The sequence below is a fragment of the Ammospiza caudacuta genome, chromosome 3 (genome assembly GCF_027887145.1).
Source record: "Ammospiza caudacuta isolate bAmmCau1 chromosome 3, bAmmCau1.pri, whole genome shotgun sequence".
NCBI classification, from domain to species: Eukaryota; Metazoa; Chordata; class Aves; order Passeriformes; family Passerellidae; genus Ammospiza; species Ammospiza caudacuta.
The window spans coordinates 12,198,821-12,341,012 of record NC_080595.1 but is presented as its reverse complement, the minus strand read 5'-3'; the positions used below and the strand labels follow the sequence as shown (position 1 = coordinate 12,341,012).

The 142,192-nt window shown below is 43.5% G+C and overlaps 3 protein-coding genes across 6 annotated transcripts; all 3 read left to right on the top strand.

Moving 5' to 3' along the window:
- Positions 1 to 44,606: 44,606 nt before the first annotated feature.
- Positions 44,607 to 60,314, top strand: FOXN2 (forkhead box N2). Of its 2 annotated transcripts, XM_058802556.1 has the most exons (5): positions 44,607 to 45,143; positions 51,822 to 51,946; positions 55,526 to 55,590; positions 58,582 to 58,650; positions 59,708 to 60,314. In XM_058802556.1, exons 1-5 carry the CDS (start codon positions 44,607 to 44,609, stop codon positions 60,223 to 60,225), a joined length of 1,314 nt encoding a protein of 437 aa, XP_058658539.1. In that variant the 3' UTR covers positions 60,226 to 60,314. The 2 variants fall into 2 exon arrangements, with proteins under 2 accessions (XP_058658539.1, XP_058658540.1); XM_058802557.1 differs by lacking the exon at positions 58,582 to 58,650.
- Positions 60,315 to 73,621: 13,307 nt separating this feature from the next.
- PPP1R21 (protein phosphatase 1 regulatory subunit 21) lies at positions 73,622 to 105,128 on the top strand. The gene is made up of 22 exons (XM_058801887.1): positions 73,622 to 73,761; positions 76,293 to 76,361; positions 76,750 to 76,896; positions 78,709 to 78,810; positions 79,448 to 79,612; positions 79,712 to 79,770; positions 82,117 to 82,211; positions 84,456 to 84,508; positions 86,465 to 86,614; positions 89,649 to 89,750; positions 89,827 to 89,915; positions 90,799 to 90,935; positions 91,575 to 91,667; positions 93,005 to 93,132; positions 93,492 to 93,644; positions 94,414 to 94,506; positions 95,591 to 95,824; positions 97,176 to 97,211; positions 98,966 to 99,082; positions 99,987 to 100,085; positions 102,099 to 102,227; positions 104,047 to 105,128. The coding sequence occupies exons 1-22, from the start codon at positions 73,702 to 73,704 to the stop codon at positions 104,074 to 104,076; spliced, it is 2,340 nt and encodes a 779-aa protein (XP_058657870.1). The 5' UTR covers positions 73,622 to 73,701; the 3' UTR covers positions 104,077 to 105,128.
- Positions 105,129 to 111,744: 6,616 nt separating this feature from the next.
- On the top strand, positions 111,745 to 135,770 carry STON1 (stonin 1). Of its 3 annotated transcripts, none has more exons than XM_058801621.1 (4): positions 111,745 to 111,788; positions 122,378 to 124,356; positions 130,944 to 131,146; positions 131,528 to 135,770. In XM_058801621.1, exons 2-4 carry the CDS (start codon positions 122,427 to 122,429, stop codon positions 131,600 to 131,602), a joined length of 2,208 nt encoding a protein of 735 aa, XP_058657604.1. In that variant the 5' UTR covers positions 111,745 to 111,788; positions 122,378 to 122,426; the 3' UTR covers positions 131,603 to 135,770. The 3 variants fall into 3 exon arrangements, with proteins under 3 accessions (XP_058657604.1, XP_058657605.1, XP_058657602.1); XM_058801622.1 differs by lacking the exon at positions 111,745 to 111,788 and adding an exon at positions 111,895 to 111,938; XM_058801619.1 differs by lacking the exon at positions 111,745 to 111,788 and adding an exon at positions 112,414 to 112,559.
- Positions 135,771 to 142,192: the final 6,422 nt, after the last annotated feature.

Genomic DNA, 142,192 nt, shown 5'->3' with positions numbered 1-142,192 from the left:
AATGCAACATGGAGATTGTTTACCCAGAGTGATGGTGTTTTGTTTCCTTGGCCTGTCAGGGCCAAGTGTGTGTGCGTGTGTGTTTGTGTCTTGGAACTGTTGGGTGACAGTCACAAGATTCTGTGCAGTGTGTGCAGAGCTGAGTGCTTGACAGATTCAGCTTAGATGTAATGTAATATAGTGTAATATACTATAGAAAAATATAGTATAATAAAGTAATTAATTAGCCTTCTGATAAAATGGAGTCCTCCTCATCATTCTCTCCCCTTTGTCAGGGTTGCCTGCAAATATTATATTCTAAAATGCCTTTTCTTTTTTTTTTATCTTTATAAAACAACATGTGAGCACAGCTGAGAGATTTTCCTGAATGGATTCAGAACTATCAGCAGTTTTAAATCCACAAAACTAAAACCCCTAGACTTCTTGCAATTTCAAGGCACAACATAAAATTTTATTTTACATGAGATGAATTTATTACCAATTAATTTAGATTCCTACTCTGAATTATGGAAAAATTAGCCACATTAGCTAAATTGGAAAAAATAGCTAATATGGAAAAATTAGCACATGATTTGGAAAAATTAGCTGCAGGAATTGTGCACTGAAACCTGCTTAAGACTTTCTGAAAATTGCAGGAACTGATGTGAAGCTGACTTCCAGCCTATCATACAATGAGCCTTTGGGAAACAACGAGTTAATCTGTACCCTGCTTTGACTCTTGCCTCTCCTGTTTTGCCTTATGACCAAAGTATTAATGATCCAAATTGGCATCACACATGAAACCAATCCCCAAATCTCACGGAGGACAAATGAGCAGCACCTCCTGCCCTGAGCTGCCATCAGCCACCCTGCCCTGCCAGGGCATCAGCTGCTGCACAGTGGCTCCAACCTCTCCCCTATAGTGCAGCTGAGCACATTTCTATCAGCTGAGCACATTTATATCACATTTATGACCCTCCTTTGTAACTTGCTATGTGTGGAGGCCTCTGGATTTCAGGGGCTGGAGCTGTAGAAAGGTGACAAACCATTCCCATGTTTCCTTCTGATTGTTTTCCCTACTGGAAAAAAATGAGAGAGAGGAGATTTGGTTACTCTAAAGCAGGTACTGGGCAGCCACAGAGAAAGAGGATGTGCTTTCTGAGGACGTGCTTTCTGAGGACGTGCTTTTAGAGGATGTCCATGCAGCTTCTGCTGGAGCCTTGTCATGGCTGGGTGCAAAAAGCAATGGCAGAGAGGGCTTTGTAATGACAACAGTTGTGTTTCCTTCTGCATGCACTGAAAATATCAAAATCGCAAATCAGCCCATGCCTGTGAAGGATCCCAGCCTCCAAAACCTGCCATTACCTTTCTGCCCTCTCCAAGAATGTTGATTTGAATTAAGATATGTCCCACTTAATGCATCTTGGATGCCTGGGAAGTTTTTCCTATTTTCTCTGCTTGTACCTCTGAAAAGAGGAAGGCATGGGGTGGAGAGCCTTTACAGATCAGCTTGCCATCTTCTCCATCTGTTCCAGTAAATAGTAGATAGAAATCATGAAAGGCAAAGCAAAAAATCAATGCATTCCTTTGCATGACACTTAGCACAAGGATGTCTGACTTATAGAGCCTCATTCTAAAAACCACTTTATAGATGAAAGATTTTTTTTTTTTTTTTGTTCTCCCTGGGTTGTTCTAGTTCATCTTCCTCATAATGATTCTCTCCTTCAGTTTCCATTGTGTGGCACATGATGTGATTCTTGGGGCTGCCCTGCGCAGGGCCAGGAGTTGGACTGTGAGTCTGTGATTTTATGTATTGCTATTTTAAATTAAAGTGAAACAATTTTGTTCTGTAAGATCACAGAAACAGATTCACCACTGATATATTTTGGCTTTTCCTCATTTCCTCCAGCACAGCTGGTGATATCTTGGGTGATATCTTGGGGTCTGACTTCTTGTGTGCTTTCCTTATTAAAAAAAAAATCCATCAAGTGTAAAAAAAAAAAAATCCATCAAGTGTAAGTCTAAACACAGCAGCAAATTGTTCATTAGGGGGTTTGGAGATAGACAGCCTTCAACAACCTATGCTGTTAATACAACTTAGAATCACCTCTGAGTAGTTGTGTTGTCAATAAAATGCAGAAAGAAAATCAGTTTCCAGTCAACTTTTCATATGCCGAAACACCTGAGCTCAAAATTATGAAACTGTGTGATTTAGTATATATAAATGCCAGTGGTTTTATCTGAAAGTGCCAACATTACATGCTAATATCAGGATATAAATTATACTCTTACTTACTAGCTTTGAAAATATTAATGCTTTGAAAGTATTAATGCTCCTGATGACTTTTTGTTTTCTGAGATACAGAACTGAGGGGGTTCAGTAGCAATTTTTCAGACATGAGCACTCTGGTTGCAGTTGATTAGTTCAGCACTTGGAACAAATGGTCTCAACATTGCCCTAATTTTGTGTGCACCTTGTGTCAGAGGCAGATGTTGCTGATCAGCAGCTGATAATGCAGGCACCATATCAGCGTGTCTGATCTTGCTTCCCCAGAAAATCAGTGGACATTGTTTTCTTCAGTGGTTAGAAGCAGCCCAAATCTCCTGCCTCCCCACACTTCAATATCTTGTTCTGTGTGGTGGGGGGAGAGGGAAGAGGAGAACTTCTCACCAGTGTGGCTTTTATGCTGTCTTTAGAGTGTCTGAGCCTTTGGTTTCTTTTATTTTCAGCCACATCTTGTACATGTGGCAATTACAGCCATGACTTATTCTGCAGAAAGCTTGTTGGGGAGGTGTGTAATTTCTGACACCGTAAATATGGGGAGAACCATTACCAGAGGATGATCAGCTCCTCAAGGGTTATGAGCCACCACAGGGTTTAACAATTTTGGATCCATGTCACTTTGCAATGCTTTTGCCTGGGGACTGTATGAATGATTTTCTTCATCTTTAAAGATTTTTTGCTTTGAAGTTAGTTGCATTAAGATAGGAAATGTCCAAAGCTGTGCACAGTGAGCTGTGGCTCCACTTATTCCCTTTTTTTTTTTTTTTTGAGGGGAGTGGTGTCTTTCCCCTGCAGAACAGAGGCAGAACCAGGGAGAGATGCGTGGCCAGAATAACTGTAATTAATACCAAGCTCAGTATTTGGCCTCTGATGAACAACCCCTCTCTGTCTCAGGCTTCCCAAGCCAGGCCTTGCCTGGTGCTGAACCAGCAGAAGGATTTGGACCCCTTGGACCCAAAGGAGGGCGTGAAGAGGGCTGGCACAGGGGGTGACAGCAGCAGGTGACAGCCCCATGTCCCAGCAGCTTCCTGCCTCTGCTGATTTCTGCTCCTCTGGCCAGCTCCCAAATGGGTCAGCCCCAGCCCTGGGGTGGATTTCAATAGCACTGTTACCTAGAAACTGAGCCCGTCTCTTCCTTCCACTGCTCACTGGCTGCAGGCTCAAGGGTGAAAGTTTTGCATGTGTTAGAAAACCTCAAAAAGGAAAAAAAAAAAAAAAAAAAAAAGAGAGAGGAAGGGATCCAGCTTGGTTAGCATTTCATTTCTAGACCACTGATAGTGCTGTCAACTGCTCTGCAACCTGCAAGGGGCCCCAAAATCTCCACTGAGCAAACGTGGGCTCTGCAAGACACTGATAGCTGGTGTTTGAGTCAGCACTTCCCAGCGGGTCCTGCTTGTCCTCTCTTCCAGTGAAACACACACTGAAATAGGAGCCCTGAATGTCTCCTTTCCTGATCTGAAGCAGTGGCAGAATACTGCCATTGACTGGCTTCTGTGACAAAATCTGCACGGTGGCTGACAGCCACGACACCAAATGCTATTTGCCCTTTTGTTGTTGTCAGCAGTGTTAACTCCGAATGAGCAGAGAATGACAAAGTGTGTGTTCCCTTCGGGTGCACACATCCCTCTGCCACTGCTGTGGGGTGAGCAGTGGTGTGCTTCAGCTGCCTGTGCTTCAGCTGCTTTTCAGCAGCAAAACCTTTAACAGGATGTTCTCTTTCAGACTTAAGGTGTTTGCTGCACTCCTTTCATCTTGAAGGTGGATTAGGAGCAGTAGTGCCTGTGGTTACTTTAAAAAGTCCATTTATAGGTCACGTCTGGGGTGGCTTTGGTCACAGGCTGTCCTTTGGCAGCAATCTGGTTTTGTAAAGTGGGATGGGGTCACACGAATATTTTCAAATGATTGTTTACTAAATCTTCTGGTCCAAGGTGTGTGTGTGTGTGTGTGTGTCAGAACTTTATTTCTAATAACCATGTCAGTTTATCTGTGCTTTCTGAACAGCTTGGTATGCTTGGCACAGTTTGACATGGCTTAAGTCTGTCTACAGCTGGCCTGTTGCTCAGTTTTTCCTTACACTAGAAAATATGAGGAAATTGTTTTCCTCTCTGTGGCAGTGCGTGTCCTTAATTATCCAGAAATCATCTGAGAAATCTGAACTCAGAGAAACACAGTTTGATATCTGTGTGCTTGAAGCACTTTTGTTTCAAGTGCTTCTGCAGAGACACTTAGCATTTATGGAAAATCCATTATGGTCAATACATATCCTTCTAATTATATGATCAGGAGCCTGTGCAAAGTGAAAGTTCCCCATCTGGTTCAGTCAGAGATGCTTTTGCTATTTAAAAAAAAAAATTTAACCTTTTCGCTATTTAATTTTCTGTTGATTTTCTCCCCACTGGACCCCTGTTTCCCTCTGCTGTTCCATTCCATGTCAGCTTGCTTCCCATCTTTTATTCCTTCCACAGTTACAAGAGGCTCTGTCCAGCAGGTCTTGCACTGGGTTCTGCCATGCGCCCATGTGCTCATGTGCTGACACCAATGTCTCTGCTCCAGGAGCTCTCCCTTTCCTGACCCTTCCTGTGCTCATGCCCTCAGCTGGCCTGCCTTAAAAATTGCATGTTGTTTTCCTGGGTTCTTCCTTTTTTTCCCTTTTTTTTGTCTTTTTTTTTTTTTTTTTTTTTTTTTTTTTTTTTTTTTTGTTGACTCAGTGGTGATGGAGCAATGAACAAAGATAAAGGATGCAGCTCCAGAAGTTGTTTCTTGATTTCCTAATTCGTGCAGCTTTTAAATTATTTTTTCCCCCATGCTTTGGATTTTATGCCTGACAACAGAATTGAAACAAAGGAAGTGTTATAAATTTTGCTAAGCCCTCGCAGCATTTTGAGAGTAGCTCAGGAATCATGAGACTGTTTTTAAGAGATTAGAGCTCTTTTTATTTTGTCTGGGTTTTTGAGAAGTCCTTTGGCTATATTTGGGTGACATTTTCAAGCTTTGTTCCGCAACTGTGAAGGCTAAAACTTTATATTTTATAAAATTTGGAATTTAAGGAAGCATCACTTCAAACAACCAAATACTACAAGACATAATTTGAGAGATGCCAGTTCTTCTGATCTCCCAAAATGTGTTTTTACAGTGACCCCTTCACTACATTGGAGGTCTCTGGGTTTTTATTTAATCAAGCCACAGTTTTGTTATTTGTTTTCATCCATTGCTTTTGAGCACAGCACATATGTGCAACCTGGGACAACTGTAAATTTCGTGATGGACTGGGAATAAATATTTCCATACTTAGCAAGAGCTGTTTCTTGCATTGACACTTCACCTCCCTTCCCTGGGGCTATAGGATCATTCCCAAATCCTCTCTGTGTGCAGCTGATCCAAATAGCACCTAATCCTCTTGATGCAGTTGGGTTCACTCTGAATCAGCATTTTCACTGCTCTTAACCCCCACACTGCAGCCACACCTGTAGGGGGGCTGTTAATCTCATTTTGATCCACAGTGGTGGCCACAAACAGGTCACTCAGGGAGTGAATGTCAGCTGCTCCTCTAATTACCGCAGGAAAGTGATCCCATCATCCCGGATGGAAATGTCTCACTCCAGCCTGCAAAGCACTTTCAGTGCACTAATTCTGTTAATGCTCCATTACTGCTTCGCTGGAGCTGTGTAGTCCATCTCCCAAAGTGAGGCAGTAAATCCCCAACCAATTCCAGGGAAAATGTACAGACTAAAACATCATTGACATTATTGGGCATTGTTTTCTGTTGGGCTTGCTCTGTTTCTTGAAGTTTATCTGGACAGATCTTCCCTGCTAACTCTTAGCTTTAGAGGTTTTCATCCTCCACCTTGAAGGGAGTGGGATGCCAAAAAATACCCTGTGGATGTGGACCTGATCTCTCTGCTCCTTAGATACCGAAATATAAAATAAGAATATAAAGCTACACAATTGCAATACCTTAAAGATTATCAGGGTCTCAGAAAACTTGACAGTGCCACGCTTATATATATATCTATAAACCAGGTTTATACATATATGTATACTAACTCCCTCAAACACAGAAGTCAAGAATGCCTTGAAACATCTGGGTAGGTATCCCTGAGCTTGATATCTTGCTTCTCATGGCATGAAAAGCTCCACAGCAGTCTCAGTCCATGAGAAATAACCTGGGCTCTGTACAACAGCAAATGTTATGGGAATAACAGAGACAGGATTCCACGCTGCCCTTCATCCAAAGTCCCCACTAGTTATGTACAAAGGGTCTTATCTTCCTAAGTTTGGAAGGCTTTAATTTTTATGGTTTTTTTTAAGTAAGCGGGGATCCTCAAACTGGCATCTTTAGAGATTCCTTGGATTTCTTCCAATCATCCTCACTGCCATTCCTCCTGAAGCCCACTTGTATGTCTCCTTTGAGATGCACAAGTTGCTTTGGAATTTGTTGTCAGGCAAAGTGCTTTTGAAGAGCAGAAGGAAATGTGTTGTGCTGGGAGCTGCTGGCTGGCTTGGTTTTGAAAGGAGCTCTAAATGAGGTGTGCTCACTGTGACAGATCAATAAATGTGCCCAGATGCCTGAGCTGCCTCTAGGCATCCCCTGTTCACTTCTCAGCTGAACTGCAACGACTCTTGAAGACTTCCTTGGAAGTTGTAAATGGAAGGCAAAGTGAGAGCTGCTGAGCTCCTTGTAGCTCCTGGGATAGCAGGGGCTGGCTGATGGTGGCTCCTGCAGGCTCTGCTTGACTGATTCTCCCTGCATGTCCTGTCCCTGGGATCTCTGTTAGCCAAAATTCCCTTGCACTGAGTCTCATGGAGTTCATGCCTCAACAGTAACTCCAGGGTGCTTTTATATTTCTGTTCCTCTTGTTTTAAATGTATGAGCTGCATAAAAGTGTTATAAATTGCAATATCGTGACTTAACTGCATTGCACATCCTGCAGAGAGCAGAACCTAATGCTCAGAGTTCACTAATTCTGGCTATAGAAAAAAATGCTCCTTCAGCCCCTTTCAAGTTAAAAAAAAGACCTTTATGGTTCTAAATAGAAGTCTAGTATAAAATCTTGCTGTCTGAGAGGAACTTTTTTTGTCAATGCTTAGGAACCAGTGAAGTGAGTGGTTATGGATGAGGTTGGAACATAGCCTTAATGACAGGATGTGCTGACACTGTGCATTATCCTGCTGTGGAGTGGCTTTATTTGTACAGACACAGTGGAAGCCCCTCATGTGAGAAGGCCAGGGAGTGTCAGAGTAACTCCTGTGATTTTGTCTGAAGGTGTGACTGCATCTGTTTGGGCAGTGCCTGATTGTTTATAACACAAGGTGTTCATGTCTCCTGGGACTTGGACTGTGATAAACGCCCGCATGGAAAACTGCATCTCTGTTTCCATAGGGAAGGACCCCCCTGATATAGGGAAACACCAGCCTAGCAGGTGACACACACCTTCAAGGAGCCAGGGCTGATAAGGAGAGCGTGGCACGAAGCTGTGTCCCCTCCTGCTGAACAAGGGCTCGTGACTTTATTCCCCAGCGCTTCCCAGGGCTCCTTGGCTGTGCTCTGCTCTGCTGGCTCTGCCTTGGGCAGATGTTGAAAGCGAAGGGAGCCAACCCATCTTGTTGTTGATCAGCATCGACTCCGATTTATTGATCAAATCAGTCATCCTTTATAATGGTGTTAATTAACTTCATGCATATTGCAAAATTTGAGCTCACGATAGGTTACAGAGAAAACTCTAACCCCTCCTTTTGTTTTACAATACCTGTGGTTTGCTTATTGAAAACAGGACCAGCGTTCTCACTGTGATATGAAAAGTTCTCAAAACCTTCCTATCTGTTCCCAGAGTAGCTATCTGTTCCCAGAGAGCCCAAGGACAGAATGTTTTGCCTGTTATGGGAAGACTGTCTGAGAATCTTATTGTTTATAAAGTGGTGCTTGAGAGAGCCTAATTATTTATAGAATCAAGCCTGGGAAATGCTGCTACCTTTTACTTTTCCCTCAGCTGTATACCTTCGTGGCCTCTTTCTTTAAGCCATGCTTGAACCAGACTCTCCACAGGCACGTGGCTGATTTCCATAAGGAGGGCTGATTTCCACAAGGAGGGGCTGGCTGTTGTGGCCCCTGTGTGACCACCCTGGAACCAGGCACAGGCAGCTGTAGCAGAGCACGTGAGAGCCGCATTCATCTTCCCACTGACGCCGGGTCCGACCTTTCCTGAGGAAAACTGGTGGTGTCCCTTGGAGCAGATGGTGAACAGGAGCTTGGTGAAACATCTGTGGTGTCATTTTTAAAGAATCCTGTCAGGCTGTTCGAGGGCTGGAACCAGGAGATGGCTGCTTCTCCTCATTTCAGAGGTGAGCTGCTGCTGAGGGCGGCGTGCTGCTGATATGGGATGGAAAATGTGACTGTGCCTCCATGCAAGAAATTGCCAGCATTCCTTTGTGATGTCCTGAGCTAGGTGAAATGTAGACAATCATCTTCCACAGTGCTGGACCTGGCCAAATTATCCAGCAGAAAATGTTCAAAGCCCAGTGGTCATGAGGGGTCTGTTGGACACACTCAGGGAAGAGGCTGCACGTGTGGATTGCTCGCTGGCCCTGGGACAGCTGCAGATGGAATTCTGACAAACCCACCCTTGTCAGCCCTGCAGCCATTCTCAGGAGCCTTTAAATTCCATTGTGTTGTATTTAACTGGATATTTAGCAAATTCAGCCTGACTGAAGAATCAGTGTTGGTTCTTCTGTTTCATCTCCCAGAGGTGAAGATGTCTAAAGAGAAAATGGGCACCACTCTGATGGGCTGGGGAATTTGGGAATCCCAGCTGATGGGGTTTTCACAGCCATTGCTGTGAAAACTGCTGTGTTAACCACTGTGTCACCCATACCTGTCCAAGGACATTTCTGTGCACACCTGAGGTGAGTCCTGGCTCTATCAAGGCTCACAAAAGTAATGGTGGCAAGGGAAGGGGATGGGAGAGATCATGGACACAGGTTGCCCAGAGGAGCTGATGATGCCCTGTGTCTGGAGGTGTTCAAGGCCAGGTTGGATGGAGCTCTGAGCAACCTGGGCTAGTGAAAGGAGTTCCTGCCCATCACAGGGGGGTTGAAATGAGATGTTCTTTAAGGTTCCTTCCAATCCAAAGCAATCTATGAATCTTTGAGCAGCAGGAGTGACTGAGGGGAGCGTTTAGAAGGGTTATGGGGAAAGGCTGAAAGCAATGGAAAGTTTTCATCAGTGCAGAGTGTTTCACGTTGCTGGGATAACTGGGCAACGTGAGAGAAAACAATCTCTGTGCTCAACATTCCTAGGCACTGTGAATTACCAGGGCCAACATGCACTTAGATTTAGGGTGTTTGTGCTTCTGTTGGTGCTTTCTGAGCCTGCACTGATTTCCCAGCTGTGTGATCTGCTTTGTGTGCTGTCTGCACCTGACATACAGATCCTGATGTGTCAAGCCTCTTTCAGGCAGCTCAGATGCTTTGGGTTATCACTTCTACCAATAATCTTACATCCTCCAGTATTTCCTGGTAACCTGACAGATTCCTGGAGATCTTGGCTTCCAAAACAAGAGTGCCTCTTCATTTTGTGTGTGGTGCACCTGGCCTGCTGAGGGTACAGGAGATGGGCAGTGCCCCATAGATGTAGGAGGTTTCTGTGCACATCCAGGGGGTGCTGCTTTTTTGTGTGCAGAGTTTAAGAGTTGTGCCATAGATGGGTGCCTGAAAGAGACCCCATTTCAACTTCAGAGTATACTTTGGAACTGAGGGAAGTGGTGACAGACAGGCTTGTCACCAGCAAGTGTCCTGACAGGGACAGTGTTGGCAAGGGCAGGTGTTCCTCCCAGCAAACCATGTGAACCATGTGAGAGGCTGAGGAGGAGCCAACAAAAAGCATGAGGTAATTGCTATTCCTGTCAGCTGGTTTTTTTGTCAGTATAATCACCCAGTGTTTACCTGTGATATCCACACAGCACCTCTGTGTGCTCCATTGTGGCAACAAAAATATGACACAGGGATGTGCCCATTTTTCCCTTCCCCTGGGCATAAAGGAAAATCAAAGCTGGCAAACAGGTCCCTCAGAGGTATTCCTTCCCTTCAGAGGGTCCCTGGGACTGGCCCAGGTCGAATATACACGTGGCTGTACAAATATGAAAGAAAAGAAGTGAAACACGGTGACAGCAACTCAAACCCTGGATTGTCTCTCTGAGGAGTGGGATAAATGTAGGGGCAAAGAATGTAAGAAAATAAAGATAGTGTAGAAAATAATCTCACCCCTAAGGAGTTGCAGCTGGGCTAATTATCAAAGATTAAGAACAGGCCTGACTTTAGCAGGCCACAGCTGTAAGCAAGGAGAAGAAGAGGCTATAAAAAGAGTGGGGTGGCTGGGTGAGAAGGGAATGGGAGTCAGTGGTTGCTTTGTGAAGAGGAAAGAGTCAGTGCTCTGAGGAGCTGCCCACAAGAAACACCAGGAAGGTCTGGAACTTTTGTGATAAGGGGACAGCAGTATGGAACCCCTGCAATGAGATGACAACAGATAAAGGATGACTGGCTGGTTTGGGTGCAGTAGCAGCTGTCTGCAGCAGTGGGAATGGGATTGCAATGGAGTTAGTTCACTGAGTGAATCACACATCCCCAGAGACCTGCGTGGATCCCCTCAATGGATAGTGTGAGTATCCAGGACTGTTTATTCTCTTTGGGATCTCTGAGCATCACTCTCATAGCAAAAGCTCCTTTCTCACACATTGGTGGTGCTTCTGCTGCCTTCCTCAGTGGGGACTGGTTTGTGTCCCCCAAGAAGCAGCAATATGTGCTGAGGACTTTGCCTATGCCTGAGTTCACACATCCCCAAGCCTGCACCCAAACTGCTGTGTTCCCTTTGCAGTACCTGTCTGCCCCACATGTGCTTCTCTCTTCTTTGTCTGCTGCCTCTTGGCTCCTCCACACTCAGGGGATGTCTGCCCCTTAAAACACTGAGCCCTAAAAACCTGCTGGAACAGTTGAAATACAGCACTGGAGCACCATACTCAGCAGACTCCCTGCTTTTTTGCCTGTTTTGTTCCTCATCACCAGTTCTGCTGTGTGCCTCCAGCATTAACTGTGGCTGTGAAACACCATCCTCATGCTGCTCAAATGACAAATTCAGGATGAGTTGGCCATAGCAGGGTCTGCCAGAGCCCAAACCCACCAGGCACAGGCACTGCTGGGAGTGCTGCTGCTGCTGCTCCAAGTGCTGCAGGTACTGGACTGGAAGCGATCACTTTTGTTATCAAACACAAGGCATCCAGGCTGACTGTTAGGTTTCATCTGATCACAAGGCAGGCTTTTATTAATCCCTTATCAATGTCGTGCTTTTGATTGAAATCTGTCTCTCTCTTTCAGTCTCCTCCCTCCTTTTCCTTGCAGGACATAAAAGACAATGGAAGGGATAGGGCCAAACTGCTCTTCTGCAGACAAGAAGCCAATTGTCTAAAAACAACACTTCATTCAAGACCACGGGAGACTGAGGACAGTGGCAGGAGCATGAATATACAAAAGTGCCTACTGTTAAGGCCACAGCTTTAAGTGTTTAAATTCAAATCACATTTCCATTTGAGGTTTGAATTTATGGCAAGAACGTACACACAAGGGTTTCAGTGTTCTAAATAAATCTCATCTGACTTCTCAGGGTATTCCTCATGGCAACACATCAGAGCTGAGCGCAAGGGAGACTCGCTCTCCTTGCTCTATGAAGGAAAAATATTGAAGGAGGTTATTTTGGTTTGGCTTGGGTTTTTGTGCTCTGTGTTAGTAAATAATACAGCCTGTCATATCTAGGCTCTGGTTTTCTGATTGTGAGGTTAGTCCTTTGCTTGGAACGCTGTTGTTCTTGGACCTTTGCCTTGAGCTGGAGGGCTTATATGTGTGGAGGAAGAGGAGGAACCAAGCTAAAAATAAAGTGGAACAAAACTCTGCTTATTGCCATGGAGTAGATAATGTTTTACTGGATGTCTCAGCAGCCCTGTCCTTGCAGGCAGTGAGGACTGGCACAGCCTGCTTTTGTCACATGTGAGCTGCGATTATCTGTGTCCCATATCACCCTGCTCATATTCTGCTCTGTGCTCTATCTAATATTTTGCTCATGCTGATCACAGCAGCAGCAAGAGAAGCAGGCTCCACTTTCCATTACACATCCAGCAAGGGGCATTTGCATTGCAGATGTAAGAGGCAGGTTAAGTTCCTTTGCTCCTCAGCTCCTTGGTGTCCCTCAGTGTGACCCTGTGGTGTCTGCTCCTGCCACCACCCTGAACTGATGGCAGATGCTGAGAGCTGCAGGGAATGCAGCACAAAAATACCTGTGTGTTCACAGAACCTGGACCAAAACCACTCACTCTGTCTTTCTGTGGAGAAGCACTGAAGGCAGGGAAGGAGGGACTTCTTGCACAGCACTCTCTGGGACAGGACTTGGCACACACAGGAGCTGAGCAGATGTTAGATTGCTTATGGGAGCTATGAGAATATCCCAAATTACATCAGATCAGCTGCAAACCCCCAGATGTGAGACTACTGCCCTTGGTCAGGATTTAGAAGAAAGCTTCTGCTGGACTGGACATTCCCTCCTTGCCAGTTTTCATGCTTTCAACGCATGACCATAAACCCTCACCTTTGAAACCCTGTTGGTGCTGGGTGTTTGGCTAAAAGCACAGCATTGACTCCGTGCACAAATGGCTCTGTTCAGTATAGATGCCAGAGAGGCAGGCAAAATATTCAGATGTTCAAATATTTTCCATGAAAATCTCCCAGCTGAGGTTATCTTTGACCAGCATATCAACATCCACCATCACACAGATAAACAGTGACCAAGGAAAGATCACAGAGGCCACATCCTCTGCCTGCCCAGCCACGGTCCTCTTCCACTGATAAAACATTCCTGCAGCCTTACAAGTTCAAAGAAATGGGAAAAGGGCTTCTATCAGCAATGTGGTTTTAGTCAGGTTGTTGTGAATGGTTTATGCACAGTATCACAAGGTGCTCAGTTTCTGAAATATTGGTACAAGCAGAATATCATTTACAGTTTGGGCTCAGTGTCTCAGTACTGAGGCAAGGTGTATTTTTAGATGTTTTAGAAACCAAACCATAATGATATTTCTCTGTGTGAGTAGAGCACAGAGCACTGATGATGCCTCTAGTCTCCTTTCCCAGCATGTATTGCCTGTGTTCCCTGGGCCAGTGGCTATCTCCCAAGGATCAAATCAGGGTATCCTCACAGAAAATTCCCAGGTCTGACATTTGTTTGGTTATATTATTAGCACACCCTGTTTCTTCTTTTAGGGCAGCTAATTGAGAAGCTGCAGCAGGGCTGTCTTTTCCTGAATCCCCAAAACCACAGAGGTCCCTTTTCCTTTGCAGCACTAATTGAGAACATGCAGTCAGATTGCCTCTGGGAGAGGTGAGTTATTAAAAATCAGCCACTTGAGTACTGGTTTTGTGAGCTGGAATGATGGTAGAGGGCAGACAGGCAAATCCCTTGTGCAGAAAGCTCAGGCAGGCCATGACCTCTTGCCAAATGCAGCTGTGTGGTGCTTCAAGTATCTCATTCTAAAGTCCTGTTCATGCCTAGGAAAGGGGCTTGTGCACCCAAAGAGGTGGATAATTTTCTTCCTGTATGGGCAGTTGCTTTAGTAAAAGATGTAATCTCTTCTTATAAACCTTGTGTCATTTAGTGGGGAACAGAAATTTGAGTGTCATATGGGTTGTGAAGGGCAGGAATTGTCCACCTGCATCCCAGTCCTTACCTCTCTAGGAAATGGATGGTGAAAAAGAAACCCTGAAGCACCCTCTACCATCATGTTTTTCCACAATTAAGGCATTCTCTTTGTCTCTTCCTAGTACATTTGGTGCCTCACAGATTACTAACTCTTAAATCACTTCTCTCCCCTTGGCTGCTGTGCATTTCATCTGGGCTGGTTGCAGAAGGAGCAGGGTGCCCAGGTGGAGCTCCCACATCAGCTCCATCCCTGCAGACACTCGAAATTCAGGTTTTGTAGTGTCATCATAGAATTATGGAATGTCCTGAGCTGGAATTGACCCACAAGGACCATTGACTCCAACTCTGGCCCTGCCCAGAACAAACCCCAAGAGCCACACCATGTGCCTATGAGCGTTTTCCAAATGCTTCTTGAACTCTGCCAGCCTTGGTGCTGTGACACTGCCCTGGGGAGCCTGATCTAGTGCCCAAACACCCTGTGGGTGAAGAAACTTTTCCTGATATCCAAACTAAAGCTCCCCTGGCACAGCTTCAGGCCATTCCTGCTCACCAGAGAGAAGAGATCAGAGCCTGCTCCACCTCTTCCCCTCATGAGGAAGCTGTGTTGTTTGCACATGGCCTGGGACAACTCTCCCAAGGCTCCTCTGGATGCAGGACAAGGATGAGGCCTGTGCCCCAGCCTTGCTCCCCGCTGAAGTGACTCACTCTTCCAACCACCACTGCAACAGAGCTGGGTTTTGGTTAGCCCTCACCTCGTCATTTGAGGGTTTTGGAATAAAAAAAAAAAATTAAGAAAACAGCAGCAAGGCAGCCTGGCAGTGCCATCTGTGCGGAACACTTGCCACCCCTCACCAGCTGGGATCTGCACTAAGATCTGCAGCCAGCATCTGCTGAGGAAGCTGGGGAGCCCCAGCTTCAGTATTAATGGGAGCAAATTACTATTGGAAGGGAAAAATCCTTTATCAAAGCAACCTCAAAACCAAAACAGGAAGCAGGGTGTCACCTGGAAGCACATCCTGAGCCTGACTGGGCTGGACATGGATCATGCAAGGTGAATGGGTGGAAGCTGGCAACACTGCCTTTTTTGTGCCAGCTGAAGGTCTTGCCTTGACTCCTGAAAATTCAAATACTCAGCTCAAAGTGTCCAAGGTGTGACTCTTGAAAAAAAAAGACAGCAGGGTTTGTTCCTTCCATGAGGTAGCTCAGTGTCTTCATGGCACCTCTGGAGGTACACCATGGGTGAAGTTGGCTCTTTTCTTTAAAGTCTTCACCACCTTGCCATTAAGATTGTTCCAAATCTCAGTGCTAAATTAAGTGTTGTGCTACTCTTATTCTGATTTGGTCTCCTCCAATGGCTGTTTATTAAAAAAAAAAATAGAAAAAGAAATGTGTTATAATTCTCCTTGCTCACCATTGTGACATGAAATCAAATCCAGCCCTTTCCTCTGGTTTATTGCTGAGCACCACTACAGGAGGTGGTTAAGGGTTTTTTAACTGGCTGCTGCACAAGTATCACTTTAATTGCACAAAATGTGTGCTGGATATTGAGAACACTTTCAACCAGTTGTTTGCCTTGCTTGATTTGTGTGGCACCACTAATGTAATACCATCTTTACAAATTAGTTTAATTATGACTTCCCCTGTGTTATGGAAACAGAATGGAGAGCTTTTTCAAAATTTAACAGCCACACATTCTCATGTCCCATAATTTGCAATATTCAAACCAATTATCACATCAGTAAAAGCATGAAAAACAGTTTCACTGTTACAGTCATTATTGAGAATACATGGCTGTAGTTGTTGAAAATGTGCTATCTACATCTACATACATCTTAGTGAGTGCCAAAAGACTTTACTTAAAAGAATCTTGTATTTTTCAAGCAACCACAGTGCTACAAATAACCACAGTGGTGATAAACAAGTGCATTTTCTTGTGTGGTCATGGCTCAAATTGTGCTTTCAAGATGAATGTCTAATACTATCAGATTGATACAGATTTTAAATCTCTGTTGTCATAAGTGTGAATAAGGTTTGCTTTAGCAGCTGGGAAAACATTTAAAGCTGGGAATAAATTAATATGAATAAGAGGATGTGTGGGGAGCTGTTTAATACTGCTGGGAGCAGAAAGACCAGATTTTTTCAGTTAATACAAACAGAATATTTGCATCCACATCTTAAGATGTGCACCCAGGAGTGACTGAAGGCTGCTGTATAGATGTTTTTGTTGGCAGGATTTTGTCAGCAAAGACTGCACTTGTAATGATAAAACTTACCTTCTTCCTAGACAGATAAAATTCCCCGATTAATGTGATTAATACAGTAAAAAGACTCTACTGCTGCTGTTGGTTCTGCATATGCTGGTGGCTTATTTTGCCACTGTTGCTTCCTCAGTGGGAGAGCATTTTTCTTGTCCTTGTGGTTCCACACTTGGTTTCAAAGTGACCATGGATGGAAGCCTTCACCTGAGCAGCCTGGAGGTGGCTGTGTGGAGTTCATGTATGGTCACATAACTTGTAGGAAAATATCCCTTCTCTGAGTCTGCAATATTATTTCAAATGCAATAAAGCATTAAGACTTGATTCAGTTATAAAACTTAATGAAACACTGCTACAGAGGTGTTTCAGGAGCCCTGCTGGCTTCCCTTGCTCTTCACAAAGTTGCTGAACAACCTTCTGTGTTTTGGTTTAATTCTCATGGGAAAGGTTTGCCCTTTTGTTTCCTTGTAGCTCACTAGATGCTGACAGCCAGCACAACATTGTGCAAGACATGGGAAAAGGGAAAGGAGGGCAGGGAAAACAACAGAGGATGTACCCACCAAGGTAACCTGAAAGCAGCTCTAAGTAGCAAAACCATGGGACTTGCACCAGCCTGATGTTCTGTGGATAAATGAAGTGAAGCTGATTCACACTGATGACTTCATTGCATTTCTGTGGAGCCCAACTGCAAAGTTCCCATTTGCCATCGAGTTCAGCATCCTGGATTTGCACCTGTGGCACCCCCTGAAGAGAGAGACTCTCAGGGATGAGGCACAGCAAGGTGAGCCCTGTTGTGAGCTTCCAGCCTGCTGTTTCCCTCACTGCCAGTGCTGCTGCTCAAGCTGTGGTGGCTCAGGGAGCTGAAAGCAGACCCGACACACACCAATAGTGGCCATGTTATGCCTGGTTTGTCACACACAAGTGACTCTGCATCAAAACAGTCACTTAGAGTGACATCCAGGGCTCTTTTTCAGACCCCTCCATCCACGGAAGGAGCAAGCAAAGGAAGAAGGAGACAGATGTGCAGCTGCTGCAAACACAAATCCTCCTAATGAGCTCAGTGGGGCTGAACCAGTTCCATCAGCAGAAGAAATTCCCCTCTTTTTTTCCCAGGTCTAAAATGGTGGCCTGCAGCCTGGCCCAGCCATGCCCAGCCTGAGCACTGTCACTCGCTCCCAGGAACGGTCCCTGTATTTTCAGGAAGGGATGGTGATGGCCCAAAGGAGGAGCTGAGGCCACGGAGCTGGAGCACCAGACTGTGTTGTTGGTTCATCACCTTGGTGGCTGCTGGGTTTCTTCTTGGGTGGCTCAGTTTGGCAGAGTGTGGGGCACTGAGCTGGTGTCCTTGTGTATGGCAAGGATGTGTTTTATCAGTCAGCTGTAATCCCTCACAGCTCATTCACCCTCTCCTTAACAGACACTTTGCTTTTTTGTTACAGGGGGTAATAAATAAATAAATAAATGTATATTTTTACATAATCAGCAACAACAAAGCTCTAGGGACTTCCTCAGAATCTGGTTGCAAAAACAAGCAAAAAGACTTCTCCAGCATTTAAAACTCAGGGTTGTGCTTTGAACTTTCGCCACGTTTTTTAAACAAAGTCATCAGCAGTGATTGCATCCAGTTTGAGATCATCGCCATAATTAATTTTAATTACAGTATACTGAATTTAAACCTTGTGAAGATTTCTTTAGTGTCCTTGTATAGCACCAATATTCACGTAAGAAAGGACATCACTCACATGCAATTTTGCAGTTTGATGTTGACTCACACAGCACCTGCCAGCTTAGCCACGCTTTGAAAATTCAAAATATGCTCCTGAAAGCAGGTTGTAGTGAATGCCAATACAATGATTACATAAACAGAGGAATCTACTGTCATGTGTAAATGCAATTTTGTAAATACCACATCACACATGTCCTCACACGTGCCCATAGGTTTTTATGGCATTCAGGGGATTGATTTTGCTGTGCCCTCATCAATCTATTCCATGTGATGATCTCAGTTTGAGGTGAGGATGCACCATGGACAGGGATTTGATCCACACTTCCCAAATCTCTGTTAACTCTGGCTGTTTGACTGACAAATTAATCTCCTGCTCCCCCAAACTGGAGCCAGCCCCAGCTGCTGTGCCATTCAATTTTGGGAAGCTGTGAAAAACAATGAGTGCAGCTACAACTGACTTGAGGGTGAGAAACACTTGGTATGGATATAAAAGTGTTCCTGGCAGAGCAGGAAAGGCCATCTTAATACCTAATTGGCTTTATTGTCACTATACATTCCTTTGGCAACTCCCTGCAGGGTTGAAGCAAGTGATATTATTCCCTTCAGACCTCATATAAAGAGATTCTGACACAGAAATCAGAAAACCAGCAAGTATATAAAGGTGTGATACTATTCATTTGCTTATGAGAACATAATTTCAATTTAGTAGAAAATTAAGGAGAAGTATTTCTTTCCTGTATTTGAAACAAATGTGTGGAGAAAGTAAATTATTTACCATACAGATCTCCATATAAGCAAGTCCCTGTGTATTGGTAAGGCTGGAAAAAATTAATTGAAAAAATGTTGGTTGAAAAATGCTTGTCTTCCTGAAATTTACTGCCACCTTGAATTAGTATTCCTCATGTTAAGTGCTTGTCAAGCACATGGCCAGTAAATAACGTGGGTGGTGTAAACAGAGCTGTGTGATCAGGAAGTTTAAAAAGGTTTGCTAATGCCTTTTGGGGGGTCTTCCTGTTTCCCAGATGAAGAGTTTTCCTGCCCAGAACACTCTCAGATGTCTGTATGAGCCCGTGTTGGCTCAGCCAACAGTTCACCTCTGTTCTGCAGATTCGAGCCGCAGGATTTGTTTCCAGTTCCGCTTCCCCATTGCCTCCCGTTCTCAAAGGGGAGCAGGCACAATCAGGAGTGCCCAGTGTCACCATTGTCACAGCTAAACCAAATGAGAATAAAGTTGGAAAAGCTCTTGAATGGCCTCCTGGAAGCAAGTGTTTAACTCCTGGTGTTGGGATGAAAAACACAGGTTTTTCTCTGCCCTGGGAAGCGTCCAACACTAGTCTGCATCAGAATTGCTGAACAGACTGGACTTTGAGATTGAGCCAGGAGATTAATTCCTACTTTCCTGTCACAGCCTCCTTCCTCTTGAAGGTGGAAAACAAGCCAAAACCCCTAGAGCAGCGTGTCTGGCCTTTGCTGTTGGCTGCCAGGGCCCTGAGAGCAGCCATTGCCTGGCTCCTGGGATCCCCAGGCACCCCATTCCCACCCCTGGCTGCTCCTCACGTGCCTGCTGGATGTCCCCATCTGGTCATGGACCCACTGCTAGGTCACCAAGCTGCTCCTTGACATGGCCACCACCCTTCACCTCTTGGGCAATCCATCCATCTATCCTTGCTCCCCTTTGTTAAAGGGCAAAAATTTGTCCTGGACCAAAATACTTTATTGTCAGTACGCTTGGGGAGCTGGGCTTTACGAAGAGAGGTGTTGGAATTTCCTACAGGGAACTGGGAGACCTCTCCTTGACTGCTACCAAATTACAGGGAGGCAAACAAGTAAACCAGGGACAAAAGGAGGGGGTGCTCCATGGAAGCAGCGGTGGAGCTTAGGAGCTCAGGAAGTCTTTTCCAGAGGGTGGTGTTTGGATGGTGTTTCAGGACTTCAAAGGGAAGGTGGCAAAGGGCCAGGAGGAGAGGCCCTTTTATTGCTGAATGACAAAGTGCAGCAGGCTCTGGGAGCTCCTGAATTGAACATAAGGAGAGGTTGGGAGAATATTGGGACACAAGGATCGTGTTACACTTGTGCTGCTCCTGCCCTCCCCTTGCCGTCCACCTCGGGCCATGGCTGGGCACAGAATGATGGGCCTGAAGGGTCCTTGTCTGGAGTGGCCCCCTTGTCACCTCATCAGTGGCTTTCAGGAGCAAAACACAGCCTCTCAATGATGGTTCACAGAGATCACATCTTGCTGAGGTCCTGCCTCTGCATAATTAATGATTCAGTCTTCAGAACAGGAGGGTTTGGGACAACACTGCTGCCTTCTTGTGTGGATCCTTGGCAACATGTAGTGCTTTTTTGGTGATCAGTTTGAATGGATTGCCCTATTGGTGTCTCAAACATAGAAACAGTGAATAACACCAAATATAACTTTTAATATTATTTGACTGACTTCTTTTCTCAAACGTTAAGTAAATTCATCATCTTAATCAAGCAGATGTGATCTTTCAAAGTTAACAGAGCACAGTTGCTTGTTGCTGGCAGATTTAGTTATAGATCTGTGACCAAAGTTCTACGTGAAAGCCTTGCCCTACATTAATTTTAATTGTACTTGTGCAATGTTTCTCTAGGTTAGAAGCTATAAAATATAAACTTGGTTTGTCTAACTTACCTTTCATGAGTTCCTACAATAACCAAATGAACCCTCAAGTAAGGAGTAGCAGTTTCTATGCTTCATTGTGATCCACTGAAGCTGCAGTAAAGAGGAAAAACAACAGCATGGTTCCATGCCACCTCAGACATGCCAGTGGAATAATTAATTTGGTCTTCTTGATGATCTTCTTCCTTGTTTCCAAGTCAAAACTGATTTGAGCAAGACATCAGTTCAGAGAGAATTAAATTCAGTTTTTGTTCATTGTGATAATTAAAAAAACTTTGTTTTTCTCTAAATCCCCTGAGTTTGTCTGATGTTTTCCTCCCAGACAAAGGGGTCAGTGCCAGAACGGATGTCAAACAACGTAACATGAAATGTTAACGGTGATTTGCATTTTATTTTGTTTCTCATCAGGTTCCCATCTCCCCACTGACTCTCTCAGGATGAGTGTGTGCTTTCCACGTGGGTTGGAGGCTTTCCTCCACCCCCAGGTTTTGGCCAAGGCACCTGCAATGTCTGGAGGCCTTGGGCTCTCTCTCAAGAAAGACAAACAATGCAATTTTGTTAACACAAGATCCTTTGTGTGGATTAAACAGAAATAGATGAATCCTCAGCTATGGCAGAGGCTATCCCCACGCAGATGCCAGAATGTATGGGTCCACTGGACAGCTGTAATCAGGTCCAGGCAGTAATCCCTGCCAGCTGTTGCACAGATGTGCATGTCAGAAGCATTTCTATTTCGGGAAGGCCAACAGGCACCATCTAAGTCCTCCTCTCTTTGCCCACAGCACAGCCCCTCCAGTGGGATGTAGCGCCAAGGTCTGTTGGTTTCTAAATAACTCTCCAAATCATTTGAATCTAAAGATTTCTGGTGATAAAGCGTAATGGTCTGTGGAAGTGAATAGCTATTGCACACCTCGGAGCCTGATTTTGATCTGTTACCCTGTCCAAATCAGGCTTCTGTAAATCAGGAGTGGCTTTCAGAAGAGAGATACAACAAAATGTATGAGAAATGAGGCAGGAAACAATGCTCTGAAGAGGCAGAGTTTGCAGGTTTGCCAGCAGGATTGCCAGGAGGTGCAGGTGCTCTGCAGAGTGGGGTCACAGTGGCAGCTGCCTCTCTGCAGATGAGTTACAATGGGTTTCGCAGCAACTGCTCCAGCCCCAGGGGAGAGAGCCCTCCAAAGGCTCTCCAGTAACCATCCTGGCACCACAGCCTTGGGCTGACGGGGAGAAAAGGTGCTGGAGCCTGAGCTCTGATCTCTTCTGCCTCCTTGGAAGGGCAGGGAAAGCCCCTCATGTTGCATTGGCAGAGAGGCAGTGCCAATCAAACGTGGGAAATGGATGTGCAGAAGGTGCTTTTGGCTTTGTGCACCAACTGGAGAGGTTCTCACAGACTCCAGAAGGAAAGAAATTGCTCTGAGGCAGATTCTGTCATCCTAAACCAAGCAAGATGCCCTGGAAAATCCCAGGAAATTTACTCAAATGATGATTACTGTGCTAGAGCCCAGCCATTTGTCACTACTCTTCTTCACCTTATTGAAATCCCAGATATTCCAACTTGAACATAGTCCATTCTTTTGCTGAACTCCCATGCACACCTACAACAAAGTGCATTTATATTGAATATTTAGTATAATCTTACAGTTCAATTATACATATACAGTTAAATTATGTATATGCAAAATACACATATATTCACACATATAAAGAAAATAATAATATATACATATGTGTGTGTGTGTGTGTGTATACACACACATATATACAATAATCTCAGCTTCAAAAGACAAGAAAATGTAGAGGTAGAATACAACTAGAGTATAACTCTGTAACTCATAGTGTTTCTGAAAGCCTTTTATGAAGGTAACCCTGAATAAGTTAAACAGTCCACTTCAGGAACACTAGCTTGGAAATTTTCTGGGGCATATGGAGAAAATTCCTTGCAATGATTACAGAGCTGTAAACTCCTGCTGAGTGGTAACCAATGCTACATGCAAATGTGGAAATTGCTTGTTAAGTGTAATGTTCAGTGATAAGTGTTTTGATTACAGTCACTTTAGGGAAATCTGATACATGGCAGCAGGGAGATTGAAGGAATATTAATTCCACCTTGGATCATCTCAAGCCTTGGGACTGGCAGAAGACAGAGAAAACTTTTCTCTCCTGGATAGCTTTAAGTTATAGATGGTTGTGAATTATTTGGGTTTTTACAGGTGAAAGAAAGAGCAGGACATTATAGCCTGTCAGAGTGCAGAACCACCCCACTGGCATCCCCAGGTACAGAACACACCCTGCCAGATCTCCAAAGCTCAGCAGGCAGCTTCACTGGCCAAAACATAATCTTGCACTGGAAAAAGAAAAGGAAATCCTGGTCATAAAACCACAACTTTTCCCCAAGGATGTAGGAGCAATACTTGTCATGAAACTAATTTTTTTTCTGAAGACATTGAAAATAAGATGTGGAGAAATGCCTTCTGGTGAGGGCTCCATAGCTCAGAGACCAAGCTCACTGGGACGTGGTGTTGGGTCTTCCTCCCCAGCACCATCTCTGTGCAAAGTGGCCTCTTAAAACTGGCTCTGCTTACAGACTATGCCCTGGAGGATAGCATATGTATGTTCCCACCCTGTTCCCTCTCTCACCTTGGATTTGGGAGCCCCTCATTAGGCATATCTGGGTTATCAGAAGCATTTGCATCTGAGCTCTGATTTTTTTTATTTGCCTCTGATCTCTGATTCAATCCTCTTATTTTTTCCCCTGATGGATTCATATGAGGGCAAACCACTTCATTTTTGAAAAATACAAATGAAAAGTAACAGAATGTGGGGAATTTACGCTGCTGATTCCTGACATTTTAATGAACTCTGTGGTCTCATTCTGGCACCGAGCATGTCTGGTCAAAGCAGCCCCCTTAGGGCAATGACAGGCTCATAAATGAATCTCAGACAGCATTTTTGTGGATTTTCCCCACTGCATATTCAACACAGACTTGTGCTTGGTGAATAAAACAAAGGGTTTAAGGACTATCTTTAACTGGACACCAAAATTTCGTTTGTCCCAAAAGAGAGCCAACAACAATAATCTGGGAAAGGAGAGGGAGGATGACTATGCTTTGGTTCCTGACTAAAACCAGCCTCAGATGGGGACCAGGACATTTTCTAGACATACATGTGCAGACACATGATTTTGCTCAGAATTGCTTTTTGTCCTTCCAGCATTCAGCCCATCCTCTATTTTATCTGCTTTTTATCAGTTTGTAAATTCCCATTCACAAACGGAAACATCCCTGGGGAGCTTCCATCCTTGCAGCTGGATGCCATGGTGATATGAGCCTGAGAGGTGCTGTGCTGCACGTTCCTGGGCTGAGAGGGACCTGCCAGCCCTGCTTGGGCTGTGGCAGCTGCCAAAGCCACCCAGCTGAAGGGCTGGAGATGCCACTTGAGCATCTCAAGGGCCATTCCCCAGCAGGATGTGTCAGCTTGTGTAGAGGGCTGCACCCCCAGTCATTATTGGCACAGCTACCTCAATACCTGGCAGATCCATGATCCAAAGGATTAATGCTGGCAAGCCAGCTGTCGGCACTTTGATAGTGAAGTGGGTTAAAACCTTGATAATCTGTGAGTGATGGGTATTGTGAAGGTGCCTAAAAGGACTGGCTCGCAGAGAAAAGGCTTCCCACACTCAGCCAGGACCATTAGTGGCATATGGTTCGCTGGCTCTAGTAAGCACATGAATATGTCAACCAAACAAAATGCTGCATGATCATTATGCTGCCCTTAATCAAGTGGAAGGCACCTTCCTGAATGGCACAGAGAAATGCACCAGCTGCTGTTGAATAGGCTTCCTTCCCTCCAAATATGACCATAACCAACAGGACATCTGAGTCCAGATTGTTTTCCAACACCTCATCCATCTCCTGCTCTGACTCATGAGATTACATCCAGCATCAGCGCACTGAACAGGACAAAACTTATTCCATATCCAGTAGTTCCAACACAGTTGATCCTTCTGCCCAGCACATCCTGCCCAGGCAATGAGAGAATGAAATAGTATTTTTGTCTCCAGAATAAAGAAGCTATTTCAACCACCCTTCTCTCCTGTGCCTTTTATACTCTGAGTGATGGCAATGTCACAGGTCAATATCCTTATCTACTTGGTATGCCTTCATTCCATTTCTCCAAGGCAGCCCCTCAGAAACAGCCAGCAGGAGCCATACCAGCCCCCAGCATGTGGGGATAAGGGATTCAGTGCTCATCCCCTGAAAAAGAATGTTTAACAAAAGTATAGTTTTGACTGTCAGAGACTGTGCAGCAACCAGACTCAAGGTCCTTGACCATTATCTCTCTAACATTTCCAGACAGGGAGCCTGTCTGAAATCATTGACTGGAACAGGCTGTGACTTTTTACTTCATGATGGAATATCATCCATGTGAGAGTGAATTTCTTAGCTTGCTTGAAAAATTCATTGGGAATTGGTTTGTACCAGACCAGCCATTGCTATTTGCCTCACACAAGGACCACATTTCCTGAGTTTCTCTTTCATGGAGAAATTATCAAGCAACTTCAGGAAAGGGGGGAGATTCAGACAAAGGGTAAATTCCCTGTTGAACCAGGCTGCAAACCCACAATTTTCAATGTACCTGGAGTCTGAAACCATGTTGGCCACAGACAGGAAGGACCAGAACTCCACACTACTCTTCTTAGGAGCTCATATCATATCCTGAAGTCACTGGAACTGGTAGCTTGTGCTGCCTGAATCAACACTTTGATACCAGTGATGGCATAACTCCACAGCAATCTCTTGACATAAAAGCTTTGGTTGTGGATTAAGCCCAGCTGGACATTAAGCCACTCTCACACAGCTGCTCCCTCAACCCCCTCCCCCCTCCCCACCCCACTGGAATGGGAAGGAGAATCAAAGTAAACCTCATAGGTTAGAGAGATTGAGAACAGTTTAATAGAGAGATAGGAACAGTTTAATAATGGAAAATACAGTAAAATTCAGAAATTATGGTGAATAAGAATGATAATTAAAAGGCAAAAAACAAGTGATGTGCTCAACACAGTTACTCCCCACCTGCTGACAGATGCCAGACCCTCCCCTTCCTGAACCCAGATCGTCCCCTCTTCCAGGTAACTCCCCCCAGTTTATGTACTGGGAATAATGTTCCCTGGTGTGGAATATCCCTTTGGTCAGTTCAGATCACCTGTCCTAGCTATGCTCCCTCTCAGGTTTTTTGGGTACCTCCTCACTGACAGAATGTGAGACAAAGAAAAAAGTCCTTGCCTTTGGACAAAGATGACTTAGCAAAACCCAAAACATCAGTGTGCTATCAACACCATTCTTATTCCAAATCCAAAACACAGCACTGCAACAGCTACTGAGAAGAAATTAACTCTGTCCTGGCTGAAACCACTGCACAAAGTACCCAGGAAGACACAAGGAGCTGGTAGGCTGATCATTGCCTCGCTTTGTCCCATGCCAGGTGCTCCTTGGTTTGTAAGTGCCATGTGCAAAGGGGACATTCAGAGAGCATGTCCCAGACCTGTCCTCCCAGCCCTGGAAAGCTTGTGCATTACTCTGGCCGACCATGAGGATGGCATCACCTGTAACATGAGCCCAAAAACATCCAACAGCACAGTGCTGTCCTAATTCAGCCAAAACACATCCTGATGGCAGGATGAAAGCAAATCTCTCTGGGGATTATTTCAGAGATGTGAACCCCAGCCCACCACTGCACAATGATGAGATGCTGCTCCCCTCCCAGGCCCCTCCTGTATGAACTCATCTGTATTAGAGGAGATTATAATAACCAGCTGCCTCAGTTGGTGTTTTGAAGCTAAGCACTTGTAAATGCTTGAAGATATTTGTATTAAAGACAGGCTAAGCAAAAGCTGGTATGAGAAGTAAAGCTTATAATGTGCAGAAAGATTGGGGGGTAGCTTTCAGGTTTTTCATTGGGCTTTAAATCATACCTTTTATTTTGAACAATAATGTGAAACCATAAAACTTTGTTACTGAGAGGCACCACAATGAATATTTTGCATTGAAATCAAAACAGTTTCTTTTAAAAGTACTCAGGCTCTCTTCAAGCTACCAAGTCCTCAGTCAGATATTTAACCTCAAATCAGAATTTGAACTACTGCCATTTGTCTTAAAATTTAAAGCATCAGCACAATAATGAACCACAAGTAAATTCATTTCAAGTGCTGCTGAAGACAAGTTGAAAGCCAATTGTTAAACAAGCAACTACTCTCCTAATCACAACAAAAAGAGAGTGCCATAACATAAGGTGAAAATAAGCAGAAAGCAAACAGAACACACCATTGATTGAGTCCTTCATTATCTAGGATAGCTTTTAATGGAGGAACCTGCCTGTGTGTCACTGCTCTTATCTCTCCAAAGGCAGTATGCACACACTGTAAAAATCAGTCTCTTCATTTTCTGCTTGAAAAGATCATTGTGAAAAAAAGGTGTCAGGGACTGTAGGTCATGCTGATTTATTGGCAATTAAATCTGCAGGATTTCTGCACTCTTTTCAAAACAAAGTATCTCTGGGTAATTCAGCCTGGCACATTACATAGAGGGCTGGATACTAAAAGGCATGAATCTTTTTGTTTGTGCAGAACAAAAACAATTGACTTGGTCTTATTTAGGAAATTGCTACTATTTTCTGTCAGGTAGTTGTATTACCCACAAGGAGAGGGAGGTAAGTTACCTCTCAGCACTGCATGATTCTTTCCAATAATTAAGATGCTGATTTTATTCCTCATCTTTTGTTGAGGATAACAAGTCTACAGACAAACTTCTCCTGCTTAAGAGTAAATAGATGACAGTGCTAAATATATGATGTCTTGCTAAGGTAGACCACATTTGCTTTGCTCCATGATTGATTTGTCCATTCTTCAATAAGTTCTTCTGCACAAGCTTTCAAATGAGACTGCCTCTTATCTGGTCTCCTTGTGTGTATTTTCCAGCTGTATTATTTAGAAGATTAAAACAAAAAAAAAAAACCCAAAAAACAAAAACAAAACAAAACAAAAAAGTTACCCTCAAGTTACACAGCTAAACTGGAAAAAAAAAAATCACTATTCTGTTTTTGCAAAACCATCTCATGCAGGTTTAGGCTTACATCATTCACTGACCTAGCATAAGCTATACCACACAAACAGGTGCAATTAGGATTGATATTCCCAAAGCGTTTCCCAGGGCAGAAATATTCTCAGTTTCTTTCTGATAAAGGTAACTTCTTAACTCTACAAACATTTTTGGAGATCTGATATTGAAAAGTCCTAATATTTTGATACATTTAATCCAGTTCTTGGACGTATGACATACTGCAACCAACACTGCATATTTTTCCAATCAGTGGTTGTATGGTTAAGAATCATCTAAATATTAGTTTTTACAGGTAACATTCCCTCTACAGCTTCCTTTATGGTTTACCTGCTTGTCTGAGGTCTGGATTTACACTAGTGAGATGTTTATAGAAAGGCAGGACTTGGCAGATACTAACAGACCCTCAGTCCTAGGAGGAGCTGCTAAGGGGAAAAGGAAAAAGCTGAGGGCATATTCAGTCCCTAAAATGAGTGACTGTGGACATGTCTGTACAACAAGAACTTCAGCACTGACTCCATTCAGGACACAGAGTTGAGGGAGAGCAAATGAGGCAGGCAGCAGGGTGGTGGAAGAAGAAATGCTGTGAGCCACAAACTGCACCATGTCCCTTGTGGCTTTGCCTAGGGCTAGGGAAGAGATCAAATGCTAAACTAGGCTGGTGGTAGGAGACAGCAAAGCAGGAGCCAGATAGAAACCACAAGCAGAGAGTTACGGTGTGGGAGCTGCATAGGCAGGCACACCAACCTGGAGTCACAGGAAGTGCCTTTGAAGTTATTTCTTCAAACAGGGCTGTCAATGCAAATCAGAGATGCCACCTGCAACGAGAATTCCTAGAAGAAGCAGGTGTCCAGCCAGTGCTGGGCCAGCATTTCTCTCACAGCATCCCTGATCAGAAAGAAAAGAAAAGCTCGCCAGAGCTGTGAACAGCAGCCTGGTGTGCTCCCATGGAAGAGACAATGCTGCTCCCAGATGGATTAACCTGTTAACTCTTATGCCAGCTCTTTACAGGGTGATACACCAGGTGCAGGTCACCAGGATCAAAGGGCTTGTGGTTTCATGAGGAGAAGTGCTGAGACACCATGAAGCCTGGCTGACTGCTCACACGTGTGGCAGAAATCCCAGCACAATATCTGGGGCTCACTGGCTCTTGGAGCACACACCCATGGCATTGCACCTCCAGCACTGCCCCTCTGCTTTGCAGCAGTTCCCTTCTTACCCTTCCCTGCTCTCCACACTCTTGGGAGCAGCCTGGGAGCACAGAACATGCTCTGTGCTTTAGATGACAGCTCGGGAGAGGAGGTGCTTTCGTGGTGCTGGGTGGCACAGGTCAGCAATGCATCCCTTGGAGGGTCCCTGCTGTGCCCTCTCCTCTCAGGAGAAGGAAATTGCAGCTGCCAGGAAGCAGGGGTTATCCTCTCAATGGGCTTGTCCTCCACAGGACAGGTTTGGATGGCTGTGCTCCATGAAGGCTCAGAGAGCCTTCTCCCAGCATGCCCCTTCTCCATCCATATCTTGCATTGAAATGAGAGGAAATCAGAGGATATTGACCCTGACATGGGAGAGGTGTAAAGCCTGACTTTCTGCCCATAGCAGAGAACAACCCAAACAACAAAAACACTTCATGTTTTTCTAAGCTTTTTCCTGCATTCAACCACCTGTGGTGATGGCAAATCACCCAGAACCATGGCAGTGCCCTGAAGAGGAGAGGACAGACAGAGGCTGGTAGAACCCAGGCAGGAGGCAGGAAGGAGGGCTGCAGGGATGACAGCTGCCTTGGCAAAGCAGGCACGGCTGTCCTTCAGTGGGCAGGACATTCGAGGACAGCCTGGAGCTGGGCCAGGAGGCACCAGCAGCCTCTGGGAGTCTGTCTTGGCTCAAAGCAGGAGGTGACAAAGGCACGGTGGAGGGCACCTCCTGCCACCTCCTCAGCACCTGCCTCAGCTCCTGCAGTCCATCTTCCCCACACCTCCTTCGGGGGGGCTGCAGGAGGTGATGGGGAACCGTGCAGGGACCCACACAGAGCACCATGACTAATGTCTGTCCCACCTGTTTTAAAGGTCTGTGCTGGAAAATAGCCCCATGTCCTTGTCATATTTATTGGATGAGTTTTGTTTTGCATGATTGCTGTTCCCCTGTAGGTTTCCCTCCATAGCTCTGAGTGGAAAACTAAGATGGCACAAGAGGGAGACCAGGGTGGCCCGTGGGCTCAGACTGCCAGCAGCCATCCTGGGACAGGGGACACTGCAGGACAAAATGAGTTAATGCCTTCAGGCTGAAATGTGGAGCAAGCAGCTTTCAGCTTCTTGGAGGTGATATAATGCACACCGATGGCCTTGGCTCTGCCCATGCCCTCCATCCCCTGCTTCCCCCTGCTCTCACTAATCACATGCAGAATTCAGCAGGAAAATGGATTGTGGTGAGAGGAAGCAGGGATCAAATGTGGTGCGGACACTGAGCAGAGACAAACACAGGTCCCTTGATCATCTGCCTGCTGCCTGGGCACTAACTGAGGCATCCTGATGCTGACTGAGGTTGCCAGTCAGGAAATCAGTACAGGCAGGGACAAACATCAGGAGAGGTGTGAGTGTAGGCCTGATGACCCAAAAATTCTCTGCATCCCACTAGGCCAGGCCAGCTACAGTTCCTCTAACCCTGCACAGACAGGCTGCTGCAGCACTGCAAGTGTCCATGCATGGCTGGGAGGCTTAGCTCTGCCTGCTGAGCCTTACAGGGATGAGCAGGACATGAAGCAGAGAGTTTAAGCTTCTCTAAGAGGCTGGACTTTCTTTTGTCCCCTGTCTCAGATGCACTGCTGCAGCCTCCAGTGAGTCCACGGGCTGCCAAAGAGTGAAGGTGACTGTGGTTGGAGCTGGAGATGCAGAAGGTGCTCCAGAAAACCTCAAATCTTGGTTACTGTCTTCATTGAGGAAAAATTGGTAGATTTTGAAAAATCTACCAATGTAGAAATCTAGTATGGCATAAAGCCAAAAAGACCTAGCATGGGGATGCTGAGGAATAGGGAGGACTGAGGAAGATAAAGGTGGCAATGTTTTTCAGGAAGAGTAGAAACACTTTATTTTATTTGAAGTTTTGTGCTCCAAGCTGGTTCAAATAAAATGCCAGTTCAAAGGCCAAGTTTCATTTTTGTTTCTTTGAGGGGGTGTTGACTTCAGGGCACTTACAGCTTTTATCTTTTTAATTCTTGTTTGGTTTTGTGGTGTTTTTTCCCACTAAAGGGTGAGAGAGTGTGCATTCCTATTGAACTCAGATTGCATTTTTAAGGGGTTAGTGGAAAGAACCTGTGAGCAGACGCACTTTCAATGCCAGGGTGTAAATGCAACCAAAGGTTGAGAACAGACACCACCTTTGCTGGCCCAAACTCGACCTTCCACCTAATAAATTGAAGCTGGAGGGATCCTGGAGTCAAACGTCTCTCTTTCAGGTTGCCGCCCAGCAGGGCAAAAGTCAGAGCAACACACCCTGATCCCAACGGGCAAACAGTGCTGGGCCCTGCTCCTGCCTCTGCCAAGGCAGCTGAGGGGTGCAGGGCACACAAGGCACGCTGGTGTGCACCTTCAGAGGGACAGCAATTCAGGCAAAAGAGCCTCTTACGGGCAAAGCATTGCTGGTACCAGCAGTGCTAGGTCTATTTTTAATGATTTGGGAATGGAGGATGCTTTCAGCAATACATAATTAATACAAGTGCACTTCTGTTGTCTGCCGAGAGGGTGGGAAGGCCCTGGCGAACTTCTGAGGCTGTGAAAGGAAAAAGAAAAGGATGAAAGAATCATAATGCAATCAATCAGTGGAAATTAGGTAGGAGCTAAATGAAAGTTGCTGAGAATAATTTATTCTGATCAGAAATCTGTGGTTGGGCTCTGTTTCTGAAGATGGCCATGCTTCATGGTGCAGTGGAAGGAGCCTCCCTGTCACTGGATTCGATCTGCCTGCTATAACCCTGAGCCTGATATATCCTTACTCTTAAAAAACCCAAGAGGTTGCTGTCTGAAACTGTTTCAAATAAAAAAAAGAAACAACCCAACCAGTAGTTCCTCCCAAGGTGGAGGAATTTCCTTGAAACGCATTCCCATCCTTCCTTAGAAATAAAATTATCACGAGGTAAGCTTCAGCTGTATCCTTCAGAAGGTGAGGAAACCTTGGGAAAGTGATTAAACTTTTTTTAAACTTTTTTTTTTTTTTTTTTTTTTTTTTTTTTTTTTTTCTTCAGTGGAAGATCAGCTCCGAAACAAGACAAGGAACTTCCCGGGGTCCTTCCTCTTTATGATGTTGTAAAACTGCAAGTGCGTGCAGAGCGAACAGCAGAGCTCTTGCCCTGGAAAGCCGAAAGCACAAGCGGCCGGCCACGCGCTGCAAGGCAGGGCAAACACGGCGGCTTCATTTTTGTCAAGAGGATAAAAAAAAAAAAAAAAAGTATACATATATGTATACATAAAGAAGGGAAGTGAAACTAAAAGGAGGGTTTCTGCACTTCTATTTTAAAATTTTTAAAATTTAGAAAGCGTGGTATTTCTGGGGGGGAAAAGGGAACTTTTCCGAGGCGGGGCGCGCAGCCCCTCACCCGCTCCCAGCCCTCACGGCCCCGGCGGTGCCAGAGGCGGTGCCGGCGGCGGGGGAGGGCGGGAGCGAGGGAAGGCGGCCGGGAAGGAGGAGGCGGTGGCGGCGGCAGGGGGGCCGTGCTTGCTCGCGGTTGCCATGGGGAGCGGGAGGGCGGCGCCGCCGCCGCTGCGCAGGGAGCAGCTGCTCCCTGACACATCCCCCCGCTGCCATATTGTGTCCGCCGCCGGCCGCGCGGCTTCATGACCGCGGTGAGTGCCGCCCGCGCCCGCCGCCCCCGCGGCCCCACGCCTGCCCGGGCTGCCCCCGCGCCTCCCCCGGGTTTAGCTCTCGCCTTTCCCCTGGGTTTGGGGGGTGAGTTTTTTTTGTTCCCGACGCTCCGCGAGGGTTTCGTGGGGGAAGGGGGAAAGCGCGGGGAGTGTGGCGGCGGGTCCCGCTGGTGCCGGGGAAGCGGGGCGGGGGAGGGCGGTGTGGCCGCTGTGTCCCCTCATTCCCCGCGTGGGGACAACGCGCGGAGGCGGCGCTTCCCCTCTTCAGCCGCTCCCGGTGCCGGTGCGTGGGAACGGGGGGGTCCCCGTGCACCCGCGGCTCCTCCTCCTCCCGGCGCGGCCCCGCGGAGCTTCCGCCCTCCCTCCCGCGGGCTGTACGCGGGTGATCCCCCCTCCTTCACCGCTGCCCGGCGGGGCCAGCCCGCGCTCCTTGCGCGCTTCCAGCTGCGGGCATGGAAAGCGCGGCCGGCACCTGGGAGCGCGGCCCCGCCGTGCCCCTCGCCGCCGGGTCACCCCCGTCGGACCCAGGCGCTTCCCTCGGTGAAATAAAGGCGCGTTCGGCCTCGTTCCCCCGAGCGGCGGGAAGCCCCCGGGGATGTGCGGAGCGTCCGTGGCTTGCGGAGCTGGGGGCAGTGCGGGAGAGGCGCTCCGGGGTTCCCGCGTTTTGGGGTAAAATCCAGGAAACTGCTGGCGGAGTGCTCGGGGTCAGGCTGGGATCTGCACGTGGCCCTTCGGAGTTTTCCCGTCTTTTTCGGGGTTTTTTTGGTGAAGTTGGGCCATGAGTTGGTGGCGGCAGCAGCGGAGCAGCATCCCACTGCCTTCCTGCCTTGCCCTGCTTGGACACACCGGCGTGCTTGTGCTCAGGTTCTGTGCGAGCGGAAACTGGCTTTTGTTGGTGAGGGTTTGGATTATGACAGGGCCCAAACAAATAGTAAAAGGAACAAAGAAATAAAATAAACCTTGAAGAGGACCCGATAAACTCATGTTCCCGCCGAGGTGCCTGCCTGTGGATGGATGCTGTGTTCTGAATGTGGAGTTAAACGTGCTGAATTATGGTAGACTTAAATGCTGAGAAAGCATTTTGATTAGCTTTGTGCCTAATCTATGAAATCAAGATAACTTTATATATAATTTACCACCTATGTATGTGTATATATGCACACAGACACTCTCCAGATCTTGTTATTGGTGGGCTTACATTCAGACAAATTTAGTAATAGGTGGGTTGTAATATATTTACATATGAATCATTTAACTTCAGTTGTGTTTCTTGGATTGGGGTCTTTTTTCCCCTCCTTAAAGTCTGGTGTGATGCTACATCTATGCAAGAAAAATTCAGCTGGCATTATCTTACGTCAGAAAACTTGAAGTAGTTTGAAGGCTGCTTGTTTTTTTGGTTTTTTTTTTCCCTTGGCAGGTGCCTACTCGCATTTCCCAAGCTCTGCAGAAGGTAGCTGGAGCTCTGTAGTAGCAATTAGTGCAGCCCAGGGCTCGAGCTGGTGAACTTAGCCGGGTGCCAGGGCGTGTTATCTCTGAGCTCAGCCACGCTGCTGCAGCAGATCAGCTTCTGCTGGGGGCTCACTTGTGTCCACCTGTGCCACTTAACTTTTGTAGAAACAGAGAGGAGGTGGTGATTCTCACTTCGTGTGTTTGAGTTGCCTGGAATACATATAGGACTTTTCTGTGCTTTTGTTTGTTATCAGATGTGCCCATGAACTGATCAGTGCTGCTGTGCAATGTCTACACTTGCAGACTCTGGTGGAGATGCTGTGCTGGCTGCCCTGCAGGTCCTGAAGGGAGTTGGAGGCACTGGCCCTGTATCAATCCAGGCTTGTGGCCCTGAGCACTCTCAGGGACCTTGCTGGGATAAAACTTGGTTGATGTCTTTGTTGGGAGTGTCTGGACCAGAGGATGAAGTTGTGACCTGTTTTGGGTGCTGCTGCTGGGGCTGCTGTGCTGAAGGACCTCCTCAGGGATATTTCAGCCCAGAAGTAAGGTATTTTTTGTCTAAAAGGGGCCCCAGTTAAGGAGTGTGCTGCCTCAACAGCTCCAGCCCCCACAGAAATTCTGCTTGAGGAGCCTTTCAGTGTCCTCCAGAGAGCTCAGGATTGAGGGCACCAGCATTGCCAGCAACTCTCTGTGTCAGGATGTGCCAGTCCAGTAAGTAATGGAGCAGCTAGAGGTGTGTGTAATGGTCCTGCTGAAGGAGAAGTACTGCCTGGCAAGTGAGTGGAGTGCCTTGGAAACAAGACAGAGGCTTAGGGACATGTCAGGCTGATTTTTTTCCATCTTTATTAACCACAGGCTCTGTTCCACTCAGTGCAATAGACTTGAAAACCCGACACGTTGAGCAAAAGCAAACTCTTCTGGTGAATGAGGTAGTTTGGCATCTGAAGATGCTCTGCATGGGTATGGTTCAAACTGGTGAGAAAGCAGCACAAGTTTTCATGTTGGTTTCACTGGGGTTGTAATTCCACCTTCCTGCTCTGTCGATTCCACCCTGCCTACACATTGTTGGGGTTAAAAGGAGCTGGTATTTACAAGAGGAAGTACCCCAGGCTCTCAAGGCTTTTTCCATGTGCAGGTTTGTGATACCTTATCAGAAAGAGCTGCACAGAGGGATTATAGCCAGCGAGGTGGCAGAAAGGATGGGCTTTGGGAGGAGTGATAGTGTGCCCTCAGCCACTGCTGCCATGCACCTCTTGATGCTGTTCCCTGCTCTGGGATAGTCTTACTGCACTGCTGTGGTGCAAAGCAACCTTGGATGGAAATGGATGGATGGAAATGGATGGAAAGCAGCCTCTAGTCTCCATTAGTAAATGGCTGTCAGCAGTCCCGATGAATGCTCACAACCTTTTAGCAACTTCTGGGTTATTCCCTTTGGCTCCTTGAGCATTTGCCATTCTTCCCCTCCTGGTAAATGAGTGCATTTTGTGTAAGGAAGTCTCTCCACTGATGGTAACTTTTCCTGAGGGAAGTGGATGGAGGCAGTGAGTGCCTCATCCCGGTGTGCGTGTGCTGCCACTCCACCACTGAAATGGTGTTGGGCAACTTCCTGCAGCTCGGGGTGACTCATGGTGGAGCCCAGCTCTGCTCTCAACAAGTGCTTGCTTGCAAACCCTGTCCACATGGGGAGGCTCCCTGTGCCTGCATCTGGGCTCTTTCCAGATCCAGTGGCTGCCAGAGAGGACACAAGAGACCCCTGGGATGCTGCTTCACTTCTTTCCTGGCTTGATCTTTATGTGTGATAGGTGTGTGTTTGTTCCCTGGCGCGTTGCACCTGCTGATTTGGTGATGGTGCTGGGTGATGGTGAGCTCTCCATCTCATCCTCACCATGCTGGGTGAAGGCACCAGTTCCATGAGCTCTCCATCTCACATCCTCACTGTGCTGGGTAAAGGCACCAGTTCCATGAGCTCTCCATCTCATCCTCACCATGCTGGGTGAAGGCACCAATTCCATGAGCTCTCCATCTCACATCCTCATCGTGCTGGGTAAAGGCATCAGTTCCATGAGCTCTCCATCTCACATCCTCACTGTGCTGGGTAAAGGCATCAGTTCCATGAGCTCTCCATCTCACATCCTCATCGTGCTGGGTAAAGGCACCAGTTCCATGAGCTCTCCATCTCACATCCTCATCGTGCTGGGTAAAGGCACCAGTTCCATGAGCTCTCCATCTCACATCCTCACCATGCTGGGTAAAGGCACCAGTTCCATGAGCTCTCCATCTCACATCCTCATCATGCTGGGTAAAGGCACCAGTTCCATGAGCTCTGCATCTCACTGTGCTGGGTAAAGGCACACAGTGATGTTCCATGGTGCTTCCAAAATACAATTTAGGTCAGACAGCTCGCAGTGCTTGGGTAATAAATTACATGGAATGGAAGAAGTACTGCCTGATGCCAGCCAGCATCTTTATGACCCCTGGTGCTCTGCCTGCTCCCTGTAAAACATTATGGCTGTGGGAGCACGAGGCTTGGATCACTCCAGGCTGGGAGGGTGCTCAGTGCTGGCCTGTGTGGTCAGCAGCTGGGAAACATGGCAGCTGTGTTTGGGGCAGGGATACCCATTTTATTGAGTGGCTGCTCAGGGGCACCAGGACCATTTTAAGATAAGCCTGTAATTTGTGCAGATAGGAATACTTAGACTGAAAGTCAATGATGTGAATTTTGACTTTTTTGTTCTTTTTGCTGAGTGCGTTCAAAATGTTTTCTTGAAATGTTCGGACTAGACTTAGTGCTCCCTTCTTTTTCCTCAAGGGTTGGAGAATGTTAGGGACTCCATTAAATTGACTTCTGCAGGCATCATCACCCACCCCTACTCTTCTGCACGCTCAGTCTTGCTGTCTTCTCTCAGGTTATTTCCAGTACATTCCTACCTTGCAGTTTGTCACTACTTTTAGTTTCCCAGTTTAAGTGTGGTCCTGTGCTTTCTTTTCAGCAGTGTCACTGGGTTTTGTTGTGCTTAGATTTGGGGCAAGTTCATGGTTGCCTAAAAGCTGAGTACTGGGTATTAAGAGAGCTCAGCACCCGGAGAAGTTTCATGAAGTAGAGCTGAAGGACTGGGAACTGGGAAGTTTCCTGCTAAGCAGCATCCACTCATCCCTCATCCTCTGGTGAGTGAGGATCATCCCCAGACCAGTTATCAGCCAGTCTGGTTTGGTTTAGGGATGTTGAGCAGTCAAAAATAGGAGGGTTTTTTGTTTGCTTTCTTCTTTGTTTAAATAGGAAGCCAAATTCCACACTGGTGGAATAAAATTAAAATCAGGTTGGCCAGGGAGGTCAGCACAGTGAAGAGCATTGCTTTGCCTTCCCTGGGCTCTGGAAGAAATCTTTCACTTTGTGAGCAGGAGCTGGGAAGCAGCAGGTGGGGACAGCTTTGCAGTCACCAAGTTGTCCTGGTAGTGTGGTTTTGTGATACAGCTCCAGTGGGGCTTTCCAGTTAAATCTTGCAGAAGGGTCACTTGGGGTGAAGATTCAAGTTGTTGTTTTTCACTGGGAATCAGGAGTTTGGGTTCTTTAAAGGCAGAAAAGCTGTGTGGAAAAGATAGCTTCATGCTTTCTAGCATTGGTACATTGGTACTGACACCAGCTGAAATGTAGCTGTGTTCACTTCTGTTTCAAGAGGATGGTAGGGAAACACAAAGAAAGGTTACCCTGGAAAGGGAATTAATCAGAATTACTCTGCAAGTCATTTGCTCAAATGGCTCACTTGTGAACATATCAGTGGTTTACATTTTTTTGCATTTTAGTCCACTTAGCAAGCACAGTATTGAATTTGAGGAGAATGACCCATAAGCATCTCTTGAAAAGCTATTGGCTGTAAAGCATTTTTCTTGAAAGCACTTATTTCCCTCCCCTCCCCTTTTTGTGTCTTACCAAAGGTTTTTCTTAATAGTTAAATTTCAGTGCTTGTTTGGGTTTGTTATTTTTTAATATTATTTTCATGTCCCAATTTCTCTGTTAGACTGTTGTTCTGTGCATGTTTTAAGTCTGAGGCACGGGGAGCCAGGTCCAGCAGTGACTGCAGCCTTTGGAAAAGCTTCACATTTGCAAAGTGGAATAAATGTCCCAGAGACTCTGGGTCATGTACAGGGTCTGGATTGGGATCAGGGCATGTCTGAGCTCACATACCATTTTCTTTCAGATATTTGTTTCAAACAAACCACTTATGTGTGTGCATATGTGTGTATTTAATTTAAAAAATGCAAACTTTTAAGAAAAAAAGTTAGATGAAATCTTCCTCTTGCTCCCTGCCCTTTCTCGGGCTATGATAAGGTTTTGTTTAATCCCTTCCCTAGTGCAGGATTTCTTAACTTTCCTTAATATTGAACCTTTGAATTGGTTTTTGTTACTTTTTTTCCCCACCCTGCCTTTAATTATATCACAGGGTGTGGGAGAACACTGACATGAGAGTCTTGGAAGTATTTCTGCAAATTCCTGAAAAACCTCTCTTCCTCTTTGAGCCCACCGATGCCAAGGTTCAAATGAAGCCCCTGAGCTTCTGGCTTGTCCAGTTCTTTGGTTGAAGGGTTTTATTTTCAATCTGGATTTGAGAAGGTGATAAGTGCCTTTTTAATGTTTTTTTTTAAACCCATTATTTTTAATTTTCCTCAGCTTTGCAGGCCAGGAGGAGCAGGAAGTGCCCTGCCTGCTGCAGGTGCTGCCCCTGGGAGCATCTCTGCATGTCCTTTGTCACCCAGGGGTTCATCTCTTCCACAGACACTGGGTCCCAGCTCGCTGAAATCTGTGCCTGAGAGGTGGTTTTATCCTCGGAAGACTGTAATGCCTTTAGTTGTCTTGGATACAGACATCATACAGTGTTATAATCAAATATAGGCCTTCCTCAGGGCTGGGGGAGGGTCTCAGCTGACCTCCAGCAGGGCTGGGGGGTGTGCAGGGCATGGGCAGCCCCAGACAAGGGAGGTGATGGGGGAAAGGTTGAATTAGTGGGGGGCAAAGTGGTTTGGTGTCATCCTTTTAATGCTCCTGGTCAGGCAGATGGGTGCTTTTTATTGATGGGTTTGCATTAGTGTGAGGGGGGTTTTTTGTTTGTTTATTTGTTTGGGTCATTTTATTTGTTTGTTTTTTGTTGGGTTTCTTGTTGCTCTTCACTCCAACGTGCAAAGACTTGTAGCTGGTGCTGTGCTATGTGCCCAATGACTTGGAAGTTTATCCTCAGCTTGGGTAGGTGAGCAGTGCCAGTCATTTATGTGTCTAATTCTTGGGCTGTTTTGACAACACATATTGATGTATTTGAGGCAGGACAAGCCCTGATGTGTGTTGTAGATGCAAGGGAATATGAAAAATCAATAGAGGAGTTTGCTGTTGGTGTAGTTTGCATGCAAAAGCAGGTACCAATTGTCTTAAATCCTCTTACAGAGCCTGTTTGTGTCAGGACAGAAGTTGTGTGTGAAGCACACCTGCCTGGCTCTGTGACTGAGGGTGCACACCCTGAGCTTGGTGTGCAAAGAGTGGGTGCAGAGCTGCTGTCATTAATGGGATATGGCTGAAAATATTTTTTCCTGGATAAAATTATGTTCCACTCCTCAGACTTGGGCAATGCACGGTAAGATTTTATTTTTATTTTTAAACCTGGAGGGAAATCTCTGCCCTGTTGGCAGGTTCCAGGTCTTCCCACTATTAGGAGAGGTGACCTAGTTGCTTGGCTGGTCCTGCAGAAACAAAAAGGTGCATTTAGTTGTGGAGAAGGTTGTCCTAACCTGGGGCACTGATGCTGTGCAGGTGCCAAAAGGGCACCTTTCATCTGATGCCACTGTAAAGAAGGATCAAGCAGCAAGAGCAGCTCTGTTTTCATGCTAGCTTGGTGTGGACAAGGCTGGGGCACCTTCTGACAAAAAGGCTGAATTCTTTCTTGCCAGTTCAGTGAGTCCAAGCGTGGTGACCATTGAAATGATACCTGCACACTTACACCTGCAATGCTGCTGAGTTTGGAGGAGGTCACCTTTGCTGGGATGGTGGCATCTGCCACAGCTTTGGCCTGGATTCTGCTGGAGCTGAGACTTCTCCCAAGAAGGGAGAAGTGCTTCCCTGCTTTCCTGAGGATCTGCTCAAGTGGACTTCCAGTTTTGTTAAATGGTTGGCCTTTATTAAAGCAGCTTTGTCTTCATTAAATGCTCACACATCAAAGCATTTGCTCCTGTGGCAGAACATAGCAGTGCTGAAGGTCTTCCATCAAAATTCAATCATAGCTGGGGGTCTTTGTGGGAGCACACAAACCTGGTTTTACCCCGGTGTGCTCTGCTAGGCTGAGGACCTTTCAGTGCTCATCACCTTCCCCAAACTTAGCTCCCTAGTGAGTTTGGGAGAGGGCTGCAAAAAATATTACCAAAAATGGAGCTCCCTCTGATCTGTTTGTGCTTCTCTGGGCTGCTGCCTTGGTACACCTGGCCTTAATCAGCCCCTTCAGACCTGGGCTCTGCTGCTTGGGTTGTGAGTGCTGTGGAGGAGCATGTCTTCACTGGGCTCTGGGTGCTGCACTGGCATGGATTAGCAGGGAGGTCTGCTCCTGGCTTTTATGTGATGCCAAAAATCACACTGCTGGAAGAAGGTTGTGTCTCTCACCTCTTTTCTGATGCACCCTAACTTTTATTTGAGCAGCCTCAGTTGACTTGGCAGCCTTTTAATCTTCTTACCCTGGAATCATAGTCCTCTGTCTGTAATTACCAATGCAAGATGATGTGCACCTCCATTGTGAGGAGCATTTGAGGAGTAAATGCTTTGTTTGGCCTTTCTTTTGAAGGTACCAAAATGAATGGAACTCCTAAGGAGCTCAAGGAGATGCATCCTTGAGTTCCTTAGGATTGGGATGCATGAGGTTCTGCTTCCAGCTGGAAGTGTTAATTCCAGTGAAGAGCAATGTGCTGTGTCACTCTGTACTCTTGGGTAGGGTAAAGCACATGGGCAGAGCACAAACTCTTCCATGTTTTTCAGAGGTGATTGATTCATATTGATTTTGCATTTGCCTGGCTGGAGGTTGCCTTCTTGGCTCTGCTTACAGGGCTGGGGCAGTCCCCTTGGGAATTATCAAAACATCTGCACTGGAGAGCTGCTGCTGTGCTCTTTCCTTCTCACACTTTGCTCTCTTTGCTTTCCTTGCTCTCACTGTGGTATTTCTGCTGGGTCATCCCTGAGCACAAAACCCTGCCAGCTTACAGCAGAGATGGCTTTGGTGGATTCCGTGACCCTTATGTAAACCATTAAACCCCAAATATTGGAAGTGGTAATCTTGGAAGCTGTGTTCTCACAGTTGTGGCTGTTTATAGGCAGTCAGAACACACATAGAGGAAAAAAATTGTGGATTTTGGATGTCATTAAGGGTCTGTGTGAATGAAGAAGGGTTCTGGAGAGCTCACAATCTGACCACTTATGTGCCTTCACATATGCTCCAGTGGCATGGGTGTTGCTCCTGTGATTATATTTTTTTCTTATTAGTTGATAATAGTCTAATAATAATAGTCTAATAATGTCTAGAAAAAATAAATTAATTTCTCATGTGTTCATGTAGAAGGTGTGTGAGGTGGTGAACTAGGAAAGGAAGGTAATGAGATGTGGATTTTTGTAATGCATCTAAGAAACGTGACACTAACCTATATTATTTACTTTTAATAATATTTATAACTTTTTATATTTAATAATTTTATTTTTATTATTTAAGTATATTACCTGCAAATAATTTTTATTTTCATGTAGGGCATTAGGTATGCTAATGATTCTCTTCTGTAATACAGTAGCATGCAAACAAATAGTGCATTGAACCACAAAATCTGCCTGATTTTAAGTGCCAGCTTCATCACTTGTTTTATTTTTTCCCTTATATTTTTGACCAGACTAAGTGTGCCCAGGCCATTTTTGTGTTGAAAACAGACTTCATTGCCCCCTTTCCCCTAAGAAAAGAATTCAGTGACCTCAGTGTATGTGTGTGTCAGCATGTGTGTGCTCCTGATCTGCCACGCTGACGGGAGATTTGTAAAGGGAGATTTTGTGCAACATGAACTGGGAGCTAAAATTACCAAAACACGGCTGGGAGGTGTGAGCTCCTGTGTAGCTGCCTAAAGAGGTGCTCAACCAGGGGGCAAAGTTAATCATTAGAAAGAGAGCAGAGCAGCTCACATTGCAATAGAGTTGGGGTTTGTCTCACTGTATGAATTTTATCACTAGCTCTTTGTTTGGTTTTTTTTTTCCTTAATTTAAGAAAGGATTGAAGCAGTGACATGAGCATATGTATATATGGCTGTGTTTAAAGGCAGCCATCTCTGACTGCCAATATGAATCTGCTCTGGTGCCTTGGGGGAGAAGTAAATCGTAGGGAGAGCAAAGCTATTTTTGACCAGCTATTTGAGCAGCTCACTTTGCTTTAATTTTTTTTCTTTTTATAATACTGACTGAGCTGGTAGCTAATCATACCCATCCCTGCACTTAATAGAAATAAGAAACAGAAGGTAATTTTATTAACATTTTCCAGCACTGCTACTGGTAAGCATAAGTTCAGGTGCTGTTGTCAACACAGCTTTGCAGTAGCTGGTGCAAGAGTGCATGAGCAGATGAAGAGAGGAACAAAAATTGCTGGTGGAAACACGGTGTGTTTCCTGGGGGAGGCCAAAATTCTGCACCTCATGACTGCCTGGCAGCAGGCAGGGGCTGGCAGGGCTGGGGAGCATAACATGGATTGTCCTGTTGCCTTTCTGTCACTCCTCCATTGCTCCCTTTCTCCAGAACAAGGGGCTGGGCACTGTTCTGCCAGGGACATGGTGAAGCTGCCAGGCTGGAGCTGCCTGGGGCTGGGGCTGGCACAGCCAGGCAGTGGGCCCTTGGTAGGAGGAGATGCAAGAGCAAGGAGACAAGTGTTTACTGCAAGCTGGGGTAAGAAAACATGCAGTAACTGTGTAGAGCTGTCTGGTGAGATGTGATATGGGAACTGTCCTCATCTTGAGCTCTGGCACTGGGAGCTGGAGCATGAAACCAGAATGATAGTGCTTACAGGGACAGGGAACTGGAAGGGGGATTGGGTTTTTCTCTGGTTGTTTTGTTGGATCTGTTTACAGTTGATACAAACCTCAGCTTTGCTCTTTGCTATTTACAGCTATGAGCTGCATCCATGGTTGGAGTGTCTTATGTCTGTGTGGTACATGTGTGTGTACAAGTACACTCCCTACATCTGTACAGTGCTCACATCAGCAGGAAGAAAGCAGCTGTTCCCATAACACAGTTTGCTAGAAGACCCCTTTTGAAACTGTACAAGCAAGGTGGTGTCTGTTGGTGTGATGCCTCTAAAGCATGGGTGGCCTGTTAGACCTTGCATTGAGTGGCAGTGTTTTACAGATAATAATGTTATGATTAGAGTTTTAGTGCTTTGTTCTTTTGGGATTTTTTTATCTAAGTGGTGAGCCATTGCTCCTGCAGGTCTGAGCTGCCCCCCCAGTGTTTTGTCCCTTTCTGTTGAGAACTGGTCCCAGCACTCTCTGCTCTGCAGGGAAGCCCAGGTTAGGGCAGCAAACTCTTGCAGGAGGGGAAAAAGATCCTGTGGGCCCAGGCAGCTCTGTGGGACACAGGTGATGAACAGATAGGCTGGCCAGGTCTCTTCCCCTGGTAGAAACAGGCAGCAGCACTTGGGAATGACTGTGACTTGATTTCATTGGCACCAAGACCACAAATAGATTTTATGCTGATTTAAGTTTTGCAATTCCTTTTTCACTCTTTGGACACCAAAGGCAAACACTTCTAAACAGGATCAGTTTACAATATAATGAGTAACTTTAAGAGTTAGTGTGAGATCTGAATGGATTAGATCCTACATGTTAAGGTTTTTTTGAGGTTTCAGGTGTTGCTATGAAAATAGCTCTTATTTCTATGTCTGAATTGGTGTTTCTAGATAGATACAGTAGTTTTCAAGTGCTACCCATAAGTTCTGTTATAAACCAAGGGGAATTTATGCTCATGAGTTTACTGGGAGGCTCCTGTTGGACCCTGGCCCTCACCAGTGGCTTCAGTGTTCGTGCATGGGTGTCGCAGACATCTTCTCATGAAAAATCCTTTCCTTAGGATTTTTCCTCCTGAGAAGCTGAGAGGCCTCAGGAACAAAATGTAAACATTGATTATCTGCTGCTGTGGAATGCAACAGGTGCATCTGTGACTGGTCTCATGTTGGTTTGTTTGTAATTAATGGCCAATCACAGCCCAGCTGGCTCGCTCTGGCTCTCTGTCTGAGACAGAAGCTTTGTTATCATTCTTTCAGATTCTGTTCTTAGCTTAGCTAACCTTCTGATGAAACCTTTTCTTCTATTCTTTTAGTATAGTTTTAATGTAATATATATCATAAAATAATAAATCAAACCTTCTGAAACATAGAGTCAGATGCTCGTCTCTTCCCTCATCCAAGAACCCCTGTGAACACTGTCACACATGGGGATGATGCAGCCCCGTGCTTGGGTTTGGTGAGCTCCTGCTGAGCATGGCTGTGGTAGTTTGCAGTGATTTCTGACCATCTCCTTTGTTGCAGACCAGTCAAGCTAAATGGGTCCAGTCACTGGGATGACTCCGGATAAGAAAGCTGAAACGCCGGGAGCAGAGAAAGCCGCGGGACTACGGCAGTGCCATGGGATGGGCAGCCTGCCCGACACGGGCCACGCCGGCAAGCCAAAGGCCACCGTGGTGGACAGAGATTCAGCAGATGATGAGCTCACAAATTTGAACTGGCTGCACGAAAGTACTAACCTGCTAACAAACTTCAGCCTCGGCAGCGAGGGCCTGCCCATTGTTAGCCCCTTGTACGACATCGAGGGGGACAGCGTGCCATCCTTCTCACCGACCTGCTACCAGAACCCTGAGAAAAAATCCTCCACTTCCAAACCCCCTTACTCTTTCAGCCTTCTCATTTACATGGCGATTGAGCAGTCCCCCAACAAGAGCTTGCCAGTCAAGGAAATCTACAGCTGGATCCTGGAGCGCTTCCCCTACTTCGCCACGGCCCCCACCGGCTGGAAGAACTCGGTCCGACACAACCTCTCCTTGAACAAGTGTTTCCGAAAGGTGGAGAAAAGCCATGGCAAGGTGAGGCCTGGCAGGAGGGAGGGGGAGCAGGTTGGAAATTCAGGGAGAAATGGAGAAGGTTCTGTTGTTCTTGAGCACAGTTTTGTTTGGGTTGTTTTCATCCCACCGTGTCCTCTTAATGCTTTATTTGCGGATGGAGGTGGTTTGGAAATGCTGCTTCTGTGAAATCACAGGATGACAAAAGTCACTGGGTTTTGTTATTTATTGTTCACCTAGGTACACCCAGCTGTGGTGCATCCTTTTAAAATGTGGCACACATACAATTGCAAAGGACTCTTGTTTCCATTTACTTAAAATTTTATTAGCCTGCGATAACCAGCCTGAAATTTCAGATAACTCTCTGAGGATTTCTTCTTGATGAAGAAATCTTAAAGTAGTGCTTTCTCTATTTTTTCTCTATTTTCCAGTGCTGAAATTCTGGGGTATGTTCCTCCTTCCCTGCTTTTCCAGCACGGCCATGGCTACAGTTGCACTGGCAAGCAGAGGAGATTATGGGATGCCAACCAGCTTCCCTGCTTGGCTAGCAGGGATGTTGCCCCTCTGGGTGCAGATGTGGTCCCCTGCAAGGTGCCCTTGCTTGTGGGCACGCTGGATGTGCGTGGTTGGGTGTTCCTCAGTCCAACAGCTTTCTCAGATATTAAATTGACTCTTCCACTTGTGATCTCCTGTTACACTTAGCACAGCTCTAGCTTTCCAATAACCATATTAATCCCTGCATTTAATGGACTGTAATGCTTTAGCATCTGTCATAAGATAAGATGTGTGTCTCTGTGTGGTGCACACAGTCTTCTTAAAGTCAAGGATACTCTTTTCTGTACAAGATCTTTCTTCTGATTTATATGATTTTACTAGTGGCTTTCTTCCTCCCTCTCTCATTCCCCATCTTGTTCCTCAAAGAGCTGGCTGTGACTTAAATAAACTAACAAACCACATACTGAAAGTCAACAAACAAGTCCCGTGCTTGGAGGTCAGACTCGGTGGTAGCAGGCTTGTTATCAGAAATGCCTGCAATGCTTGGAGTGCTTGACAGCTTCTCACTGCAGAGAGGGGTCCTGGAGCTGAGTGGGCACTGGGGAGGACTGCCTTGTACACCACTGCTTCTCAATATTCCTGCTTCTGCATTAAATTGTTAGGGTTGTCACAAGCAGCAGCTTTGCCCTGAAAAAAAAAATTGACTTTTTATTGCAATGTGGCAAGTCCATTAATTACCCCAGTGCTGAATCCTGCTGAGTGTTAGGGTGAGCTCTTAACGTGGCCCAAGGTGCTGTGATGGGGTAACTGAGATGCTCAAGTGTCCCTGTGTGGAGGACTGGATCTGAGCGGGGACCACACACTGCTTTAGGTCCCAGAAGTGCTGTTAAAGGCCTGGGTGGCTCTGTCCAAGGAGGGGGGCATGAGTTTCAGAAAAATTATAGCAGGAAAGGGAAATCGAAACTGGTTTGAGTTCCTTCTGTCTGTGGATCTGCCCTTAAATGCTCTGATGTTTTCCAGCCTCATGGGTTAGGAGTTACCAGTCAGATTTGTTGTCTTGGCATTTGGGTGGCAGGAGCTTGACACGGCCTGGTCCCCTGCTTACCCTGGCATCTCCATGGGTACTGCTGGGCTCAGAGGATGGCTTGCTGCTCAATGTGACATCTCTAGTAGGAAGAGCAAAATGCAGAATCTCCCACTGCTACCAGGAAGGTGATGCTGATGTGCTCTGTCAGTGGTTTCCCAGGGCTCCAGAAACTGCACAGCTCTGTAATTCTAAAGAACAGAAACTGTGCTTACCAAAAAATATCACCCCAGAAAAGCCCCTCATGAAACTCTGCTGGAGCTTCCTCATTTCCAACAAACAGCAGTTCAGTCTTTACCCTCTGCCTCCTTAGAAAAGAACCAGATGAGGGTACTGCTCCAAATTCTTCCTGCAAAATAACTCTGTGGCACACAGCAGCATGCCTGGACCCCGTGGGAGTTGATCTGGCAGGTGATGGAAATGCTACAGACCCCTTTGGATGAGCTGCTCAGGTGTCACTTCTTGGAGCAAGCAGCAGCTGCTCACAAGCTCATTTTGCTGATCCTGTTGCATGTACCCATGTTCTATCCATGCCTCTGGGTGCTTCCCTGAAAGGGCAAGATAATTTTGTATTTTTTTCCTTTTTATTCTTTGTTGATGGCATTTTGTACTTTAAAGGGAACAGGCAATCAGCTTCCTTCCATGCCAAGTGCCTGTGGAAGCAGAAAGGTCCATGGCATGTGGTATCAGAGGAGCCTGGTTTATTTGCTTACATCAGGGTATGAAGGGTTTTACAGCCTTTCAAATGAACCTGAGCTCTTGTGTTGGAAGAGTCCAAGATGTCTGACAGTAGGGGATGGATGCTCTGTGTCCCTGCATCCCAAGGCAGGCTCTACTCTGACACTCCCTGGCTATGGCTGCAGCTGTCAGCTGTGAAATCACCTCTTTGAGGTCAGGCAGCAAAAGGAGGAAGAGTCCATCCTCATCTTTGCCATAATGCACTTCCAATCCAAAACAAAATACCAGCATGTTAAAGGAAAGCTGATTTTTTCCCCACTTCCCCCCCATAGCTGCCACTGCAGGGCAGTTTCAGGATTCTTGTACTGGACTCATTTTGGCTGGTGCTGAGCTGGAAGAGTTGCTGCAGGAGCATGCTTGCTGTGCCCTCATGGCTCTGGGATTGTCCACAAGGCCTGCTGGAGCAGATCTGAGCAGCACACCCAAGGCACAAAGAGGTGACCCCTCAGCACCAGCTCCCTTATTCTGCAGAGCTCTTCCCACCAGACTGTGCCCCATCATGTTGCAGATACAACTCTGGATGGCCATAGCTGTGGTTGTGATTGTTCTGTGTGTATATTTGCATCAGCCTGCTGGATACCTGCAGGCTGCAGGGCTTCAGGAGTCTAGGACAGCATCCAACAGAGACTGGGGGAACACTGTCCTTGCTTGGACCACTGGAAAAAATTACATGTTGTGGTTTTCTTTTGATGAGTGGTGCTGAAGGGAAAGTGCCTTGAGATGCCTCATGAGCCAGCATTGCAGTCAACAGGAGGAACTTGTGCCATGGGATCAGGATGGATGGACATCATCACCCTGCCAAAATACCATTGCCTGCTCTGTGTGCACATAGCACACTGCTGCTGTACCCAAGTGGTGTGTCAGGGTTTATCCCATGAGCTGAAACACCTTTTCTTTTAGAGCTGCAGCAGAGAAGATGTGTGAAATCAGCCAGGCAGATGAGATTCCCAGTGGCTCTCTGGTAATGGTGGTGATGAACATCAAGGGTTGATGCTGGAGCAGTCCCAGGGACACGTGCTTGCCTTGCAGTGTTGCTGCTGGGGCCCTGGTGCCCCTGAAGGTGTGGAGGTGTGACTGTGAGTCAGTGATGCTCAGCAGACACAGCTGAAGCTCCTTGCATCTTAAGCACTGTGGTGCTGCCTTGGGCTTGGGGAGAGGCGCCTACGCTGTGACGTTGCTTTTCCTGAGGGAGCAGCATCTGATCTACAGCACAGGAGGACCTCAGGTGAAAAGGGGTTTGGGGCTGAAAGCCGTGGAGAGTCTCCCTGCTCTTTGTTTAGATTTTTTTTATGATTATGGCACTGGGAGTTATTAATTAATTGATGCTGAGCAGAAAAGGTGTGAGGAGGCAGGATTAGTATCCACATCAAACATTAATTTGGCAGGCCCCTGCTTGCATGGATGTGGCTGTCACTGTTTTCTTTAGAGGCTGGGCGTTGCAGGGCTTGAACATCTTCAACAAACATCCTTTTCTTGGTAAATATCTGGTTTGGGTGTTTGTGGTAGATTATTTTTTTTTTGTCAAGAGATGATGATAAACAACATGTAGCTTTTCAGGTATTTGGGCGAGGAGCAGGGCAGGTACCATCCATAAGCCCTGGGAGATAGGAGAGAGATGCCTTTTCTGTGGTTAACCTTTTGGTGGGCGTATTTTATGCCTCCTTGCACACAGTATTTTTCTGTCATTCACCTTGCTCAGGTGGATGCAGCTGGTGACCACTGTCCATCCCTGATGGAGCCAGGACTGCTCTCAGGTGTGAAGCTCATGGAGAGCTCTCTGCAGCACAGGGACATGTGCCTGCTGCAGGGAGCCTGAGCCACCAGCACCAGTTGAGCTCTGCTTTGGTTGCTCCTCAGACTGGTGGGGTGGTGGTAAAGGATAAGGCTGGATCATGGAAGGCATTTTGTCTCCAGCCCACATTTCTGTAATCCAGCCCTGAAATGCTGGGGGCTGGAAACTTACTCTTTACAAAATAGCTCCAATACTTTAAAATGCAGGAATTCTTTTCTTTCCTTTATTTTTGCCTAGATAAAATCCTGCAAGTCAAATCAGAAACATTAGAAAGATGCAGAAGAGGTGACAGACCAGAAACTAATCTCAGAACTCTGTGATTGCCCCTGTTTTGAGTTGCAGAGTAAGAAGAGCCTGATGGCCTCTTTTCACTGACTCTAGGGGGATTTTTCTCTAGATCTTAAGTACAAGTTACACCTACATTTCATTCCAACACTTGCCTCACTGTTGAAGTGAAATACTAACCTCCAAAGGCAGTTTAGCATTTTAGAGTGTCCTGAATTGCTAGGAGAAATGGCACAGTCTGTTCTGGCTTGTGTTAAAGCTGGATGTTGATTCTGTGGCATTTCCAGCTCCAGCTGTGGCAGGCTGTCCCCTGGCTTGTGACACTTGATTTCAGACCTGGGCTGGACTTTTCTGCCCCTGTCTTTGTTATGCAGAGGGTGCAAGCAAAGCACAGGAGCAGCTCCATCGTCTCTTCAGCTCAGTGTCTACTTTTAGCATCTCCCAAGGTGGGTGGGAAGTGTGGTTTCACATTACACATGACCCAAAGAAGGAGTCACCCTGTTTACTGCCTGTTGCATTGGATCTGTTAGTATCTGGATGGCTTCAGGGTGTGCCCAGGTTCAGCTTGCTGTTGCAACACCCACCCAAAATCCTGTGTTATGTTGTCAGGGCAGCAAACTGGAGGAGTACCTTGCTGGGAAGATCAAAGAGGGAAACTAACCCCCAGCAGCTGAGCTGAATGAGGCATGAAGCAAAAGTGCTCACCTAAAGTAGCAGATAAGGTAGCAGATAAACAGTGTAGAGAAGGGGTTTGCTGCTCAGGGGACTTTCTGCTGCTCCCTGGGGGCAACAGCCTCCAAACTGGGAAAGGGAGGGGGGAAAAAAAGCCAGCTGGACATGGTTGGGGTACTGGGGAAAGGGGTCTGGGAGAAATAAAGTATCAGGGTGTAAGTCTGTCGCTGAGATGATGGATAGAGCCAGCTGGGAGGATGCCTACTGTTAGTATCTGGGTGGTTAAATCATCCTGCCAGCCACCATGGCTGTTTATTAATTAAAAGTAAGCTCATTGATAAGTATCTTACAGGCTGTGCTCAGTTTTAGCATGAAAAGGTAAGTATAAGGAAGATTCAGGTTAAAAAAAATAACTTGGAGAGATGCAGCAGCTCAGAGATCTTTGTTAAAGGCAGTGGCTTTAGCTGCAATTGCAGCTGCATCTCTTTCTTAGCTGGGGCTCTCCCTGGCTTGATTTTTCTTTCTTGATAGCAAGGTATTTCCTCCTCTCAGAAAACCCCTATAACTTAAATAGAACCACAGATTTAAATGTTTTGTAAGTCCTTTTTAGTCTGGAGTAAATCATGGAGCATCCATACATAAATTGGAATTATTGCCCCCCATGATTCTGGCAGGAGGAGGCCAGCTGGCCACTGTGGGCTCACAGGAGCTTCTCCATGAAGTTTGGGTTTCTGCTCTGATATTCAGCCCCCAAAAATCCTTTAGGAGGATCTTATTGTTCAGGTGTACAGTTGCCTCATCCTTCAGCCATGTACATTTCCATTTCTGTAGCATCTGTTTTCCCTAAAAATCTGGTGCTGCTACGTGCAGAGCTTTTAGCTGATCTGTCAGGTCAGTGATTATAGAATTTCTATTATATAACAGAAATATTTAATTAAGTTGCAAGAAGTAGCAGGCTCAAAAAAAAATAGGTCCTTTATTTAGTAAATTTGTGAAGAAAGCTTTGAGACAAGCAAGAGGTGCTTTATCTTCCTTAAGTTTCAATATACCAAATTTAATATCAAGAATGACTAGCACAGGGGTGCTTACATTGTGCATCAAAAGTACATTCATTAGGTGTTCAGATTCTGAGAAAGTGGGAATAATCCATTTTGTGGCTGGACATTGAGCAAGATCCTTTTCCAGGGTAGTGTAAAGTTTAATGAGTATGTGTCTGTATCTAAAGCAAGGGGAAGGTGCTTTGGTTTCTTACCTAGAAACATGTTAAAGAAAAGTTTGCTGATGCCTGGACAGGTCCCTAAACTCACAGCTGTGTTTATTGAGTGTTAAAATAAGGTTTACAGCATTTAGGTGACAAGTGGGATTGGGAATGGGGCTTTAGAGAAGGGGTTTTGGAGATGCTATCATGACCTGCAAGATGGGTGCTTCCGTAGTGTATAATGAGGGTCTCTGGGCCATTTTCTCAATTTTGGGACTATCCAGGATGGACCTGCCTGTGGATTTTGTGTGTCAGCTGTGCAGTGGTGTGTGCCTACATACAATCATTGCACTGTGCTGCAGCTTGGGGATATTAAAAGGAAAGGACTGTACCAGCCTGGTCCTGGATTTTCTAATTTGCTGTGTTTCTTCATTGCAGGTGAATGGAAAAGGGTCCTTGTGGTGCGTTGACCCAAAATACAAACCTAATCTTGTCCAAGCACTGAAAAAACAGCCTTTTTCCTCAGCACTTGCATTTTATACTCCACCAGCATCACCACCCAGGTAGGTGGAGTTCCCATCCCAGCAGGACACGCTGCTCCATCCAGGTGGCACAGGGTGTTGAAGTGCTGTTACCTGCTGCCACCTGAGAGCAGAGTTTGTGTGGGCTTAGGTGGGACCAGCTGGGTGAGGTGGGGAGATGCAGTGAGCTCAGGATTCCCAGACAGCACATCTGGGGTGTGTTCAAGGCTCTTATTAACTGTGGGAGAATTTAAAAGAAGAAGGTCAGGGGTGTGCTGGCTGCTTTCTGGAGAATTTCTGCATTTGAAATTTCTGCAAATGAAATTTCAATTTCTGCAAAGAGAGCAGGCAGTCCTGGGAACTGGAGCAAAATCCTCTTTCAAGCACAGTCCCATCAGGACTCCTGTTGTGGAGGAGGTGGGTGTCTTTTCCTGTAAGTCACTTGTCTGGATATAAAATGTATCTATTCTGTGCTTTTGTGGAAAACAATCAACTTTTCCACAGTCTGAAGAGCTGAGATGCTGCCCTGAGAGGGTTGTTTTTTTCTGAGGCTGTTTAAAAGCATTTTGCAGCAGGGATGGAAAAGAGCCTTTGCCATACGTGTAGTTTGGGGTGGGCCATGCAAGACTTGTGAAACCAGGACTTCCTTACCAACACAGTTTAAGATTGGGCACTAGATTTTGGGGAGTTTGGAGTCAAACTCATGTAGAGTTTGACTCAGAGTTCCTGAGCAGAGGAAGAGGAGCAGCAGCTGTCGGGGCAGGAGGACGGAACGCAGCACAGCACGTTGGGTGAGCTGGGTTCTGAGGAAGGCATGTGGCTGGTTTGTCAAGTCCAGGAAAGAATTTGGGTGAGATAAGAGGTCATTAAGGTGTTTGTACATTGCCCTATGCCTTAACCTTACTGCAAGGAGTTTCCTGAACAAGCAGGAGGAGCTGGGATTCCTGGAGCAGGGTGTGAGACTGATAGCACTGAGCAGACATTTCTCAGGGTCCAAAAGGACACTGGCCCTGGGAGATGGCACCCCTGTGCAAGCCTTAGGGGCTCAGGATTTTTGTGTGGCATGGGCTTGTCCAGTGGGGTTTGCAACCCACAAGATAAATCCAGTTGTCTCTGGTCTCTCTCCCACCCAGAGCCATCCTGGGCTGGAACAAGCCAGGCAGAAATATCCTGTTTTCCAGCTTTCTCTTGGAATTGGGAGCACTGCTAAAATAACCCTGAAACATTGAAGTATTAAGAAATAGATTAGAAACAATGAGATGACTGGTGGTACTGCTTGGGGTTTATGGGAATAAAGATTATTGAAATGTCTGTAATTGGGCTCTGGAGGAGAATGCTTTCACAGGCTGTAATGTCTCTGTGTAAGGGTATGGACCTCTGGTTTTGGGTACAACTCAAGTGGAGTTTTGGTCCCTGAAAGCTTTAATGCTCTGTCTGTGTTAGCACAGCCAGACTTTAAAATGTAGAGAATAATACAGATGGGAAGTTGCCTGTCCTGCCAGAGGTGCAGAGGACTGACACACTCAGCCTAGGGCAGGGTGTTCAGAGCCTTGACCGGTTAAGCTTTTAAAATCTCCAGGGTCTCCAAGATCAGTGCAGCTCAAGTTGTGTTAAGTGTGGTCTACTTAGCTTGGAAAAATGCAACATACCAAAATTAGGTGTGAGGAAGGAGACATTTCATCTGCATGCTTAAGTACTTGGAAGAGCCGGACTTTAATTTGAAGCTGTTGTTTTTGGTAACTTTTTTTTTTCCCCATACTGAAGGACTAGTCACACCAACAATTACAAGGAAATCCTGGATCTAATGAAGCCACATGGCAAAATTCCCACTGACTTCAACACGAGAAGAGTTTTGCAGTGCTTGTATTTATGAGTACAAGAAAATAAGAAACAACATATTAAGATAGCAAACTGTTCCCTAATGAAAGCTGGTTTATTTTCCTTCAATAATAAAAAACATTTATGTGATTTTCCATCACACCCAGAAAAACAGATCTATTTTTTCCCGTTCTGTGCTTAGAGTTGATTTAAATTTTGGCCTAATTTTGGGGAAGGGCCCCCAAGGATCTGATTTGTTGTAGAGAGGGAGGAAGCCCAGAGGTTCAGCGGGAGAGAGGCTGAAATACTGTCCAAATTTATCTTCAGAGTGATCCTAAAATTCAGCTGTGGCAATCTCTGAATTTTCCAGTGGGAAGACTGGAATTCATGATTATTTTACAGTGTGTTTGTGGGGAGTCTGCCTATCATTCAGCATGATTTTAAAATAAAATTTAGGCTGTTGCTTTGAGCAGAAGCTTTCCAAAACTGTAATCTGTGTCTAGTGACACTGAAATTTGTATTATCATAGATGATTGGCATGCCTGATGCATTTTATTTCTGCACAGCTTGTTCAACAAGTCCTTGTGAAGCCCCTGGCTGCATTCTGGTTCTAGTGCCACACAAGTGACAGCCCTGGGGACAGCCACAGTCCTCCTCTTGCTCATACCTTATGCGTGGCTTGTCTTAATCAATACCAGGCATTAATTTACTTTGGGGGAGCTCTGTGTGGACATGATTTTTGAAGGGTCTGAGCTTAGACAAAAGGATGATGATGTTTAGCATCTCTCTGTACAATGGGTCTGAGGGCTGCAAAGCCAGCCATTTGGGGTCAGACCATTGCTTTCCTTTATTTTTAATTTTTTTTCCCCCCACCCATTTTTGGATCAGTTCCCTTTGCATTCTGTGTCTGTTACAAGAAGAGATATCAGACAGTGAACCCTGTTTTTGCACATTTTTCCCATTCAGCTGAAGTTTTTCTTGCACGTTGGGCTTGAAAATTCTGTCATCACCCTTCAGATTGTTCTAGCAGCACTATAAAAGATGCACATTGCTACACTTCGTGCAATTTTAATAGTGTGTACTATTTTTGTTGTAGTTACTTGTAACTGCTCACTTACATATTTATAATAAACTGAATAATTAGGGCTGGGTGTGTAGCAGAAAAAAACATGTGAAAGCTTTAACTTGCCCTTTATTTTGTAAGGGATTTAAGGGTACCTTGGGGCAAAGCTAGTCTGATTATGAAAAACTACCCTGGATAGCATCAACTTTAAAATCAGCAGTTGTCTTGATTTGGTTTTTAATTTAGTATTACTTTTTGCTTTTGTTAATTGCCCATCACTGCTTGGAAAAGCAAATGATCACAACTGGTCCTTACCTGTCCTTTTTAGTACATAAAACCTACATATGTACAAAACATTAGCTCATCCCTGTATGAGCTAATGTTTTGTACGTATGTAGGTTTTATGTACTAAAAAATACATATCTTTGTTTAAATCCAGCCTTTAGGCAGGTATAGAAAATCTGTAGCAGTCAGTGACTGTTGCCCAACAGGGTTTTTGCTTAGCATGTGTATTTGGAGGTGTTTTCCACGTGCTGGGGATGGCTTAAATAGTGCTACACAAACTGTGAACCAGGGCTGAGCCATCTACTGAGGGCAGCAGAAATCACTTGCTTTCCTGTGGTGAATAGGGTTGGTTTTGTTGTTAGCCTTCTGTGATCATAGTATTGTGTCTGCTGTACTTTGCACAAATCATTTGCCTGATCAGGGCTTGCCTTTGAGCTGTTGAATTTCTTTTCCAGTCGGTCATCGTCCCCTCACTACCTGACTTCAGTCCTTCAGCAGAACCACGGCCGAGCTCTCAAAGGTAAACTTGGAATTTCCTTTCACTCTCCTTACCCTGGTTTTGTTCACAAACATGGACTGCAGCCCAGCTGATGTAGTCTCTGTCCCTGCTCTGAAGGGTTTGCTGGATGACAAAAGAACCCAGATGTAGTACAATGTGTGTGTGTTATATTAGCTACTCGTGTGTTAATTTTAAATCCATGAGGTGAAGTTCAAGGTGTAATTGGGGCCTTCTTGTTCTGACAGCAAAATATTCAGCACATGCATCACTCCCAAGTATGACCTACTTAATGAGTCGTTCAGCAGCAAACTAATCTGAAAGCTGCACATTTCTTTATCAGTTTTATTGGCCAAGAACTGAGAACCAAAGGTAGCAAATGTTAGTGTATAAAACTTGTTAGTACCAAGAGGGAGCTAGAAAGTGTGCTGGGGCTTGCAGCATTTCTTTTGAAGAAACCAGTTGAGGACAGCTCTTGCACCTCGCTAATAAAGTTTAATTAGGCTTGTCCTAGACAAAAATAATAATAATAATTTCGGGTTTTAAAGTGCTGAAAATTGAACAGTACTCATTTTTTAAAGGTTGAGTCGAACAGTGTTGCAGAGGGGTGTTGTTACAGCCCTTTCAGCAGGATAGTGAAAGGCACTGCCCAGGTGGGACCTGAGCAGACATCCAGGTTCTTGATGTGCTGGCTCAGTAGGCTTAGAGGTGAGAAGGTTGCTTTTAGTTTTTGGCCACAAACCAGGAGCTTGGTTAGGCAGCAAAGCCAAAGCTTTTTGGAGACCAAGCACCTGGCCTACAGGTGATGATGGCCATGCACCCCAGAGGTGGCATCTGGGTGCCAAGGAAACATCCCTTGGCTGGCTGGCTGCTGCAGGGTGCTGGATCTGGGGTTCCCAGGGCTTGTTGGAGAGCACAGGAAACCCCTCTTCTCCTAAGGATTTTGCTGATGTGTCCTGTGACAGGTTTGGAGGTTGCCAGTCTGATGTTGCCTCATCCATTTAGCCACAACAGAGGTGCCAAAATAATGACAGGTATCTGGTATCATTTGGTTTCTGCTTGTGGGGGAGCCTGTTCAGCATTTCTTTGGCATTAGAGGCAAGCTGTTCATGTTCCTGGGGTCCCACAGGGCAGCTCTTGTGCAGATGAACAAAATTCCTTGTAATAAGGTGCTTCCTCAGCCATTCTGCTGGATAAGTGTAAATTTGGGAAATACTGCACTGTTGAGAAGAGCAATCACAAATGAAGCCAAAGCACATTGTCAGTGATACAGAGCACTGCTAAGAAGCCACTGCAGAAGTGCCTCTCCTCATTCTTTGGGAGTGTTAAGGTGCAGAAATACTCTTTGTAGGTAGTAATCCTGCATTGCATTAATGGCTTGATTGCTTGTCATTTTAATGAGGTGGTGCTTCCATACCAACATCAGATGATAAAATAAAATATCTGGCATAGCAAGTGAGGAATGGGAATATTTCACTTCCTGATTACACTTGTGGAGCGAAGTAATTCTTCATGCTTTATTTTTCTACTTCTTTTTGTTAATGGAGTGCATATAACCAATGAATTCAGGTTCTCTGTTTCTGCCAAAGAAAGCCAAAGCAGAAGGAAAAAAAAAATCATATGAATATAATGGGGTAGACCCTAAAGTATGCTGGATTTAAAATGAAAGGCATGGAAAACAAGGGGGGGAATTTGTATGTTTTATAAGCTGTATTGGGAACAGCAGCTCAGTCCCCTTGTCATCTTGGTACAACATTCCCAAGGTGTCATGTTCTTCAAATTTCTCCTTGACCAGGGGTGAAGTTAGGGAGGATTATCAAGACAAGGAAGCCACACTGCCAAACTCTGCAATCCCCCCTCCCAGTACTACCCTCCCCTTAAATTCAGTAATGCAGTTAATGCTGTAATGTGGGGAAGAAAGCAAATGCTATCAGAAATGGCACTGCTGATGTTGTGCTTTGACAGTTCCCCCCACAGCTGCAGTTCAGCAGAACTGAGAGCCTGTTCTGCTGCCGCTGCTCCCCTCCAGCCCTGTTCTCCTCTCACTGCTCATGCATATGTACATAGCTACCTACACCTCAGATGAGATCTTCTGCTCTCAGACACCCAGCTCTTGTGAGAGCTCACTGTCTCTGTGCTCCTGTTTGCCTGGCTAGTCCCCCATAGCTGTTTCTGTTCTGTGTAAGGAGTATCCATCCTCCATTGCAGAAGTGAGCCAGAGAAAGGATTGGATTTCCTCTTCTTTAAAGGGCACGAGTGTGTCCTGAAATGAGTGGGAAAGGCGTGCTTGTTTCTTTTCCCTTTCACCTTGTTCTGGTTAGAAATGTCACTCTCTGCCCTGTTACCCTCAAGGTGCCTTTCAGAAATGTAAACAATCCACTCTGCAAAGGATGGCATTTGCAGCAGTGCTTCTCACTGCAGCTGACAGTGCCACAATTCACCTCAGCCTTTCCTGTGTGCCTATTTATTATTTAGATCTCCCTGCTCTCTAGATTGAGCAGTTCAGTGCCCTTTTCCCCCTTGTAGTCTCAATTTTTTCTGTTTGACTTGTTAGTGTGGAAAATTCTGCTGGAGGAGGGAGGTGTGCTGAATTAGTGCTGCATTAATGGGCCCTGCACATGCACACAGCCAGGCTGTGGAGCTGCTGAGGTGCTTTGCTGTGCCATGGGTCTAATCTTTCTCTCCCAACTGGTACAAACAAAAGGCACTTGTTAAGTATAGCAACAGCATTGTCACATGAAAGTCTAATTGTGTCACTGATTCTTGGCTTCGGTGAGTGCAATGTGAGAGCTCGGCCTTTGAATGTCATAGTTAAGGTATGAGGCTGATCTGGAACAGGATTGAGCTGTACAAGGGTCATGCTTTGTCTGAGTTTGTACATTCCCCCCGCCATTGCTCTTTGGTGTAGGCCAGTACAGGCAAATATATATATATTTGTATTTTTTGTATATTTTAGAGGCTTCATCTTGTTCAGGCTTACCTGAGTTCTAACATTTTGCTGCTTCTGCTTCACAGAATCTGATATTGATGCTGCTACTGCAATGATGCTGTTAAATACTTCCATTCAGCAAGGGATGCTGGACTGTAAGCATAAGCCATTTTACTCTTGTTTTTCTTCTCTACTCACTAACTAAATACTTTCTCTGTAAAATTTCAGGAAACAAGTATGGTCTAGTTTCCAAACAGTAAGAGTAGTCAAGAAGCAATTCTGGTTTAATTATTCTTTCAGCTAGCATTGCAAGAGTTTTATTAGAAGCAACCTTTTTTTTCTTTTCCCCAATAATTTAGATTTTTTTTCTGCAAAGTTCTATCCTTGCCGTCCCTGTGCTATATAGTAAGAAGAGTTTCTTGGCTATTTTGATGCCTTGTGAAGGCTGACCTAGAACAGAGACTAGATGGAGTTAAAGAATAAAGTAGGGATTTATTAGAAGGCTTCAGTAGATACACCTGAGGATAGAGGTGTATAGATAGATATAGATAAAGGTGTATAGATAGATATAGATAGATGTAGATAAAGGTGTATAGATAGATATAGATAGAACAGAGACTAGATGGAATTAAAGAATAAAGTAGGTATTTATTAGAAGGCCTCAGTAGATACACCTTAAGAGTCCAGCCAGGGCTACACCCAAGATGAACCCAAAATGGTCTCAAAATGCCTGACTGGTCATAGGGTCTCACACTTTTATAAGTTCTGGTCCATTAGCATATTGGAGTTAATTGTCCAATTATAGCTTTAGGTTATGAAGTCCCATCCTTCTTGTTTTTCTCTGTTCAATCCACCATTGTTTATGCTCTTGGGCCTGAAATTTGGATCATTTGTCCTTGGTCCCCAGCTAGAGAAGGAATTATTTTGTCTAAATACTTTGTGAAGAGAGCTTACTATCCCCTAATATGAGGCTCAGAACACCAAAAGCAGCACAGAATCTGAAAAATATAAAAGCCAAAACCTGAGGCTTCATTTCCCCCTCTGCTCCTTTAGCTCTTAGCTGAGATTAGGTGGTGACAGGTGTCCTCTGTGGGTGACAGTAAATGGGCACATTGTGCCTTCAAGTGCTGGAATTCAGTTTCCCTTGCAGCCAGCCAGGCACAGGTGATCTCGCTGGGCCATTTGCCCACTGACACATCTCATTCCTCACAGGTGAGAAACCTCAGCCTCTGAAGACACCCAAGAAGAGGAGCTACGGCAGCGCCTTCGACGCCCCCAGCTCCATCAGCCTGCCCGAGGGCGATTCCGCGGCCGCCAACATCGACCCGAGCGAGGACCACAACTACAGCGCCAGCTCCGTGGGCTCGCAGCGCTGCGCCTCGCGCTCCAGCGTGTCCTCCCTGTCCTCCCTGGACGAGGTGTACGAGTTCATCTCCAAGGCCAGCCACGAGGGCAGCGACGGCAGCGAGGGCTTCCACAGCGAGGTGGACACGGACGGCGACTACGAGGACGATCCCCTGGGGGACAGTGGCTATGCGGCCCAGCCGTGTGGAGATGGCTCCGAGGAGAGGCAGCCCAGCCAGAAAGTACTCGAGGAGCTGTGCCAGGAGATCGACGAGGAGCTGAAGGAGGCGGCGGGGTCTCTGCTCCACCTCGCTGGCATCCAAACGTGCTTGAGTTCCTTAATAAGTACTGCAAAGACCCACTGTCACAAGCAGAGAAAAAAATAGTGTGTTTGTCAGTGTTGAATATATACATATATTTTTTTTAATTGTGGCAATATTCTTCTACTTTTGCCCTTCACAAGGGAGATCAAAGCCATAAGAGGACTCACTGCTTTTTTTTTTTTTTTTTTCTTTAATTTTTGGCGCAAACTATAATTTAGCCATTTATTTTTAAATCACCACCTAAAAAGAAAATATTTAATCTTCTCAAATTAGAAGATATGCATGACTTGTGGAAACCCAAAAGCATACTTCTTAATGATCAATTCTTATTTTTTTTTCTTTTCAATAGTTGACTTTATTTTTTTTCAGAGATGTGTTTGTTCAGATGCACACTGTGGATCATATTTACATCTCTGCTGGCCCCATCTGCAGAGGTGAATTTTGTTCTGTCTAAGGGCTCTGACTTCCATGTAAAGGATTCAAATTCATTTTGCAATAAGAGAATCTCTTTATAGTTCCTAGACATCCTTCAGCCAAAAAATTTTTTTTTTTTTGTGGTATGTTGAAATTCATCCCTATTTTTCTTTTAAAATCAGTGGTGATTACTTACATCTTCCTGTAGATTATGCCTTTTTTTTTTAATTTTCTGTTCAAAAATGGGTAAGCAGTTCTGTTGGAGTGGGTTTTAACAGTACTGTACATACAAGGATGCCTTAAGTATGTTGCAGAATTGTATACAGCTATCCAAGGTCATCTTTCCTGTTGCTGAAAGGTAGCATGATGTGCCATAAACGTTCTCACCAAGGTGAAGCTACTGCTTCCACCAGGTGTTGGGCAAGCTGGGTGAAAATTAGGAGCAGAGCCACTTAGGAAGCCAATGTCCACTGTTGAAAACAGTGCTGGATTCAGCCAAAAGTTAACCTTTCCCTAAGGGAGTATTTTCCTGGCTATTTGAATGCCTTTCTTAGACTAGTGTGGGTTTTTTGCCCCTTTTTTCTTTCTTTTTTTTCCTTATTTGTCAGTCTCTTCACAAATCCTGAGCTGTCTACTTGCAATGCAAACACAGCCATGCTGCTGAAGGTCTGTTGCTCTGAGGGCCCATTCCAGTGCCTCTTGAAGACAACGGTGGTGCTCCTGCTGACTCAATGGCTGTTGGATCAAGCCTGAAATATTTGAGGTTCTTGGTGTTTTGGAATTTAAAGCACAAACACTAGGAGAGAAAAAAAAGGTTTTTGCGGGTTTTTTTTTTTTTTGTTTGTTTGGTTTTGTTTTTTTTTTTTTTTTCTTTTTCCAATTCAGTTTTAAGAATGATTTGTTTTATTTCTTGAAAGGGAAGGAAAATACTCTGCTTCATTCCTGTTAGCCTACACCTGTAACAGGGCAATGTGTGTGCAGACATGTGTGTGTTCTGGCTATCACAAGTGCTGCATTAGCCAATTAGATCTGGTATTGGATGTAATGCTGATGGGTAGTAGGGGTAAAACTCACCATTTAAAGGAAGATTAAGTACCAACAGCAGTGGTTCTTAGGATTTCAGGAGCTGAAGATGTGAATGCTTGGTGGAACTGCTTCTTCTTGCTCATGGGTTGCTTTTGAACTCTCATGGCAAACTGTGAAGGGCAGAGCTGGTGTCAGTGTGAAAAGGAGGGTTCAGGTACACAGAAATACTGTGGGCAGCCTGAGGTTTGCTCAGTGCCATGATTTCAGTGTCACACTCTTGCAGAGGGGTGCAGCTGCCTGGCTCCTGCTGAAGTGGTTGCAGCTTTCTGTGGCTTCCAGTGAAGGTATTCTGGAAGCTGTGTTCACAGTCAGCTTCATGGTTTGATTTGGTTCTGAATTATTTTTTGCCTCAGATAAACTTGGAGGGTGTTAGTACTTATTGGGAGTGTGGCTATGCTGCTGTTAACCCTGTAGTTGGTGACGATGACTTCAGCATATCTGAGGGATTGGGATGCTAGATTTAATCACCATATGCAGTGACCAGTGAGAACCAGTTCCTGACCAGCAGTTAGCAGCAGAAGCTGCATCCCATCCATCCTTACAGCTGGGAGAACTGGAATGGTGGAAGGGGGGAGCAGCCTTTCCTGGGACACAGAGCCGTGCAGCGGGGCCGTGCTCTTCCTGCCCTTCCTGCTTTGCTGTCTTCCCTCTCTGCTTCCAAAGAGGAAGGCAGATGAGCTGTGCCCCTGCCCTGTCCCACTCCTTGTCCCAGGCTCTGCCCACGTGTTTGGCAGCTCAGCTGTGGAACACCTCTCTTGGCGGTGGGAGAAGAGCTGCCCTTCCTTTCTCTTACATATCTGTTGGGTTCGGGTTTGTTTGCCACCTCAGTTAAAGACCCTGGTGTATATAGTATAAATGGAGTATAATTAAAAGTTATTTTGATTGTTGGGCTTTGGGTTTTTTTAGTGACATATGTAAAATGTTGATGCCAATGGTTGACTTGGATACATTTTGGCAAGAAAAGTATTAATGAACCACATTCAGTTCTCTAAATGCAGTGAAGAAGTGTATGAGACCTGTGTTCATGGGAGGTTGCTCTGTTCAGGGTAAATCTGATGTGATTACTGTACAAACCTGTACTGGCTTTTCAGATTCCAATCCTAAATTACTGATCTGCAGAAGTCACATCAAACGTTTTTAAATCCAACTGCAAAAGTTGTGTGGTTTGCAACTTTTCAACAACCTGAAAAGTACAAGCTTTAATTAAAGCAAAGTATACTCATACACGTTAATAATGGTGTGGTCAAAATATTTATTGAAAAGAAAAGGTAAAATATTTTAAATGTTGCACCTGCTATTTTATCTTAAAGCACATTCTTCACACCTAACTGCCAGTGCCATTATCAAGTCAGTTTTATAAATGTACATTTCTTCAAACTAAAAAGTGCATAATTAAAAGTATTATGTTACTGCCATATAGTGATATAAAACATTTTATAATTGCCAATTCATTGTAACTATTATTTATTTAAAAGTGAATTGTAAGAATGCTTTCTGATCAAATGAACCAGAGTTGTTTTAAAACCATTCCCGTTAGCTTGTTTCTAATGTAGCATAAGCAGTGTCCTTGGGTTTGTTTAGAATAATTTTGCCAGTAGGTGACCAATTCTAACCCTTTTTCCTCTGGTTTAGTCCTTTACCTGTTTTAAAGACGATTTACAAAAGTTTAGTTTTTGTATGCTAATCTCTGTTAATTAAAATGTTTATAAATTTTATTTTTACCAAAGAGATGCAATTCATTATGACAAAATATTGCAGAATAAACTTTGTTTTATAACATTTGTGACTTTTCTGCCCACATTTTTCATTCAGATGATCAAAGGGGCTTTTCTAAAATAAACAGCATTGCAAACAGAAAGGCTGTGTTCTCTCTTTGTCTGCAGACCCTGCCTGTGGTCTCAGATGGTGCTGGACATTCCACCTTCCCATTTAAACCTCTTCTAGGAGACTGGACTAGTGTGAAAATCCCAGTGTGTGATTCATTGTGGGCTGGGTAAGATGTTTGCATGTGTCTGGAAGTCATCTGTGAAATACCTATCAGTCCACAGCAGGATTTGCTTACAGCCACATTCATCCATAGCTGGCCCCTCATGTTTGAAGAGCATCTCATTAAGGTTTCACCCTTTAACCTGGAACCTAAGGAATGTTTTGACATCTTGGAAGTTGCTGAAAGCACTACTGCCTGACTTCTGCCCTCCTGTGCAAAGCACTTGTTTAAGCAGAAGTAGCTTGAATCTTATGCTGATGAAACATCTGTGATTATTTGCTGTTCGGTGCCTGTATTGCTGTGGCCAAGCTGCTTGGATGAGACTCAAAGATGAACAGCCTAGTACAGGACAGGTAGTTAAAAAAATGGGTCCCTGGATAAAGCAGCATAGGTCTTGCTTGTTTATTTTTTTTTCAGTGTTTGCTTTCTCTAGATAATGATTTGTGATGTCTGTTGGTTCTTTATACAGAAGGCCTTATGGAAAGCACACAGGTGGCAAACACCCCTCTTACTAGCAGCAATAATATTCCCCACCCCATTTTATACCTCAGCTTGCTGCTCCTGGGCCAGCTTTTCTCCCAAATGCACACACATGGTGTGTGCCCTTGCAGTGCCCAAGAGGGAGGTTTCCACCAGAGCAGGAAAACGAGATGTGACATGATGTTTATCTCTGTTAAAAGCAGACATTGTCCATCTCTTGTATTTTTATTTGTTTAACCCACTGGTATCTCTGAGTTAAACTTGCTCTCTAGGATCTGATGACAATACAACCTTCTCAGTACTTCAGGTGACTACAGAGACTTGTTTTATTGCTGTATCTAACAAAATTTAAATCACACATTACACAATATGTGTGCACTATTAATATATTTGATTTAGTGTTCATTTTAATAGACTAATGAGAGAACAACTGCACTAATTAGTTTGGACAAAATCACAGCCATGTATCATATGTTAATGATACCTTTCTAATTGTTATTTCACTATATTATTCTGAGAACCTTGAGCTTGTTGTTAAATTTCCCAGGAGTGCTTTCCTCTGTTATGACTTTGCTGGAAATTATCCTCTGTATGGAGCCACAACTCTCAAAATAAAGCATTAACTGCAGCAATTATGCGCTTACACCAGCTGTATTTTAAGGACAGTTGTTGAAGAAGTTCCTAATAGATTAGATATATTTGGAAAAAATGGTTGTCTAAATTTGACACAGATGACTATGGTTATTCTTTCACATGTGTTGAGGTTACAGTTAGCTGTAAATATTCTTATTTTGAGTAGTCTGAGTGAATACATGTAGCTGAGAGGTAATTACATAGTAGTCCAGCAGTGCTGTTACTGTGAACTTTCCCAGCATATTTTGCCATAAAAATCTTCCCTGTTTTTACCCATGAGGGTGGTTATCACATCTGGGAAGGTGGAGCAATATCACCTCTGCTTGAATTTTCAGTCTTCAGAACTGAAGTCTTTGGTTGGTGTTTTTTCTCCCCTTTCCTTCAGAAGCTGCCTGCTTTTACTGCTGTAAACTCCTCAGAGCTGACATAGAATCGCCACCTACCCTCTGCCAGGGTTCATTTGAACAGCTCTTCGTTAAACAGCAGCCTGTTTATTTTCCTATTGCATCACTACAAAAGCAATCATTTCCCTCCTTAGACTCTTGACTTGTTAAACAAACCAGAATTATTTGTTTTCCCTTTGGAAGACATGATCTTCATTCCTCTTAACCACTTTTCTGTACCTCAGTTCCAGGCTGAAGCCAGCCTGCTAGCACGTGCATGAGGAGGAGAGTGAAAACCACTCTTCTGGAGTGCTTTTTTCTGAAACCTGGCCTCAATATTTCCCTGCTTTTGCAGCATTCCTGCCTGCATGGCCTTCACCTGCTCACATGCAGTTGAGTAATCCTATTGTCAGCTAGTATGTCCCTATCTTTGTTCTCCTCCATCACTGCCAAATGGTGAGGCCCCAACCCAGCAGGAAATTGGGTAGTTCATGACCTGCAAGTTGGCTTAATGAGATCTGTCACGATCTTTGTGATCCCTCCTGGTGACATTCCTGCTCACCAGGAGCAGCTTTTTGGCACAGCCTGCCCAAAATAAAGAAAGAAGGACCTGTCTGTGCTCTTTCAATGTTCAGAGAAGGACATCCAGTGTCCTAAATCTTGGTATGTCCGCCTGAGTGTTGCTTTTATGCTGGTTTCCATAATCTCCATTTCCCTGAAATCTTTACTCTTCAGGCCCTAATGGCCAGGGTACCTAGGTTGGACTGAATACCCCATTTCTGTGTCCATTCCAGAGGTGCTGATAGCAGTTCAGAATCTGGGTATTTTCATACTTAGAAATGCAAGATAGATCCTATCAGACTAACCTCAGATGCTCTGATGTGCTTTAGAGTTGCCAGGCAGATGTTCAGAAATATCTCTGTAGGTGCCTGTACCAACCTTAAGACAGGGCTGCTTTGAAAAACAGATTTTGTGACTCAATGGCTTTTTTAAAATTTAACTAACTTGATATCTTGATTCCTTACTAAAATCCAGTAGGTTCCCTGTTGTTACAAGTGCTAAAATTAGCTCAGCAAACCGAATTTTTGGTTATTTTCAGTAAGGGTACATTTTATTCTCTCTCACTGGCTTTGGAGGTTTCCATGCTCTGAACACAGTCAAGCCTCCACAAACAGCAGGCATTTTGCTTTTTTTTTTGGCTCTGAGTAATTTAAAAGATGAAAACTCCACCTGTTGAGTTTGGCTGTGATGTGCTGGCCGACACGTCCCGCTGCTCTGCGCACGCTCTTCCCTGGGGTCATGTGAGGTGTGGGCAGAGCTGAGCCATTCCAAAAGTGAAGATGTTTCCTTAAATCTCTGGGTATTAACCAGAGTGCAATCGTGTTGGCTGCTGCCTTCAAACATGATGTCACCTTGCCCCAATCAGAGCCCATTTTCTGGGACCATGATGTGAACTCCCCAGAGAAGCATCCTCTGAGTGACAGCAGCATCCCGTGCGGCCGTTGCTAGGCGACAAGATTCGGCTTTCAGCAGGATCTAATTTTAAAGTATTTAACCCTAGATCTGTCAAGGTTCATTATTTCCAGTGTGCTGCTTAATCCCTACTTGTTGGTGCCCAACTTCACAAATGCCCTGCTCCTCGCAGTGGTGCTGTGTTATTTGTCACAGATAATGTCTCAGAACGAGGAGAAGCAAAATCGCCCCAGGTAGAGCTCGATACCAAATTTCGTTTTAGCTCTGATCTATACACAGAAATATGGGACACAATTAGAGGTGAAAATCCTGCATTGTTGTTCTGGGAATCTTCCTTTCTTTGCTGGCTTGTGCAAGGGGCTCACCCCTGCTTTCCTTCTAAGGAATGATGGATTTCAAGTGAATGAGTGCTGGTGGCAATAACAATTAGGCTTCAATTTTTAGTAATTATGTGTCCTCTTGTTTCTAGCTGTATTTCATCTAGCTTAAGCAGCTTGTCATCTTATCTAAAGGCATTTGAAGAAAATGATGTCATTTTAAAATTTGAGGGGTTTTAATACAGGAAAACTTTAGTTCTTTTAAATCATTACAGATAATGATGAAGATAATTATAGATAATTCTACAGAGAATTTTTGTTGGTGTTTTTTGTGGGGGTTGTTTGGTGTGGCTTTTTTTAATAGTTAACTGCATTTTATTTCTTTCTAAAATGTAGAGGGCTGGAATGCTACTCAGGTATAAAAAAAAAAAAAAGAAAAAAAAAATCTGACCAGCTGTGTCACTCTTTGATTAATTACTACACGTCCCTGTAAGTGCACTCAAGTCCACTGCTACCTTCTTAATGTGATATCTCATTCAGCTGAGATAATGCTGCTATAACTGGTCAGTATCATAACAACAACAAAAGAAAAAACACTGAGAACTGCACAAGCCCTTCCTCCCCACAACTGCATTAAAATTTTAAAAAAATTTAGATTATTCATATTTTAAATGCTAATAGTTCATCTCAGCCTCATAATCCCACCTAGGATTCTTCCTCCTCCTGTTGTTAGGGTTTGAAACTGACATCACCTTGCTCCTTGTGCTGTATCTCCTTCCCAGTTCACTAATGCACAAAGACAAACCAGTCCCTGCCAAAGCACTTTTCTCAGCAATTGATTTGATCAGGATATTCTCCTGCTGCCTTTTAATCCTCCCTTCCACTGCTCCAAGCTCCCATTCCTATCTCTGGGCTCATGCTGCCCAAAATCCTGTTTGTGGCTTTCTCCTCCTGCGTGGTGTGTTGTGCCTTCTCCCTGTGCTGTCAGTGAGGAGCCCTGCCCCACATCTCCATCCCCTTCTTTTGCATCCTGGTCTTTACACATCAGAGACCTGGCTTTAGCTCATTCCAAAAGTCCAAATTATTCCCAGAGGCACCACAAGCCTTTTAAAAATAATCATAAAAAGTAGATCATGAACAGGTGTAATTCTGATCAAAATGTTTCCTAAACTCCTGGTGGACCTCCCAGCTCTCTCCTTTCTCTGCTCATGTGTCTGTCACCAGAGAGAAGACAAAGCCACGACATCTTTGCTGTGGTAACAGCTCCAGGTTTATGGATGGATGTTCCTTGCATGGCTAAGTCAGGACTTCTTCCCAAGGCTTGCAGATCTGTATCACAACTGGGGCACACGAGAGAGCATCCACTTCTCATTCCACAATCTTCACAATGCTCCTCCTCCATTATTTCTTTCTCTGTAAAATCAGGCAATTTCTCTCCTGGGATTTAATGTATATTGCTTTTATTTTTCTTTCACCAGCAAACGTGCAAGACTCAGGGATTTCAGTGTGGGCAGTTCTAGTCAGGCTGAGGTTTCTCAGCTATGGCCCCTGCAAGTGTGAAGAAAGCAAGAAACGAGGCTGTAGAAGATGCAGAGACCTTCAGCAAAAGATGGCAGAGTTTGGGAAGAGGTTTCACTTCCCTGCAGAGAGGGAATTCCACATTCAAACCCCAAACTTTTTGAGCTGTTACTAAGTTCTGCTGGTTTCTGGAGTGAGTATCAGGATTTGCTGTGGAGGGACAGCAGTTCCTGCTGCTGCACACAGGGCTGGTATGTGCTGTACCCACGTGGAATGTGAGCTGCAAAGTTCAGCTCTGACTTATCACAGGCAGCTGCCTGCTCACTTTTTCCATCCTCTTGTCCTCAGCAATTTCTTTCTGTACAAAGGCACCGCTCCCCTGGCCACGCACACACCCTATAGATGACTCAAGCTATTCAACCTATGGGCTGGGAAGGGACATGAGAGAGAGAAAGAGAGACTTGTTCCCATTTCTATTTTTAAATGCTGTGAGAACACTGAAATCACGATAATGAATAATAACTAAACTGGTCTGTGAGGCGCACTATCTGTACATACATATACCTTTTTTCTTTCTTTCTTTCTTTAGTTTTTTTTTTACTGCTTGCCCTTTTTTATCAGAGCAGTCAGGTTTTGCCGAGGTGAAGGGTTATTCTTAACGAGCGGCGCGTTACAGTCACCATGAGAAATAACGAGCGTGCACTGTGAGCACACATCCTGCTGTTCAGACTTGCCGTTGCTACGAGAACAGAAACAAAACACCAGTTTCGGCTGCTCGCAGCTTCTGAGGATGTGGTTTATTTGCTGCTTGTGATAGTCTGATGACTGAAGATGGCTCCCTTCCAATAATTTTTGAATTTTTCCTGTCTCTTAGAAACCCTTTTGTTGTGAGTGCTTTTGAGGACATAAGTGATGACAATGAAGTTTATTTTCCCAAAGCATAGAAAACATGCTGGATAAGCTGAAATATGTTCTTTGTTTATTTCTTTATCTGCACCTATTCCCAGGGTCTGTGAGTAAAAGTTTTGACAAATAAGACAGAGGAAAAGACACGGTTTGAGAAGGAAGGAGAAATGAGCCTGAAAGTAGGATGATTTTGAAACAATCACTGTAATTCTTAAATAAATTCGTTGTCTTGAGATAGCCCCCAGAATTCAACACCCATTGTAGCAGCTGCTGAGCACAGACACAGGGAAGGACAGCCTCTGTCTATCCTTTGCTGTCTGTTCTCCCCATGGAAACAAAACTGCCATGAGTGTTGGGAGGGATTCCTTTGCTCCACACGTCACCTCTGAGCGTGCATTAAGCCCTGCTGCCGTAACCTGTATTTATTCCCGTGGGTGGGGCACAGAAGGCTGTATTCTGGGGGTCCTGTGCCAACCACCCCACACTGCTTGGCATTCCACCCCCATGAGCTCTCCCACTCCAAACTCCTGCCAAGAGGAGCAGTCCCTTGCAATTACTGAGTCAGTGCTGAGGGAGCCTCAGGACACCACGCTGTGGTGACACGTCCCTGAGTGCTGGGACAGCCTTGCTCTCCAGGGAGAGGTGAGAATTAAGGATGTGCTTAAGAGGAAACTGAACAAGGAAGACATTTTTTGCACAGCTGATGTTTGGGGAAGTACACGGCAAATCAAGTGGATGAATCTGAGAATTTCCTGCAAAAGAGTGAAAAAAACCTCAATAAACCAGCAAGCTAACTTCGGTCACCTGTGTTTTCAGGGAAATTTGCTGAAGCTGTTTGCCAAGAACCACCATGGGATAACTGATAAATTACAATGTTGTATGTTCTTGATATTACAGGGACTCTGGGATCTGTGAGAAACTGGGCAAGAGACAGAACCACTGTAAAACACAAGAGGCTGGCCTGATTCTTAAATACACTGCAGTAGGGCTGCTCTGGTGAGCCTAAAAATCCTGCAGCCAGCTCTCAGCTTAAAGCAGTAAGGGCACCCAGCTTTTATTTGCTCCTTTCACTTGTTCCAAGCAACTGGCATTGCCTCCTGTGATAAATGCCCTATATGAAGTACACTTGGGTCTTATCACTCTGTGTGGATGCAGGAGAATAAATTCTGTGCTCTTCCACTCCGAGTGCTCTCTGCCCAGCCAGGAGCACTGCTGCTGTCAGTGGGGAAGCAATTCATTCTGCCACAACCAGGCACTGTAATTCCCTGAGCTCCTCTCCCAGCTTTCAGCTGTGAAACCTCTCTGCCAGCATTCACTGCACCAGAGACAGGGGAGAGCTGCATCCCAAAAGCATCTCTGGAGGCAGCACAACCTCGGGAGTGCTTGCAAAGTGTGTTCAAAGTATTTCAGTGCAACATTTCAATGAAAGGCACATCCTAGAAAATGCAAACTTAAAAGTACAGGTTGGAGTCAAATGTACAGGCTTTAAATAATTTTGCTATACAAAATTTACTGCACTGACGTGTAAGGATATACCATGGAAGGCATGCTGCTCTTATCCCTGATCTGTTTGCAGCAGTTGCAAACCTCTTTGCTTCACTAGAAAACTTCTGTAGGGGATGCAAAATGGAGTGGAAAGAGAAGTGTATCTGCTCTAATAGTTCAAAACTAGAGCTTCCTTATTTCTTATTCCAGGATTGCTGTTTAAGCTCTTCTAGTCAAGCAGAACAGCAGCAAGATCATTTGGATGAATGACGACAGTGCGTGTTTTGCCTATCTCCCCTTTTACACTTCCTAAAAATGCACAGGGCTGTTGCTGGCAATAGGGATCAGCAACATGTCCTCCAACACTAAGGCTTCCTGTGGAGACACAAACATGTTTACTAATCTGGCCCCTGTGTCATATTTAGGGCTTGCCAACTTCACTACTGTGATAAGCAAAAGAACAGCACACACCATCAAAGCCTCAAGACTAAGGAAAAAAATGAGCTTCCGTTATGGGCACCTTCTATCCACTCCTACTGGAGGGGAACAAAGACAAAAGGAGGTAACAAAAAGATGATTTATCACCTCTAGCACTACCCACTACTGAGGAGCAGCTACGAAGACACCGTGCTGAAATCAAGTGGAAAAAAATGATACCATGGAAACAGAACAAAAAATAATAATTTGCTGCTACATCTCTGTCCTAGACCAGGAAGCCCTTAACCTGCAAATCACCAGATGCTCAGCATATACTGGTGAAGTCTCATCACATTTTTGCCTTATTACACTTTTCCTTACACATCTGTTTCCAGTCATGTTCAGAAACAAAATTCTGCATTGACTGGCAGTACCAAATACACCTTTTATGATGTTTTCATTTTCTGCTTGAAGTGTGCTGATGGTTGTATGCACATTTGAATGTTTGGCCAGTCTGAGGATAAAGAAGCAAATATGAGGTAAGTAGCAGAGTCTCAGCAATGTCAGAAGGAGGATGAATGCTGGAGAAGCTCAAAGGTGGCTCTGAAAAAGAGACCTACACGCTGGAGAGAAGGGAGCAGAGAAGGGCCCCTCCAGGACAACACTGGGTGCAGAAAGCCAGGATCACAAAATCAGAGAATTGTTAGGGTTGGAAGGGATCTGAGGAAACCATCCATTGCAACCCCCCTGCCAGGGCAGGGTCACCTGGAGCAGGTGGCACAGGACGTGTCCAGGTGGGCTCTGAATGTCTGCAGGGAGGGAGACTCCACAGCCCCCCTGGGCAGCTGTGCCAGGGCTCTGCCACCCCCAGTGTAAAGAAATTGAGTGCACAATTGCTCCTACACCCTCAGTGTAAAGGAGCAATGTCTGTAAACTGAAACACAAGAAGTTCTACCTCATGCTGAGGTGGAATTTCTTGTGTTTCAGTTTACAGACACTGCTCCTCATCCTCTGGGCACCACTGAACAGAGCCTGGCACCCTCCCCTTGGCACCCTGAGATATTTACATGCATTGATGAGATCCCCTCTCCGTGATGCCCCAGACTGTGGAATTCGGGTTTCTGCACGGAGAGGGCAATGCACGGCCGGGATCTACCCGTGCTCTCCTTCACTGGGATATAATGGATACGCTCAGCATCTCCTGGTGAAAAATGTGTGGTTTATTATTGGCTTTTCACAAATATTAAAATGAATATTATATGTGTTGTGTTAGAAAGTTATGCTGTGTTAATTTTTTAGTAGTGTGATAAATATAGTTTTAAGTTATAACATAATGTTAAAATAGAAACTATGCTAAGTAAGATACTTTTTAAAGAAAGGACTCGCAGCGAGATAGCAACTATAGGACGCCTAAATCTTTCAGAAAAAAAAGAATTTATTGCTCCATTATCAGAAGAAATTAACTTCTTCCTGCCTCGCTCAGCCATGAAGGCACCGTCAGGATTCAGAGGAAAAAGTTGACGATGACCAGACAGAATCCTGTGTTTGAATGGAATTTATGCTTCATGTATGAGGTGTATGAATATGCAACAGGCTGTTGTTTTTAAGGGTTAATCCTCTGTTAACGTGTGTCCTTTTTCGGGCTTATTTTGCCCAGAAAGAGATACCCGGACTGTCCCTAACTCTTTGTTTCTATTGTCTAATATTGTCCTAATCCAAATTGTCTAAAATTTTTATTACTCTAATTATATTAGTATTTTAAATAACCATTTTATTATCATTAAAATTTAAAAAATTTAAAACCAAGTGGTTGGCGTTTTTCACATCCTTCATTAAGGGCTGGAGGCTGTGGGAAGAGCCGGGCGCGGGCACTGACCCGCACTGGGCGCTGAGGGGCAGCCTTTTGTCTCACTGATCCGCCATGGGCCCGCGAATACCCGCGGCTCCCTCAGCGTCTGTGCGAGTCCCGGGGCTCCCCCTGCCGACAGCGCTGCCCGGCCGGGGAGCCGCGGGACCGGCACGATGCCAGGTAGAGATGGCGCCGGGACACGGGAACATCGCGATTATCGCGACATGAACCCGCAGCCCCGTTCGCGGGCGAAGCTTTTTGGGCGGGGCGGCGCCCCGTAGCCCGTTGCCGAGGCAACACTGCGAGCGCCTCGCCGGCATCACGTGACCAGGCTGGCTCCACCCCCCCGCCGCCCCGCCCCCGCCGCCATCTTGGAAGTTGCGCCAAGATGGCGGCGCCGGCGGCTTAAAAGCTCCGCCCCCGCCGCCTCGCGCACGGCGCGGTTACGTCACCGCGTTCCCGCCGCCCTGAACCCGGAAGTGCGTCTTGCCATTCGCGTGCGTGCGGGGCCGGCGGGAGCGCCCGAGTCCGTCCGAGTGCAGCCGAGCCCGGCCGAGCCCGGCCGAGCGCAGCCGAGCCGGCGGGGCGGAGATGGCGGCGGCGGCCGAGCTGCAGGGGAAGTACCAGAAGCTGGCCCAGGAGTACTCCAAGGTACCGGGCGCCAGCGGGGCCCGCAGCTCCGGGGCTGCAGCGCTGCTCTCCGCGGGGTTCTGGGGTTGCCTCCCCGGGCGTGAGGCGGGAGCCGCGGGTTTGCGGTGCCGGGGGAGCGCTGCTGAGCGGCCCCGTGTGCGGGACGTGCTGGTGTAGCCGCAGCGGGCTTGGCTGTGCCGGGGCACTGACACCGGCCGTGCTTCCCTTGCTCCCCGCTTCCAGGCGGGCTCGGGCCCTGGCTTTGCCCGCTGAACATTTGCCCGGTGCCGGCCGTGTGAGCTCCGGGGTGCGGGAGCTCGGCGGTGTCGGTGGCGCTTGGAAGCGAGCAGGACATTTGCTTCCATGTTTGCCTCCTGTCTGTCCCCCTTCTTCTGCCCCAGGTGATTTTACATCCCGTTCCTGGTGCTGCTTTACAAAGATGTGTACCCGTAGTGGAGAATGCCTTTCCTTTCCAAGGTGCCTGAGGTGAAATCGCGGAGCCTTGCTCAGCACAGAGCCCTTCATTCTGTCTTCTTCACTGAAAGGAAGAGGAGATTCTTGGTCTGGAGTGGCAGAGTTCCCCAATAGCTCTGGGGAAGAAAGGCAACACTTTTTGTGCAGCCTCACATCAGCAAGTGGCACAAGGCACTTGTCTGTGTTTGACACTTCTCCCAGCTCACAGAACCATGTCTTTAAACACTCTTCTTCTTGGAACTGTTACAAAAACACCATGTGTAGCATCTAAATAGTTTACAGATAGATAGCCTTTTAGTGCTGCCACAAAATAGCTTTAAGAACATTTAGTTTGCTTTGCAGCCTTGTAGGTCACAGAATTCACATGCCTTGTTTTATACAGAGGCTCTCTTACTCCTTGGAGATCAGTAGTGGCTGAGGATGAGATAATGGAGGGGTGTTGGTGCTTGATTCCTGAATGAACATTGGAAATGTGGACTTCTGACTATAGCTTCCAAAAGTTCCCACTGCTGGATCCTTTTTTTTAGTATGGTGCCCAGAAGCTTTCTTTGAGCTTCACCAAGCACTTCTCAGCCTGTGCCATTCATCCTTTTTGCTGGAACTATTTTTTTCATCTCATCCCATTTCTCATGCAGTGCAGCTCATCGTGGGACTCCCCCTTTGCAGAAATCTCTTCTCTTTGTTGTTGGCTGCTTGTTGTGTGCAGTGGAAATGGAGAGTAGCTCTGGAGTAGCCTGCTCACCCAAAGGTGCTCTGAAAGCCATGGAGAGAGGTGGACAAGAGTCTGACAGACTCAAGCAGTGCTGGGTGAGATCCCTGCCAAGGGATTGCTTTTCCTCCTGGTTCACAGACCAGTCCAGAAGGAGGATGAGGAGAAGAAGAGACTCTGAAAACACACAAGTTGCAGCTGCTGGCTGTCTCCTGAAGGAATAACCTAAGCAGCTTTGGGGCAGCCTGTGTGGGTCTCACTGCAGCTGAGTCTGTGGGTGCAGCAGGACTGAGCTGCTTCATTCTCTGCTCCTACAGTAGCAGCTGTGGCCCAGAGACAGCTGTAGAAAACTCCTGCACTTCTCCTTCTTGCTAGGGAAATCTGTGCTTGGAAGTTTTTCTCTGTGCTCTGGGAGGTTTCTTGCCTTGCCTTTGTGATGGCTGAGCAGCACAGTGGGAATACTGCAGGGGAAACAGCTTAGCAGTGACTTCTGACCTTTCAAACACACTCAGTCATCACACTGAAACAATGAGCCACTGCTGTTTTACCCTGAGTCTTGCCTTTTATGCACCTGCCAGATACCTGCACAAACCCTTTTAGTTTATATCTGCAACAGCTGGACTCACACATGTCAAATGAGTGCAAACTGCCTTTGGAGAAACCAGGATCCAAGCAAATTTTGAGGAATGGGAAGATGGAAGTGTCAGAGTCCTCATTGCTGCAGGGCACAGGTACTCTGTGGGAAATAGATTTCTTGAGGATCACTTTTCACTGCAGTGATTTTAGCTCAGATTTGGGTACTGTGCAAGTAAGGCTTAGAGGGCTTTTCCTTGTATGCTTTTTGTGTCACTGTGTTTTCTCTGGATCATCTGCTGCCACTGGCAATAAGTAATTTTGCATTAGATTCCTCTTGAATTGATACAGATTTTGACTTTGAGTCCTGCTTGTGTTCCAGAATTGGTCATAAACAGTTTTGGGAAGAAGAGGGGAGAGATAGAAATAGCCCTGAATATGACCAAGAGCTTCATAAGTCGAGGAAGAGGCTGCAGCTTTTCCGTATTTGTTCCTAGTTCTTCATATCTTAATTATATTTAAGTAACTGGTCTCCAAGGATATTAATTAAGAATTCTGTTGTATTTGACCAAAATGTTCAGGTGGTAAAGTTACTGCTTGTTCTTTGGCAAGTCAGGATATGAATTGGATGCCTTTTAAACCTGATACCACTGCTATTTACCACTAAGAAAGTACTTGAAAAAGCAGTCACACCTGGCACTCTCCTGAGAGAATGTGATGCTTTCTGCACTTTCTCGTGGATGGCTTTTGTTCATTCTGCTGTCTTTCATAGTTACTGGCATCTCTTGTTTTTCAGCTTCGTGCTCAGAACCAAGTCCTGAAAAAAGGAGTTGTAGATGAGCAAGCAAACTCTGCCTCACTGAAGGTAATCTCTAAAAACTGCTCATGTCAGGTGGACTAAGCTGTGACAAAATTAGTGTATAGGGGTACTTTTTACTAAAAAGTAATGTCAATAAAAGAATGAAGAGGGAGCTTGATTTTAGTAAAAGAATTTCTGTTTTGCAGCTAGCCTGTTCTCTGTAAGTGCTGAGTTTGTAAAAGGGGAAGTTTGATTCTTGATAATTATAGAGTGAAATAGCTACTTGTGTATGATCTGTGACCAGCTCAAGGAAGTGAAATACATTTTTTTTTAGTTCAGAAACGATACTTTCTATCTCTTCAGTGATTCAAAAGTGTAGCAACTTTCTAACTTGTTTTTAACTTGTAAAAATAAATGCGAAGATTTTAAAATTAATTTTTTTTTAAACATTCAGGAACAGCTGAAGATGAAGGATCAGTCCCTGAGGAAACTGCAACAAGAAATGGACAGCTTGACCTTTCGAAATCAGCAACTTGCCAAGCGGGTGGAGCTACTTCAGGATGAACTTGCATTAAGTGAAGCTCGGGGCAAAAAGAACAAGGTATGTGCTGAAGGCAAAGAAAACTTGCTTAGCAGATGTCTGCTCCTCGCCTGTCAGAGCCTTGTCCTGAGTTTTAGCAGTGGGTATTTTGTGGCAAGGGTTGAGCTTAATGTTCCTGTCAGAACTTGTGTTATTTTACCTCCTGATGAGAGTGAAAACACCCATAAAACATATGTATATATATATATATATATATATATATATATATATATATAAAATGCATGATGTGTAGTTCTCTACTCTTCTAGTCTGTCACCTGACTGATGCTGAATTGCTGTCTTCTTTTATGGAGATTTATTAAGTGTTCAAAAAAGTGGGAAATACTTTGGAGCTCTGTGGTTAGTCAGCTGCTCTGCAGAAAGCTGATCACTCCTCATTTCTCATCCCCACCTCTTTGCTTTGTAATTTTGATGTTGGTAGTTAACTCTTCAGACTGTGATCATAGTTTTTCTATGTGAATCTTGTCAAATGCTTTGAAATCTACATTTTTAGCTTGTATTCTTTGTTATTTCAAAATGACAGAATGATTTCAACACTGTGGTCTTTTCTGCCAAAATGCTTGCTGATTAAACCTTGTGATGTCATATTCTAAGGCCAGCTGTGCCTTCTGTAGGTAACATCACAATTCCAGGGGTGATGTGCTTGGACTTCAGTAATTCTTAATTCTTAAGCATTTCTTACTGCTTTTCTCATGAAGAATCCCCTCTTAATTACTGCTGTCTTTTCTTTTTGGTGCTGTCTTTTTTCAATGTGCTGTAGTTATCAAGACTGGCTTTAAAGAAATCATTCAATTGATTAATAATATGATAATCTTCCTACTTTTCCCATAAACTCTTGCCCATTTTTCTGCTGTCCAATTCCTTCACAAGCACAGTGCTTCTGACTGCATTATTCATGCACCACAATAGATTGTTCTTTCAAATGCAGCTTGACCCTTCTGTTCTTTTATTTCAAACTGTGTAAGTTACTGTTTTTCTAGCTGTGTTTCCACATTTTCAAGGACATTAGCCTGTCTTTAGTAGCTTTGTAAACAATTGCCACTGAGTTTCTTTCCTGTTAAAATGCACAGCTTTAGTTCCCTGGTCTGTGTTAGAGTGCAGTCCCTTTAGAAGGAGCAGAACATGTGCCCATATCTCAGGTGGAGTTCACAGGCTGGCATCAAACACAGAGGTGACTTATCTGCCCTCGCATCCCTAATTCTTGAGGTTTGGTGTTGAGTTTAAATGCATAGAGTCTCCCCTGTGTTTGGAGATTATACCTTTCCTCAGCAGTGTGGTATGGGGATTCAGTGCTCTGAGTCTTTTGGATTAAATGAGTGGAAAATGAGGAAAAAGGCAGAGGGATGTGTATGGTTGATGGGCAGGGAAGAGCCTGTGCTTCCATGGCACCTTGTGCTGCAGCCTGCTGAGAGCAGCCTGCCTTACACCTGGGCACAGATGTGCCTTACCCACAGCCAGCAAAGCAGCTGAGCCTGGGTCTGGAGGCTTTGGGATTGCTGACTGCATGGGATCATCAGGATCCCAGTGAATTCAGGTGGGCTGCTGCCCATCCAAGGGATTGATTGATTCCTGTGGGTGTGAATGGGACTCCTGAGTGGAGGCTTTCCCCAGGCAGGGTCACAGGGGTGTATTTTAAACAAGGAAAGGAAAGTGTGCTGCCTTGAGGCTGCTGCTGAGGGCAATATTCACACTTTTGATGTGTCCCTCAGTGTCAGCAGGACATCTCCTGGTGTGCCCCTCTGGGAGTTACCTGTGGGAGCTGTTCCCCCAAACCTGGCACTTGGAGATAATGAGTGCATTTTGACTCTTTTAGAAAAGTGTAGAATCCTCATCTCAGCTCAGTCAAGAACAGAAAAGTGTCTTCAATGAAGATCTGCAGAAGAAAATAGAAGAAAATGAACGACTGCATATACTTGTGAGTGAAATTGTGTTTTGCCTTTATTGTTGGTTCAGAGAACCAAAGATATGGAAAGTAAAATACTGTCTGAAAACTGCTGGGTTTAGAAGCTTAGTTGTATGCAAAGCAGTAGATTAGATCAGATTGTTTATAAAGATGTTCACCAGGCAAATCAAGTATTTTGACTTTGGATTCTTAAGACATAAGTGTGTGGAATCACATAATACGTGTTTCAGATTTTTAATTTTTGGTTACAGCTGCCCTACTGAAAATAGCCTGGTACTGATAGGAAATTTCTTATTAGTTCATTTACTGTTTCAGAATTGCTTTAAAGTTTAAAATATTTTCTGCAAGTTGCCATAATTAGGAACTACTTCACCAAAGTGGAATGCATTTCACTTTAGAAAACTTGAGAAAAACCTTTTGGCTCAAGTTCAGTTTTTCATGTGCCTGCTATTAGTCAGCAATATATTTAAAGAATGATTACTACTACAAAACTTTCCTGAATATTTTCTCTGTAAATAAAATAAAACTTCTATTTTTCTGAGAACTGGTAATTGCTGTTAACCTGATCTGCCTAATGAAATTGGAGTAACTTAAAGGACTGGATTCAGTAGTAAAATGAATAAAAAGAGCTTTTCTTTCCTTCCTGTAGTTCTTTGAAGCAGATGAGCAGCACAAACGTTTGGAAGCAGAGCTGAGGAGCAGACTGGAGGTTTTGGAAACAGATGCTGCCCAGCACCAAGCTGTGGTGGACAGCTTAACAAAGAAATACACAGAGACCATAGAGAAGCTGCAGAATGATAAAGCCAAACTAGAAGTAAGGAGTTTTTCCTCTTGCTTGCAAGTTTGCAAAGTTTTGAAATGCAATGTCTTGCTGTGTCAGCACTTACATTGTGAGATTATCTTTTGCATAAAGATCAAGTCTCAGACACTAGAAAGAGAAGCTAAGGACTGTAGGCTTCGAACTGAAGAATGGTAAGTGGCTTTATTTCATTGATGTAAAGAAATCATTGCTGTGAAACATTAACTGGATTGTTTTTAAGAATAGTAACATTTTATAAAGGGGTTTAATTGAAAGACTTTGATAAAACTCAATTTGTATTATCATGAGGACAAATGTGAGCAGTGCAGGTCAAGCCTCCTTTTCCTTTGCTATGTATGGAACCAGACAATTCCATTAGACAATTTCTGCTTTGAGTAAGAGCAGTTTTGTCTCCAGGCTTTATCAATACCAGTAATATTGATGAAAGTTTGAAGAATTTATTTGTAATTGAAAACCATAGAAAGTAAAAACTGTATGAAACAAAGATATGTGAGTTTGTAAAAGCTGCTTCTAAGAACAAAGTTTGGGTAACATATGCTGAGAGAACTGATAGAAAAGAGTTTCAGAAATCCCTCTTCACTGCAAAAGCTTCTCGAACAATTTTTTTTCTTCAGGTATAGTGTTCTCAGCTAGAATATTTGAAAGTTTTTATCAGGGAATGATATTGTTAGTTTTGGAATATTTTCATTGTCTTGAAGACAAGTTGTAGAAGTTGAGGACTGTGGCCCAAATGAAATTAGGGTGCATTTCTCTGAAGTGCATTAAGCTGCATTTTTTAGAATATACATGTGCAGTACAGATCTTTAATGTAATGAATAAGATGTATAGTGAGTGGTCAGATGCAGAGTTCCTTCTTTCACATGGTAACCTTCAAGTGTGTATTTTAATTATGTTGATAGATGTGAAGATACTTGTATCCAATAACTCCGCTAATACAAGTCAGGGTTTCACTAAAAATGACTTACAAAAGAGGGAGAAGGCTGTGTTTGGCTGCTAGTTGCTTTTTTTGTGGTGTTTGAAAAGCTGTAGTTTTAATCTGTTACTAGTCAGTTCAGGCTTTGTCTGTCATGTTCTATGGGACTGGGTAATTGATGTCATTGTAAGAAGTTATCCCTACTATTTTAATTATACCATATTAAGTTTTTAAAAGTAATAAAGCCTGACACTTCCTGTTAAACACCGCAATCACTGTCTGCTGAACACATGGCAGGATGTGTCCCTGAGAATGCTGCCCTTCTGTTTCCCTGCTTTGTCAGGGGGAGGGATCCATTTGCCTCTGACACCCACACTTTACTCAGAAAAGCCAGAGGATATGGGACTTGACAGCATGCATGCCTTGAAAATTAAAGGGCAGAATGTAAGGCAAAACATGTCAAACTACTTGTTTGTCATTCCTGTAAGTCTGAAAAGGAAATATCAGTACATTTGCAGTTTGTCTTGGAGTTCATTTTCTATCATGCTCAGTGCTACTGCAGTACCTGCTGTACAGTTTCTGTGCAATTATGGAGCTGCTCTCCAAGAAAAGTATTTAATGTGCATGAGCTACCTATTGGCCAGTTTCTTCATATAGTCCTTGTCTATTTTGGATTATTTTGCTTTGTTAGAGTTGCTGAGTTTCTTTGCATCAAATATTGTAAGGAAAGAAAAAAAAACCCCTGTCACTTTGACACCTTTCCCCCACCCTCCACTATATGTGCAGGAGTTCTAGATGTCAAACAGGAAGCAAAACAGTGAAGAATTTGGGGCCCTAAGTTGGGTAAGGTGTGGAATTTGGTCTGAATCAATAATGGAGTTTCTTTGTAGATACATGTATATAATGCTGGAATATGTTACTGTTCATCTCAGCAACCTATTCTCATTATATTAGCAGTCTTAATTACTTAGGTTCACATGTACATGCACAGTCAAATGCAAATGAAGAAAATTTAGAGAAAAATCTCTTGGGAATGCATCAGGAACATAATTGTCATGTCAGAACAGGCAGTATCATAGCAGTGTTTAAATATGGGTTTTGAAAAGCCTTTGAGGTATCTCAAACAGTGATGTGACATAGTTAATTGAATTATTGACAACTCATTGCCTGCTTATTGGAATGCATTGGATGCACAGTAACTAATTTGGAGGCCCTGTTACCTTCCCATCCAAATTCTAGTAGAAAACAATGCTTTCATATAGCTTATATAATAGTTGCACTATAAGAAAATGAGGTGAATTTTAACTCTGAAGTAAATGGAGCTTCTCAAGAATGAAATTTAGGATTTTCAGGTTTATGGTAACTTCCTGCTTTTGTTAGGATTAGGATTCAATGTTGTGTTAAATATGAGATAAAGAGGACAAATGACTCCCACTGTATTTATTCTAACTTCTAGAAGGACACAGATACCTGTACACTCAAGGGATGCCTCTAGTGAGTTATGGTGTTGGTGATACAGATGAAATTGTAAAGGTTTACAATGTGTGTGTGTGTGTGGTTTTTCGTTTGTCTCTTTGTTATTTAGCCAGCAACAGCTAAAGAATCTTCAAGCAGCTTTGGGCAGTAGACTGGAAGAATCTCTATGCATAATTAATGAAAAAGTTCCTTTTAATGACACAAGTACGTATTGCCTTGGTCTGGGTATCTTGTTTGATTCTTTTTTTTGGGTATCCATCTGGAGGGAGTACTCCTTCTGAATTAAAATGTATTAGCTGTAAGAAATGTGGGACATCTGAACAGACACTTGGAGGTAACTGTAGTAAGTATTCCTGATACTTGTCATGGTCTTCTTCAGTAATTCTAAAATACCAAGTTTTTATATGTATAATGAAAATTGCAACTTTTGAAGGCTTTTGAGTGATTTGCCACTTGTCTTATTTAGTGTTGACAGGATGAAGGAACACTGTCAATTTAATAGCTGCTCCATAAAGATTGGATACTCATCTCAAAGAGTATTATTTTTGGCAGGGTATATTCAAGAGGTGCAGTAAGTTAAGGTGGGGGAAAACTGGTGGCTGCAGAGATATTGCATCATTATTGATGCACTTATTACTGGTGGGGAATTTCTGTCTCATTGATCAGAAAACACACAGAGTAGTTCTTACCTGAAGGCTGCTTGGACTTGTTTGTCCCTTCATGGGGGAAAAAAAGCCCTTTGGACCTGGGGACTTTTACCTGAAGCAATGTTTTTTCTGCTTCCTTTCCAACTGCTGCTAGATCAGCTGAAGTGCAGAGGAGCCCCTGGAGTTAGGAGTGCTCAGCCTTTGCATGGCTTTGTTGCAAGCATGGGTTAGTATGTGCTGCTGTGCACTGTGTGCTTCCCTAAACAGCTGAACACAAGGCTGGGCAGGCACTGCCTCCTCTTCAAGACCAGGAGGACCTGGAATAGTGAAAAAGCTCAAAGTAGTGAAGAAAGAGCAGAGAAGTGAAAACAGGCTTTTGAATTTCTTGTATATTTCATTGGTGGCTTTTTGCATTTTTCATTCAGTTTAAAACCTGCTGACAGTGTTTTAAGTAGCCTTAGGCTCTCTAAAAGCTGATCTGGCAGGTGTTGCAGGGGTGAGTGTGCCAAGCTCTCCAGTGGTTTGGCAATCCAGCGAGTCTTGGCTTGGGAACAGCAGATTATCATCTCTGCAGGAAAAGTTGACTCCCATACAGCACATCACACTGAGGTGTTGGTGCCTGGATTGGGATCCTTTTCACTTCTCTCACTTTGCCTGGCATCTGCTGCCTATTTCTGCTTCTCTGGCTTCTTGAGCTTGCATTTTTTAGGTGCTTATCATTGTAGCAAGAACTTTGCTAAAATAATTTATCTGCTCAGCTGCCACAGCTTAATACCTTTGCTTGTGTAGTAGAAAACACTGCAAATAGAGAACATTTCTTTAGTGATAGATCAGTGGAAGTCAGGAGATGCTTGTTTGCTCTGGATTCCAGCTGTCTTCCTATAGACCCTGTAGTTGGCTTCAAGTTTAACTAGCAGCTAATTTCAGTAACAATCAAATGACTGCTAAGCATGATTTACAGAGCAGAAAGTTTCCTGAAACATTTATTTAGAAGTAGGATTTAATAATTTTGGACAGGGTTATTTTCCTCTAAATGTAACTACCTCTTCCCATGTTTTAATAGCCAAATGTGAATGACACAAAAGGAATAAAAAACTGTAAATTTCCTTTGTGAGCAAATTTTAAACTAAGCTGGTTGTTGTTCAACTGAATTGAGAATGGATGTGACCCCTTTTAAATCTCTAAGGCTTTGTAAGCTGTTCTCTAGGTACAAATAGCCCTCTGCCCCTCTAATTGTGGCTGCTTGTAACTGAATAATCATTCTGGTTACTTCATGACTAGAGAAGAATGCTGAAATACATGGAGAGTACCTCTTAGTCTTAATTATCACCGTATTAAATGTATACAAGAGCTTTAAAAAGCACGGAAACCATTCAAAAATATATTAGTCTTACTTGGCCTCTCCTTGGCATGTAATTGAAATTTGAAGATAATCTTGAATTCTTTAAGTGTGTTTTCTTTTAAAAGATTTTTTCACTCTTGTTTGTGATGAATATTGTTCTTTGGGCAAAAGGAGTCTGCTCTTATTTCTCAAATTCAGGGTCTTCAGATGATTAAATTTGACTTAAAATCTGAGGCAAGTATTGAACTGCTTTCCCTTCCACTTAATCACAGAAATCCTTAAGTGAGGATATTTAGGGCTACTTTATTGGAGTCAATTATTTGTATCTCTTTAGTTAATATTGCTTACATAACCTGTAATATCCCTGCAATTAATTTTCTTTTTTAAATCAGTATTTACAAAAAAATGTCTCTCCCCCACAATTTAACAAGTGCATAAAACTCAATTTTTGTCCTGTAGGATCTGCTCGATACAATGCTCTGAATGTACCTTTGCACAACAGAAGGAATCAGGTAAGTGCTTCTTGTGCTTTCATGTGGCTCTGCACAGATTTCTATACAGATGCTGAAATAAAACCAGTCATTTTAGTACCTCAAATGGCAGAAGATAGCCTGTCTTACTACTGTCATGATATTCTGAGAGCATTTCTGCCCACAGAGCCCCTGCACTTTTCAAGACCTTGTGTACATTGTTGTTACATCAAGGAGTCTTCATAAAGTTATGGGAAATATTCTTTTATTGTGTCACCCTTCAGTAAGCTAGAAGTTGGAACACTTCATTTTTAAAGTTGGTTAAAACTACAGTAGTTCAGAGGTTTTTTGTTGGAAAAAGGTAGGTTTGGTATCCTAAATTCCTTTTCCCTCAAACTGAGCTTCTTCAGTCACATCACTTGAACTTTAGAGAATGTGTGCATTTGTAAACTGCACAGTGGTGTGTGCACTAAAATGCTGTATTGGGTAACATTACTTGTCACCAGTCACAGCCCTTTCAAGGAATAAATCATGTCACTTTGAGATCTCTGCATGGTTCATTTACATTTTGTGGGATACTTCTTGCCAAAGCACTTCTTACTTGCAGCAGAATAACTCTTATATATTGAAATGTTTTTAGAAAACAGTTTCTGTTCACTGCTGTAATTTAATGAGATTCCTTGGGAATGTTGTTTATTCAGTATTCAAAAATGAGCATTCTGTGAATGGCTGAATATTTTAAGGGTTTTTACAATAGCAAATCAGAAACCTGCATGCAATCAAAATTTTCCTGTGTTGCTACCACTGAGGATGGACTATTCAGCACTGTGGGGTTTTTCTGTTTCCATGTGTCTCTCAAGTCTTCAAGTTAGTGCATTCAGATGCTGCAGGAAGATTTAAAATAGCTGCTTTCTCCATTCTTCAGAAGTGCCTGTAAAGAGACCTTTTTCCCAATAATGTCTGCTGTGAGAGCAGGTGACTTGCTGTTCAGTTTTGTGATGGAAATAACCTTAAATTTCAGGTGGCTGCTGCTGAGTTCCAAGAAAAATCTCAATAGCTGCATGGAAACTCCCTCCTTTTACTATTTTCTGCCAGCACTATGTCAGGCAGCCTCATGCTTCAAGATCTGCAATCTTGAAAGTACTTCAAGACAGATTTTTATGACTGGCTTTGCCAGTGGAGGCAAAATGTTGGTGTATTAGCACAGGCTGTGTGTGTTTCCCTTCCTTACATGACTAATTAACATATACAAGCTGGGTATAATGACTGCTTTAATTACTTACCACCATCCCAGATCCATAATCAAGACTGACCTGATTTAACAGTCCATTGAGGCATTAAGAGTACATCTCTGAAAGATAAGTTATTCTTGGCTGAAATGTCACTATAACATTATTCTCTTCCCATAAATCCCAACAGGGAATAGTTTTCTTCTCTCTTGAATTTATGTTCCATTCTGGATTAATTTTTTTGGTACCTTCCTGCTTTACTAAAGCCACAGAACAACCTTACTCATGAGCAGTAGCTCAGCTCTGTCCAGGAGAATAAGAATTGAGTGTTCTTGGTTAGAGGAGCAGACACCTTTAATTCTGGGAGAAAACATCATTGCTTTTTACTAATTAAATTGAGGTTTCCTTGCAACCTGGTGTTGAGCTGTTGTCAGCAATTAGTCTGTTGTGCTTTGGAAATTTCAGACATGGTTTCTGTAATTGTGCTGACCTCTCAGTGTTTTTGTGGTTTGCAAGTTTGAAAAATGCAGCAGAGGCAAACCATCACCAGTTGTGTGAAATAAAAAGATACTTTGTTGTCAGAGAACAATGTGCCCTTCTGTAGTTTATGAATAAAAATTAAGTTAAAAATAATTGCTGTTGTGTATTTTAGGCTGAAATAACAACAAGAAAGAAATTGCTGATAATGATTTTTTGTATCCAAACAGGTTTTTTTCTCATATTTAAATAGATCCATTCAAACACAATCATTTCATTAATGTCTTTCCAGCTGAAGCTGCGAGACCTTGCTGGCCAGGCCCTGGCTTTTGTCCAAGAACTTGTAACAGCCCTCCTGAACTTCCACACATACACTGAGCAGAAGGTACAGATCTTCCCCATTGATTCTGCAACAGACACAATATCACCCTTGAACCAGAAGGTAAAGTTTACACACTTCAGCTACAAATATATTCAATTAGTTATACTTTAGTGAGTGATTGATCCTAGGGAAAATTGCACCACCTTTATTGGAATGCTGTGAGTGTGTTCCTGAGAGCCAGCCCCTCCTGCACGGGACATCTTTTCTGCTCCATGAATTCTCTGAATGTGGATGAGGTGTAGCTGCAGAGAATCCTTTTCCTCTGTGCCTCTGCTAGAAGAGAAATATTAATCAAATCAAAGCTTTGCTTTTTTAATTGCTCAATTGAAGTGCATCTGTTGAAAGTTCAGCTGACTTGTTTTAAAATAATAATGCACAAATATTGCACTGCTGAATAGAGCTTGTTTTAGTTAATGCACTGGGGCATAGGAGATGTTGAGGCAGAGCCTGGTCTTGTGTTCAAAGTGTTTAGCTGTAATATTAAATAAAGAATAAAAGGTAGACTTATATGAGGGAGAGAACCTGGACTCTGTTCCCTTGTCAAAAAACAACTTTATAATCTGATTTTGGGCTGCTTGTGTGAGGAGGTTTCCTGTAACTGTTCTGAAGCTTCAAGTTTGTAAAGCACGTTGAAATTAGTATGAGAAATCTGACTCATCTCTTTTGACACAATTCCATGGAAAGATTTTCTGAGAGTGTCATCCAGAGCTGTTGAGCTGCATGTTTTGACTTTGTTTTCCTCTGCTGTGAACTGGAGAAAATAACTGTGCACTAGGATTTGTGTGGGGATGCATACATGTATGCTTTGGAACAAATTGCATTGAGATAAGAGTTGACTTCATAGTTTAAGGGGATCTGTGAGTATTTAAGCTGCAGGGAGTATTTTATGATTCAGACTCTTAATTTCAGTTTAGGAGTTGCCAGGGCTCAGACTTAAGGTGCTGAGGTGAATTGTGGTTTGCATTGATCAAGTGGCTGCAGTGCATGTGGTGTCAATGTTAACTATGACAAAACTTTCCTGTTCTTTGGAGAACCTCCTATAATCTCCTTTCAGGTAACAAATATGTTTATGAAGGTGGTTATCCACTAGAGAAATCCCTTTCTATTTGCCTTCTCAGTTGTTTCAGCTGATTTAGCCAAGAGCACCCTTCTGCAGAGATTCAGCATAGTTTGAGACCATTTTCTTGCTCCTGCCACCAAATGCACTCAGAATGGCATGTCCTTCTTGTGAAAATGATGGGGTTTAGTCATCTTTAAGATTTTTTGGGGCAGGAGTGGTCTCTTTTTTTAACTTGGCTCAGTGTAGTGACTGCATTATCAGATACTACTGCAGTTTACATTTACACTAAAGCAATAAAATCAGATTTCCTAGACATCTCTCCTCACAGATTTTTCCCTGACCTCCTAGTTAACACTTCTTTATTGTTTTTCAGCACAGCTGAAACAGGCAACTTAATCAGAACCATAATTTCATTTTCCTTTTCTTATAATTGAGTCTGATTCAGTAGTTCAGGCTTTGTTTTCATATTTATGTCTCTTGTAGTCTGCCCCACTGTGTATTCATGGCCTAATTCCCTCAATGCATGCTACTTCTCAGGGCTTTTGCTGTGACTTTCCAGCACTGAAGCATCTTTTTTTGCTCACTGAAGCTGTACTTGCTCCTGTATTTTTTATTAATTTATCTATTTGCTTGGCAAGTGTTCTCAGGGTGATTTTTTTTTTTTTAAATTTTAGTTTTAGCTACTCTACCAAGTTGGTCAAAAATGTCCCCTTAATATGGTAGAGAAGATGAAACAAGTGTCAGGTAGTGGCTTAGCAGACTTGCACTGATTTATTTTTCCCCAACTCCAGGTCTTGTCTGGTGCTTTCAAGCTATTTTCCCCACCAAACACTCAAAGTAGATGTGGACAATTCCCTGACAGGTTCAAGTATTCCTTTTCTCTTTAAGGGTTGGATTGCTGGGTTCTGCTGGGTCTACAGCATCATGCTGGATAATTCAAGTCCTCTCTCTTGCAACACAAGCCAGGAGCATTCTGCATGTGTTATTTCTTCCTCTTTAGATTTAGGAATTTTCCCTAATTCCATCCAGGTTTGTGCATGCATGGATCAGAGCTTAGCATCTCACTCTTCTTGTTAACACTGTGTTACTACACTGTAATAACACAAGGAACAATTAAAACCTCTTGTACTCTGTTTGCCTGGGATCTTTAGCTGCTCTTGTGGTGTAAATAATCAAAGGTGAAGGGATCTTTCTGTGGGGTAAAATAAAAGCCAGGATTGCTTTTGACTACCTGTATTAATTTATGGAAGAAGCTTTTTTGTGATACTGAGGTACCAAATTGGAAAGCTGATGGTATTGTTACATTTGATGTGTAAGAGTACACCTTATGTTCTCAGGTCTGCTTTTTTGAAGGCAAAATTTACTGTAGGATTTAATGAAGCAATTTTTAGCAAAGTCAGGCAGGTCCATGAGGTCCATAAAATAAGAATTCTCCTGTGATCAGCTGGAGCTCCATGCTTTGCATTAGCATAAGCATGCTTTGACTCCTGTTGAAAACTGGGCTGGACACAGGTGAAAAGACAGAAAAGACACAGGTCTTGCTCTGAGCTTGACTTGGGTTTAGTTCTTCAGTACTTTGCACAGCACAGCTTTGCAAATGTTTGTGCTGATGGACAAGGCTGGGAGGCAAACTACTTTTGGGACGAAGGTGGGATAGTTTGTTCAGTGGCTAAATGGTGCATGGATCTAGCCTTAACTGGATGGAGTTGAGGAAGGAATGCAGGAATGTTTAAAACTATAAAAAGCAATGGTTTGGTGTGCTGTGCATGGCAGCTGAAATGAGACTGGATGCCCTGACAAAGCCCTAGGTGTGGTTTTGCCTGGACTTCCAGTGCTTCTCACTTTCCCTCAAGGTGTTTTTGACTGTAGAAGAGGTTGCTGTGCATCACTGGACTGTTGTCTCTCATTAGTGACATCTTAGGCATCGTTAAGGGGGACCGGGCTTGGCCAAAATGTCCCATTCAGGTGTTACCTTGACTAAGGAGATCACAGGAGCTGTCAGCAAGCACCGTTTTAAAACCTCTGTGTCCTCAGTTCTCACAGTATCTCCATGAAAACGCTTCCTTTGTTCGCCCTCTGGAGGAAGGAATGCTGCACTTGTTTGAGAGCATCACGGAGGACACGGTGACAGTCCTGGTAAGATTTCCTCCTTTTAGTACCCAAAAATGTTTTTACAGAGCAAAAACACTTACCTGTTGTTTTTTCCTTTCAGGAAACAACTGTGAAGTTGAAGGCCTTCTCAGAACATTTAGCTTCCTACTTAGGCTTTTTAAGAAAGATTCTTCCTTATCAGTTAAAAAGGTACCTTTCATTTGATAGGTCAAATTTAAAGGCACTGTGTCAGGCATGCAGCACCATCAGCACCTACAACTCAAATATTAAGTCAGACTCTGGCCTCTGCTGTCTTAAAAGGCTGAACTCTTTTTTCGTGTGTTTCTTTTTCTTTTTTCTTTTCTTTTTTTTGCATGTTGTTTTCTAAACCTTGAGATTAGGCACAGCTTTTTGAGGCATTAGGACTAAAACCATGTATTTTAAAGCTCCTCCACACACACCCTCCCTCACAGATGAGACTTGAAAAATAATGAAGCTTTCATTAACGTTTCTTAGTTATTCAATAGCATTGATACTATTCAGGTGCGATACACTGTAACTGTTAATGCCTTGAGCTTCTCTGAGGGTTGTTCATCAATCAGTAAATGTAACAATGTTGTAAAACTTGGCAAGGTCTACATCCTTTCTGCTGGAAAATCTTTGTTCCTGAATTGATTGAAGGGAGATGAATTATAAGTGCAAAGAGCTGCTTTAAGAGAGGGCTTGGACTAAGGAAGGAAAAACCCCCTTGATTTATGCCTCCTTTATACCTGTTCTTGTGCTCCTTAGGAAGCAAAAGAGAATTTATGTAGTAGAGGGAAAAGTCTTCAAACTTAAATTGCTGCAATCAGTTCCTTGCTGTGAGAGTAAATCATTCCTGGCTTGTGACAGAAACACCTGGGAGTGGCCATGCACACAGTAATTTTCATGTATTGCTAAGTTCCTCTGCTCTGTTAGCCTTTTCAAAATCAATTCCTGGCCTGCTGTTGCTTTCCACTGGGGAGTAGAGAACACCTATGTGCTCTAAAACTCATGAGCTTGTTATTTTTAAGACAATTGCTTGCTTTTAAAAAAATAATTCATATATTCCTAGTTTGGAAGAAGAGTGTGAGTCTTCTCTTTGCACAGCTGCTTTAAGAGCTAGGAATATGGAGCTGCACAGAGACATGAAAAGGTTGACTGCAGTCTTTGAGAAGCTCCACACATATGTCAGTCTTCTGGCCTTACCAAGTAAGTGTCAGTGCTGGCTTGGCTGGCTACCTGTGACTGCTTTTCTGTGGGTTTTTATGGGATGATTGACAGTCTGCCTCTTAATTATGAGTTAGTTAATAAACTACATTTTCTTACTAATCATCACTTCCAGCCCCTCGTTTTTGTAAGGTTATAACAGCTGTCTAACTTTACTAATAAATAATGAAATAAAATTAATAAAATGAGGTAAAGCCTTTGTGTGTATGTGTGTGGGGAAACTATCTCCAAATGCATCCTGTAAATAGCAGTAGAAAAATATTTATTTTATAGTTTCAGGTTATTTCAGTCTTCACTCTTTCTGAAGGCCCAGATTGTCTTTCCTACAGCTGTGAGCATGTCTTTCTGTATGTGTGGTTTTTGACACCAACGCAATTGATATTTATGAAATCTGAATAAAAACTAGGGGACTTGAAAGTCTTTCACCTGCCTATTCTGCCAGAATTGGCAGATACGAGTATTTGATATTGAAGGGGAAATTTAAGTAAATTAATCTGTTGTGACTCATCCTCCATGCAAATGGTTTTAGTAGGTGGAAACTGAATTATTTTCAAAGCTAACTTTTTTCATTCATGCTCAAGTCTTAGTTTTGTGGTTTTCCTTCTTATGTGTTACTCTTAGGTACAAGACCAGAAGGACTCCTTAGGACAAATTACAACTTTGTGTTTACAAACATTGCTGCAGGTCTTCATGGATTCCATGACGTTTTAAAAGGTAAGAGTTGGGAGTGTTCTCTTGTTTCAGCTTTGCTGCTTTCTTGTTTAGCATAGCACACATGCACTGTCTCTGTAACAGTGCTGAAGGTATTGTATGTGATCAATCTGGTTTGTTTTACCTTTACAAGCTAAGAAACTAAACCTACTAACCACTTGTTTTAGACATTCATGCATGGCTTTCATTCCTCCTTTCTCTTAGCTTTGTTCCTCAGAGTTGCTGGATTATTTAATTGTGGCTCTCCAGATTTTCCTGAGCAGCATCACTTTACTTTCTGAGCTTCATTGCTCTGCTGAAACTAGCACACAGAATGGAATGCTGTGAAATGTACATATTTTCCCTGCATATGTAGTATTGACCTAGTACCTGCCTTCAAAGTTGAATTCTTCCTTCCTATTTTTAAGGTGATGACTATTTTTAACATGAATATGTAACCAAAGGTTACAAAGAAGTCTGAGTTCTTTTTGAAACTTGTCTTCTTCTGGAAAATGGTTTACCTTACTTTTATCAGAATAACATGGATATGTTTTCAGTGAAAGGGTATTTGGTTAAACCTCAGAATTTTGAATCTGATGTTCCTGCATGTCCTAGAATTTCAGTACCATGTAGCTGTTTCTGGGGAGAAAATAATCCCCAGAATGAACATAATAGTGGATTTTCACTATTCTGCTGTTTAAACATTAAGCTTTCCTAATTTTAAGCAAAATTAGGATTTTTTTCCTAATAGCATGAGTATTCTGGCCCCATTTTGCAGAGTCCTTCTTTTAAAGAAAAAAAGAAGATATTAAAGATTGTACCTCACACAAAACGAGACCCTAAAGTATGAGTTTTGTAGCTTAGGTAAGTTTAGAATACTTTCTACCTCTTAATCTGGTCACTATAATGTAAATTCAATCCAATTTATACTTTAAAGGAAATACAGAAAATAGAAGCAGTGAAGAAAACTGTCAGTAGAATTCATTAACTATCAACAGAAACATTCTTAATATCTCACACTCCCATACTCCAGAATGTTTTATTTCTCTCTACTTTCTCAATCCCAACTAATTTTGAACTTCTTAAGGTTATTTCAGTTTACAGTTTGTGGTGGTGATGAGCTGGAATTTCTCCATTCTGTAGCAATAGTACTCTGTTTTAAAATAGGTGCACGTTGTTCACTTGTCAATTACTTTTTTTTAATTAGGCTGCATTGAGAATGTTCTTACATGAGAAATACTTGATTCTTTTTAAATGTTGGTGTTATTGAAATTAATATATTTAGGCTAAGATGCTTTTGTGAATGATTTTCAACAAGTTTTTTATTCTTAATTTGGCGTAATATGCTTTTCATTTTCCAGATATTTCCAAGCACTATAGTCAGAAAGCTGCTTTAGAACAGGAAGTTCCAACTGCCACACAGAAACTCATAACTACAAATGACTGTATTTTATCCTCTGTTGCTGCTTTAACAAATGGAGCAGGCAAGGTAATGGATATTTTTCAAACAATGCCTTAACTTGTGCAGATTTTTAAGAAACAAAAATAAACTTAGCTGAACCATTTAGAAAATCTGTGTGCCTCTGATATTAATAATCTGTAGTGTCATGTTGATTCTTGAGTTATTTTCAGGCTATGAGTTTAAAACAACTGAGTGATAAAAGTAGATCCTGTGAGGGGGATGCTGTGTGTTAGGAAGGTCTGAGTTACATGGAAGAACCTGCAGCTTGCTTCAAAGTCTTGTTAAGAACTCCAGCCTCACTAAATACTTGTCTTTTCAAAAAATGATTGCTCCAATGACTCTTTCTGGTCAACCTAATTCAAAGAGCCACTTCTTGATGTGTTTAGATGGCCTCGTTCTTCAGCAACAACTTGGATCACTTCAGCACCTCTCTGAGCTACGGCCCCAAGGGAGGAGCAGAGTTCATCAGCCCTCTCTCAGCTGAGTGCATGCTGCAGTACAAGCAGAAGGCAGCTGCTTACGTGAGGTCCTTGAAGAAGGTTGGTTCAGCCAGTGTGCCTGCATAGAGGGAGCTCAGTTCTGCTGGTGGTTATGCCAAGCAGAACACAAACTAAGGGTTTGCAGGGTTTGGAATGGTAGAGATTGTCTGAACAAGAGGTTTTGGCTGAGGATATAGCAATAATGCTGAGGATAGCATTGCAATAATGCTGCTGAAAACTTTGGTGTGTAGTTGCCCTCACAACTGAGGGTATGTGCCACTTCTGGCATTACCCATTTCCACTAATCATTTCTGTGCCAAGACTCCAAGGAGAAAAGGGTGTCTGCTTATGTAAATTTTCTCATGTATTCACCTGGAATATGGAGTGAATGAAAACATGTTCTTACACTTGCATTCACTGGAAGACATAAAGGGAAAAAAAGGAGGTAAACTGGGGAAAATGTGCTGAACCAAAGGATTAAATGCTGTCAGATCTCCCTGTTGCCTCCATTAAAATTAACAATTAAGTGATGTGCTTATCAGTTGTCACTAAATCACTTTACTGCAATGTTTGTAAAGAGGACCTTAAGATGCCTTTGATCATTAATTAATACTCAGAGTTTTCTGAGCACTTTTTAATCAACTGTTCCTTTTGGGGCTATATTTCTTGAGAGCTCAAACTATTTTTTCTTTATACCTGGTAAACACTTGGAACATAGGGCTTTTCCCCTTTACTAAAGTAAGGAAAGTAGTAAGAAAAGAAAAGCAGAATGCATATTCTGATCTAACGTGTAACATGTTTTGAGAGGGTTTTTTTTGTTTTTCTGCAGCCTTGTGCAGATTCAGTGCCTTATGAAGAGGCTTTGGCAAATCGCAGAGTTCTCCTGAGTTCTACAGAAAGCAGGGAAGGTCTTGCACAACAGGTATTGTACTAACATGTAAGGCAGTGTATTTTGTAAAGGTGAACTTGTATCAAAGTATCCAATTTATGTCTGTGGTCATGTCTTGTAGAGTTTTGAAAGTTAAACCTTTGTCAGGCTGGGTTATCTGCAGGATGTACATGTAGGTAGATATAGGAGTCAGGATTATGTCATTGATACCTTAATTTGGAAATACAAGAAGTCAGGTAATCTTTAATAATTAAAATAAATGCAAAATAAAGACAGGAATAAGGCATACTAAAGGATTAATTTTTAATGATGTGTACTGATTTGAGTCCTCTTTTGGACTATGCAGGAATTATTTGCACTGGTTAAGGGCACTGATCTTTCATTGCAGTTAGAGTGATAGATTAGAGTTTCTATCTGCCAGTATGCATATATATACATATTTTTTTTTTCTGGAAGGTGAAGCAGGATGGGTAACATGGTATTTAAAAGGCCTACACAGTTTGTCTATTGCTTCATATGAATGAGAATAACTAATTAATACTGACACTTTATTAGCTTGCATTCTCAGCCTATGCTTGACTCATTGTTATTGGGCTGTTACAGAAGCAAATACTTTGGTAATTTTTTTCTTTTGTAGTTACCAATATTCTAAGTGTATTAGTAGGAGTGAAATGAATTTCAGCAGAAATGTGCAGTGATTAGATTAGATGTGTTCTGTTCCATAGTTGTTTTCTTACCTGGACAAAGTGGGTGGTTCTGTCTGTGTGAGGTGGGACAGCTGGGAGGAGACAGTTTGTCTTTCTAGCATAGGAAAAGCTAGTGATATTGCCAGGTACACATCTTTCAACTTTTTATAAAATTCTTCCCTGCTTTGGTTTTTCACCTACTACAATGTTGCCATTTTCATGCATGTGTCAAACTAATTAAATAATGTGGCCATTTTTGACAAAGAGCCACAGCTAAGCACGCAGCTCAGAACAGTGGTTGTTTACCTGCTGCACTTTGTTAGCTCACTTATGTAATGGTTTAAAATAATACTGCGCTCAAACATTTCCTGTGTGTGGGTTTTTTCCTCCCTGGGTTCAATAACCTGGACTGTAAACTTTCCCTCCTAAAGGTCCAGCAGAGTTTGGAGAAAATTGCAAAACTTGAACAAGAAAAAGAACACTGGATGTTGGAGGCTCAGCTAGCTAAAATTAAGCTAGAGAAAGAAAACCAAAAACTGAAGAACTCTCTCAGTGGACATTTAACTGAAACTATCCAGGAGCATTCAGTCCTGCCAAATACAGCAGAACAAAAGAAGGAAACCACAGAAAAGAGTCTGAGGGAACCTATTAAGAGCACCAGTCTGGTAAGTGACCTTTCCCTTCAATAGAGAAAAATCCACTTTCTTTAGTAGCAGTGCTGTTTGATCAGTGGAACACTAAAAATGAAAGCCTTTTGACTGTATTGAAAAGCATTCACTCTTGGGGTCCTTGTCTTTGCAAAGCTGCTTGCAAATTCTTTCTGCAGAGTTGGGCACTTCTTGGATTTTGAGACTTTGTTTGCTGTCTTTAGTATTGTGAAGATATTTTTGTAGTTCTGTCTATGTGTAACTGAGGGGGAAATAATAGGTGCTTAATCTCCTGATTTGTCTGTACTTAGGGAACTTTGCAAGTGCTGTGTATCTCAGGTTGGGCCTGTGTTTCCAATACTTTTATTCATCTCTAGGTATGTTAAAGCAAATGAAAGTAGGTAGGTAGTGATTGTCAATGGATTTGAAGACTTATTGGGGTCAATTTGAGTTCAGCAATTGCTTTTGGAAATGTAGCACGCATTCTTTCCTTGCTGTTCTGTGCTGGTAAATGGCTTTTTCCTGTTTACTAACATATTTTAAATGAATTGGCCTTTCCCCTGAATTCCACTTCTGAAGTGGCATAGTGGTATTAACAGGAATGTCATCTGTAAGAAATAATAAATCCACTCAGCATTCAATAGAATTATTTTTTTGTCCTCCCTGCTTTCCTGCTCCAAGATAAAAGTAACCAATGGGTGGTTTGAAAGCCCCAATTCTGAAGTACAATGGCATCTTAAGTTTTTGATCCCCTATTTGATTCCTTAGGAGTTTGAGGAACTTACTCATGGGTCAACATATTGTATGAATGTTCCCCTTAAACAGGAATCTCTAGTCCTGTTGAGATCAGGGGGAAAAAAGCCCCTTAGATTCTCTGGGAAGATATCCTTGCCTGAAACCAGGTATTGGCTTGCACTGCTCCTGTAGAGTTTTGTCAGTGCTTACTAGGCAGAGAGGAAAGGAAGGAATTTGGAAGGTATTCAAGAAATCCAGGTTGACTTTCCTTCCTCTTAAACATGACAGATAATGTTTCAGTGTGCTAACGTGGCTCTGAATTAGTTTCATATGATCAAGCAGTTGCATAACCATGGGAGCCCAGCTGCATCTTGTTGCTTTTATTGCCTTTTCCCTGTGTACCTCCTAAGACAAGAGAGATATTTTTGAGCTGGTGTCAGGTTTAATTCTGTTCAAGGCACTCATGTAACCACTCTTGTTTAATTTACAGGTGGAAGTACTTAAATTTGATTTCAGTTTGCATGGTTGCAAGATTGTTTAAATTCAAAGTCCTTCTAAGACTGAAACCAAAATGCAGCTATGTTTTCTATTTTTTTGCAGTTTCTCATTAAGTGTATTTTCTTCCTTGTTCTAGATTGGAATGTTGACTGTAACTACTGATAATGAAAAGGTAATCTGTTTTAAACATTATTAAAGTCCATCTGTTAAATACTTCAATTCTGATTCTGCTAAACTTATTCCACAGGTCTAATTACCAAGAATACTCCTGTATAATGGCACAAGTTGACCACATAGTCTTTATATACTAAATGGTCAAATTTCTGAAATCCACCTGTTCTTTAATTTTCTTTTTCAGTTAGTGAACTGTTATTTGGCCCTTGTGAGCCTTTTGGAGCAGTGTGAACTGGAGTCAGGGTCTGCTCTCTGTAATTTGAGGAAGGCACTGGTCATTGTGGGAATCTATAAAATCAGAGGGTTTTGGGAAAGCTGCAAAAGGCAAGGCCTCAGAGACAGCAGAACTGTGATTAGAGCTAAGCAGTAGCCATAGGATAGGTCAGCAGAAAAATTATGTAAAAAGTAGAAAAGCAAGGACAAATAGAACAATGGTCTGTGTATTAACACTTGGCTAGAATAACTCCCTAAGCTACAGAAAAGTTTATCTAGTGAGATATTAGGGAGTTCTAAGCTTAATAATGGAGCTCTGTGCATTGTGTTTAAGGCTTACAAGTAAGTATTGTATTCAAAATAAGCAGGCATTGTTTTACCCAAAGGCACATGTGCTTATAGTGGTTGGAGAGAACTCCTGTCAATACGCTCTTGCTTTGTGTGATGGGTCAAAAAACTTATAAAATAAGTTCTTGGTCTGCTGCCTGGGATGTGAGCTGCTGGCATCTTCCCATTGTCATCACCATGTAATGAGGCTGATGCTGGAAAATAAACCAGCTCAAGGCGCGTTCCTGGCAGTCCCATCCTGTTGGTGATGTTTACAGGGACCCTGGCTGGCGATGGCCTGGCTGTGCCTCTGGAGCCCCAACTGTATCCCAAGCCTCCACTCTTAACCCTGGGGGAAGGGCTCAAGCATAAAACACCCCTATCTGCAGTTGCAAAGCACAGGTCACACTGAAACAAAGCTTGAACCAGCCCTCAGGGTAAATGTTAACCCTTCATTTAGCCCTGCTATAATGTAACACTTGCTGCAGCAGGAACTGCTGAGAGTAAGGTTCACTGCTTTCCCTTTTCTGATATCACAGGGAGCTGATGTGTACCTTAGTGCACTCCTCCTTCTGAAAGTGTGATTGAAAAGGGGTAGGGGGCTAGATAGTAACTGATACAAGTCCTTAGAGGCTTCTGCACAGTGCTGAACTTGAAGGTAATGACAGATCATGTGAAAGCTGACTCCAGTGGGTTAGTCTGTAAACTTCTGATTTGTTGGTTTTTTTAATTTTTTATTTTCTTTTTTAATTTCAAATGTCTAAAACTTCTGGAACATGCAACATTAGTAATGGTTATGATTTTTGTATGCTTCTGAAATACAGTTATGTGAAGGAATTCTTCCTTGTTGGGAAGAGACTGTAAGTTTTCATGTAGGTGAAAGCTGTTCACTTCTGGATTTTCATCTTCATCAGACACTTGATATATTAAAGCAAGTTAAATTCTTACCTCTTCAGTCAGCTCCTTGTCCTGTAAGGAAATCTGACATTGAGTCCCCATCAGAGTGACAAATTGCAGTGTGGCCTGCTGTAATTCGTCTGTTGTCTTTGTGGAATTTGATACTTTTTGATCAAGTATCATCTCTATCTTTTTGATAGAGCAGCTAGGGCTCAGAAGGAAAGAATTAAAAAAGTCTATATAGAGGCAATGTTGTGATTTGGGTATTCAGTCTACTAAACATCAATGTTGTTTGGTTGAACTTTTCCTTGCCAGGCTCCAGATGTTGAGTCTCGTGAAGACCTGATAAAAACTCACTACATGGCCAGGATAGCAGAGCTGACCTCTCACCTGCAGCTTGCTGACAGCAAATCAGTGCACTTCCATGCTGAGGTGAGCATGCAGGCAAGGACAGTAAATCTCTTTTTGAACTTCCAACAGGCAAGTGCTGTGATAGTGAGTTTCAATACATGGAGCATAATGTTTTATAATAATCTGTTCCTGGAATATTTTTGATTGTGGTCTGGCACGCATAAAAACGGATACTATAAAAGAACTTTTTATGTTTAATAAATCCTTTGGTAGCCTTGTCTTGGCTGTATTAAGTAGTATAATGTGTGTCATGTATAGATTTGTTCACATAAGCTGAAGCAGCTGGCTTTAGTTACCATGGAAGTTTTGACTTAATTTTATAGTGATGCTGATGTCATTCAAAAATATTTGAGTGTATTATGAAGTGATGGAAACAGCTCTCCTGAGAAAATTGGCTCTTAGGCAGAAGTTATACTGCAAGAATGAACAAGATGATGCATTGTATCTATGGTTTCCTTTTCATTTCAAGTCATGAGGGACTTTTCTTGAAAGTAGTTGCTGTTTTGATTTGTGTAATAAATGATACGGAATATACTAAAGCTCCAGGTTAACAGAGCAAATCCTCTTAAATGTTATTTTTTTAATTGAAGATGACATAGTATGGATGAATCATCTTTTCTGTGATATTTGAGCCTTGTGTGAAGTGAGTTGTTTGCATTGCTTTTTACTTATGAGAAGTTTTGTAGCAGTTACATGAAAAATACAATATTTAGAGGATTGGCAATATGGTAGCTCTGTAAAATGAAACATTTCATGTTAACTATTCCATTACCTCTGCATTTAAAAATGTGCACAAGCTCTTGAGTTTCTTGAAATCCAAGTATCACAGATGGAAAAGTCCAAAGCAGGCACTTAAGGATGCCACCAGGCAGTACTGAGGAAGTGACTTTTGTCCCTTGTACCCTCCCTGTCCTGTTCTTGGTAGTGTCGAGCACTTGCCAAAAGACTTTCTCTGGCAGAGAAGTCCAAGGAATCACTCACAGAAGAGTTGAAGCTCGCCAGTCAAAACATCACCAGATTACAGGCAAGTAAATTTTTCTGTAATGTAGTAGATGCACTTTGTAATCATGTGTAAGGGGAAGTTAGAGCAGAAAAATTACAACCATCTAGCCTGGCTATGCCATTCCTAGGTCCTGTGTAGTGGAATACAAAATCCAGTGGTATGTGGAGAAGAGCCTTGAATAATACACTTTAAATCCCAGGTATAAAGTTGAAGTGGAACATGCTTCCAAGAGAAAGTAATATTGCCAACTTGCGTGTTTTAGCCCATTTGATGTCAAGGATTTTCAAGAAAATGAGAGAGTTGTAATGCCAAAAGGGGTGGTGGTTTGACTGATTCCAGATGAAGTAAGGAATTGTTAATCCTTTCTTGCACCTGGGTCTGAAAGTTTTAAAAAATGCCAGGTTGATTTGGATTTTTTTAATATAGGTACCTTAATATTAAGCAAAGATAGTTATGGGTTAATCTTTAAGAAGCTGTTGTTAACAAAAATCAACTCTTATGCCATCCTGTGAGTCTCCTCTCCCTTTGTCCTTCTCCTCCACACAACTGAGAAAGAAGCCAGTAATACAATAAAGTATAAATAAATACACAATTCATAAATTCCTTCGTGTTTTCTTTACACTTAGTTCATATTATTATTGCTCATCTGTCTGTGATGGTGAGTACCAAAATTGCTCCATACAGGCTGTGGATATAATGTTAGAAGCTTTGAGCTGTTGTGCCTGTGAACAATCCTTTTTAAACACTTTCTTGATTTGTTCCTTTAAGAAATTCCACAATAGATGTTGAACTCAGCATGAGATGTTAATTTTCAACTGCATTTTAAACTTCCTAGGAAAAGATAGCAGGCACACACCATTTATATGTTTAGTAGTCTGCATAGTACTGAGTAATACTGAGGTTGGAAGGGTCCTCTGAAGGTGATTTATCCCCTCCTTTGTCAGAGCAGAGAGTTCAGATCAAGCTGTGCAGCTGGGTATTTCCTATACAGCCATGCTGGTCTGCTGCCACAGTCACTCCATGACTTAGGCATTGCATTGCTCCTTGTTCTGTCCTTGATCATTCAGCTTTCCTGGGCCCCTGTAACTTCCAGGGCAGTTTTACCTGGGACCTTGCCAAGCAGAAAGAAGTCAGAATCTACTCCTCTAGGTCTAGGAGTCTAAGGTTGCTGTAATTCTGCTATTCATCTTGCTTCCCTCAGGATCCTGAATGCCACTAACTCAGCCAAGGCTGCCATTGGCTTTCACATCCCTGAGCAGCTTTCCCTTATTTGTGAGTAACAGGTCCAGCAGGGAGCATCTCTTGGTCCCACTGATCACTGCTATCAGGAATTTCTATGCCACACTCAAGACAACTCCTCAGTTGCTTGTGTTCCACCTTGCTGCCCTTCCAGGACGTGTCAGATAATTAAAATCCCTAATGAGGATCAGGGTCTGTCAGTGGGAGATTTTTATCTGCTTGCAGCAGATGCCTGTCATATCACCCTGTTGCTCTCCTACTGATCAGATTTATTAGTCTTCAAGCCACTTCTTCACACAGAGCATAATTTCTTCCCTTCTGTCCTCCCTGAAGTGTGTTTATCCCTTCATTGCTGTGTTCTAGCCATGCACACTATCCCCCCATGTCTCTATAATCCCAGAGACATCATAACTCTCTCTAGCTCCATGTGGAGTGGTGCTTCCTTCAGCTTTGGATGTGTGTGCAGGCCATGTTTTAACCCCACAAACATTACTTGTTTCCTGGCTGGAAGCAGTGGTGGAAAACTTAGCTGTTACCCTTTTTTGTAAGCCATAAAAAGTGGGGGGAAAAATCTAAAGGAAACAACACAAAAATAAAGGGAACAAACCATGCATGGGACTTCAGGTGAAAGAAAAGTAGCTGCTGACTTCCTTTCATAAAACAGGGTTTTTTTTAGCTGAATTGCACACACTCAGCATCAAAAGTGGAGCTGACTAAGTGGAGGTGGAAGTGTGCTGCTTTGCCAGGTATCACTAACACTGAGCCAGGGCCTCTGGTTGTTTCATTTTCCCTTAGGATGAATTGATGACGACAAAGAGGAGCTATGAGGACCAGCTGAGCATGATGAGTGACCACCTGTGCAGCATGAATGAAACCTTGACTAAGCAAAGGGAAGAGATTGACACCCTAAAGCTGACCAGTAAGGTGAGCTGGCAGTGCAGCTGGGGTGGGAGGGTTACATTTGGTGTTCCTGCAGCACTGCCCTTGGACAAAACAGCTCACAAGCTGTAATTCTTGTAATTCTGTAAGCTCTGAACCAGTTGGAAGGAAAACTCCAAACTTGTTCCTTCAACTTTCAGTGAAGAAAACAATTCTTGCTAAACATGCATGTGGGAAAGAACAAGTTCTTCATGTCACTGCTTCACATCAGGTTCTCAAAGTGTACTCTCTGATGGCAGATCACACCATTTTTTTGTTTAAATGTGGTGAAAATGGAGCTATTTGTAAACTCAGCTGTTGAGGCTGGGTGGTTATGATGTAGTTCTGGGTGGAAGTGTCCTTTCTGCACTCCTTTGGGTTGCAGCATGCTCTGTCCTTGGCAGCTGGTCTCTTTCTCTGTTTTATTTCCACATTCTAGCTCATCTGTCCCTTGTGCAGGAATGAAAAAGTTGCCACTTGTATTCTTCTGTGAGCTTGAAATGCACACTTAAATTCTTTACCAGGCAAGGAGTCTACCCACTTGTAAAAAAATCAGAAACAGATTTTTTTACTTATCTAATGATGAAAAATACAGAAGTCTGCTTTTTTGAGCAGCCAGTGATTAAACCATGGTATATCCTATTCTGATACTTCTAGGGAGGAACAGATGTTGTGAAGGCCTTTTCACTTGTCTGACTGTGAAACAAATAAATTATTATCATTATTCTCCTTATTTTTGGGATGCATGGAAGCAGGTACCACTGAAGGATTAATAAAGTAAAAATAATAAATAAATTCCATGTTCTGATTAAAGATCCTATTATGGTGATTTTTATTTTTTAGAGTAAACTTTTCCCCCTGCTTTTCTTCAGATTTCTGAGTGTTTTAACTTGGCTTTGTATTCTTTAAAATGACTTTGTGGTGTAAAAGCCATTGTGTTTGCAGAAGGAAGCTCTTGGCTGCATACTGACCGTGGCACTCAGTGCTTTTATAAAATGTTTTCTGGAATTTCTCACTTGCCATAACTGTAAGAATTGAAGTGGTACTCTGTCTGTAAGGACCTCAGCACAGAAGCCACACAGGTTTTCAGATGTTAACAAATGTAGAAGGGAATACATTCACTTGGAATCCAGTTGGAATCCAAGTGATGCAGTTAAAGCCCTTATCACTTGGAGAGAGTTGTTGGTTAGATTCAAAACAAATGTTATCTTCAGGAAATAGGAAGACTGAGAATTGCCAGCAAGTAACTATTGCACAAAACTTTATTTTAAGCTCCACATTTCCTTTGTGGAATTACTGAAGGTCAAGTGTGAGTTGGCTAACTGTGGAACAAACTCTGTTCTGAGCTAGGAATAATCTGTACAACCTGAATTAAAATAAAATTCATTTTGGAAAAAACTCCATATGGTGGGGGTTTTTTAATGTGATACAATTATTCTGTAAGAAGTTATTTGGAGTAGCACATGAAGGAGGGTTGTGATTTCACTTGCCTTCACTGCCCTTACAGAATTAAGTGTATTAATACAATTGAATGTCTTGGGATGTCCCTCAAATGCTTTGTCACAGGTTTCAGTTGTAGTAAGGCACTGTGGTGCTTGTTTGAGATATCTGGTACTTGCCTCTGTTGTGCTTATAGAAACAGAGGAATTTTCAGAGCAAATGGTTGCAATCTGTCAAACTTAGGAGTCTGTGGAGTGTTTATTTTCAGTCTGACTGTACCTTGCTTGCTGTAGGCATAAATTATTAGACATCACATTTTGCATGTTACCTGTCTGGACTCCCTTGCCTGAATGATAATGTTCTCTTTGCTTGTTTCTTGTTGCAGGGAAATTCTAAAAAGAACAAAAATCGATAGTTTACAGCTGAGTCTTTGGAAGCTGCTGCTGCACAGGATGCAGAGAGTGACCATTCATTATCCAGTTCCTGTTTGTTCCAGGAAGCTGAGGCTGGTTTTGGGTCTAGTAAAAACTGAATTGGTGCTGTAAATGGCTTGAAAATATTTAGAACTTGTTACAGATAAAACAGAACTTAATGTTGGCTCTAAACCAGGAAATACACACTCTGTGGACAATTTATATAGTAATTACCTTCAGTTTTTACTGTGCACTTTTTAAAACCAGGTTTTGATTTCATGTAACAACTTCAGGTTTTGTATATTTTCAAATATGTTTCTGCATTAACAAATTTGGATTGGTGCAGTAGGTGTCTGTTTTTGAGTTCTCCATTTAATGGTCAGCACATGTACATTCCATTACTTGTTAATAACAGTTTAAAAATGAGTTTGGAGACTTTTTTTGGCCATGCAAGCTGTGCAGTTACTGTAAATGTATTCCTCCTGTTCTCAGCCCTCTAGAATTAATTGAAATTGTGGCTTGAAATGATTTTTACAAATTCACCAAGTAAATGGGATCATTGTTAGACTGCAACAGTGGAAACCTTTCCTGCTTGTATTTGGCACTTTGGATTTGGAGGTGAAGAGCACAATTTGGCTGAGTTGGGCTACTTCAGTGAAATTGCTTTAAGGCATTTCTGTAACATTTTGTTTACACACGTATGTATATATATATACATATTGGTTGAAATAGCTGTTTAAGGCTAGAGGAAACTGTGATTGTCATTTGCCCCAAAAGAGTGAAACAATGTGCGTAGAATAGATCAGCTTACTGTGCTCTCTTACAGTAAAGAAGAATATGAAATATGTAGAAGATTTAAGCACTGAACTTGCAAAAGGTCTTCATGGAATTGAGTTGTGATGGATTCACTGGGGGGATGCACATGGCTTTTCCTGTGTTTTCAGAAATTTGTGAACTTTAGGCCTCTCCTAAGTTGTTTTCTTTCTTTTTTCCAAGTGAAGTTTAATATCACAAAGTTTCACAGCATTGATTGTTGGGGGTGGGGTTTGTTGGTTTTGGGTTGGGTTTTTGTTTGGCTGGTTTTTTGGTTGTGTTTTTTTGGTGGGGTTTTTTTGGGGTTTTTTTGGTTGGTGTTTTTTTGTTTTTGGTTTTTTTTTTTTTTTTTTTTGGTGATTTTCTGGGTTTTTTTTGTTTTTGGTTTTTTTTTTTAATCAGATGCTGTGCTGCTCCACACTTTTTACACCAGTCTTCTGTTCCATAATTTCCATTATGGCACTTATTTGTCCCACAGGGGTTTACTCTGATATCAGATGTGCTGAAATGTATTATCAGTATGTAATAATAAAATCAACCACATGAAACCAGCTTGACTTTTTCCTTCCTTCTGGCTCTGCCCAGGCTGCAGAGTGTGACATTGTGGTGGGGGTTCCAGATGTTGCTGGTGGGATACCTTACACCAGTCTAGGTGCTCTCAGTGCTTCTCTTTGTTCTGATAGCTTTCCCTTTCAGAAATGCAAAATAGAAGTGGTGGAGATGGGGAGAGCCTGCAGGGTTTCCTATTGATGTTGAATTAAGAACTCTGTGCTGGTGATAATGAGGGTTGGGAACTGTTGGCTTTCTCTCCAGCTGTTTTATGGAAGCAGATACAGCTTCAACTGTTTCATTTAGGGTTGGGAAGCTAATTGCTTTCTTCCAATTCTTTTGATGCTGCCTTTTCTGAGAACTTCCATCTTGCACTGAAGGTACTAATCCAGTTATTTTAATTCTCTGAATCAAATGTCTGAACTGACACTACTTTTACTGATACTACTTTTCATAGGTTGCTGCCTTTAGAAAAAGATTTTGCTTAGACCATTTTTTTACATGTCTGAATAAAAATAGTGTGTGTTTAAAATTTGCATTAAAAAATCAAATGCATGTTCAGAGTATACCCCAATATCCAAGCTGGAATTCATGTAGAATGTATAGGCATTTAGGTACAATTCCAATGTACATCAGTTATCAGCATTTTTTCTTTGCAGTGTTACTTGGGAATGTATTTGGGTGTCCCCCTCACCAAACAATAACCATGCTCAAGAAGAGACAGTTCTGATCACTTCAGCTGCCTTCAGTTTTTCAAGGAAATGTTTTCAGTAAGTTCCAGACAACTGCAAACTATCAATACCCAACTATCAATAAAATCTGGCAAAAGAAATTTAAATCAGTGTTTTGGATACTGCTGTAGTAGTGTTTGTAAGGGGCCACAGGATATTACATTGAACTCAGTGGCATTAGAAACTGGATCAAGTGGAAATACAAACTCCTTGTGCTTATTATCTGCTAACCAGGTGATGCTGAATCTTCCCCAATGTCTCAAAAGCTGTTAAATGCTAAAATGGCTACTGCACAAGGCTTTGCTATTAAAAAAACTGAAGACTTTTTTCAACATTGCGGCCAAAAATTCATCTTTGAGGCAAAGTTTTCCAGAAAAATTATTTTGAACTACAATATACCTTATTATATATATATAACAATATACAAAACCATGTACAATGGTATTTGCAGGGCATCATGGAATGTGCAAAATCTGGGTAAGGAAATTTTATTAATGGAATTAATCTTCAGAAATGTCCAGTGTGAATGTTTGCCTTTGAGGTGGTTAATTGGGGAAACCAGTGAGAAAGTGTTGTAAAGTGTAAAAACCTTCAGCACAATACAGTGTAAAACCAGGGGTAAAGAAAAGCCTGAAGTTATCTTTTTTAAGGACAGTTCACTATGACATACAAGTTTTAAAGCATTTTTTGAGTGCTTAATTAATTTCTCCATAGTGTTGAGTGCCTCATGAATAATCTCTCGTTCTCAGACTGAAGTGGCTAATTCAGAAAAACACTATTTTAATGGTTTTAATTGGATTTTCAGAAAAATCTTCGAGCTTTGTTTTAAAACTATACTAACATGTTCAATGTTTTCAAAATGTTCAGCTGTCCTAGGTTTCTGAAAGCACATCCCCAGCAACTATTCTGGGTGTTCAAAATAAATATTTGCTGTAGTCAGACATTAATTTGCTTCAAGATTGCCTTCTTAGGAACCACTGCTTCATCAGTCTGAAACTGCCCAAGAAGCACCAAATCCATTGTCTGTTTTAAAAGGCCTTGAGCTCCTGGAGGTCAGAGGCTTCCCTGCCTTGAAAGCTTAACTTCTAAAACAGGAATCTTAGGCTGGTGTCATAAGCTGTGCTAGAGTGCTGCATCTCTTTGCTGTTTGAACAATGATTATTTTGAATTATACATATACAGGGATGTATATGCTACATCTCTGATTTAAACAGCAGTCAGCTGAAGTGTTGGTTCAAAGTTGGTGGTGTTTGTCATGTCTCTTGTTAATCCCTTCAGCTTCATTCTGATCCAGTTCAATGTTTCATGGCATGATGAAATGTGCCAGATCCTCGCCATGCATGTGAAATATCCAGGCTGGAACAGTTTGCTTTCCTACCTTTGGCCGTTTATATGGTTATTTTCCCTTTTTCCCAAGCCAGCTTTATTTTTAATTTGTATTTATAATCCTGCTGCTCCACCTGCCCTCCCTTCCTTTGCTGGCAGATGAAGTTTTGGTGTGAAGGGCTTTGGCCCAGCATGTTTCCTAGGTGCTGACTTCACTGTTCAACAGTGCTCCAAAAACCAGATTTGCTCCCACGTGCAAGGCATCACTTGCAAACAGGAAAGGAAATAAACTTTGTATCCACATACTGCCTATCAGGACAAGGGAAAAGTTATTTACTGGCTTGGCTGAGCAGTGTCAAGGCTGTGGGGTTTTAATTTTAATAGTGTGAATCCTATGATATATTAAACTTTGCAGAACCATCTGGCCCTGTAAATTGGGCAAACCTGTTGTTTAATACAGTCTGTATGTAAGGTAATTTGAGAGCACTATCGTAGCAACAGGAGGGTCATAATAAAAACAAAGCTTAGTGCGGTAAAAAATTGTAATTGCTGCCAGAGGTCTGATTACTTCCTCCCGCAAAGGCTGGATGCTGCTCTAAGAATGCTTGTTGTGTCTTACTCTGCCTTTTCTGCCTCTGTCACTACCTGCAGTATTGCTTGATTTCAATCCATGTTTGTTTACAGAGGGCATTTTTGCCTAAATTCCTGAATATTTCTTTTAATCACAGAGTTTAAAACTTCCTTTCAGTGCAGTTGTGCCAGCCTGGTTCCAGAGGGGGTCAGGGAAGAGCTTTGGGGGCCTTTGTAAGGCAGGGCTGGGCTGTGAGCTGCAGCACATGGAAACTGGCCTGGGGCAGCTCTCATTGTGTGCCCTGCTGGGTGTGCAGGCAGCTTTAGGCACGTCAGTGCTCACTCAGAATCACCCAGCTCCTTACAGAGGCAAATACTCCAATTGCTGCAGTGCTGAGCTGCAAAAAAACCCAACTGTGTGATTCTCCTTGAGTTTAATTTGCAGGGCAAGACACCCCACTGACAGCCCCAAAAAAATTCTGGTTCTAAACCTCTTACATGGAAATTGCAGAGATAGCAGTAGAGAGCAAAATTTATTTGTTTTAGCACTGATTCACCCTGTGAGTCCAAAGCTTTCTAAGCTGATGAGGTCTCAACTAATGAAGAACCCTTTGAAGCCCAGGGCTGGTGTCAAAGCTGTAGTTACAGTCTCCCTTAAACAACACAGCTTTGTCCTGAGAAGAGTTAAACCCACAAAGCTCAGGAGTCCAGGTCATTTCCAGTTGTTTTAGGCACTAGGGATTCTTTCATGAATTTCCTTGGCATCTGGTTAATGGTGGCATGTAGCTTGCTGCAGGCTCTGTCAAGTCCTTCGCTTCTGAATTGAGTGTGAGAACACCTTACACTGCCCCACCCTCCCCTTTCAACACCTTACACTGCCCCACCCTCCCCTTTCAACACCTTACACTGCCCCACACTCCCCTTTCAACAATTTACACTGCCCCACACTCCCCTTTCAACAATTTACACTGCCCCACACTCCCCCTTCTGCCCCCTCATCTGCTCTCCCTTGCAGCTTCAGCTTTCTTTTCTCTTGCATTTAAAAGCCTTCAGTTTGGGTTTGGATAGTGAATGCAGAGCACTGTATCCAAGAAAGATTGTTTTAATGAAGTTATGAGGTTGAAAAGGTCTGAACTGAGAATTTCAGTGCAGTTTCATTAAGTGCAGCCCTTGGCACAGGGAACAGCTGAAATCCTGGAACTGGTGCTGCTCCTCTTCTGTGCTCAGTGACTTCCAAATTGTCTGTAGCATGTGCAGTGCAGGGCTGGACAGAAAATATGAACCTGGAGAGGGGACAATCATCTTGACCAAAAGTTTCTTTTGAAATCTGGAAAGTCTGGTTTATTTTTAGTCCAAACAAGCAGGCAAGAACAAGTTTCTCTTAGATTATTGATCTAGCCCATAAGGTCAAGAATATTTGAAGCCAATTTCTCACAAAAAGGACAGCAATATGCTAAATTTCTATAACCAATTTATATGTAACAAACATACATCATTTAAATAGTGAATATAATAAACTGGTACGGTTTTATTAGCAATTTTATTCAGTGAAAGATGGATTCACTTAACCCGAGGAGAATTTGACTTTTCAAAACAAAATACATCTTTGTTAAGATGAACTTTTGCAGAAATTTCTTGCTAAAAAAAAAAGCAAAGCAGTAGAGGAAAGAGTTACAAATAAGTCTAGAAACAACTGTTTTTCTGTCTCTATTTACAAATATTTGGTTCTAGCCAGATATGAACTGACAGGTTTCACTTTTGATAAAATAGTCCTAGACAGTAAACATTTGATAAACAGGCAATACACTGCAAATCATGTTAAGATCAATTTAAATATAGTCAGCAATGTAAACTGAATTTGTTGGTGTTGTAAAATGTTGAATGAGCTTTATAATTGCCTCTAGCAACATATAATACTGTATCTTTATGTGAAATGCTCTTCAAATTGTATTTACAGTAGAAATAACTTTTAATAGTTGTAATTTGTTCTGCATATACTATTCATCAAAGTCAAATTTTTTTAAGGAATTTAAATCTCAGTATCAGTGGGGTTTTTTTCTCTGATGCTTGAGTTTATATTGCACTGAATTATTTTGGAAGAGAAAATGATAGCAGAATTTACTGGAGAAGAATAGTCTTGCCTTGAAAATGTATACACTTGCCTCAGCAAAGGAAAATCTGATCTATTTTTAGATATGCATGCTTTGATAAGGAGATAAGAGACATTAATACCCTTCCCACTTGAAAACCACTAGGAAGAGCTAATATGGAAGCTAAACGGGAAAAAAGGCTTCTTTGAATGTTGTGCAGGGGAACATGAGAGTTTGAAGGGCTCATTTTGGAGTATGCAGAAAATGTTAGAAATTATTTCCAGTTTCCTGGAATTTTGGCAAAACAGGGGGTATTGATCCACTGGTTCCCTCTGCTAAGAGGTTGAGTGTGTCCTGGGAGAAGGCAGAACACTGAATTGTTTATGGAAAATACAGTTTTTATGGAAATACAATTTTGACACCAGGCCTGGACTTCAGGGGCAGAAGGCTTATAGGGATGGAATTCCCAAGGGAAGAGGTTGGGATGAGGTCCTGGCACTTCCAGGGCTGCCCTGCTGGGATGAGGGAGGCAGGTGGAGCTGCCCAACCCTGTTCTCTAAGCTTGGAGACCTCAGTCTGGCAGTGCTCAGAAAAGGCCTTCAAGGAGAGGAGAGAAGAATGTGACAATTCACTGGCTTGAAAGGTTAAATTCAATGGTTAAATTATGGTGAAATAATTCTGTGCTAAATTTGGCACTGGATTTTTAAAAAAAATTAAGAAAGCAAATGCCAAAATTTTTAAACCACAAATGGCCAATGTTCATCCTAGTGCAATTTGTGTAGTAGTGGTGTTCAGCTTACTGAAGAATTTATTTGTAGGGCAAACTGTACTGAACACTTGTATTGCAGATGCAGACAGAGCCTGAATGGTACTCCCCATGCATAAAACAAAGAGGTAGGACTGCAAAAAAAAAAAAAATAGTATCCCCAGGCATAAAACAAAGAGGTAGGATTGCTTCATTTTCACAGAAAACACAAGAAAACTTTACAGAGGAGATAAATGGGACAAAAGAAACCAGCTTGCAGAAGGAGGTCCTTCCTTACTAAAATACAAGGGAAATTGCAAAAACGGGAAAGCAGTGGAGCTGAAATGGATGTATAATGCTGCACAAAGAATTTTGGATGGATTACACGAGAAACTGAAGCTCACTGTTTTAAGCGAGCTGTCCCTACTACTTGAAACCCTTTCAGATGGGCAATTTGGGTGTCTGCAAGTCTGCTCCATGTCCCTGGAAATTGTCTGGAGGCTTTTATAGATGGTTTCCCCCTCTTCGTCTTCCTCATTCCATCCGTGTGCTGTGGCCTTTCGGGAACAGCCCTTCTGCCCCTCCGCTGGTGCACGCAGAGGGGAATGGGCGAGAAGGACGCTTAAGGTACCACAACCGCACAATCCTGCGGGTTATTCGGACATTTCCCGAGCCTCGGAGGATCTCCCATCCCCGGAGGAGCTTTCCCGGCCCTGGCTGCCCGGGCTGCCCGGCCTTTCCCGGGGATGCTCGGGCGGGATGCGCCGGGCGGGGCCTGTCCCGGCCACCGCCCCCAGCCCGGCCCGGCCCGGCCGCTGCTGCTGCTGCGCTCCCGGCGGCGGGCGGGAGCGGAGCGGGCACGGAGCGAGTGAGGAACGGGACCGGAACGGGTAAGGAGCGGCTCTGCCCCGGCACGGCCGGGCCGGAGCAGCGGGGCACGGGGGGGACTCGGTCCGAAGTGGAATTTTCCCGGTAGCTGAGGCGCAGCCACGAAGTTCTGCCTTGGGGCGGGCCGGCGGATGGGGCTCTTTTGTTTTGGTGTAAGAACATGATGCATTTAACAGAAATATTCGGCTCCTTTTTCTTTTTTTTTTTTTATTTCTTTTTTCCCCCCATTTTCCTTTCCTTTCCTTTCCTTTCCTTTCCTTTCCTTTCCTTTCCTTTCCTTTCCTTTCCTTTCCTTTCCTTTCCTTTCCTTTCCTCTCCTCTCCTCTCCTCTCCTCTCCTCTTTTTTCCCCTTTCCTTTTTCTCTTTCCCCCTTTCTCTTTCCCCCTCTTCCTTTGCTCTTCTTTTCCAGTACAAGTGGTGAAAAGGGGCTGGTTTTGCCCAGGGGATGGTTTTGCCTGGGTACTTTAAACCACGGCGGAAATCGGGAGGGTTTGTGAGCCGGGCATCCTACGGGATTTCATTCCCATGACTTCTGCCTTGTTGTAGGGAGGAGACTGGAGTGTTTTTCTTTAGTACTCGAAGTGAGTTGAATTCCTGGAGCCTTTCTCATGTTTTCTTAGCGGTTCGGCTGATGATGTTAAAGCGTGCACGTAGGGTCGGGGTGTTTGGAAGCGTGGCTGCAGGAATCGCTCCCATAGATCCAGCGGGGGCTTTGGGAAAACGCCCGGAGCGGATGCAGAGGATGTGCTGCACAGGGCTGGGATGTTTGAACCGTGAGTCCCTCTAGTGCAGACCCCAGGGATGGAGCTTTAAGGATGGTGTAAACGAGAAAAAAAAATGTAGAAAATATCCCCTTTGTGGCTTTAGGTAAGTGCTCACCAAAGGGGGGCTTTGTATTAAAGTTTGTTGGTTTTTTTTTTTTTTTTTAAGGTGTAACTGTTCTGATATTTATGGGAAAAAACAAGGGTGTCGAAAAAACCGCTGACTAAGCTGTTCTCCGGACCCAAACGAAAGTTTCACAATTCTATGCTTCCCCGGTGTTTCTGCTGTGAGGTGGAGAAACCCTGACTGATTTCTCTCCAAACAGGACTTAGCTTTTTTTTGGGAGGGTGGTAACGACCGACTGGGGAGGAGGGAACAGAAGTTTTGGAGCCTGAGGCTTTTAAACAATCAGCTGTTCGTTTTGGTGTTAACTCGCTTTGCCCTGTCTGGGGACCGAGACTCTTCTGTAGCTGTGAAAGGAGAAAAAGCAGCAGCTGAAGGGAACACTTTGCGTTGTCTGATTTGTGCAAGGGGAGAAAATGCTGTGAGGAAAGATCAGCTGCCTCCTTTCCTCAGTGCGTGAGAGGAGGAGAACTCAGCCCTGTGCTCTGTAACCAGCTGTGGCTGAGCTTTAGAGTAATTTGTTTAAACAGGCCAGAGATTGTATTTACCTGATGCTGGAGCTGTAAATTACACCCCTGGGAAAAGCTGCCCCAAGGCAGGAATGAGGTCCTTGCTTCACGCTGGGCTTTGATTGTTTTCCTCCTCCCTCATGAATATGCAGTAAGTGTTATTTTCTATCTCTTCAAAAGTTTTTGGGGTTTGTAAACTTAGTGGCCCAGCTTGTTGATGATCTCTGACTAGCAGGTTAATGTGGGTTTGTAAGTTAATCTGTGTGTGGACATTAACTCCAGCATGAAAACTGGGCAGTGTTTGGCTTTGTGTTTGGGTAAACAAGATGCCTCTAGTCCAGCACTCCTTTTCTCCTGCTTTTGGTTGGTATAAATACAACCTGATGTCTTCTCCTTCAGCAAAGCAGGCTGCCCACGTGTCTGTCTTAAAAAGGTTTTGGAGAGGAACCCAAACGAGGCTTTTTTTGGTGTCTGTGTTAGGAATTACACTTTCTGACAGGACTGTCATCAGTTGCTATAAACAGTACTTGTATCCAAACGAACAAGGATTTAATCATTACATCTTCCCCTCAGTGCTGGCATTCCTGTAGGGCCTGAAAGCAGGGACAAGGGGAGTATCCCACAGATCAGGTGAGAGCTGCTCTGCCAGAAAATGTTCCTGACAGCTGCCAGACAGTACTTTTCATGTCTAGAAGACCTCCACAAATCTTATGTCATGGGTTATACTCCAGGAAGGTATTGCCAGGTGTTTTTTGGGCTCTAAGGCATTTAAGATATAAAAACTGACTCAGAACTAAAAGTAAATTAAAAAAAAAGGGGGCTGTTATGCTGTTCAGTGATTTTCCTAAATACAGTATTTCTGTCAGCTTCCCTACCTTTGATTACTCACTCTGAGATTAGTGGCAAGAGTTTTGAAGTGTTCTTCTGTGCTGTGTGTTCTTTGTGGCATTTCATCCCTCCCTTCCCTTGGACACTGCAAACACTACAAGAGAACCAGACTTAAACTTCTTTCTGTCCACAGCCAGCTTAATATTTTGATATGTGATCTGTGTGCCAAAGTACTCAGGCTTTTTTTTTTTTTTTTTTTTTTTTTTTTTTTTTTAATCTAGAGAGCTGCTTAATCCTAAAAACAACAACAACAAAAAAAATTGCTGTTACTAAAGTGGGACAGCCACCCATAACTGCATTTCTGCTGCTTCTTAGTCCATTATAAATCTGTCTCTGCCCATGGGGAGAAGAGAGGGAGAGGTTTGGGATGCTAAAGTACTTGCTAGAGCCCTGTGCAGAGCTGCTGTGACCACAGCACTTCTGTGGGATGTGCGTGCTTTCCTAATAAAAACATGTTTCCTAAACACAGTTAAAAAAATTGCTTCAGTAGATGCAGTAACATTCCATTAACTTAGTGACCTGCAGGAGTACTGCAAATAAAAATAGATTTATTTTCCTGTCTCTCCTAGGCCAGAGCATTTTTAAAATTATTATTAAAAGAACCCAACAAAGTTGTGTACAGTGAAATGACAGCTTGTGTTAATAAACAATTTACATGAATCCCTGCTGTCCCTTGGCTCTCCCAAATGTGCCTGTGGAGTGTAAGCTGTGCCATGACTGTGGTGATGCTGAGGAGGAGTGTGGTTCAGAGGATGAAGCAGGACTAGCCCAGGGAGCTCAGTGTGAGTGGGCCCTGTGGGAGATGTACATGTGACAGGAACACAGTGAAATAAGTGAATTAAATATGATTTACCTGTCTTGTCTATGCTAATAATGGGAAGAAATTAAGTGGAACAGCACAGATCAAAAGCCAACCTCCAGTAAAAATGCTTTTTAAGGGTTACAGGTTTGCAGTGAGCACTTTATAACATAAAAAAAACCAAAGGAGTTTTCACAATACACTGCTATGTGTGACTGTTTTGCTTTGAGAAGATGCAGTCATGCCTTGCATCACCCCTTGCAGTCACCTCTTGCACACAAGTGATGTGTCTTAGACGGCACTGTGATATCCAGAAAAGAAGAGAATAAAAAGCTCTGAGTAATTGATAATGATTTAATCAGGCTTTTTCTTATTTCTTCTAGGAAAAACAAGCTTTTTCTGTTAAAGGTGTTCACTAAAGCATAGAGAACCATTTTGTGGTTCTCAGGATTTAATCCAGTTCTATTTTGAGTTGGTAAAACGGTTCCTAGTGTCTTGGATAGCAGGCTGTGTCCTCCTGAGGGTTTCCTGGCCATCCCATTTGCCAGCAAATGGGGCATGAGCAGGGTGCCCCTGTCCTGGCTTCCCTGTTCCAGCCAAAGATGCACAGAACCACGAGTCACTATACCTGTGTTGGTGACACCTGGGACAGTCTGTCACCTCCTGAGGTGGGGAATCTGCCCAGGAAACAGGAAAATGCTGGGATGTCATCTGCAGGAACTGACTGAGAACTCAGGACTGATGTGCTCAAGAAAGATGCTCAGACTCGTGCTGGGTACTGCTGTTTGCTGTTCTTACACATATGCCAGAGACAAAGGTGGTTTTTATCACTTTGGTTACGTTAAAAAGAAAACCAAACAGGTTCTAAGTGTACCCGTGGCTCTTCTTTATGTACCAGAATTACGCACTTTGTGGTGTGATGCAAGATGTTATTTCATCTCCCTGAAACAAAGCAGTTACATGTAGCTGTGGCTTGGGAAAACTGCCTTTTTTTTTTTTTTAATGTTAGAAAGCGCTTGTTGCAAGCTGTGAGCCTTGGATGTTTGGTAGCTGGAGGCTGATTTTTGCCTGATTCTTTCTCCACACTGTTCCATTCGCTGGTTTGTGTGTTCTGTAGGGGGTCTGGATCTCCTCAGGTGAGAGAGGTGGCCTGTGGGGTCAGAGGGCCTCTGCTGCTTTTTGCAGCTTCAGGTCGGCATTCCAGTGTCTTTCCTGATGGCAAAGATACACTGGGTCTCTATTTTAGTTTCTATTTTTTTAAATATATTTTTAAAAATGATTATTTTTAATTTATTCTATTTATTTTATGTTATCTCATTCCTAAAGTTATGTTCCTGATAAGCTCTGCAAAAACCCCCTGAGAGGAATGAGGGTGCAATCCCAGGCGGCTGTGCAGCTGTGATTTGTAAAAATCCCTCGATCCCTTTAGGAAATACCTTTGGTTTGTCTCCATAAAATCATACAGACACTTCCAGTAAATGTCTCTAAGCTTTTCTGCCTTGATTCCTGCTCCCCACTAGGGAAGCAGGGAAGGACAAAGCTGATGTGACTCAGAGAGGTGATGTGACTGTGGGGTGAGGGAGGGTGTGGGAATCGCGGCTCGTGTCCATGGGAAGGGTGGCTGAAGCTGATGGAGTTACACACAAGACCAGTCATGCATGAGGTTTTGTTGTCTTTTCCAGGCAGATTTGGAATGACTTCACATCTGAGTGTTAGGGAAGGACTCCCAGAATGGATCTGCACATGAAAAGGAGTTTTTTTTACAGTGTGTAACAGCTGAGGCTTGAGTGATTATCCATGGCAAAGATGGGAATTGTTCTGAGTAGCTCTGCTAAATTTTCAGATCCAGTGGATATCCTCAGCATCCAACCTCCTCCTCTTGTCAGCAAGGAGAGTTACTCCTTTGGGGATGATCCACTGCAGGCACAGCTGAGCAGAGGTTAACAGAGATGTGACTCTGGCTGCTTTTCTTTCATTCTCCATTTGGGAGCATCCCATAGGATTTCCCTCTGGTGTGACTCTCATATCAGCTCACAGCCTTTTAAAGCAGAGCAGCTGGAATTTCCTCAGGCCTCCATCATGCAGTGCCTGTGGGATCCCTCCCTGGCTGCATCCCAGATGCTCTCCTGGTGTGCAGGGACAGCAGTGCTGTGAGCTGGTGGTGGGGAGTCCCCCACACCCCAAACCCTGTGACATCCTCCTCTCTGGAGAGTGTTTTACCCTCTGCCCAACCCTTTTCTCTATCAAAGAAAGTGAGTGCTGTCTCTCCTTGAGAGTTGTGATGGGCTGTGTTGATACCCTTAAAAATGTCAATTTTTTCAGGCTCGTGCCTTCAGGCAGGAGCAAGCAACAAGGAGAGGTGTTTGAGGGAGCTGGGCCTGCCTTTGCTCTGGGGGCGTGCACACTGTCAAAAGCTGAAACCCTCAATTCCTCCAGCTCTTGGGGCCAAGAGCAAGGAATTCCAAATTAAACAGATTAGCTGCAAGCCCTGAACTTCTCCCAGCTGTGCCTATGCCCCAGAGAGTGAGCAATGTATATAAAATGTCACACTGCACTTTGAAGTCGGTGTATTTTTGACTATTACACCAGTTCCTTATTTTCTAAAATGAGTAATGCAGTGGGAGGCTTAATTCATATCCCAAATACAAGAAAATGCCAAGAAATTCCTATGTCCCATCAGCTGTGACTTTTGTTTATGTTTATTTCAGACGTATAGACTGGATACATTTTTTTATGTGTATTTAGGATAGAAAAAGCAGAGTTAAATAAATAGAAGTGAAGCCACATGTAATATCAAAGTAAAATTTGAGGCAAATCATCATAAATCAAGCAGTATTTTATGTAGAAGTTGTGCTTCAAGTTTTTTTCTTTTTTTGCAGAGTTAAGTAATAACCAAAACAGTGACACAAATAATATGGCAGTAAAACACAGAGATAAATCTGCCATGTTTTTCTTGGATATCACAAGGGCTTAGAAACATTTAGGGTGTTTTATATACCATATGTGCTTTATTGCTTAAACTGCAGAGAATTTGTACCTCCCTGAGAGACTCTTGCACTCTGTGGCAAAAAGCTTGAAGGATTCTCTGGGTGTTTGTGGAAAGAAAAGCAACAACTCGTGGTGTGGTTGTGGGACAGCCTCACCACAGCGTGCACAGCATGCAGAGCTTGGCATTAAATTTCCGTATGGCCTGTGTGCAACAGACAACCTTGCTCCTGGAAATAAAACTGACATGTAGTGGTGTACGGGGTCCATAGTTTTTCTGGAAGGGTGGAAATAAAAATGGCCAGGCGCTGTCCACAAACAGAGGAGCTCACGGGAAGAGCTCAGCTTATTTGGAAGGGATTATTTAACTCTTTTGTCACACTGTATGTAGATGAATCTGGGTTTTTTTTTGAGCTGGGAGCAAGTAATGAGGCTGGTGTTTACCCAGCTGAGCCAGTGGCACACATAAGTTTTGTGCTTGGGTGTTCCAAAGAGAATTTGTTTACAGGATGTGTAGCTTAACAGTTCTGGAGCTGCAATGGCCTCTGGAGCTGGACAGGCAGTAAGGAATGTATTTATAAAATTATGCTTTTCTGTGTGTTGGGAGTGTGAGTACTGTCTATTAAACTCTGCATTTACTTGCTTTGTGCTTTGCAGAAGGGAGGTGTTTCCCTGACCTTCCTCTTTAGCTCCTCCAATATTTTAATAGAGGATCTTAATGTTTGAACACAGGGGCACGTGCTTGAGGGTTTCAATTGGTGCCAGGTTTTAGGGAAGGCCCCTGAAGAGAGGGAGATGTGCAGGGGGTGCAGCTGTGCACTGTGTGGTGCAGGGGGTGACAGGAGGCCGTGCTGTCACAGCGTGGTGGGGACATGGCTGATGGCACACCCTGAGCACCCAGCTGCATCTGGATCAAAAGTGCCAAAGCCAACGCCTTGGGATGCACCTCAGAGTGAGCAGGGAGTCATTATTAGTGCAGGAAATGGTAACAATATCCCCCAGCAAGGCATGGAAGTTGAGCTGTGTTTTTGCTGCAGATTTGATCTGGGATTTCTGAAGCAACAAAGGACCCAGGGATAGCTACAGCCTGTAAAATCTCTCAATAACGGGATAGGATTTCTCTTCTTTCCATCCTCAAGGTATTAAAATGAAGAAATTAAGCTGCAATGACTGCTCATTAAATGCTGAGGGAGTGTGTTAATCTGATAAATGGGAAGATTGTTTTCAGGCAGAAGAGGATGAATTGAAATGAATTGCAACTTTTGGGTTCACTGGAATTAATGCACCTAGGATCAACTGTTATTTCAGCTTTTTTTTTACTGGCAGTTTCAATATTCTAAAAATGGTATTTCCTGCCTCCTCTCTGAACAAGATACCACACATGCTTGTAATTTAAATGTCACGGGCCCCATAACATGTGTGATCAATGGTATCTTGTATCATTTTCCTTTTACCCAAAGCATTTGGGTTACATTTATGTGGATCCCATGGGGGACCTTTGCTTTTTGGAGGGAAAACACATCTATCCTGAAGCCTGAATTTTAGTTTGATTTCAAGGAAAAACATCCCAGTTCATAGGAAGGAATTTGGAGCACAGTTTAGAACACAATAGAAATTGAAAGCATTATTTTATTGCTTTGTGCAGATGTAAAAGAATCAGAGAGAACAAGTGATGTAAAGCAGCATAAGACTGATTTTTATTTTTTTTTAAATAGTAGATGAGTGGTGCTATCCTTAACACAAAAGAGGTTGCATTAGCATGACATTCTCCAATCAGCTTGTAAAAATCCATTTGGGCTTTTTTCCTCCATTCCTAGTAGTCATTTTTTGGGGATCAGTGAGCAACGTTGCTCACTATCTATTTCAACACTTGTTGCATGTGTGTTTTTATTATAATCAGCATCTTTTTTTCTTTTTAAAAACTCCCATGTAACTGCAACAGCAACAAGACCTGAAAGCTGCAGCCTCTGACAGGTACACTGAGGGCATTGTGACTGCAGAGGAAAGTGATTTTTCCCACTTTTTTCCATCTGGGAAAGTGGTTTTCTTCATTGACACTTACTGACTGAAGTTAAATGTTTGGCAGGTGGAGTTCAAACATCTTTTTGTTTTGTAATGGGAAAAAAACCCCCCTGCCAAATAATCTGCAACATCACATTTGAAAAAGGGAGTAGTAACAGACCTTGGGGGGAAAAAACCCCCCTGAACATCTGGGAATAATAAAGGACACTGAAAAATTCCATTTCTAACAAGAAAAGGAAACAGTCTGCAAATGTATTCTTTATTGTAAACACCCGATTTTGTGGTTTCTTTTCCATTGGTGCATCTCAGTGTTGTGTGATTTCCCCTTGAGCATGGCTGTGGTCACACGGGAGGGTTGTGGCAGCATCCCCAGAGCCCCTCCACAGAGAAAGGCTTCTCTCCCATCCACATTGTGTTTGTGTTTGTTTTCTCTCTCTGGCCATCCCTTATCTCCTGTAAATGCCAGAGGAGTTTTTGGTGGCAGCCTTAGAGGCTGTTTCCTTATGTTCTCCTGTCCACCAGGCTGCCCCAGTGTCCCAGCTGTTCCAGGAAAAAGCCACACCCCGAGCCAGCATCGCATTAGCTGCTCCTAACAAATGGGGCTTTGAAAAGAGGGCTGAAACCTTTGAAACTTCAGCTCTAGAAATAATTAATGCTGAAAGAGCCATGGTGGCAACAAGAGGGAGAGGAGGAGAAGGGTGTGATATGGGAGGAAAAAGTGATGACCAAGTCAGAGACCAAATAGCTGTGATTTTTCTTTCCATTGCTGCGCTTTATGATGAAGTGATTGTGTGGGTGAAGGACACACTGGTAGTTGTGTGTGTCTGAGCTATGACAGTAATTTGGACTTGTTTGCTCCTTTTTTCTCTCTCTCCTTCTGTAAGTGGTGATTAGAGTGCTTATAAAATAACTAGCATAGTGCAAATACTTTTCTGAACGAAAAGGTCGAGAGTTCAGAACCTAATGAAGGAGCAGAGTCCCCCTCTGTTGAGAGCTCTCTGTTGGCCAGCCTCAGAGTGAGCTGATTGTGCCACAGCTTATGGCACTTTCTTACTCGCTACAAACTGCCCCAGAAATAATGGAGTAATGATAAAAATAAAAATAGACACTTGTAGCACAAGTTTCACTTGCCTGAACTGCAGCATGTCTAGAAGTGAACTGTTCTCTATGAGTTACAGATAAAGAATGGCTTTTATGGTTATGTGATTCTGTAGTGCAATTAAACAGCCTGACTGTGGCTCTCTGTGCATGAAGGGCAATAGCTCCAAGTCATCATTAGCTGACCTTAATTACCAGAGTAATGTCCAGGCAGGTGGTTTTTGTCTCTGTGAACTCCGCCTTCCTTGTGCTTTCAGGCAAATGTGGATGTGTTCTGACAGAACAAGAGTAACTTTCTATCAAATGAGCCGTGTTTATATGTGCCCCCCTGCTGTTTCATTGTACTCCATTCCTCCTCAGGCGCTGGCAATTTTTTGCTTGCTCCCTCATCAGGCAGGAGCAGTGGGGAGGAAAAACTCTGGGGGCAACATGCCCTGCATAAGGATGCAACGAGCATTTAAATTTCAGCGCACAGTTTAGAACCAGGAAGGCAAGATTAATGATTTACTGGTTGCAGTCCTGCTCAGAGGACATCCAGCTGAGCCCTTTTACCAAAGACACTTTGTTTGATGAAGTGTAGTTTATTAATTGGTTTAAAGACCTGTCCTTTTTCCAGGCCACCAGCCAATTCAGTGTTTGGCAGATGTGAGTGCTGTTGCTTGGCCTTGACTTGTGTTTCATCAGCGTTTTGTCTGCGGTGCAGGCTTGCAATCTGCTCCTCAGCAGGAATCTACTGCTCATCCTTTGGGCTAATTTCTTGTTTAAAAGTTTAATGCCTTTCCAATGCTTCCTTATAACATTTCCAGTTAAGAGTGTAAGCCTGGGTTGACAGAACTGATGTAAAGGGATTCCTGCCCATGTCAGGCAGGCATCCAGGCTTCTGCCCTGATGACAGCAGCATGTGTACCTTTGCCATCAGCACTGAATTGCTGCAGCTTTTCATCAAAAAAATAATCCCTTCTCTCCCTCCTGATTCTATTTTTGGAGACAGCTGCACCATTCTTAGTAAAATGCCGGGAAGAAGGGGAAACCTTACCCAGAGTAAATGCCTGGTATGGAAAAATCTGTCCATATTTGAAATGATGCATAAGCTGTATAGTATTATGTTGTATATAATGAAGCTGAAAGTATTATTCAAGCAATCCTGTACTGCTGTGGGGCATTCTGCTCTCTCTGATTGAGAGGCTCTGTGCATCAGATGCTCTGAACAGCTGTAGAGCTTAGAACTCCCTTCAATCCCCAGCCTGGGAGAGCAGTGGGGATTCACAGGCAGTTTATCAGTTTCTACACAGCTTTCTCAGATTATACATGTAAAACAAAATACACTGGATTTGTGAACTGCTTGCAAATTTGAGCTTTGAGTGATTAGAGTTTGATTTGAATAATGTTTTTTGTTTCTCCATAGATGGCTTGTGGGTGATGCGCTGTGCAAGTGCCTCAAGTTTTCCTACAAGATGTGTTCCCCAAACCCAGCAAACTGGGTCACCTTTGATGACGAGCCTCTCTTCCAGTCACCTCAGAAATTGGTTGACAATCAGAGTAGCTCCAGACCCAATGGCCTTAAGCTCAACCTGTGCAGTGTTCATGATTCTTTAAACAGGCCATCCTCTACAGGCAGCACTCCGCTCTCGTCTCCTGTGGTTGATTTCTACCTGAGTCCTGGACCTCCCAGCAATTCTCCACTTACTACACCTACCAGAGACTACCCAGGAAACCCCTGCATTCCAAAGTCTGGGATTCACATGCTTTACCCCATCCCTGAATGGCCATCAAATGTTAACCCTTCTCCATCCCCTGGGACGTGCTCATCCCTGGCCTCACAGAAACTGAGCAGCCTTCCTTTGAGCCCCTCACCTAATGAACATCCAGGTAAGACTTTGATCTCCAAATCAGCAGATGCAGGAAGTCCTAACCCACCAGGAAGCTGTGAGGAGCTGGCTCCAGGACACTTCCCATACTTCCACAGTGACTGTGCTTTTTCCAGTCCTTTTTGGAAGGAAGGGTGCTCCCTCAGCATGTCTCCAGCTAATGCCAGCATGCACAGGAAGGACAAAGTGCTTGACAGGAGTGGGTGTCATCCTAGAGACAAAGAAACATGTAATGATCAGAAAAGTCTTAACCAGGGCTCTTTCAGCTACATCTGTGAGAGGCTTGAACACCTACAAGCTGACAGCTGTGAGACCCTGGAAAACCCACCCATCTCCAGCAGCCGCGCGTGGCACAAGCTCTGCCCCGCCATCCCACGCAGCCTTTTCAGGAGCCAGAAATCAGACGGGTGGCCATTCATGCTGAGGATTCCTGAGAAGAAGAACATGATGTCATCTCGGCAGTGGGGCCCCATTTACCTGAGTGTCCTGGCTGGAGGCGTGCTGCAGATGTATTACGAGAAGGGCCTGGAGAAACCTTTCAAGGAGTTCCAGCTGCAGCCGCAGTGCAAGCTGTCCGAACCCAAACTGGAGAGCTACAATGTCTCAGGGAAAATCCACACTGTGAAGATCGAGTGCGTGTCTTACACGGAGAAGAGGAGGTACCACCCCAAAGTGGAGGTGATCCACGAGCCAGAGGTGGAGCAGATGTTGAAGCTGGGCACCACCGACTACAACGACTTCACCGATTTCCTCGCCACGGTCGAGGAGGAGCTCATGAAGCTTCCTACTGTTTCCAGACAAAAGAGGAATTATGAAGAGCAAGAAATGACTCTGGAAATAGTGGATAACTTTTGGGGGAAAGTCACTAAGGCAGAAGGAAAACTCGTGGAAAGTGCTGTCATCACACACATTTACTGCCTGTGTTTTGTGAACGGCGGCGCCGAGTGTTTCCTAACACTGAACGACCTGGAGCTCCAGAAGAGGGACGAGCGTTACTTTGAGAAGGAGCAGGACAAGAAGTGGATCGAGATTCTCGACTGCCATTTCCATAACTGTGTCAAAGCGCAGGAATTTGAGCAGTCACGGATTATTAAGTTTACACCCCTGGATGCCTGCAGGCTGGAACTGATGCGTTTCAGGACGTGCTACAATGGGCAGGACCTTCCCTTCTCTGTGAAGGCTGCAGTGGTGGTTCAGGGGGCATACATTGAACTTCAGGCTTTCATCAACATGGCCTCAACTGCTCACATCCCCACACGCTTACCCTCTGTGAAATACTGTGAAAATGTTATGATACGCTTTCCTGTTCCCACACAGTGGATCAAAGCACTTTGGACCATGAACCTGCAAAGGCAGAAATCCCTAAAAGCCAAAATGAACAGGAGAGCATGCCTTGGGGCTTTGCATGAGGTTGAATCTGACCCCGTAATCCAAGTCTCGGTTGGAACAGCAAAATACGAGAGTGCCTACAGGGCCGTGGTGTGGAAGATTGACAGGCTTCCAGACAAAAATTCAAGTAAATAATTTGTGCTGTGGGCTTGGGTGTGTGTCTTCACTGGGTTTGTGCTTGGGTTTTTATCTGTTGCTAGAAGCCAGAATAATTTTTTAGGAAAAAAATCTTTTAGACTTACCAATTTCTTTAAACCATGATTTCGTAATTTATTTGATGGAGGCAGGTGTACTGTCAGTCATTTAAAGTGTGTGGCGTCATGGAAGCGGAGCTGATCATTCAGAGTGAATCTCAAGTCTGTAGCAGTAAGGCTGAGGGAAGGGTTTATGCTTCCTGTGTACCAGCAGGGCGATGGCTGGAATGGGAAGCAGAAGTTGGTAAAATGATTTATTAACCAAATATCACACAGGTAATAGAAAAGGTGGTATTGGCACTGCTGGGTCTGGGCTTTCTAGCATCATTTAAGAAATGGAAGGTATGATACAGAACTAGAGGGTGCTGTGATTAAATTTGCTGTAGGAAGTGCTGTGCTTTTGCCAAGGATGGTTTCTGTTACCTCTCTCATGGGTTTGTGCATTGAGATTGTACATTCATGGCAATAACTGCACTGACAAAAAATGCCTCCCACTTTATTCCCATTTCTTTCTGGTGGTGGTACCTCACTGAAAACTTGTAGCAGTACAAACAGCTACGTTTTTAATTTCACATATGGAAGTAGTTAATTTAATTTAAAGGTGAAAATATGACTTTTTGAAGAAGAAAAAAATATAAATATTTGAGTTTACAAGTCCAATTTTTAGTCATATTACCAGTACCTTTCTAAAGGCATATACTACTTTTCTAAAGGCAAAAAAGTCTTGAGGAATACAGTATCCTGCTTCAAGTTCTGCAGAGTGAAGGCATTTGATCCTTTGCTTGATCCTTTGCATTATGTGTACCTGAGGCTTTGGGGATCTGTGTAAGACAAGGGCACCTGTTAAAGCATTTAATGTAAAGTATCTGTAAAATCTGTACTTTTGAAAAAGGGGGTAAGTGTATGTTACTAACATATGGATCTTGTGTTATCCTGTGTGGGCTAACTGCCTCTTTAAAATGTCCAGAAAAGATTTTACCTTCTTAATCCCAGTTTCAGGCATTCTACTACTAATGGTGGGGGAAGAGCAATGACAGAGGGAGGGAAGTGAAGGGCATGGACTGAAAAATGGACAGGGAGGGCAGAGGAGTGGTGGAGAGATGTAGGAGAATGAGAAGGCAGAAGATTCTCTAGGTCTTCAAAATCCCTGTCCTGTGCTCCAGGTTTCAGATTTGCACCATGTTGCTATGACATATGTGCTTTCCCAAGGCTTACAGGACTGTTTGGGCAGCTTTTAGTATTCTCTGCTTTTTAATGTAGGTTTCTGTAAAATCAAGTCAGCAGTTAAGGCAATTTTAAAGAAGAATCTAAGTCTTACAAATTTCCTGCAGTTCTTTCACCTGAAGATTTGGTGTGCACAGTTAACTTCAGATTTAACTTATTTGAAAGGAAGAACTGTTTTTTTTTTTTTTTTTTTTTTTTTTTTTTTTTTTTTTTTGAGGCATCTCACAACATTATTTTCCACCAGTAGCTTAATCTTCTGACATTTGAATAATTCCTCTAGCTGAGATCTGCAGAATCATTTGTCTCTGTGAAATGTTCATGCATTTGAAAAAAACATTTTGGTAGTAATTCTGCCCAGTCAAATTTTAAGCCTCTATATCAAGTGCTCTGTACACAGTTAAGAGTTTAAAAATAGAGTTGTCCCAAGGCTTGCCAAAAGTCTGGAGACAGTCAAACTAATAGAAATATGTAAACTTTCATAATGTGTTTACCGCCGGCGGAAAAATATGCTGAGGACTTTGCTTGAAAGCCTTTGTCCAAGGCTTCTTAAAATAAAATTTTAAAAAAGGAAGGGAAAAGGAAAGGTTGCTTACAGTTATATTGTGGCTCCATTTATGGGCATTGAAATATGTTAATATCCACTGGATTCTACTGGAGTGTTTTCTTGGAAAAGTGCTGGCCAAGTGAAGTCAGTAGGAGCTGCAAGAAACAGCAGACTTTTAAAAGCTGCCTGTGCCTATTCAGATATATAGATGTTATATTTGGAGTCAGAATTTTAGCATTATTTTTTAAAAATGGAAAAAAGTTTTGAAGGGCTGATCCAGTGAAGTTTCTGCAATTTGAGTCTATGTTTGTGAAACTGGGGCTTAGTGTGAGGAAGTGCAGAAGATGTTATGATTTTAGCACAGTGCTGGGGCCAGACTTTGCAGCGGAGAAGCTGTGTCAGCTGCTTCCCAGGGAGTTCCCAGGGGGCAAGAGAGACTAAACTGCAAAGCACTGTGCTCTAATCACTTGCTGTGTAAATTTGAGCCCTGTGATTTTTCCTGCTAGGAGAAATCCTCCATCCTTGAGCCGTTGTGTAAAGCAACAGTTCTTCAGCCGCTTATTTCTTATTTCATTCTGCATCATGGAGGCACTGAGGAAGCAGGTCCTAAACAAGACAGCAGACTGGAGGCTGTGGCTGCTGGCAGCCTTGTTACAGCATCTGTGCATGGACTCTGCTGTGGGAGGTGATGTGGTTCCCAGGAACCACCAGGTGCTGCTTTTCTTATCTTCTAAACTGCCCAGGTGGAAACTCAAAGCCATGGCTTTGTCGGGGGGGCTCCATCCCTGCCCAGCCACCTCCTCCTGGCACTGGCACCACCGTGAGCTGGGGCTTCGTGGTGGCACTGTCCCACTCCTCTGTTCCCTATGCCCTTCTCCCAGCAGGTTGGAGAAATGCACCCATTTAGAGGTGGCTGCAGGAGTTACTAGCTTCTAACAACCCTGATGTCTGTAAATCTGTCCTTAGTAACTGTTTATGTTTTCATGTTCAAAGTAAGAGTTTTAGAACTGGACCTATTTTAGCAAAATTATTACATAACTAAGATAACCAGTACATTATTTTGGCTTAAAGTGCTTTGCTTCATGAGCCTTTCTCAGATCAAGGTTGGTTGAATGCTACTTACACAGGTGAAAAAGGGCCAAACTGCATTAATAAATGCAAAGTTAGATTATTAATTGCTTTTGAAATGCTTTTTGAATTCTAAGTGATATTTGAAATCTAGTTTCATAGTTCTACTGCTCTTTTGTTTGTTTGTTTTGGCTTTTTTGTTGGTATTCCTTGGAGACAAAGAGCAAGAGTTTGGAATACTTTTAAGAAACAAGAGCCAGATTTTCACATTTGAGCAGACTAAAATCTCTCAATTCACAGAAGTCTTAACAAGTTGCATAGACACCTAAACTGCAGGGTTTCTGTCTCATAAATTAGATAGTAAAATGTCAGTAATCTCCCTAGATTTTTCTGATTGCCTCTCAGGTGTGGTTTGATTTCATCAGTTCTGGTGGTCATGTGTTGGCAGTGCCTGATAGGCCACATTTTGGATAGCTGGGCTTGAATGTGTCATCTTGAATATGTCAGGGCTCTGAATATGCCACCTTAGCACACTGTGCCTGCTCCAACCCACCTGTCTCTCTCCTCCTGGCCAACACCTGGCTTTTTCAGCATTACAGTTTCTTTTGCAAAAGGATCTTCTACACACAGCCTCTCATTCTTCTTCCAACTCCAGTGTGACACAAGGCCTGGGAAGCAGTGGTTTCATGGAGCAGAGATGGAAAGAACTTCTCAGTTTTAGGTGAAAACTGGGGGGATGTTCAGAGCCTTCCAGAACGCTGGTCAGTCACTTTGTCATCTGACAGCTGATGGGAAGAAGTTGCTCTGTGCTCCCAGCACAGCCCAGCAGTGGCAGAACTTCACCACAAGTGAAGGGGTGAGTACTTCCCTTTGACATTGGTGTTGGTGCAAGAGGCAGATGGGCTGGGGGAACCCTGTGTTTTAGGAATAGGCAAAAAGGTCCAATGGAATCTGTTCCAGAGGACCCAAGGGGTTATCCTTATCCAAATCCCAAACCTGTTGTCTCTGCCTTTGCAGGTTACCATCTAAGGAAAAGGAAGCACCCCAGAATTCCCAACACCAAGACCACCTCATGGCTGTCAGTCAGCTGGAATATAAACCCAGAGGTTTCTCTGGATAGTCCTGAATCACAACTATGCCATGTCTAGCAGGGACACTTTCAGCAACAGCCCAAGAGGTATGGCTCATCTGTGCCTGGACTCAGGTGGACATCTGGATTATCCAACATTTACCGTCCAATATCTGCCAAGGAAAATTCCAAGCTGTGATTATTTCTGGATTCCATTTCTCAGAAGACAGAATAGTTTCTAGACAATTCCCATTGCTTTTTGTTTCTTCATAGGCCTCTCTCCCAGAAAACCCAAAGAAGATTCTGAATTTGATCTCCAAAAGCCCTTAGATGTATGCTGGTTGCCTTCTACCACAAATTAACTACAAGCAGCAAACTCTTTTTCCTCAGATCCTTGGTTAACCACAGCTTCAGAGGGCTTGGCCTTTTCCCTGGCCAGGACATGCCATGGCATCTTGGTGCTGCAGTTCCTGCTGTGCTCTCCAGGATGCTTCACTTGTAGCTGGCACTGTGCAGAGTCTGTGCAGCCCAACCCAGGAAACAGCACAAAGAACAGGTCAAGTAAGTTGTGTGTTGCCAAGCTGCATCCTGGCACCACCATGGGAAAGGGGAGCAGGTCCTGGGAGCCAAAAGGAGCACGGTTCAGATGGGATCACATCTTGCAGTGTGGCTCTAACAGGATGTTCCTCACGGTGTCCTGTTGCTGGGATGATGGAGGAGTCAAAGATGGAGAGGTTCCATCAACAGAGGTTCATTCCACCATGTCCAGGCAGACTGGAAGAGGGACTGAGGACCAAGAGAGTGTTAGTGCAGCAGAAATGGCCTTGGACACAGCAAGAGGTGACAAGCAGCAGACCATGGACAAGGCTCACATCACAGAGGTGCAGAGATCTGCCTGTCCCTGGGCACAGGAGTGATGAACACCATCTCCTCCTCATGCTTGTTCTGTGCTCCACTTTCATTCTCAAGACAGTGGCAGGTGGCTGTAATCCTTATTTCTGACTTTGTTCCCTCCTCCATTTCCACAATAAAGTCCCTGATGTTACAGTTGTACTTGTCTCTGTGTTTTGTGTTATTGTCCTGAGACATCAGCCGTGTGCTGCCTGCCCCTGGCATGGCACTCCTTGCAAACTGGGGATCCTTGTGCTCCAGTGCCTTGCAGGACCCCCTCTCCTGAGCTGTGCCCAGAGGGCTGTGTCATGTCACAGGGAAAACCTGCAGCACAGACAGGCACCCACCCCAAGGCTCCTAGGAGCAATGGAGATGCAGCTCTTTTATTTATTTCTGCCTTACAAAATGCCTGTGAGCCTGTGGATGTGGAATATTAGCATGATTTTCCCCAGGGGATGGATAAAGCTCAGTTAATGTTAACTCCATCTTCAGTATTTCCTTTATTCTGTAACAGAATTGATTCCTGTCACTGGGGGAAGTCAGTGCATAAAGAATGGGACATTTTTCCCTGAACTTCAAGATTCCATTCAGTGTAATGGATGAAAACCAAATATACACTGCCAGGCTTGCCTTTGACAAAATACAGGCAATCCTTTTTCTTCTTATTTTTTAATTTTTTTCCCCCTGCCTGCAGCCAAAGCATAGTTAGTTATCCATGCTGGTGATTAAAATCCTGGAGAGAAGGAGAAATGCAGAATTGCTACGTTTTGCCCTGGAGAATTTGGAGAGGATTCTTTTCATTATATTAAATTATCCTGCTTTCACACACACAGTCAGTCTGCTGACTTCAGTTGCTTTGGGAAGCAGCTTTCACCCTGTGCTCCTGTGTGCCAGGAGAAGTGCTTGCCCTTATCATTGCCACATGTAAGAAACGCTGAAGCAAGTGATCCTTAGGATCATCCCTAGGATGATTAAAGTAATTCAGAATATGCTGCACAAATCCTTAATGACTCTGCTTTATTACATCACAGTTATTTTAGCAGTACATTTTTTTGTTTTTTGAAGAAATGGGGTATGTTCTTTTCCCAAGCAGACAGGGACTCCAGGTAGCCTTTATCCTGGCAGGCAGGTGGGATGTATCTTGTTTGAGCAGCACTCTGAGCTGCGCCTTTATCTTTCTGCTGTGGACATAGTGTAATAAATGATGGTACACTAGATAGCTGTAGCACTTGAAATAAGCACTGCAGTAAAATTTCTACAGCACAGAGCTCTGGAAAGGGGGTTATTGGACACAGGACAGCATCTCTGCCCTGTGCATCTCTGCAGCATCTCTACACTGGGACCTTCCAGTTTTTATTTTTCTCTCAGAGTAAGAAATGCATTTTTAAGGGAAAAGTGAGATTCCATCAAATAGTTTGAATTTAGCAACAAAGCCCTATATTTGTAATATCCTCTCAATGAGAAGCTGAAAGGATCTGGTAAATCTTGTGCAAATTAATTTGTAAAATTGCAATGACTGTGACAAGTGTGCTGAAGCAGACAGAAAATGAACAAGGGGCCACTTTATGCCCAAATAGCAAAAGACAATAGATAGAATAACCTTTTATCAAACAACAGCTCTGTGTTTATCAAAGGTAAAGCTGTGCTCTCTTGCTAGGAGAGGAACCTAAACAAAGAAAAGATAATTCGCTAATGGTGTGGTGGTTTTCTTTTTCTTTCCCAAGGTTTGGATCACCCACACAGCCTGTCTTACAAACTGGAACTGGGATCAGACCAGGAGATCCCATCTGACTGGTACCCATTTGCTACTGTCCAGTTTGTTGTCCATGACACCTGTGCCTCAGGAACACAAGTGAAGTCCCTGGGCATAGAGAGTGACCTGCAGCCCCAGAAACACGTGGTGCAGAAAGCTTTTTACAGCTGCCAGGTATTCTCAGAGCTATGCTTTCCATGTTTTCCTCCTCTTCTCCCTCCCTGCTCCCCCATGCAGTATTTGAAAAGCATATTTGCTTTGTATTCGAAACATATCTTGCATGTACTTTTGATAATGACTTTGAGCAAAAGAATAATTAAATAATAATTCCTTGTCTGATCAAAGATGAGACTGAAAACTAGAACTGTGAATGCACCTGCTTTTTTTTTTCCCTCATTTGAGCTATTTTTGGGAGTAGTGGTTTTGAAATCTGTTGGGTCTGGAAATATTTTGATTTTGTGTCAAAGCTTTTTTTCATGCTGTTGCTGCAGTTCACACTTTCCATGTCCAATTATTTGCTAACTCTACCTGCTGTTTTTTGCTTTCTACCTGCAGGTTGAAATTGAAAAGAAGTGGATTAGGCTTGATGGAGAAGACCCAGATAAGGCTGGCAACTGCCTAATGCAATGAAAGAGGACAGGAGGCACTGTCACAGGATATTAGTAGGAATCAATCTCCATAGGAAATTCTATTGTTAGAAGAAGGGCAGTGACCTAGTTTAGGGTAAACACGGTCATTGAATTTTTTTTTTAGTGCTTATGGGTTTGAGTCTGCAAATCAGTGCTCATTGGACTGGCCTGCATTCAAGTAAATTTCCTGTCACGGGAGTCCTGGTATGAGCAAGGTCTCCTTGTCAGAGCAGCAGGATGTGAGCACTTCACTGACTGATTCTAATGTATTGTTTTCCTGTTGTGTGACTGGGGAATGATCTCACACTCCCTACTGAAACCCAATGGCACTACTCAAAAGGTTCATGTCACTTGGACATGTAATACTTGCTAATAAAAACTCATGATCTATCAGCACCTGTGTAAGGTCCAGAAGGACCAATTACATTTTTTAGTGCTGTTTGAAAACTGAAGTCCCTCATGTTTTGGCTCTCCTTGATGTATGTGTGTAGAACAAGTCCAAGTAATATTCTCAACAAGAGCCTTAATTAATGAGTTGAAAATTGGGTGATTTCATTGGGAAAAAGGGTCCTCTGCATAATAATACTCTTTATTCTTCTGTGGCTGCAACTGTTCCCTCCTCAGCACTTTTTAGGTCCACTCAAAGTAATCTCTTGGGCAAAAAACCCCATATGGTGGATGTGATTGAAGTTTCTGTGCCAGCATTACAGTTCCTTTTCACTGCTGCAGCAAGTGAGATAAGGGGTGGATTCTCAGTGAGTGTAAATCAGTCCAGGGCCCTTTCATCTGATGGGGCTTGGAGAATTTACACCAGAGGAGGCTTCCCCCCACAAACTGGAGAAAAGAGTGGTTGCTGCTGTTTGCTCTGTGTCTCCTTTAGGATGCAAGCTCCAGATGTTGGTATGGAAACTGCAGGAGCTGTGGCTTTGAGTAACTTTTAAGACATGCCTGGAAAGGGAGATGTTTTCATGCTCCTGGCTCTAAAGGCATTTTCCATGGGGAAGTAATGCAGGAATGGACTGTCACAAGAGACATGAAGCTGTGATGCTTCATCAGGCAGCCTGAGCTACTAATCACCAATGTCAATGTGTTAATTGTGTTTTCCACAAACAATTGGCCTTTAGGGAAAGGTTTTAATACTTCCCTTCAACCATTATCCCCTTTGCCATTTTCTGCAGGCTGTAATTCCATGTCTGAAACAATATAATAAATTTTAAAAATGCCCATGATACCCTTTTTTTTTTGGGCTGCAGTTTTCTTAAAATTAGCCTTACTTCAAACTAAAATTAGTGGAGAACAAAAATATAGGAATGCACTGCCTCACTTTATATTTTGTATAGCTTGTAACTGTTTATATGAACACTGTGTAAAAATACAGATTAATGGTATTCCCCAAAAGTAGAAATATGTGGGATATACACAGAGAAAATTACCAGTCTGAGGAAACAGAAGACCATAATATGAACCTAGTTCATCACAATAAACTTTTTCCCCCATCCAGAAGCTGAGAATGAAATGGGTAATAGATTCTACAGTAAGTCCTGAGGGCAGGTTTTTTATGGGTATTGCATTGCCAAAGCCCCAAATAGACTATTATGGTATTTGGGCTTCTCTATATATCCCTTTTTATTAGCAGATTATATTGTTATAAATCTAAGCAAGCGTTGGACTGTAGCAGTGATCTAAATATGTCTCAGCTGTTGCCTCCTCTGTCTGTGTTTTGACTTGAGAAGCCATTAGCACCTTCAAGTAGTGTTTGGTGTGTTTTATTAATATTTAATTTTGGTTTATATTCTGCTCAGCTGAACTAAGGGGCACAGTGTTGCCACCAGGGCAAAGTGTTTATACTTGGTGACATGGCAAGCTCTGCAGTTTGCTGAAGTCCATGGCTGTACTACAGCTACAATATTTATTAACCTCTTTGCTCAGTGAGGTAGAGGAAGCAAAATATGCATTGCAATTACCTGCAGTTACCTTTGTCTGGGGCTGGCTTGTTTTGATTGGCATTAAACAGCTAATTCAGTAAACCTGCTAGCAGTGGTTACTCTCCAGAGCCTGTCTCACCCAGCTGGCCCCTATCTTTCTGTTTTTAAGCAGGAGGAACTTATATATCTCCATTCCATCTCTCTGTCATCTTAGGATCTCCATTCACAGCACTCACCTGCTGGGCACTGGGTACCTGGTGGTGTTACAGGTCCTGCAGAAGCTGTGGCTGCTGCTGTGCTCTCAGGTGTCTGCTGTGTCTCAGGATGTGTTTGAGGAGCCTGGGTAGTGTTCACCCTTCAAGATACGAGCTACTGTTTGCAGTGAGTGGCTTAAATAATGAATGATCACCTTACAAGTCACCATTCCTGTTGGAGAGTTGTATTAAGGTGTTATGGTGCAAATGATCATTCAGACTTACTGAACTCAATAGCATAAAAAGGTCAAGCCACAGCTTTATCTGTGTTGCAAACCCCTGGATTTTCATTTGAGGCTTGCAAGACTCGTGATTAACTTTAATCAGAGTTAGATGAGGATAACAGGGAATTAACTCCATAGAAATACTGCTACACTGAAAGAAAGTTACTCTGTTTAATACATGGCTTTCAGTTTAAACTGACAATTAGTGCAGCCTAAGATTGAATAATTGCCCTGTTCAGTCTCACACTGATGTTCATATGCCTTGATGTCAGAATATTTAAAAACAGGCTGCAGTTTAATGAAAGAAAATTTGGGTTGTCTGACTTCTTTCCCCGCCATCAAATTCCAACTTCCTATTATATTGCAACATGCCAAACCAGAAATAACCAGGCTTCTCCTTTCTTCTGTGTTGTCTTGAGCATAACTTACTGACCAAATATTCTTAACTTTAAGACTCATTGCTAACATTTCCCATGAATGTTAGCTGCAGTTTTCTTAAAATTAGCCTTACTACTGGTAGTATCAGCAGCTGATACTGATCAAACATATGGGCTCTGAATTCTTTAGGCTACAAGTAGTCTAATTGTAATTTTGGGAAGGACAATGGACATGAGGAACAGTTGCTATAAGCTGTTGGGATGCATAAGCAGTATCCAGCTAGCAGAAGGACTGGAGCTTTAAATAACCCATGAGGTGTTGGCACCATGTGAGGAGCCAGGTTTCACACGTGTCTGATCTCTGCTTCCTGCAGCGAGCGCCTGCAGCCACTGAAATGCTTCCAACTGCCTGGGTCACTTCAGATGCTGACATTTCACTAACATTTACTTCAGAGCAGTGTTTAGATGTTATCTGTGTTTCCTTCACAAAGGACCAGCAGGGTTTGGGAGATTTTGTATTTAAAACAGAAATCAATGAGAACAACTATTTTTATAGTGTGTTTGCCTTACTTAGTGTCGTATTTGCTGAAACCGACAAACTTTATCTTTGCATTCATCTTTCTCGTACTAATTGTATTACTCCAGGTAAATGGTACTTGATGTAATTTTGGATTCAAACACCCATTGAAGTCATTGGAAGCCTTTTTACTGATAAAATGAGGTCTGCATCAAAGTCTCTAAGAATAAAAGAGAGGCAAAAAAAAGAAGAAAGGAATAGTGGTAATGGTCTGTAGATGACTTTTTATGTCAGTAAGTAAGAAACCTGCAATGCCTGCTTATTCCAACCAGAAGAGAGCACAAAGGGTAAGAAAAGAGGTGTTACTGCATGCCACAGCAGAAGCTGTGCAGAGATGGGGAACAATGGTTCTGTTGCCCCTGGGTAGAAACTCAAGAAATGAGGATGATGATGCACTCCATTGAGCTTGATACCAAGCCACTGTCATCCTTATGCTCCTGGCTTTGTTTTCCTCCAGATTCTGTATGAATTGTCCAAAAGTATTTTACATCTGAACACATATTTTCACATGTTACTTTTGGTTGTGTTTATTTTACCTGGCAGACTTCTTTGCTGTGGTATTGGCGTCCATACTCCTATTTTGCATTTATTTGTCTTTTTGTTACTTAACACAGTAACTAACTGCTGCAGTTAGTAGTTCTTAGCAATAATTTTGATAACTCTGAAGCAGTGCTGTTACTTCTAATGGAAACTATAATTTTATTTGGGTCTTTTGTCAGTATAAGTGCAAAGAGATCATGCTGATAATCTTGTAATAACATTTTGTAGATTGCATATTGATTAAAAAAATAAAGTTGTATTTCAAACTAGCAGTTTCTTGTCACCTTACTAGAAATGTATCAAGCTAGTTTTGCAATTACTGTAATTAACTGGTTGATCTTGATCATCAGGTATTGCAGCTCATAAGAAAGAGCAGTTCTAGTCTGTGAGTGGGGAATATCACTCAGATAAGGCTGGTAGCAGAAAGCTACCAGCAGATAAAGGGATGCACTAGATTACATTTATCATAGAAAGGTTTGGGGTGGAAGGGACCTTGCAGATCATCCAGTTCCAATCCCCCTGCCATGAAGAGGGACAATTTTCCCTACACCACATTGTGCAATGTCCCAGCCAACCATGAACACTTCCAGGGATGGGACATCCACAGCTTCTCTGGGCAACCTGTGCCAGTGCCTCATCACCCTCCCAGTAAAGAATTTCTTGCTTACATCTAATCCAAACCTGCCCTCTTTCAATTTAAAAGATTCTTCCTTGTCCTAGCACTAATTGCTCGTCACAGCTTTTTGTAGCCCCCTTTAGGTGCTGTAAGTTCTCCCTGGATCCTTTTTCTCCTGCAGGGAGAATAGCCCCAGCTCTCCCAGCCTGTCTGACAGGAGAGTTGCTCCAGCCCTCTGAGCACCTCCGTGGCCACACTCTGAACTCACTTCAGCAGCTCTGTGTCCATCTTGTGTTGGGGCTCCCAGAGCTGGATCCAGCACTCTGGAGACTTCTCACAATGATTTATGGCAGACCCTTTTCTGCCTTATTTCCTAGCAGTACTAACCCAAAGAATGCCGTGGTTTTTCCTGTTGAGTGCTCCCTCTGGTCTCTCTGGGGTATTTGAATATAATGTAGCGACAACTGTTTAAGACTTTCACAAATTTTCAAAGTCTGTTCTGTTACTAGGGAAACAGTGAGACCTCTGTGGGGAAATATGGGAATGAGGCAAGAGGTTTATGAGGCAGCATTCAAAGAATGGGCTTAAAGAATAAAATAACCATGCCATTTGTCCTGTGCTGCGGTGTCTGTAGCAAAGCAATCAGCTATTCTGGGAACCACAGGGAAATTGAGTTAACATCCATTTTCACTTCAGTGCTGTGCTATCCTTCAGTGAGCACCTGCAAATGGAAAGCAGGTGCTTTGCATCCAGCAAAAGTATGGTGCCCTTAAAGAGCTTAAACATTGTGCAATGTTTAAAAGTATCAGCGAACAACATGATTCGGGGACATGAAAAAAATTAGATGGGAAATTGCTAGAATATAAGTAAAAACATGAAAACATTTATTTTGGGACAGCTTCCTAGTATTTGCAATGCCTTGTATGTGCTATTTTATAAGACTATTCTTTCCTTAGCAAAAACAACCAGTAATTTTTTACAATAACAAGCATAACATGTTGTAAGTGGTGCTCTTGCTCCCTGCTGAAGCCTCACTAATAAAAAGAAAAGAAAAGCACTGGCTCAATATTCTGCTTTGCCATCCCAAATCCCAGTGTGATTAGGTATTTCTGGCTGTGAGTGGGTACAATCCAGTATTTGCACACCTGTGACGGCCTTTTTGGTTTAATTGAGAATAACTTTCACTTCCATTCCCAGCAATAAAAGCCCAAGGGGAAAAGGTCGGAAGCAGGGATGTGCTGGGAGCCGAGGAGATGCGTGAGGAGTGACCAGCAGTGGGGGTAAGAGAGAGGAATCAGGGAGCGAGCCGGGAGCTGGCAGGAGAGGGCAGCAAGCAGAGCGTGTTTGCACAGAGCAGTCTCTAAGGAGAAATGATGTCTCTCCAAGTCAAGTTGAAAAACTACCAAGGAAAGGGACTGAAAGACAGGAAAGTGCGGGGGAACCCATGCAGAGAAGCGCCTTCAAGGGAAGGTATTGAGAACAAAGTTGGGAATGGCTGTGGGTGGCAGGGTGGGGTAAAGAAGTCAACGGTCTCCTGGGGTGGGGAGGAAGAGCTGGAGCAGCTGGAGAAGGAGCAGGGGCAGAGCCGCTGCAGGCACGGCAGGTGCCTGTGAGACTGATGGGGGCACAGGGAGGGTTTCCTACCCGAGCAGGGCAGGGACAGGCTAGGCAGGGGACCTGCCGGTTTTTGGCTTTTTTTTTCTTCCTCTGTCGGGCTCGGGATTGAAGGCGCTTGAGACGATAGCTCGTGTTCGGGCTCAGGTGTTTATTATTTCTTATCAATGTTACAATCTCACATCAGTGAGTTCTGCAGTCCTTCATTAGCAAGCCACAAAATGGCTAACAATCTCTTCTTACAAGGTCTTTTAAGGCTAAACCATCCAATTAAGAAATGATACCTAAATTATTTTCACTTTTAACCCCATAACTGATCACTCAAAGTCCTCACTGTGGATTTTTCTATCCAGTTACAAAACACCACCCAAACCCATGAAGAAGAAGAAAGAAGGTAAAGAAGAACAACCTGTCTCTGCCCTAAAACCTCCATCTTGCTTCATATGTATTACTATATTCTAAAACCCCAAACTTTTAAGTTTTCCACCCTGTGATACTACACGCTTCTAACCAACTACACACCCATAATCCCAGTGCTATCAATCAATTTTGGAAGCTTGCTCCACAGCCTCAGGTCAAATGCAGTGCTCTCCTGGGAGTCAGAGCCTGTCTGTACAGAAAGTCTAAAATTCTCAGTATTCAGAACTCCCAAGAGGGGCCCTGCTTTCATACAGTGCATCCTGCCACTGTGCACCAAGCAGAACTCACAGGGCCTGGAGCATCCCTGTTTCACACCTGCACCGCGCTTGGCATTGGTGACCAGTCCTCAGGACAATCTTGCTCATGCCATGGAAAGGACAAGGTCAGTGCTGTAAGGAATGCAATGAAAATATCAAACAAAACCCAGCAGTGAAGAAGGGAGGATTTAAAGCAAGAATTTAGGCATTAGTCTGGTGATATCCAGAGGTGAGCTACCACTGTAACCTTCTTGGACTGCCATCTGGAAAGGGACCTTCATGTGTCATCTATAGCATGGAGCAGATGTCACTGTCTAAATGGAAGTAATGACACCAGGATTTAGATGAGACTCCATCTGAAATGGAGGGAACCAACCACTGCCTGAACAGAAATGGGAAAAGGCTGTTTTAGCCCATGTAAATCCATTATTGAATCTCTTTGATGCTAATTATGTGATTATAATGTCAAAATGAGAGTGCAGAAAATCTGCTCTGGGTAGGTCTACTCAAAAGTGGAGCTGGGGGTGAAAAGAAAAAAACCAAAAATGGAAAGGTGTGCACAGTTGTGTATTAGGACAGCAGGAACCCCTCCTTGTTTTCTCAGAAAAGGCAGCTCAGGAATATGACCTTTAGCAAATACTGGGGTCTTCATATAAATGCTTCCCACAGCCAGTGTGACAATGAAGGTTACTCTGCATACATCTGAGTTGTTCTTTAGCAGAGTTAAATTGGTATTAATGAGGCAGTAAGAAGGACAGCCTGACTGCTTAGCTGTGCTTCAGCCTGTCTCTCAAAGTCACTTGCTGGGTGATTTTAGTGGTTGCTTGGTGCTGCAAATTCCACTGCTGCTGCAAAGGCCTGATGCAGTCACTCAGCTTTATTCCTCTTGAAATTGCCAAATGCAAACTTAGGCAGAGCAAACTGGCCTTGACCAAAACATGCTGCTCTGCTCTTATTTAACTTCACACTAAAACTGCTGGACTTCTGCAATCATCTGCTCAGCAATGAACTTCCATCAGCCAATTCAAATAAGGAGAAATGATGTTACTGGGCATTTATTCTCCCATTGCACCCTGCCTCTGTGTGGTTCTGCACCCCCTGGAAGCTAATCCCTCCCCAGTGGAGCCAGCAGCAGATGAGTGACAATTACAGACAGGTGAAGAAGGGTAAAACCAGATGGCAAAGGATTTAAAGAGATTTGAAGGCAAAGACAATGGACAAAAGAGGAGGGAGCTGAACTGTGGTGTTTTTAGGATGCAGGTCAGGAGGTTGGTATCTCTCTGGGAAAAAATATACATCTGTACATCATACCCAAAAAAGCAGATAGCAAAGGAGGTGAGGGAACAGGGGCTGAGCACTGAGCCTGACACCAGCAGGAGTGTGACAAGAACAAGCCCAGTGAAATGACCCCTCCCCACACCAGGTGGCTGCTCTTTCCCTGTGAGGCTTTCTGTCCACATAAGGCATATGTATCAGGGTGAGTATTTGGGAGAGGAAAGGCTTGTTTCATCCTTAATTAGGCTTACTGATACTACACAAGTCTTTGGGCTTATTAAGGAGCTGAGATATACAGTACTATTCAGTATATTCAATCCATCAGACTGCCATTTTTATGTAGCCCTTTGTACAGGTCAGAGCCCTTCATAAACCACCCAATGTCCTGAAAATCTGTCATTGCATTGAATTAAGGGAGAGCTCTTTCTATAGTTCTGATAAAGTGGCTTAAATCGGGTAGAAAAAAAAAGAGAGGCTGTTGAAGAAACAGGAGTCACACATGATAAATGAAAAAGGAAGAAATCACAGGTCCCAGTATTATCTGTCTCGGAACTCTGAGGGAAATGATGGAGCTTGTAACAAAATCACGCTGTTAATAAAATTGATTATGAGGCTGGAGTGCCATATATCTATGAGTCAACAGCTGAAAACAAAGGGAACACATTAGAGGATATCTTTAAAATGAAATTACACCTCTGCTCATGTCATGTTATCTCCATGAGGACTGCCTGGATTCTGCAGCCAGTTCCTGCTGAGAATGATTGCCTTTACTTGGAAAGAAAAGGCAAGATGGTGTTTGTATAATATGCCTTGAGGAAGAATTGTGCAGCCCTGCAGTTGTGTGGCTGTTCCTCTCCAGCAGTAATGCTGGATTTAAACAGGAGAGGGCATTCATGACCAAGCATCTGAGTGTGCTGAGGATTCTCTGTTTCTTAGAAGGGAAGACATTTGAAAATGGTAACTTTTTTTTTTTTTTAATGATTAATAAAGGCTTATCATCCAAAAATAAATCTTCTCTAGACATCATGTACCAAAAGGAGTACAAATAATTACAAATTAAAACCTGTCTAGTAAACGAATGTTTGAGGTGCCCTTAAGCAGCACTATCCCAAAGGTAGACAAAACCCCTGAAAAATCAGGAGGGTTTGAACAGCATGTTAATATTTTCTTTTCTAAAACTATGGTGAGCTCTTAAAGACACTACAATGGGGAGAGCTGGCCTGGAAGCTGAACCAAGACTGATGAAACCCCGATGCTGTTCTTGGGTGCCATCTGTGAGCTTGGGCAAGATGTTTGGTGGGTCTGTGTCTCAGTTTCTTCTCTTAAAAGTGGGATTAAATGTTAAAAACTTCTCTAAGCATGAAAATGACAACACTGTTGGCAGGACATGGACAGTAGGTTAAGCTCACCACATCAAAGCTAGCCAGTCAGTATGAGTAATGCTAGTCACAGATATTTTTATATTTTTCCCCTTGTTGAGAAATGACTGCATTTTTTCTGTGCATACCAGACTTTCTCACGGTGTTCAGCTGAGAGAGCTTGGATGAAAAGACACCTTCCCTAAGAATTTGTAAAATAAATTATACAAGGTGTGTTGCTAGGCCACAGATGAAAACAGAAGGGTCTTGGTTAGCAGGAAGTGGTCTCTCCATCCTTCCCTGTGCAGCTTGGACAGCTGTATTCCCATTCCTACTTTATCCCCTGTGATATCTGTGTACTATAAATAGGTTTATCTGCTGTCCCAGCATGAAGGGAGCTGACATGACCTGGTGACAGGCCCGGCGCATTATTCAAAATCCAGAGGGTATAATTTAGAACAGATGGGGGATGCCCACAGTGCCTTGTGGGAATGCAAACACAGACACATGCTGTCCACCTCAGGTAAGGATAATCTGCTTTGGTCTGCAAATTTTCCTGTGGACATAGGCAAAGTCACCTGACGACCATCTGAGACAGCTGAGCAGTCCTTTGGTACCAAACTCCCCAGCTCTCCTTCTTTTGGAAGTTAGGTGTACAAACTGCTCTGATTCTAAGGCACTTTGTAAACCCTGAGATAAACAGAGGGAGGTAGAAAGCAGGGAGCTCATTTATGAATCCTCTCCCTGCACTTGCGCCTTTCTAGAAGCCCTGAACAGGCTTCTAGAACGTGAACCCTGCAAGCTGGCAGGGTGATGGCTCTGGGCCAGGTCTGGCTGCCTGATGAGGAGGTGGCAGCCAGCTGCAGGATCCCCATCTGCGACCTTCAGGGCCCAGCAAGAGCCTCAAGGCTGCAGCTCCTTCCTGCTATCTCTGCTGACATGACAGGAAAAAAAGTCAGGAGAAGAATAAGGACACTTCTGGTATGCACTGGCCCAGGCAGTTTCAAATGAGCACTGTGCTTTAGGAAAAAATATGGTTTATTATTTAAGTTATTCTGTAAGCAAAGCAACATGGCTTGCCTTTTCCTCACAATGATGGAAGGCATACAGAACAGCTGAATATGCAACTGCTGTTTAATTCAAGACTTAAGCAG

What these genes read in the sequence shown, in the direction of transcription:
- FOXN2 (XM_058802556.1), top strand. Translation starts at nt 44,607, where the DNA reads ATGGGTCCAGTCACTGGGATGACTCCGGATAAGAAAGCTGAAACGCCG. An exon ending in TGGAGAAAAGCCATGGCAAG is followed by an intron (nt 45,144 to 51,821) that starts GTGAGGCCTGGC and finishes TCTTCATTGCAG; the next exon opens with GTGAATGGAAAAGGGTCCTT. An exon ending in TCAGCAAGGGATGCTGGACT is followed by an intron (nt 58,651 to 59,707) that starts GTAAGCATAAGC and finishes CATTCCTCACAG; the next exon opens with GTGAGAAACCTCAGCCTCTG.
- PPP1R21 (XM_058801887.1), top strand. Translation starts at nt 73,702, where the DNA reads ATGGCGGCGGCGGCCGAGCTGCAGGGGAAGTACCAGAAGCTGGCCCAG. An exon ending in TGCACAACAGAAGGAATCAG is followed by an intron (nt 84,509 to 86,464) that starts GTAAGTGCTTCT and finishes ATGTCTTTCCAG; the next exon opens with CTGAAGCTGCGAGACCTTGC. An exon ending in TAACAAATGGAGCAGGCAAG is followed by an intron (nt 93,133 to 93,491) that starts GTAATGGATATT and finishes TGATGTGTTTAG; the next exon opens with ATGGCCTCGTTCTTCAGCAA.
- STON1 (XM_058801619.1), top strand. An exon ending in GCTTCCAGACAAAAATTCAA is followed by an intron (nt 124,357 to 130,943) that starts GTAAATAATTTG and finishes TTCTTTCCCAAG; the next exon opens with GTTTGGATCACCCACACAGC. An exon ending in AAGCTTTTTACAGCTGCCAG is followed by an intron (nt 131,147 to 131,527) that starts GTATTCTCAGAG and finishes TTCTACCTGCAG; the next exon opens with GTTGAAATTGAAAAGAAGTG.